The following is a 114186-nucleotide window of genomic DNA, read 5'->3' as shown; positions in this document are numbered from 1 at the left end:
TGGTAATTGAAAGCTTACTTTCATCGCATTTCCTACATGTTCATAATGCTAAAAAGCTTACAGCTGCAGAATAGATTGAGTTTTCAGTTCTTTGGAGAGTTTTGTCGAGTTTACAAATAGTTGACTCCATGCGAAAACTAACTGCAGAACAACAGGTATGCCAACATCAACTATTTCATGTCTGCCAGGCTTGATAAGCACCTATCCCGCCATTCTAGAGTTATGACTGACGCAACACATTGTGGAAAACAAAGTAAGAAGCGAACCGGCTACGTACAATGACATACTCAAACCAAGCAAAATACCCAACCATCTATATTCATACTCGTTTTACTGAAACAATTTGCCTGAATAATTCAAACTTGCAGCACTATTTCAGTCAGAAGGGTGTCAATGTGTACGAGACATATTATAAACATCCTCACTTCAATCAACGCTTGTGCTGTTGATGCACCATCTTGGTGTTGTACATAGCGTGTCAAATGGTTAAAAGCACTGATTCCTTACAGTCGTTCTGACAGGATAATACGGAGAGTCGCCAACGTCACCGCCGTCGGCTCTCTCGTCCCTGGAGTAACACCGCAGGGCAGTAAACGCACCGGTACTGTAGGTTGGAAACGACCAGGGCAATAAAGTGGTTAAATGAAGCCTAGGGCTTGGCATGCGGCATGTGCACTTAATAGTTTTATCGCGAAAGCAAATATACAGATACTCGAGGCGCGTTCGCGCCGTCGTTGCCGCCACCGCAATTGCGTTGCCGCCCCTACATTGATTACGGAAATGGGTCTCATGCGTTGAGTGTTCTAAGATCGCGAGAGACGTGCAGTGGATTTGCCTGCATAAAAGAATGAAGCTAAGTGGACGTACCTCGACGCTCCCCTCAATCGGCTCTGTCATGAAGCCATAGTCCTACTGCGGGCCTCTGTGCACACCACAGCGTTGTGCACACAGTGATCATAGTTGTAGGGATAGTAAACGTCAAGCTATAAACTCTAACTGTTTTCTTCCTGACTGATGTTATTCCAATTTAGGATGCGATGACTGCCACGCATCTCGCGGTGCTCCTCTATCCCACCAGCGTCTACTAGTGGCTAAGGGGTTGTTTCTGTGGCGCTGCAGACATGGCCTCGCGCCCTGTGCGGCACCTAAATGTCGGTCGCGCATGTTGAAGCGAAAGCTTCATTAAGGTACCTCGGGCAGCCGTCGGCGACTCGACACTTTTCACCTTGAGAGCTTGTGGTCAAACCACAAGAGCGCATTAAGGCGCGTTTATAGCCCGACGTTATCGTTGCTCAAACTTTGTCTTGAATTATTTACAAACTTATTCCTCGGATGTTTCAGTATGGCAGCCCACAAACAAATATCATGAAACAAAACGCCCGCAGCGCATGCCTTTTATGTTAAATATTCTCAAACTATATATTAAAAATGCGAAACAAAAATTGACAGTCACTTTAGCATACTCCAAAGAGGGTGAAGGCGAAAGCCTGCGCGCTCAAGTAACATTCATTAAATTACTTGACATTCTCATTCGAATGCATTCTTACTTTTGAAGCGGAAGCTTATTATGCTACCTCGGGCAGCCGTCGGCGACCTTGACAGCTAGAGGTCAAACTACAAGAGAGCAGTAAGGCGAGTTTGTAGCCCGACGTTATCGGCACGCTGGCGAGCGTCATCAGACGCTGGGTGCGTCAGAGCGCATTGGCCACGCGTCCGGTTATGTTGGCGGCGCCAGTACGTCGATCCATCGGTCGAACTATAGCCGCTGTTGTTCTCGCCAACGTGACATGACGTGTGCGCGTGTTCACGCTACGTCGGACTATATTTAGGCCTTTAGCAGCCCTGAAAGGAGACATTAGAGAGGTTTAGCTTGTTCGGTAATCGGTTAAACGCGGGCGGACCGGTCATCTTGAAAACTTTTATTACTGCACGCAGCCATCCTTGTTAAAGGAGCCGTCGTGGTACCGTCAAAGTTCTGATCTTATTGCCAAGTATGTAAATGAGGCTCGGAATATATTTGCACAAGGGATAAAATACATCGCGCAACACGATAATCCGGTTGAAAAGTGCGCTACAGGGCTATTAGAGGCGAGCCGTGGCGCTCGCCCACATAAAAGATAAGCTATGAATTTAGAGTTTGTTTAGGCAAAATATTTAACTCATATATGAAAGACGTAAGGTATAATTAAAAGGAGAGCATGGTGAACTCACTGGTCGCCACTCAGTTATAAACGCAAGCTACCCAGAAAGCATGATTACCTCTTAGGATGAATGAAGATTTCGACAAGAATACGCCACAAGGGTTACGCGTGCGTTTGGAGATTACGCTGCATAGCGTGCGAGCACGCTGTAGCCTACAGTCCCCGAACTCCCCCCCCCCCCCCCTTCCCAAATGTGTTGCCGCAGCGCTAAGAGGGACAAACCGCCAGTTTTTTTTTTTTTTTTTTGTAGGCAAGGCAACGCCTATCTAGATGCACTAGGGAGCGAGGCTTGCTTGCTAGGGATGCCGCGCACGCGCAGACCAAGGCTGTATTTTTCCGCGGGTGTGCTGCGCCGACGAGCGGTCGCCGGTCTGGCGTTCCGGGTTATTTTGTTGGCATCTGTACATGTGTGATTATTACATTATTGCGGCTGTCTCAATTTTTTCCATGTCGGCATTAATGATGATGACACGAATTAATGATTCTCTCCACAAATATGTACAAGTTCATTTAACGCTCCCGGAATATAATTGAACAGAATTAAATATGAGTAGGAGGGATATAGTATCAATATAACGCAGCATCCCATTCGCCCAACGAGACTGGCCCTTCTGCACAATGCCTGCTTTAAAAGAACACAGTGCGAGCTTCAGAGAAATGAGATAAGCGATATGTTCGCGAAAGTTTTGATCTGCGGGACTGTTTTTCTAGGCTTTTCCTGTGCTCTAAGAAATAAAGCGTGGACAAAACAGGAAATATATTCTAAGCACAATGTAAAAATGGCGATTTTTTAAAACACATGCATAGGGCTGCTTCAAAACTATCTCAGAGTAACGAAACAAAATTCTGCAGGAACCGTCGACGACGATTCTCAATGTAATGAAATAGCGCGAACGAACGTGCGAGTGAGTGACGAAAACAAACATGAACGGGTGACCAAACGAGAGGGAAAGGAGAGCATGTGAATGAACGAGCGAATGAAAGAGAGAGAGTATATGACAGAGCCACAGAGCTAGAGCGCAAGTGAACGAACAAACATTTCCCTAGCCGAGCCTAGTCACAGGCCATCCACCGACTATCGACCACCGACCAATCTCGAAAATGTCCGAAATAACCAAAGAAAGTCATTCGCTTTAAATTTTCCGTAGAACGCATTCACGATAAAAGTCTATGTCGATGCAATTTGCATTGAAACAAACTACCTACTCAACGCATTGTCAACAAAGGGATTTTTCATCGATAAGGCATGTATGCAGACGCGCGCCTATCGCGTTTTACTGTGTACACGCGGCGCCATCTGGCGCCGTCGCGGCAAAGTGCGTGTGGTGCGCTTCTGGGTATAGGTTTTCTCATGCAACGATACTTGAATATACTGATTGCTTTTTACATTGTATAATTTTCGCCGTTGCCGTCACCATGATGTTCCTATAAAGCCCAAGGGCGATAACACCGTCACCGAACGACGTATGCTGTAGATGCGTTTGAAGCGCACGAGAGAAACCGACAATCGCGGCTCAATCTGGAGCGCGCAACAGAGGCAAGCTGACAGCAAACGCGCAGTCTTCCGTCGCGCGAAAAGTCGTGGGGGGTTTGAAGGGAGGAATGGAGGGGGGGGGGGGAAACAGCGTGCACCCCGACTTTCTGGCAGCTGTGTTCGCATACCATCTTGTACTGCGACATCCTTTCAACTAGAATGCAGTGGCTTCATTATTTTAGTATTTTAACTTCGTAGTGTGTTTGCATAACACAAACAAAAATTATGCTTGCGGGTATCATGTTGACACGCTGAGCGACCACATGTTGCAAAATCTTGGGAATTCTCCGGAAGAAAACGAGCGTTGTTTTGCGTATTTATTCTATTACCTCGCTAACCCACTCAGTGTTTCCCCCATCGTGTAAAACTGTACTATTTGTGATAGGATATTTGTCATGTTGTTAGACCGCTCATTCTTGTTTATTTCTATTTCAAATACTTTTTGCTTGCTCATTCTTCCCGAACTTGCGTGCAATGCGTGTTAATCAGTTCAACTCATACAGTATGCCATTCTGGCTTAACATACAGGGTGTTTCAGCGAACACTTTCAAAAATTATTACAGGTAGCCTGTGGCAGAAAGCACAATTCTACTTCATGAGCTGGTCTACTCGAAGAGGCGGACTTTATTTGCACAAGAAATTAAAATGCACAATCGAGAAATTAACAAAAATTCCCTAATTAGGTTTTAAACTAATTACGTGATGGCCCATAATGAAATTTAACAATTGTAGCCATAGAGTTCGCATGGCGGATCCACTTGGAACGAAGTCTCTGGATGACACCAGTTTCGAGATATTAATTCCCGAACTCTGCAGAGAAATGCATTGGCGTCTCATTTAGTTTCTTAACAAAACGTCACTATATGCATTGAAGCAGAAAATTAACTGGTACGCTAATGCATTTCTCCGCGAAGTTGGGGAATTAATATCTCGAAACTGGTGTATACGTCATCCTGAGAATTAATTCAAAGTGGATCCGCCTTGCGAACTCCACAGCTACAATTTGTAAATTGCAATATGGGCCATCCGGTAATTAGGTAAAAACTGAATTAGGAGTTTTTTTTATTACTAGATTATGCATTTCAATTTTTTGTGCAAGTAATGTCCGCCTCTTCGAGCAGACAAACTCAATAATTGCAATTGTCCTATATACAAGAAAATAAAGTTGTAGGTCATATATTTTGTACTCAGTATGTTACGTTGTAAGTATCAACACCCTTGTTATGCAGGAAATGTTCTGTAAGCAGCCCAAGTTAAGAATACAACAGAGAAAAACAAAAGAAAAACAGGAAAATAATATGTGACGGTGCTAAAGGGAAAATTATATTTACCAATACTGACGTTTTAGCAAACTACCCTTAGAAGAGCCCTTAATTCAAGAGCTTCTTGAAAACGCAAGAATTCTTTTGTCCTTAAGATGACGTACTTTTGTCGTTGTGGTGGCAATGCTTGGCCTACCCAAGAAGAGAAGAGAGCGAATGCGGCGTCTCATGCAAGGATAGTGGCAGGAATTAGTGTGGGTAAAAAAAAACACCTTGTGCAGTGAAGTGCAATATGATCTGCAACGCGCTGTCCGCTGCACGGCGTCGAAAAAAATGTTCCTATAATAAACACTACTCATTGGAATTGTGTTTAGTTCTCAAATTTATCGTATGGCAGCGCCATCCTGCAATATCGGGGTTCCTTCGAGCACGGACACTGTGTTGCCGCTGACATTGCCTGTAACTGTACTGTCTCGATTAATAGCTTAATTTATTCTGTGTAGCAAAGGCTGATGCACTGTAAGCAAGTATCCATAAAAGTACATGATATGATCTTCAATAGAGCAGTTCTCGTCACTAACGTGGCTGCCGCTTTGAATTAGAACTTGGAGTTTGGAACATCAACCTCCATTTTATTTCAACCGCAAATGGCCTGCGTTATACCGGGGCGTCGCACTTAGCTGACTAAGAAGACAAACGCCGTCATCTGTGTCGATCGATGAGAGTTGCTTCTTGGTGAGCAGCTGACGGCGGAAGGTTGAAGGAAACGCTGAGCTAAATGTCACAGAATGACGTCTTGCAAGCTGTGTAAATTATTTAAAGCTGAATGGCCGTCTATTAGCATTTCTCTACCATCATCTTCTCTGATTCGAAGTAAAATATTTAGAGAGCGTATTGCAAGTGTCATTTTTTTTTCATTCGTGCCGACGAGAGAAGAAATTCGTTGTGGCAAACTCTAAATTCTTATTGAAACCGTCCGCCTCATTAGCGGCGACCACTGCTATTATAAATGTCATTTTGAATAGTTTGATGGACACTTTTATTTCAGTGCAGCAGAGTTTGCCACAGGAAATCAAATATGTTTTCATCTATAAAGTACCGTTGCATACAATGCGAGTTTCAACACAATGTGCATGGTCGAAGGGAACCCCGGAGCGCCCGGTGTCGCCAAGACACGAATAATTTAAGACCTATACATAATTAAAATAATTTATACCTATGAAATGAAATATGTTTTTTTTTTGTCGGCGCCGCCGCGCCGTCAAAGGTCCCTTCGACCACGGTCGTTTAAGAAGAGCTCATATCGCACGCGACTGCAAATGATTGCTCTACCCATAGAAGCATTTACCGCTATCTCTGTATGAGACACTGCATTCGTGGCGTTCTCTTCTTTGGTCACACAGACGTTGCTTCCTAACAGGCAAAACTACATCTTTGTACGGACGAAATACACCTCTTGCTTGCAAGAGGCATTGAATATGGTAAACGCTCTTCTACTGCGTTGGAACGCCATTTTTGGTAACTATATTATTGCCTTTTTGGCGCCTTGACTTATCAATTTCCTGCCTTTCTCTTGTTCTTGGTTTTTATCTTGTATTCCTGTGGCCAGATTCGCCAAGCTTTTCTTTCGTAAGTTCGCTTTGCCTTTGGCTGGCCACCTTCGATAATGATATGTCTGGCATCCGGATTGGGCAAAATTCTTTCTTACGAAAAATTCTTGCGTAAGAAGGTTTTGTGAATTTGGACCCTGTATAATTGGGCTTCTTAAAGAACGTTTTCTGCGGAAAGGAGGCATAATTACTTTTGAACTAATATTCAGAGTACAAGATATACGATCTAAGACTTTATTCCCTTCCATAATTTTTATGCCAGACAGGCGAACAGTATGAGTTAAACTGATAACCACGCATCACAAACAGGTACAGGAAGAATGAATAACGAGAAATTATTCTAAATTGAAATAAGCACCCAAGAACGAGCGGGGTAAAAGCAATATGGGACAAATAGTTTATCAGAAATATCACAGCGTTACACGACGCGCGATACATTGTTTCCGTTCGCAAGGTATTATAGTATTATTCAAAGTAACACTAGTGCTTCTCGTTTTTTAATGTCACTGCAGCATCATTAAGCCGGGTAGTATGTACGTCCGCTCCCGCAGGGCAAGGTCATGTCAACTTTTCCTTCTTTTTTTGTTTCTGTGACTCGATCTCGCGGGACCGAATCGTTGGGACGAAGCAAGACTCTTTTTTTTGGCAATTCGTATGTCTGTGGGAATTTTTCCCGCTTGGCGTAATGTTTGTGTCTAACGTCTTTGACGCCTCAACTTGCAATACTCGGTCTGTGCCGGAGTACAGAACTAGGACCCCTCGTTAAGTGCGACTAGGTATATGCGACAGTGCATGGCCCCATTTATTGTTAATCCCCCAGTATGCTGTGGTGTACGGTCATCGAAAAATATTGGTTTCTCCCTCTTTCAGAGCAATTGGTCTTAACACGAAAGTGAAACATGTGTTCTAAGAAGCAGTCACAGCTTTGTCGAATCTTCCCATGTGCAAGTTGATAAATCCGCCGAGCCTTTTACTGATTAGTTTTTCTCGAAAGGTGAAGCAATGGCAACCGTAGCAAGCACGACGTGAGGTCAGTGCTGCTGCGCTCTCACACACGATTCCGGAGGCTACCAGGCACCATACATCAGACTACACAGCGGGTCCGTATGTGGCGAAACGGCGTCTTTACCGAATGGCGCTTTATTAACGAGCCAAAACGTTAAGCCCACAAAACGCCCACATAGCGGCCTACACGAGAGCCCCCGGACGAAGCAAGTCAAAGCGGGTGCGGACTCACCGGGTTTGAAATGAAAACGGGATGCGTGATCTCCTTCGTGGCTGCTCGCGCTTTTTCATTCTTGTGTGGTCGCACACGACACCCGCCGAAGTGTTCCCCGAGAAGATACGCAGACGTTAACCGCATCTGGTGGCGGTTTCATCATGCTTTCAGCTCACAAACTGCACAGGAACGCCACCTCGTGAGGATGTTAGGAAATTGGTTTGTTGATGATTTTGATGAACGATGAAGTTTGCCATCGTTAAGCAACCAGGTTATTTCCAGCTCCCCCATTGCAACAGCGTGAATAAGCAGATATCAGCTCCAGATTTTCACACTTCTCGGTGTTGTCTCTTTCTCATGTCCCGAAATAGTATCAGGCCCTAATGATGAACCAGTAGCCTCGCAAGATGTTCTGCTCTATAGACCCACCTTCCCCGTGATTTAAGCCCATGTCAGAGAAGCAATGCTTGTTTTGTGCTCGGTCAGGCTAACCACCATGCTATCGTTTAACAGTGGTGGTCATTTGGTTCAACGCTTAGTTCTCGACAGAGACTCTGAAAGAAGTGACGTTTGTACGTGTATTTTGGAGGCCAGAACGACCAGTACTGTAGTGCACCAGATTTAGAGTATGTGCATCGCTTGCACAAAAGCTTCCTGATTGAGTGCCTTTAGCAACGACAGGGAACTGGAACCTTACTCAGTGGCTATAGCACGGTTTTTCTGTGAAGAGGGGCGCCGTTAAATAACAATGCATTAATATAGGTCAGGTTTTGAAAAAAAAAAAGAATACTGTAGTGGACAATGCAGAATGCAGAAGTGGGTAGCCTCGTGCTCTTCGCCGCCAAGGTACCCACTTCTGCAATCGGGATGGCCTTCTTTATCGTCGTAACTACCTGTATGACAGTCGTTAGTGGCTCCTTTTGATAGCCGTGACTTCATCTGCGACGCTTTCCACGCAGACCCACAGTGCGCGCACGCAGACCTCTTCAAGATCTACGCTTGACTACGCCTCCGATTTTATTGGCGTGGCATGTAATAACTACGTGCGAAAGGTCATTCGCTCCTGGGCTTACCTCCTGGACTAGTCGAGCCGTCACAAGCCCTTCCCTGCCCTAGTCGACCCTTTGATCGTGTTGGTATTGACATATACGGGCCGCTACAATCCACTCCATCAGGGAACCGCTGCATTATTGTTGCAGTGAATCACTTAACCTGTTATGCTGAAACCGCCGCTCTGCCGACTGCCACCGCCCGCGACGTTGCATCGCTTCTGCTACGCCATTTCGTTCTGCACCACGGTGCCTCTCGCCAATTTCTGAGCGATAGAGGCCCAACATTTCTTTCCGATGCTTTGAAGGCATAACTCGACGACTGCCGAATCGTTCACCGCGCAAGTACAACGTGCCATTCGCAAACTAACGGCTTGACAGACCGCTTCAACCGTACTCTTAGTCGTACGCTATCAATATACGTCGCCTCTGATCATTCAAATTGGGACCAAGTTCTCGCTTTCGTGACGTATGCGTACAATACTGTGGACCAAGAAACTACTGGATTTTCCCAGTACGTTCCCGTATATGGACGAGAACCATTTAATACGTTCGATACAATTATTTCATATAAACTTGATGCGTCCGAAAGTACTTCGCTTCCTGAAGCTACTCGACATACTGAGGAATGCCGCCAGCTTGCCCGCCCTTTTTCCACCGAGGACCAGTGGTAGCAGCAATCCCGTCAACCTTCCAACCATTCTGCACCATCATTTCCCCCTGGCTTTATGGTCTGGCTTTGGATAGCCGTTACCACGCCCAGCTGCTCCATAAAACTTGTCGCAAAATACCTCGGACCCTACCGCGTTCTGCAGCAAACGTCCTCTGTCAATTACCTCGTGGAGCTGCTCACGCCATCGACAGACCTACGCCATCGCGGCCGCAAACTTGTCCTCGTCTGTCGCCTTCAGCCGCACTGCGACCCAATAGAGAAATAGTGTCTTCGCCTTAAGCCGCCAGGATGGAGCTTTTTTCTGCGGAGGGGGATTGTAATGAAGAAATTAGCCTACGCCTCAGAAGCATCGCCGCCGGCATGAGGTCGTGCTTGCTGTCCTTGGGCGAAAGCTTGTGACGGCTGCCCCTGCGCCTCACAAGGCACCCAGGCAACCAGTAGGTAGGCTCTCCCAAGTAACAAAGAACCTAAAAAGAAACGGCAAAACATGAAAGGTTCAAACTCGAGAGATAAGATAGAATTTTCTGGACTATCGAAACTGATCAACAAGAAGAAAGTAAGGGATATCAAAAATTATAAGGTTGAAAAGATTGAGCAAGCAGTAAAATATAAACGCAGCACTACATACTTGGCTTCGCCCAACCAAAAGAATCGGCTGCCTTCCGGAAGGGATATTCTACGATGGATCATATCCATGTCATCAATCAAGTAATAGAGAAATCTTCGGAGTACAATCAACCTCTTTATATAACTTTCATAGATTATGAAAAAGCATTTGATTCAGTACAGATACCAGCAGTCATAGAAGTATTGCGTAATTAAAGAGTACACGAGACATACGTGAATATCTTGTCATATATCTACAAGGATTGCACAGCAACCTTGGTTCTCCACAAGCGAGAGAGAGAGAGAAGTTTAATGATGCGAAATCCAGAGAGGTCGGCCTGAGGTAAATTCCTCTAGCCAGCTACTCGGCGTTGGGGGAAGGGGAAGAGGGAAAGAAAGAGGGAAGAAAGAGGAGCATGATGGGTGACAATGATGAGAGAAAGAGGATGTAAAACATATGGCAAGCACTTTGGCATGCTCAAAGCCTACAGACCAGGCCCGTACTTTTTAAAAAGTTCAGTAGCGCTTGGATGGCCTTGAAACTTAATTGAGCGTCTGGCCAAGGGCCTAAAATAACGTCCTCCGACAACGATGGGCTGTCGAGACGCGTAAGGTCATTATTCAACCTTTGACGCTCTTGCACGTACCTAGAGCAGTCACAAAGCACATGACCTATAGTCTCATTGACATTGCACCATTCACAGTCTGGAGACGCGGTGCGTCGCATGAGGTGAACGTATCCGCGCGTAATCGCTACCCCCAGCCTTAGTCTGTGCAGAAGACTGGCATAGTTGCGTTGAATTTTCGGTGGTAGCCTGAATTTCATGGTAGGGTCCAATCTCTGCAGCCGTCTGTGTCGATTATCCGGATTGTCCCAGTGCTTGTCTGTCGATTTTCGGATGACACTGCAGAGAAGGCATTTGGCGTCTGCTCTTGAAAAAAGAATTGCAAGCATTGACTCTGGTTCTTCGAGCGCTTTCTTCGCTTCGGCATCAGCCAATTCGTTGCCGTATATACCACAGTGACTGGGAATCCACTGAAATGTGACGTGGTGGCCGTTTTCTTGCGCTAAAGTGTATAGCTCGGCAGTTTGAAGAGCCAACACTCTGTAAGCGCTTTCTTTCAACACCAGTCTAAGTAGTTGCAGAGCCGATTTAGCGTCACTGAAGACTGTCCATACTTGAGGAGGCTGTTGCAAAATATATTGAACGGCCTCTATGATTGCCACTAGTTCCGTAGATGTTGTAGTCGTCTTGTTACACAGACGAAACCGTCGAATGACTTGATGCGCAGGCACGACGAAAGCCGCACCAGACGCATATGACGAGAGCGATCCGCATGTATACACATTAACCGAGGAGTCATATTCTTTCGACATATATTCAAGTGTTAAATGTCTGAGGCCGACAGTAGGTTTTCGCGATTTTTTAGAAATTCCGGGAATAGATAGACGCACCCGTATTTTGGACATTACCCATGGGGGCATACGTGGAAGGTCAGCAGGGGCAAAGTATGATGGTATGGCAGATTCTTGGCATTTAATGGCTCTTGAAAAAGTGTAGTCCGGCCGTATGTCGGGAAGTGTCGATAAGGGGTGGCATCCATGACGGCACAGCAGTCGCAGGAATACTCGAAGAGGTTCGCATCGTAGATAGACAGGTAAAGGAATGACGCGAGCCTCCTCAATTGTTCCGTAGGTTGAGGTGCAACGTGGAGCACCCAGACATGTTTTCAGCATCTGTGCGTGGGCACTATCCAGCGTACGCAAACATGACCGGCTCATACCTGATAAAACTGGCAGGCTATGCCGAATGTAGCCGACGTAGAGAGCCTGGTACAGCCGGAGTAGCGAATGCTCAGATGGACCCCACTTCATACCAGCTAGAAAGCGAAAAACTTGAGCAAGCCCAGTTAATTTTTTCTTTAACATTGCTACATGCTTTGACCATGAAACACCGCGGTCAATGACAACGCCGAGGTATCTGTGGTGGGTCACATATGCGATGGTATTGCCATTGATCATAATTGGATACCAACACATAAGCTTCCGTGTGAACGCTATCGCAGCGTACTTTTCTGAGGCCAGTTGCAGTCCTTGACGTTAAAGAAACAGCTCACTGCAATCTTGCACGAATATGTGGTTGCGTGACTGCGGACGCCCATATGCATATGTCAATGCGTAGGTACTGATGCGTACGGCATCAGGAATTTTTTCTGCAAGGCCAATAAGGGCAATATTGAAAAGAGTCGGGCTGAGCACTCCTCCTTGAGGCACGCCACGGACCACAACGTGTCTTCTCGTTTCGCCATCAGTCGTGGACATGAAGACTGTGCGACCACCTAGACAACTTTCAATCCACATGTAGAGACGGCCGCCGATGCCGAAATTACCGAGGGCATCAAGAATGACTTCGTGCGGTTCTCCACAAGAAAAGTAGAAAGGTACCTATCAAGAAAGGGGTCAGGCAAGGAGGCACAATCCCTCTAATGCTATTCACTGCATGCTTAGAATAACTATTCGATCTTTTGGACTGGGCAAGCTTAGGAGTGAGGATCAAAGGCGAATATGTCAGAAACTTTCGGTTTGAAGATGACATTGTCCTATTCAGCAACAATGGGGACGAGTTATAGCAAATGATTGAGGACCTTAATCGAGAAAGTGAAAGAGTGGGGTTGGAAATTAATATGCAGGAGGCAAAGGTAATGTTGAATAGCCCGGCAAGGAAACAAGAATTCACAATCGCCAGTCAGCCTCTAGAGTCTGTAAAGGAGTACGTTTATCTAGCTCAGTTACACACAGGGGACTCTGATCATGAGAAATAAATTTACAGAAGAATAAAATTGGGTTGGAGGGCATACGGAAGGCATTGCCAAATCGTGACTGGGAGCTTACCACTGTCGTTGAAAAGAAAAGTGTACAATCATTGCATTCTACTGTTGATAACATATGGGGCAGAAACTTAGAGGCTAACAAAGCTCGAGAACAAGTTAAGGACCGCACAAACAGCAATGGAGCAAAAGTTGTTTGGCCTAACGTTAAGAGACAGGAAGAGAGTGTTGTGGATCAGAGGACAAACGGGGATAGCCGATTTTCTAGTTGACATTAAGCAGAAAAAATGAAGCTGGGCAGGCCATGTAATGCGGAGGATGGATAACCGGTGGACCATTAGAGTTACCTACTGGATACCAAGAGAAGGGAAGCGCAGTCGAGGACGGCAGAAAACTAGGGAGTGATGAAGTTATGAAATTTGCAGGCGCCACACAGGGGTAATTGGAGAACGCAGGGAGAGGCCGTCGTCCTGCAGTGGACATAAGTATAGGCTTATGATGATGATGATATTTATATATAGATTGTTATGAAGACGTACACCATCAAGAGCAGCTGCATCGGGATCGCTCCGCGAAAGACGACGCCGAAGTTACGGTTCAGAGCGCTGCTCGACGTAACTGTTTTAACCGCCAGTTCCGCGCCAGTATATCCGAAGGATCTATATCTACGCCTGTTCCAATAAACCTCATTTCAATTGGTGGAGGTTCGGGGTAGAGTCTGCGCGTGCAGCGGTTGACGCGGTGTGAAAGCAGGGTGCGTACGAGGCCGTAAGACGACGTCGGCGTACGTGAGAGGAGCTGCTACTGGATGCGGCTGAAGGGACACTGGCACAGCGTCGGCAATTTCTGCTTCGATCGCCTGCGGAATAGCGGGTGATAAGTAAGGAGGAGGACGCGGCTGGGGCTGTTGCTAAGCAAACTGCACCACTGAGAGCCGCCGAGCTACTTCCTCGCGTATACGAACGCCTGGAGCTGCGGCAGCAGTGTTCATTGGTCCGATTAGACAGCCAGACCTGCGAGGCTGTCGTCGTTGGTAGCCAGGCGCTCTGTAAAGGCCCGCTATTTCCTGAGTTCGTCGTAGCTCTGGCATAGTTTGATGAGTTCCGCTACGCTGGTCGGGTTTTTTTGCAAGCAGCATCTAAAGACGTCATTGTCAATGCCTTTCATGATGTGCTTGATTCTTTCCTATTCGGGCATCGAGACATTGACCCGCTTCGAGAGGTCGACAACGTCCGCAATATAGCTTGTGAACGACTCGCCTGGCCGCTGAGCGCCCTGGCGCAAACGCTGTTCGGCGTGCAACTGGCGCACGGCGGGGCGTCTGAATACCTCTATGAGGGCGGCGTTTAATCCAGACCAGGTGGGAAAATCTGTCTCGTGGTTTTTAAACCACAGATGGGACACACAGATAGCCAGTCCTCCCCGTCACTGTCATCGGTACCGCTGAAGACAACCGGATCCCTCCGGTAAGACACCCCGAAGCAGATGACGGGTGGAGGGGGCGTGGGCGGTGGGGCTGTGAACGGCGGGGCCGTGGACAGTGGGGGCGTGGTTGCGTATTCGGGCATAGCGGGATGATACATACGGGTGCCGAGTTCCCGGATGGAAGCTTGCAAGATCGTACCCAGCACCTTCCACCAATTAAAATGAGGCGCTCCGTTGCGCGGGAAACATGCTTTGCTCTCTTTGTCTGAAAGTGAACTATGGGATAAGCTCAGCCAGCAGCGATGTCCTCTGTGCTCTACTTCGGGGAACTTGCGCATGATGCAATTATTTATGGTACTACGTCTAGAACAAGGAGTAGAGGGCGGCGCGCTCAGAGCCCTGCCAGTACAAATGAAGTATTTTCTTCGCGATATCATCACTCGCACGCTTCCACAGCGACTGCACCTTGCGCTCTCGCCCGCGTTCCTGTGCGCGCGTGGTTGAAGCGAGCGAACGAGGAGGTTGGAAGATAAAAAAGGATGGGCGTGCGCAGTACGCGCTCTCGAACTTAGGCGCGCAGCCTTCAGACGGAGCGGCGATGCAGTTTAGTCGTCGCTCCCGTGGCCTCTGGAATTTTGCACTCGACTGTACGTTTTCTTTGATCATTCCAATTGGGACGACGTCCTCCCTTTTGTGACTTACGCGTACGATACCACCACTCAGGCTACCACATGTTCCTCACCATTTTTTTTTCTTATTTATGGACGTGAACTATCCTCTACCCGCGACACCGTACTTCCGTATCACCCGGACAACTCTGAATTCACCCGTATTTCAGAAGTAGCTCGAAATGCTGAAAAGTGCCGTCAACTGGCTCGCTCATTCACGTTGGCTACCCAAGGCATTCAAAAGGATCGCCGCGACCATGATCAGCCCACACAGTCCTTCGCCGCGGATTCTCACATCTGGCTTCGGCTGCCATTCCAACCAGCAGGCCTTAGCTCAAAGCTTGCTCCAAAATGTCAGGGTCCGTACCGGGTCATCGAATGTACGTAAATCGCTTGTCAACTATGCGGTCGAAACGGTGACGCCTTCTTCGGACAAGCACCGCCGTGGCCGCGAGATGGTCGACATTAGCCGCCTGAAGCGGTTCCACGACCCCCTTGTCGTGTCATGACCTCTGGTCACCAGCATGGCTCATAATTGCTTCAGGGGGGCAATTGTAGTAGAACATGTGCCTGTAGCGCTATGCGCACTGCCATCCCTCCGGCGCAAGACCCGAGTTCGAGCTACTGATGACAAGAGTGCACTGTTCATACAGAGCAACTTGCGATCCCTTGAACGAGCTTCAATAAATACCCCTTTCGATGTATATATATATACATATATATATATATATATATATATATATATATATATATATATATATATATATATACTGGCATAACATAGGCTCAATACGCAACAAACAGGCTGGTCAGCTCCGGAGACATATTCAAGGATTTTGTTTCCTTGGAGAGCGGAACGTTCCCAGTGAACAAAATTGGTGTCAAAGCGCGCATTGATGTGAGGCACATAACCAGCGAGTCAAACCGGCATTAAAGAGGTCTAATGAAGGGCGGCACATAGCCAGGGACCTAGTTGGGACTGAAAATGTTTTATTTAAGAGCGGAGAATGCCCTAACCTGGGAGAAAAATTTGTCGGGTGGTTGGTTTAGAGCCCGTTTCTCCCACCACATCAGCCCGATGATCTACACATAAGACCCTGGACTACTCAGTGATCTAAGTTCACAGGAACATGGTTACATACAGTCAGAAAGACACTGGCAATGCGTGAACTGTCCTAAGAATCATGATCTTATTGAAATTTACAATGATCCAACGGGGACATTGGTATCAGGGGGTGAATGGCACTTGGTGAATGAATGTCTATGAAACAATAAAATGTCAGTGTCGAAGCGGCCACTGATGAAAACATTTATTATCAGCACAATCACTTGCATGTAGCCCTCGACTTGAGTTCATAAACAGGGTTTTCAGTGCAGTTGCATTCAGGATACTTGTAGTATCCAGGCGCACGCTCGAGCACTCCAAATACTTCTGCAGCTACAAAATGGTGTAAATTTTTTCAGCGTTTTGCTCAGCTTTTCCAATATCTGGACTTGCAAGCAAAGGTGAGTATTGTCTGTTATGCTCTCACACATTTAGTAGACCACACAACACAGAAGAGCATGTTACAAGTAACCTTTATAAAATAAAAAAATGCAGTGGCACATCTTAGAACAATTTACCTGAAAAGGACACCTGTGTGGTGACGGACACCAGGTTCACAGAGACATTTCAGCACTTCCTGCGCGATGTAGGGTTAGAAGTTTTGATTTTATTTTCTTCGTATACATATAGTGAAAAACTCCTCAAATAAGGGAAGTGTATAATTCTCAGTCGTCCCGAGCTGATCAAAATATTTCTTAAGTGGGATAAATTAGTTTTTAATTTGCGTTTATTTCAGTAGAATTTGTAATATTTTTAGATGTTTGATTTTGGCCATACATCTTTGTGTGTGTGTCTCTCTCTCTCTCTCTGTGTGTGTGTGTGTGTGTAAAGTTGTAGCACGCGCTGGAAATTCTCTATGGAGTTGTTATGGTGCTGTTATGTTTTACAGATCGCTGACCACGCGCCTACTTTAATACATTTACAGTCTTTACATAATATATTACAGTATTTACGCACTGACCGAAAACAATTATGCAAGCGTTATTACTACGTAAAATGTTTGTCCAGCTAAAAGTTTAGAAAGGAAATGACCGCCCGAACGCTTACTTTATTTTGTGTAGAGTGTTTTGGTGTGGTGGGCCCCCGCAGTGAGACAATTACCAAAAGTAAACACCATGCAGCCACGGTCTCCCAATACATGTGAGCGCGCCTACAAAGTTTGCACACGCAATAGGCTATCCTTGGTCAGTCAACTAATAAAACAATTATATGAATGGCAGAAATAATATCGAATCTTCTTGTGCTGATCTGCAATGCCGTGCAGTTACTCGTTAAAGTACTCTTGACGTTTGGAGGTGGGTGTATCATTGAAAATTATACTACGAGTTTCTATCCACACGTATGACACTATCAGCTGAGATATGCGAATTTCATTTTACGGCAGTCTTTTTTTTCTTTTTTTTTTGCAACCCAATTTACATTTCATCTAAGCGAGGAGTAGCCCTTCGGATCATAGCTTATATGTCCCTTAAGTGAATTTAACAAAGGTCTTACATAAATAATAAGGACTGCTTGCTTGTTTTAGTCAAGGGCAAAAGATTTAGTATGAACAGGTAGTCCTGGACCCCAATATAAGCTATGTGCGTAAATGTTTCCGACTTTTTTTGTGCTTATGGCGTTCTTCTTAACCTTGTCAATAGGGAAGGACTCCTCAGTAAAATTCAATATAGAAGTATTTATTATTGCTGACAAAGTCCTCACAAACCGCTATAGCAAGGACCACCGCAAAGTAAAGCAACATGTTCAAGAACTTATAACTATGGCAAGTAGAAAGCATATTTTATTTCATATCACTTTTCTCACTAAACAGTTGTTTAGGAGGCTGAAGAGAAATATTTTTGCTTTTCACAGTTAATGTAAACAGCCGTTGCATGTCCATAAATCCCACACTCAATTATTACGATTAGGGCGTGTATCATAATCTCGGGGCAAATATAAAAAAAAATCACCACCCCTTTCAATCCGTGAAGATGGTGGAACAGCGAAGCTGCGTTAGCCGGCCTGCCGGGTCAGGCCGGCTGCAAGGGGAGCGAGCGTCCGAGCCGTAGTTACATTCGCGGCCGCTTGGCTGGCCCGAACGGTGCTAATTGAGGGGGATGGGATGCGTCGGCATGCAGGGGCGACGGCGTTCCTAGCACGTTCCTCACGTTTTTTTCTACGACGTTCCCAGACAGGAGTCATTCACCAAAGCTCCGTGTATACAACCAACGCTATCGCAAACTCCTCTCAACTCTCACTCCTCCGTTGACTTACTTTTTTCGTACACCGCCATTGGTTGGCGCGCCTCACGCTCTCCCCCTGCAGCACAAGTATTGGGTGGCACGACTTAATTAAACTCCCCTCGCCGTTCTTCTTTTAATTTGCACCCTCTCACAGCTTTCTCACAGGGTTGAGTTCTTCTTTTCCTCTCCTCTCCCGCTAGGTCACGTGCTTTTTAGCGAACCGACGACGATGGCACAGGGTCCGCAGAAACAGTTTCGCTGCAAAAATTGATGCCCATGCTCTTTCTCTATAGCCTTGTAAAATTACGTAGAAACATGCCCAGCACACGAAAGCTATTTAATACACCTATCTTCTTGAAGAGAGAGAGAGAGAAAGACGTTTATAAATCTAAAAAAAAAGTATGTACGTATATTAAAAGGGAACCCCAGTAGGTTTCGTGGCAAGGTGCCTAGATTAGGTGAATTGTTTTGCTCCTAACCAACCTACATGACATTCTAATAGAATCCTGTACCCACATCCCGAATATTAAAATCACCATGCGTTGCGTACCTGGTCATGCTGGGATCGAGCGAAATGAGTAGGTAGATCACCGTGCCCACGAAATTAGCCTCCGGGCTAATTTCGCAACTAATTTACCCAACCCTCACCCTTCACTAAACACGGAACAAGCACATGTCCTTCGCAAAGTTCAGACTAACACTCTCCTCACCCCACTCATGCTCTCTGCAACTTCGGATGGCGTAGCTCACTGCCCCAACTGTCCGGACATAAGGGCAGCTACAGAACACATCCTGTACTCATGTAACACTGCCATTACCTCTCCTTATTTCCCTTACCCTTCGCCTCCTTCCTGCAGTGCTTGGCATCACTTGAACTCGGCGTATCATAAGTGGGCCTTAGCGGAGCACGCTTTCTTCTTTACTGGTCCTTAGTGCTGGCCTAAAATAAAGTTTCATCCTCCTCCTCCTCCTGAATAGGTAGAGCAGCAAGGTGTCGTATATAGCTTTGCGGTGTTCAGAGGTCCCTCTTGAAAGGATCGAGTCGTTTAGTGTAACGACGGAGCTCTGAAGCGCAGCAAAACAGATTCCTCGCAGTGAGGATAGGCCAGGACACGTCGATAGCAGATGATGTCCTTTGACTGGCTCACCCGCGTCGCAAGTTCTACAGGTTAGGCCAAGTGACTTGCTAAGGTATTAAAAATGCAAAACCTATTTCAGATTTTTTCTCACTTCAACAATAAAAATGTCCCCTTCTTTTACAATATTCCAAGTTTCTTTTACTTGCTTATGCAATAGGTCTATACTAATATAAAAAATAAACTTGTGTGAGAACTCAATAGCTTTTGTTGAGAGAGTGAGAGAGGAGAAAATGTTTACCGCAACAAATTACTGCGCTACTGCGAAGAATGGCACAGTACACGAGAACACACGTTGAAATGTAGCAAGCGCTGACTACGAAATCATTTCATAAATGAAAAAAAAAACATTTATACTAGTGATTCAATTAACGGGGGGCATGTGCTTATAGCACACAACACGATGCTCTAAGGCTATGTTCAGGAGAACGTCTCCTGAAGGTTGCCCTTACTTAAGTGCATGAAGAAGCGTTAAAGAAAGTACGTACAATAAGAAAACCTGGGAGCGCCACATGGACACCCATACGTAAAGAAAATATTCAACAGAAATATTCTGCCAATATTATCGTGCCAAGTACGCTTGAAAAAAAAGCGTTCCCTGAGGTAGCAAGCCAGAGAGAGGAATACAAACTTCCATGATATGCCTGAGATGTTATCCTTGCATGTCACTACTGGTGCGTGGAGATATTAACGGCATACACAGTGATCCCATTAACACTGAAATAACATGCCAGTCACTAAAAAAAGCAATAGATGCTTTTGAGGCGTGGTAGAAAAGGCAGAAATAAACTATTATTGTACCTCCAGCGCATCAACCTTTTCTGGCCCAAGGTGTGCGAGATGCAAACACTTTAGCTTTTGATACAAATGTTGAAACAAATACGAGCCATTACGAGCACGAAATAAATGAACATTTACCGGCACAAATTCGAAAGCTGTTACATCTGGAATGTTTCGTTCTGCATAAACCATTTATTGACTAATCAAGGAGCACCTTGCCATTCTTAGCTTCCCCCGTCACACGGTAAAGAAAAAAAAATGACCACCACCACCACAGAATTCCTTGTACTGCAGATAATTCTATCACCAATCTAATATGCACGTGTACCACGTCAATTAGAGCCACTAAATACTTTCAGTGTGCGCATACCCAATATTCCTCATTAAGATATAAGTCACCACATGTTAAGGCGAAGGCCTTAGATGACTCATTGGTCGAAAATTTGACGATCCGGAAAATTCAATGGCACCAAAATTAGTACCACCATTGATGGTTGAAACGCACGATTTTTGGTGCCAAATCCAAGGTAATTAAGGCTCAGTTAATTATTGTGGAGCTGATTAAGACACTCGAACTCACGACCTTTGGTGCGAGTCAAACCCATCACCATTGGTGCTAATTAGGACGAGGTTTATTAGGGCACAGTTAATTAGGATAGGGTTAATTAAAGCACTCGAACCCACGACCTTTGGTGTAAATTAGGGCGACGTTATTAGGACATAGGTAAATAATGTAGAATTACTTAGGTACTCGAGCACATAACGTTTGCGGGGAGAGACCAAGTAACAAGACTTAAGAACGCATGCGAATGAGAATGTCAAGTAATTTATTCTCGTGAGCGCGCTGCGTTTCACCTTCATCCTGCTTAGCGTATGCTAAAGGGACTGTCAACTTTTTTTATTTGCATAATCGCCTAAAAGGGCAAACATACCACCGAATATAACAAAGCATGACGTTGCATGGGTCTTGCGCTCGTAACACCACGCTTTCCTTTGAATTTCATCGAACTTCATGCCTGAAAGTAACAAACAGTACCTTTTAAGGCAAATTATGTTTTTTTTATGCGCGCTGGTGTTGTTACTTCCCGTTTCCTATGCTCGTCGTGCAATGAAGCATGGATTCTACGTGTATGTTCATTTAATGTGTTAGCTTTCTTGGGGTACTTCACACAAGTTCCCGAAGCTAGCTACTGATGCATCTATGTATATATGCATGTATCTGTATATGTAAGCATTTTCCCGCCTACCTGGGTCATTCGGCAGGCCATGGCCGCAAAGGTAGCCCATAGGGCTGCTGTGCTGAGAGGCGAGATTTCGAAATTAGCCGTCGGACCAACTTGGGTCACCGAATATGTGGCAGTGTGTACATGTGAGCCGTTTTTGAATCAACCTCTTTCACGCCGACGTGGGCCACTGTAGATCGGGGGCTGGGTAAGTACCGCGGTCATTGTATATGTGTGAGTAGGTGTGTGCCGCTGGGAATGTGACGCTTTAGAGTGACGAAAAAAGAACACTTAAAAAGGTTGATTAAGGGTGCCTTCAAAGCTTCTGCAATTACAGACATCTTTATTATTTTGCGTCACTAATTATGACTAATTACATAACAAACTATAACCTAATATATCATAACTATAACATAATAAACTATTTTACGCAACTTTATACATATGATACTGCTAACGCAACAGCGTTGATCTCATCCCGCTAACTCTTAAAGCCCGACCATACGGAGCACGGATTACGCGTCTAGCTTAGCCGATACGTGAGCGTACGCGTCTCCGTGTCCGTATGCCTGTGAAGAAGGGAACGGTAAGCAGCCACACAATTCGCGCACAAGTGAGCGCTTCAGTGTGCGTACCACAGTGCTGCTAGATCACCTTCGGGGGAAATGCTCGGCATTCGGGACCTTTTAGGGGCGAAGCTCCTTAGGATGTGGGTCTGTCCCTCCTCTGTAGTATGTAGTAGTAGTAGTAGTCGTCGTCGTAGTAGTAGTAGGTAGCCACGTCTACTTTTAAGGAAAAAAAATTCCGAAAGTTGTGTCCGTAGCGCGGAATCGAACCAGGGACCCCTCGCTTCCGAACGCGCGGCGCTAACCACTACGCCACGAAGCGCACATGGACACACGCACCACGATGACAATAAATACCCAACATTAACGAAAGACTGCGCGTTTCTAACGCGTTTGTGCTAGCGCGTTACGGCCCGTGTAAGAAGCTGGTGTAAGACGCTGTGGCCTCTCCGCCTTACCCCCGTATTCATAAACGCTCCTCGACTTGAACTTGACTTGCCACCGCCTTGGGCAGCGCGTTCGAAACGCGTTGAAGGCGGTGGCAAGTCAAGTTCAAGTCGAGGAGCGTTTGTGAATACGGGGGTTATACTCTCTCAGCAGTCATGTGATGGCGTCGGCAAACGCGGTGCACGTTCCGGCATGTGTAAACGGCTGCGTAAGACGCTATGGCCTCTCCCCCTTACTAGAGAATACTGCACGTTTCTAACGCGTTTGTGCTAGCGTCCCCGTAAGCGGGAGATGGTGCAATTATAATGAAGGGCGCTGTTATAAAATAGGAATGACGTCACATATGGCGCGTGTCATTGGTGAAAGTGAATCGTTCGATTTAGTGCGGCGAGACTGGGCGAATTACACGGAAGATTCACGGTTTACCGATGATTCCCTCCGGAGCTTCGCCCACTCATCATCAATCACGTCGTGGATATGCGGTGTTTTTTTTATTGCGATAGCAACTATATGGACACTCAAAAGCAGATTTCTGCCGTCGGCGTCGCCGTCGCCGTTGCCGTCGCCGTCGCCGTCGCCGTGAGGTTCCGTATGACGTCAATCGAGATGAAATCGTCGCCGCGCGCCGCCGAACGCTGTATGTGCGAGTGAACGCACGGCGGAGAACAAACGCGCGTTCTGCGCCGTGCTTCCTTAAGGGCTGCAGAAGTAGGCGTCTCTTTCCTCCTTTACAATCATCATATATGTAGAGCAAACGCGCCTTCTTTCGACGCGCGAGAGGCCGTGGGGGAGGGGGGGAGGGGGAGGGAAGGGAGACGACGTTTAGCTGCGGCACCAAATGCCTATTTATATCAGAGGCTCCGGCAACAGTCACCAACGCCGCAGACATTTTGAGCGAACGCGGGAAAAACGCCGACGGCGTCGACAACAGTTCTGCGCGTTGCCGGTGCTGCTGCATGTCCAAATTTATACAGCTGATAAAGCTAATATCATTACTCCGTATAGCTCTCTACAAATTTGCTATCGCAATTGATGCTTCGCCTTTCAGGTGAAACTGCGACAACTTTTCTTTTCTTTTCTTTTATTGCGATAGCAATTATATGGACACTCAAAAGCAGATTTCTGCCGTCGGCGTCGCCGTCGCCGTCGCCGTGAGGTTCCGTATGACGTCATTTGGAGAAGAAATCGTCGCCGATGATGATGATAAGTGGTTCTTGAGGGAAAGGGAAAGGTTGGCGCTATCTTCTGCAGCCCTTGAGGGAGCACGGCTCAGCGCCCGTCGCCGCGCGCCGAACGCTCTATGTGCGAGTGAAAGGGCGCGAGGGGCGCGTCTTTCACGGGGAGTGAACGCACGGCGGAGAACAAACGCGCATTCCGCGCCGTGCTCGCTTAAGGGCTGCAGAAGTAGGCGTCTCTTTTCTCCTTTACAATCACCATATATGTAGAGCAAACGCACCTTCTTCCGACGCGCGAGAAGCCGTGGGGGAGGCGACGTTTAGCTGCGGCACCAAGTGCCTATTTATATCACAGGCTCCGGCAACAGTCACCAACGCCGCACGCATTTTGAGCGAACGCGGGCAAAACGCCGATGGCGTCGACAACAGTTCTGCGTGTTGCCGATGCTGCTGCATGTCCAAGTTTATACAGCTGATAAAGCTAATATCATTACTCCGTATAGCTCTCTACAAGTTTGCTATCGCAATTGATGCTTCGCCTTTCAGGTGAAACTGCGACCACTTTTTTAATTCTTGTAAATGTTTCCTAATTTGTGCAAAAGAAAAAATCGCGATAGAGAACTCTGATCCTGTTATGAATCTGGTACGAGTGATAGTGCGCCGCGTATGACACCCGCAAAAAATTTTGATCACTTGCCTGTTACGGCAGTACTGGGCATCACATTTCTCTCCACCTCGGGCCGCAAGCAACTTGTGACGTGCTCTATCTTATAGTTCTTTTGCTTCGTAGGCCAAAGTGTAGGCCGAGCCCCAACGCAAGCGACCAGCGATTCATTATAGCTCGCGTCCATCGTCTTTGTGCGACACAGAACCAGAGGTGACTTCCATCGTGTCAGGCCAATTTCGAAACAACTACCTGTTTCCAAGCCTGCGAAGGAAGTTTACATGCCGAAGGAAGGCTGCCACTTCCGTCGCGTACGCTCAAAATCAAGTACTGCCTGACGCGCTCGATGCGTGCGCGTCTCCCCTCTCTGTACACGCGTAGGACAAGCGCGCATGGCTGCACAGACACGTGACGTGTAGCCAGGCGCGTACAATTTGACTAGCCGCGCCTGTCGCCTCTTTTTCTATGCAGCCTGGTCCACGTTATAGCTGGGACATCCTGTCCTTACGCACCCACCGTGAGGAGCTGCTTTGCATCTTAGCAAAGTGCACTGACTGCGGTCAAATATGAATGTTCAATGTATAGCATCTAGTTCAAAATATCGTTCATCTATATATAAAGGTTATTGCATGGGACTACTTGCTTGCAGGCTAACAGGATGCTGAGTATGCTCAAGCCTCCTGGTTCCATTTCTTTAGCAGGACTTCAGAGTTACAATAAGGTGAGTAATAAATACGTGGATATAGCTTTATACAACAAAAGAGACATTACAGGGCGAAGAAGAGTACTTGGTATTGGCCCCAAACGGCGATGTTATCTCCGAAGCAACGATGGATAAACTAGTTCAGTATGCGGAACCATACCCGCTAATGTGGCGATCGGATGTGATGCTCCTTTTGACAGGGTGAGCATTTCTCTCATTACTCTTTTATTAGTCGACCCTTTGCCGTCTGTCCGGAGTCAGGCAGGTCGCGTGATCAGGTAAGGATGAGAGCCGTGTCAGGAGAGGGCAGGTCACGTGACCAGCGGAGGAGGTGAGGCGCGTTGGTGGAGGAGGCGACAATGAGGGGGCGCGCACTGGGAGAGGAGCCTAGGGAGTCGACATTCAAGCGGCGTTACAATTTAGGCTCCCTAGAGGAGGCGACCAATGAGAGGCCGCGCTGGGCGTGAGCAAAACAGGCGATAAGAGAAGGTCTTTCTGTGCGGCGCGCCCTTTCGAATACCGCACAACCAGCAGAGCTGCTGCCGACGCCGTCCGCATTTCCCTGCGTTCGCGCCGAACGCGCTCGGTGTCCGTGACTGCAGCCGATGCCTCAGGTGGCGGCTCGGCCGGTTTCGACCATCGAATTGGAGATTCGTTGAGTAGCGTCGAAAGTCCTTGCCTCTTATCGCCTCGCAACGTTTCAATATAGCATACGTTCCTGTTGTAAGTCTGTGTTAAATTTTGTTTATACAATTGCATCCCGTGCAACACATGCTCATGAAACACTCGTAACACGGTTTAACTAACACAGCTTCGCTGTTGGACCATCTTCACGGAGTGGAAGGGGCGGTGAGTTTATTCCGTTACACAAGAAGATATTTATCCAAATAACTATTTTAGTGTACGTCCACTTTTTGGGAGAGGCAAGACTAAAGCTGCCAATGGCAACAAAACATCTTAATAATTTTAGGCACCTTATGCTTTAGGCACCTTACCTTCAAAAGAATAGTTTGGAGGGCGTCACACTAGTTCCATGTGTCCTACAAATACTGCGAAATTTTAGTAGCATGAGTTGTAGCCACAATTATGATATAAATAGCTTAAGTAGAGGACAATATTGTCGACAGATTGTAGCGCCTTTGTTCAATTACTGCGAACACTTTTGTAGTCCACGACTAATCGTTACGTTTGGTGACACGTATAATATCTGGGCAAAACATATTTTCGTTTATATTTATAAAAGTTTCTGAGAACTGGTCACACCATAACAGGGTCTGGAATATTCGCCCAGTTCTGACAAAGCTTGATTGAGCCACACGTATTTGATGCGGTTTCATGTATTTCGTAGACACGAAGTAGATGTCTACCCACTGTAAGGAGCAGATTTTTGCAATATGATTAGCGTTGAATATAGCAATATGATTACTTCAGGCGTATTGAGCCTATCTATCTATGTATCTATCTATCTGTCAACTTACGCCGACCTAGTTAAGTTCAGACTAGCCGCGGAGATGCCTAAACACTTTGTTAGTAAGAGCGATCGCAGGAGCGCTGACGCTCGCGTCACCTTTACACTTCATAGCAAAAACTTGAAAAAAATCTTGCCTGCTGCTTAGTCTCTGTACCAGCGCATCCATCTTTGTCATTTTATTGTAATTAGCTGGTCGTAATTCAATCCTGATATTCAGCCACAGTTGAAAGCAAAAAATATTGGCGTCTTCGCGTCGTCATCAAACAGTCGCTGTCATGTATCCATTGCGCTATCGTGACTGTTAAAGCTTCACCGTCTGACTCTCGTCATGCCGCGGTCATTAAGCCTTATACGCCAACTCAGTATGCCAAGTTGTCTAACAGCTTGGATCACTAATTATGCCCGCGTGGTCATGATGCCGGGATGGTCGTTCGGTCACCGTCAGTACAGCTTCGTAATATGACTCTCGCAATGCCGCCCTAGTCTCGCCTTCGACGCCGACTCAGTAGCCTAAATTCACCAATAGTTGACTGACAGCTTGCGCTAGTAGGTTTGTGCTGCGGGTCTTGATAGCTCCCTGAGCATTGATTCTTTATTATTCCAAATTTGCCATCTGACTCTCATTCTGGCATCGTTCTCATGCCATTGTCTTCAACCAGTCATCATGGATTTGTTGCAATAGTGTTGTCATGTGGCTGTCGTGGTCGTTCCATTGCCATCAGTACAGCTCCTTCTTATGACTTTTACTATGCCGTCGTTATCACCTCATCGCCATCATACAGTCCTCGGGAGGCCGTCTTTGTCACGCCATCGTCGGCATCCTAACATCCTCGCACCAATGTGATGCCATCGTTCTGGTTGCCTCGTCAACATGCGTTCATCGTCATGCATTCGTTGTGATACTATGAACAAATCTAGAACGTATTGCAGAGCTAATATTTCTCCAATTTTCATATTTCCAGTCATTTATTAACCTAACCAGACGACACGTTCTCCTAGTATTAAGCGCGTAATCGTGAAAATCATGCTGAGGACGTGCACGCTCTGGCTCATGCTTCACTTCCGCTAAGGTGTATAGACGGATTAAAAAAAAATTGTTTCAAGGCACCGAATTTCGGAAGCATCTTGTGACGTATTTTTTCGTATTTGAAACTTACTTTTTCACAGAGACTGCTCAATACAGTCTCTGTCTGCAACGTCACTTTTCATGCATTCTAATATTCCGTTGAAGTTTACATTGAAAAATACGTTTCACTATTCCAGAATTTGAATGTATTTCTACACCTAAGGCTGCACACGATTGTATTTTATAAACCTTACCAACCAAGATCACGAATTTTTGACCGTGAGTTTTCCGTTACCCAAAAATCGTAGTAATGTTTTATTTTTTTTACTGTAAGCTGTGAACGCATGCTTATAATTTCTCCTCTTTTGAATATCGAACAGATGGAGTTCAGAAAGCTGCAATATTTAGTTTTGTTGCCGAATTAGCGATTTGTAAACTTTGTGCTTCAAATTATTCTTTTCCGGGAAGTTTTTGTAGAAGCTAACAGGTCCTAAATTGAAATTTTGCTTCTAAGAACTAGTGAAGCTTCCTTACGTGCTACAAATATCAACAAATAAACCGGTCAAGCATTTGCCTAATCAGAGACATTCCTTTTTTGCATGTGTAACAAAATTGATGTTGGGTCCGAGCTCAAGCTTTCTCTTTTAGACCAGGGTTCACGGCATGATTGTGTCCTATACCGTTGCGCGTCAATCACGCGATGGACTTGCGTGTACATTCGTTCATATTTGGTTTCATGCACGGCCCCGCAAAAGAAGCGTCAGAAGCACTATTTCGTTACAGTATAAAAAGTTCAGCAGATACATTTAAGACTTCTGACCTGTGGCAATGCGCAACCATTAGACCATTTTTTAGAACTCGGAACGTCATGAACGCGCTCATTTTTTTACACTGCTAACGTGGCGCAACCTCCTCCGCATTGTCTGCGCCGTCACGTGCCAGTGACGCACGCACTACGTCACACTTTTGATTAGCGAGGACGGCGACGTGACTAGGCACATCTTTAGTTTATCAGAACCGTGGAGGCGCCGTGGTGTCAGAAAAGCGGGCTCGTCTCGCATCCCAGAGGCCTGGCTTTGATTCTCACCCAAACTGAAATGTTCCAAATTTTCTTTTCAAAGCCATTATTTGCTTTGTTTACAGGAACCTCGGTCACAAATGTGACATCAATACGAACATTTTTTATGTGTTTTTACTCATTGTGGAGTCGGCCATTTTAGGTACCATCTTTCGGTCACGCTGAGAGAGAGAAGAACTTTATTTATTTCCGGCAGATTGCTGGGCTGGGTTCCCACCTAGGAGCCAGCGGAGAGACCGTGTCTCCCGGCAGCTTCCTCGGCCTGCTGGATAGCCCACAGTTGCTGGTCCAGGCCTGAACTGAGCAGCGCAGTCCCCCAACGCGCCCGAAGGCCCTCATTGGAGGCCGCGACCCAAGTATTGCTGATTAATGCTGGACATGCCCATAGGATGTGATCTAGTGTGGCTCTGGTGTTACAATACTGGCATAGATTGGTTGTATATAATTCGGGGTATATATGGTTCATGATGACAGGGTTCGTGTATGTTCGTGTTTGTAGCTGCCGCCATTGAACGGACTGGGCTCTATTGAGCTTGGGGTGAGGTGGTGGATACTCAAGCCTTTGCATTAGATAATGTTGAGTAATGTCACAGAATTTAGTGAACCGATCGTCCCATTCCCACACCACCGCGGAGGTGTCCGTTCGAGTGGCTGCTTCTTCGAACCCGGCTCGGAACGTGAGACCTCGAACCACGTTGTGCGCCACCTCGTTTGGACTGAACTCCGGTTGATCAAGAGGTGTGTGGGCTGGGATCCAGAGAATTTGTACGCATTTGTCTGCCTCATAAGGGTCACGCTGACGCCGAAGGACTTTCGCGTAATGAGGCATATAATGTTTGCGCATAAAAAAAAATTGCGGCGACTTAGCGAGATTGTGGTTTTCACAGGTAAAACGCCAGAATTTGATGTTTAGTGCTTGTGTACATAATATGCACTTTGCAGAAGTCACAGGAAAACTCCTAATTCGGTATCCAAAGTGTCAACATCTAAAAAAATTCCGGCTTTTATGAGCAAGAAATATTGACAAAAGGAGAAGAATAAGGAAACATTTTTAGCAACCCTATGTACCGCAGACCTTGAGTCCAACAACGCAGCATTGGTGCACTGTGTTGTGCTAATTTGCAAACCACGGCTTAGCATACATTGATGGCTACCCAGTAAAACTCATCATTGAGTGTGGTTTGGCGCCTGTGTTATGCTGCTCTCGAGTACCAATATAGACAATTTATTGTACGAGTTGGAAAAAGATCAAGAAGGAAGTTGTCTTCTTTATTGAACCCCCCACTTCTTGTACACCCACACCAAATTTCTAGCATTTCTTGAAAAAGCTGTACAGCATTCTTTGGACAAGCACTGAAGGAGTGCTGGACCACATGGACCTCCCTATCAGGAAGATCCACCGTTCGAAGTTGCTGAGAGAGCCCGAAAAAATGCCAAGCACATTTGATTTCTGACAATTTTTTTCGCCTGCTCCATGGTTAACCGCCCAAGTGTTGTCATCCCCAAGAACAAGAAACCTTCAAGAGAATCCTATAATCAATCGAGAAGATATTCGTATGTGCAAGTGCATTTTTTTCTGTAGTGAAATGTTGCATAGAAAAGATGCTGAAATAAATCAGCTGTTTTACCTGCAATCATACGAATAGTAATCGAGTTTTAAATATGATGCGGTGCTACTCTGGTATATCTGCATTGAATATGTAAATACACGAGCAGATTTGCAGTATTCCCACACAAATGATATTTTCCCAACTGCGTGCATATTGACAACATTTCTTGCTCGTAAAAAGTTGAATTTACTACATGTTGACGCCGTGTCAACAGTATCTGGAGTTTCCCTGTGACCTCTGCAAAGCTCATACTATCTGCAGTAGCACTGATTGACGTCTTTGGTTGTTCTAAGAATAATACAAGACGAAAACCTTAGCCACAATTATCAACAATGACGGATGTGCGTTCCGTAGAACGCAGAGCAGCATGATGGAGGTTAGCGGCAGGGCAGGGGATGGTGGACAGCGCCAACTGAGTGCGGCGATCACCGCTGGTCGCCCATTGCTCACACTGGCTTGGAGAAGGCCGTAAGAATGGAACGTGGGTAAACCAACCACCTCCGTAAGCCAACCGCTTCCTTCTCTCCCAGGCCTATCTGTGCGTTGGCTTGTGGGAACTATTCCGTTTCCCATGTTTAACGAACATTTTAAGGGGTTGTTTGTTCATGTTAACTTTCAATGGTACGTGCAGACAGTCATGAAGGAAGGAACCGGCTGTTTCGTCCAGCCCCGCGTGTTGCACGTCGCTTCAGGTGCGCTGCCATAAAGCATGGACGAGGCTTATAGCCTGGCGCACGACCATAAAATTTTAAGGCCTCGCTTGCGTTTGCCATCATGGTTAGAGGACTGAACAGTGTTCTCACCTGAAACGGTTGCAGTAAGCGCTTGCATAGTCTACTTTTGCCACGCACTCCTTCAGTCTTTGTTATATCAGCCGCAGTGCAGCTTAAGCTCTTGTGAATAAAACACCGAGGCTTTCTTTAGATATTCTACCGGGTTTTCTCAGTGGGGTCAACCTAGTGTGTTGTCCTGCGCCTCTCATGCATGGGCTGCGTCCACAACGCATCCAAAAAAAATGAGCAGTTTCGCCGGAAAGACGAAGCACCGATTGCGATAGCAAATTAGTAGGCAGCTATACGAAGTAAGGATAGTATTTTAATAAACCAGTAAACATTTGCTTACTCACTAAATTAACAAGTATGATGTAAGCACGCGCAGGGAAACATCAACACACATCACACCCAGTGTCCGCGGACACTCGCTGTCAAAACGCTGGTGTGAGGAACCGCCGCCGCAGCAGTGAACGAAGTGACCTTCGTGCTGTCTATCCCTTCAATGCACACTGAGCGGCAAAAAAACAGCACACACAAGGTAGGAGCCGTCTGCAGATCGCTTTCAAGATAGGGCGCGCGCTGTCGCGCAAAGTACGCAGCTGCTGCCAGAGAAGAACGACCCCCATCCCTCCCACGCTCTATCCACGCATTCGTTCCTTGCGCGTGTGAGATTGAGCCGCGATCGTCGGTTCCCCTTGCGCGAAGTGGTTGCTGCCGGAGTACAACGCCGCCCCCCCCCCCCCCCTCCATAACATCCCCCGCCGGGTGTTCGGCCGACCTAACACGGAGCGTTTCCTGTCAGCTTTACCCCCTTCCGCGTGCCAGATTGAGCAGAGATCGTCGACTACTCTCATGCGCTTTCACTCGCACATACAGCATACTGTGTGCGGCGAAGCTGTTATCGCCCTTGGACTTTATAAGGAACATCACGGAGACGGCGACGGCATGAATGCGCCTTAAGTGTCCAGTGTAATTGCTCTCGCAATAAAAACTAATTCATGAACGTATCATTTACGACAAACAACGCACTCACATTAAAGTTTTTGCAGATTTCTAGTATAGATCTGAGACGCCACCAGAGGAGCGTAATCTGAACTGCAAAGAAGCTCAAAACCAAAGGAATAACGACTGTGCGTTCAGTAAACATGAGATATCGGCGTCAGGCAACAACAACCATTCCTCGAAAGCTTCACATTCTCACAGTTACGACAGAAGTGCTGAACCTGCGCAAGTTTTGTCTTGCTAACCTTCTGGACGCCAGCTTCGCACCTAGTAAAACGCGAGATGAAACCACCTCAGCAGGCGGAACCAAAGCGATGGGACTAGAATCTACCGCATACCTATTACGTTACAAAGGCTTACATGTCACTTATATTTTTTTTCTGACTACCCTTCAAGATTCTCACGTAACGCTCTCCTACTCTTTAAAGTGAATAATTTAGTTGGCCTCTTTGCCCGTTTTCGTCGTCGGGCACTTCTTGATGTTCCGTAGTCGGACTCAAGGAAAACGTTCGTTCATTACTTCGTTTGCTTGTTGTTCCGTTATTTCATTCGTTCCTTTGTCGGTCCGTTTGTACTGGCTATTCGCTTACATTGGGAATCATTGTTTGGCAAATATTTCTGCTCAGTTTTTCTTACTCCATGTATACGGCTGCTTTGGTGCTGCGACGCAGGCTATGTTGCTGACTGATGTACGATTGACATTTGCATTTCACCAAACTGCCACGTTCCGCCATTGGCGGTCACCGCTGCCGATGCAAAACCATTCCAGAATTCTCCTAAACTGCTTCACTGCAAAAGGCGCAATTCATGTCGTCCTGTAATATCAGTGAACATTATGCCATTGGCACTCCGTCATTGGGTCGTCCTCTTCGTTACCATTGTTGTCGTCGTGCTTTCATCGTCGTTATACCATAGTTTTTGTCTTTACTATGCCCACGTCACACTGAAGTCGTTGTCCTTGTCGCAACCATCAACGCGTTGATCTTGCCGTAGTTGTCATTATCATCGTCTATGACTAAGCAGGTTCTGCTGACACCCTCGAAAGCACTGTTTGGAATCTTTTGCAGATTCCCGTTCTGAGAGTTTCCATTTTCGTAAGATGCAAGCCCCTCTTAGGCAAAGCGACCGTAGGTAAAAGCCGCTATAACGCCTGCCAATATACGTGCTCTTGACATTACGGTACAGTTGTGCTCGCGAAGCGACACGAGATCTCTATGCCTGATAATCTTGGGATGTTAATAAACTGACATTGGGCAGGCACAATCAAAGCTTTTCTGTCGTATTTACCAGACAATTTCGGGGAACAAAATACTATTCCAACGCGCAACACAGTAGCAACGCAATCCATAACCAAATGCATACGTGGAAGGCAACGGAAGGGTATAGGTGTCCTATATTGTGGTAACATTGTAGTATAGACATCTGAGATTCACAACGCACAATGCTTTGCACCACGGCATATTGCGTGACTTATGACAGTATGCCAGATTTTCAGAACCAATGTTACCTTTTGTTTTACATATATTCTTATTTATAGGGGGGGGGGGTTGATTGCGTTTCCCTTTGCAGGCTACCACTGATTGAAGTGAATTCAAATGGAGAAGCATCTCATATACATGGTATGTTTTCATTGCTACATAAAATATGAATGACGCGCCCGTCCCTGTGTGCTTGTGTCAGTATTTGCTCCAGCATTCGCCGCTAATGTATGTTGCTCAGGCTTCCTATAACAATGTATGATTATATGTAATGAGATTTTACGTTTGTGGCACACTAAGAAGTACAATTGTGTGTGTTGAAAGAGTTGTTAGCATTTGATTGCGATATGAATTGCACTAACAGCCAAGCCGCTTTGACCTTCCAGTGGTCTCGCTGCCACGGTAACGTTGCGCATGAGTGGCCCTTGCGCGGATAGTGAGAACATTTCGAAAAATGAGCTTAGCGTTTAGCTTAAGAAGCAGTGAAGCCGTGTGGACATACGATCACGTTCCACTCAGTCGGCTTTTCAGCAGCCCGGTCATCGTTCTGGCATCCGCTAGTGACGTGTTAGCGTTCCTGCTGAGCATTTATGTAAATACCACATTGTCTGAGCCGAACGGCCCGATAATATCAGGCTGAATTTATCCAGTCATATTATTGGGCATTTAGAAATACCGAAGGTGTTTGTTTGTAAATTCGGGCTACGTTAAGAGAAGTATAAAAGGGGCAAGAAAGCAATATAAGCTAACCGCCTATAAGTCTTGTGAGGCCAGTTTTTGAATACGCGGTAGTTGTTTGGTTAGCTCAATGGACATCCCACGCATCAAGTCACGAATCTATCCAAAAGAAGGCATTGCGGTTCAATTTTAGCCAATACAATTGTAACTTCTGACCTTCATTGTAAGCCACAACCGTATAACTTGAAGCGTTGGCTCACATAAACACTTGAATACGAGTAATCATGTCGCACAAAATTGTGCACTGTTTAAGTTGCACCAACGTTCCTTTTTTCGTTTGACGTTGTTGTCTAAGCGTGTTATTTGGTGTTTTTATGCATTATTTCTCTCTTACGTACTGTCTTTGTTTTCTGTACCGCACTTCTGCACTGTCTAAAGCATAGGACAGCAATATTTGTAAATAAATAAAAATAAACAATGTTCTCCGTCTGTCTCACCTTCTGCACTCAAGAAGTACGGTGTTGGTATCACCATAGCCGGCGCGCCTCATCGGGTTAGCCTTGTAACATGCCTAGTATCAGCCAGGGTGTTCTCCCAACTGCGGAGTAGTAGCTGTCTCGCGTGTTGGGCCACGCTTCATTGCCTCCGTATATGGTTAGAACACCTTGCCCACCACAACGCTGTAACTCTGGCACTGTTACGACCTCTACTATGCGAGAGTATTGGTATGTTAACCTACTGGCGCGCAGTTCTTGAGGTTGCCGACATGGGTGTGGTGCGCCGACTTGGGCTATTGGGTGCTCAACTATCGCTGACGCATTTCGCTGTGGGAAGCTAGTGGCTCCCCCTCCTATCGCCAGGTTTCACGAGCTTAAAACTTGCCTGACTTTTCTTCCCTGGGTTTGCACAGCTTCTAGATAAAAACGAACAATTATCAGTTTCCATCTAGCGGCGTAGTAGTACATACCGTCATTGGTGAGTAGTGCGCAAGTTGCTTTTCAGCAAGTGGAGAATTCTTCCGGGTATGCTTAGTTTTGTGTAACGCTCATCTTAAGTACTTCATTGCGAGTAATTTATTACCTAATTTGGTACTGTGTGGCAGGCAGATAATTAGGTTCCTGTCAAGCATCGTTTCGGTCCGCTTCTATAAAATAAATGCATGGCTGGTGGCAAAATCACACCTCTGACTTCGAGCAAAGCAGCCCCACGCTCTAACCCAGAGATCTCCAAACTTTTATTGCGATAGCAATTATATGTACACTCAAAAGCAGATTTCTGCCGTCGGCGTCGCCGTCGCCGTGAGGTTCCGTATGACGTCAATGGAGATGAAATCGTCGCCGCGCACCACCGAACGCTGTATGTGCGAGTGAAAGGGCGCGAGGGACGCGCGCTTTCACGGGGAGTGAACGCACGGCGGAGAACAAACGCGCGTTCTGCGCCGTGCTCCCTTAAGGGCTGCAGAAGTAGGCGTCTCTTTCCTCCTTTACAATCACCATATATGTAGAGCAAACGCGCCTTCTTCCGACGTGCGAGAGGCCGTGGGGGAGGGGGGGGAGGGGGAGGGAAGGGAGGCGACGTTTAGCTGTGGCACCAAGTGCCTATTTATATCAGAGGCTCCGGCAACAGTCACCAACGCCGCACGCATTTTGAGCGAACGCGGGCAAAACGCCGACGGCGTCGACAACAGTTCTGCGTGTTGCCGGTGCTGCTGCATGTCCAAGTTTATACAGCTGATAAAGCTAATATCCTTACTCCGTATAGCTCTCTACAAATTTGCTATCGCAATTGATGCTTCGCCTTTCTGGTGAAACTGCGACAACATTTTTTTCACCAGATGGCTGGATTGGCGACAGGTGGCGGTGTCGAGGGCCGGACGATAAGATATTTATGAGTGAAAGTAAATTCGTAAACATAAGTTATGCTTTTTTAGTTTACGCGCAGTACCGTAACTTGGCGTAGACTAAAAAGTTGTCGCAGTTTCACCTGAAAGGTGAAGCATCAATTGCGATAGCAAATTTGTAGAGAGATATACGGAGTAATGATATTAGCTTTATCAGCTGTATAAACTTGGACATGCAGCAGCACCGGCAACGCGCCGAACTGTTGTCGACGCCGTCGGCATTTTGCCCGCGTTCGCTCAAAATGCGTGCGGCGTTGGTGACTGTTGCCGGAGCCTCTGATATAAATAGGCACTTGGTGCCGCAGCTAAACGTCGCCTCCCTTCCCTCCCCCTTCCCCCCCTCCCCCACGGCCTCTCGCGCATCGGAAGAAGGCGCGTTTGCTCTACATATATGGTGATTGTAAAGGAGGAAAGAGACGCCTACTTCTGCAGCCCTTAAGGAAGCACGGCGCAGAACGCGCGTTTGTTCTCCGCCGTGCGTTCACTCCCCGTGAAAGAGCGCGTCCCTCGCGCCCTTTCACTCGCACATACAGCGTTCGGCGGCGCGCGGCCACGATTTCATCTCCATTGACGTCATACGGAACCTCACGGCGACGGCGACGGCGACGGCGACGCCGACGGCAGAAATCTGCTTTTGAGTGTCCATATAACTGCTATCGCAATAAAACATTATCCCTATTAGTCGGCTTGCTTTCTTCAAATAAAGACTGATTTTAAAGGACACTGAAGGAAAGTATTAGGCCAAGTCAGAGCGATCGATTATTTGTCTAGAAGTCTGTCTGGGTTTTCTATGTGTCAGTAGAGGCCTTTGTTGCGTAGAAACGTACCACCCAAGGTGCTGCTCTTCCGCGCCAATTTAAATTGCGTTCGAAGAAACGGATCCCCCTTGTCGCTCCAAGTTAAACCGCCTGTGCTGATGTCACATGAGAGTAGCCTTCATCCTAAATAGGTGACGCCACTAAGATTTTATTTTTTTTTTGTCGCTTACAAAACTCTGTTCACTAAGAATGAGGAATTCGCTAATATGGACGCCTAATCATTAAATACAGCTCGACTTGACATTTTTTGTGCCCCTTTGATTATTTTCATGGAGCTTCTGCCACAACAATCAGCTAAGAAGTGAAATAACCATTTTGCTATTATAATTAGGACGTTAGTTTCGCCACCAGGTATCTCCGGGTAAATAGATTTGTAATATTATTAGACATCCAAAAGTAAACTTCATCGCATATCATGGTAGCATGAAGATGTTATTCCCGTCGGCACTCATGCTATCTGCAACAAGCACAAGTCTACAGGATGTTGGAGTGGTCTATGAAACCTGTCCGTTCCTAACAAAGATAACTTTGTTATGCTGCTGTCTCGTTAACACAAATTAGTTTTTCTGATTCCGTGTTGAGTGAATAGTGTTCACGTTTTATTACTGTAGATATGTACCTCAAAAACAACCCAATACACAGGAAAGGCACCGCTAATGTTTCATGCTACTCCTTGTTAACCTTTGACGCCATCATTTCAGTTAACTGTGATAAAAAAACTGATTAGCGAATAATAACCAAATAACTGCGGTAGTGGAATAGTTTGCTTACACACGTAGGTACCGCTGGAAATGTACATTTACCCATGGGAAAGTGGCTTTAAGTTTCTGAACTGTTCAGAACCTAATGATTTATGTAAATTTATTAAATTTTATATCTACTTTTTTATTGTGTTGCTTAACTGCTGTTCAATAGGTTTTAATTGAAAAGAACGAGACAGCACATCGACGTCACAGCCAATGAACCTTTTAACATATTTACTTCCTCCTTTATTGTATCGAGGTCAGAATATTGGTCCCAAGATTGTGTGCGCAGACCACTGAGGATTCTTGTCCAGGGAAGGAATGGCGGAATTAGTATACGCACTAGCCTTTGAAAATAGACATAAATGCTGCCACTATCAATTTTGCACCTGTTTCCGAAGAAACTAGATTTGCCTTGAAGCCTTTCATGTCCATGAACAGGTCATGGATATGGTGTGCCTCTCCTCTCAGCTTCACATTGTTGGTGACTGTGGCTCGCGCGACACGCTGCTGCGCATCGCGCTGCGCTAATGTATGCTTAGAAAGCCGGTGAGCATTCGAGCATTGAATATGAGCTTAATATAGTAAACCACAATGCTATAAATATCCTTTACTATGAAATGTTACAAGGAAAGCAGGTCCTTCTGAACCCCATTTGATTCGGCGAGCTTGAGGTCAGACGCAAAAACGCGTCTTTCAAACCGTAGCTGACGATGATACATTCGGGTTGCACATTGCTAATAGTTTGTTAATATTTAATACCAAAACATAAAAAAAACACTATTACAGCTCGCCGGTAGTGACGCATGGCTGCTCAGCAGGGCCTGCGATATTAAGCGGCGGAGGTGGCTGCCACGCAGCAGTGAAAAATCTTGAAGGGCACGTCTGGGCACTTATGTTATAGCCGGTAACCACCAGGGGCACGCGTCGTCTCATTGGGTGTTGTTTAGAGACTCCTCATAAAATAATTATAGAATTATTAGCTGTGGGGCCTTGCAAGGCCGATTCAGTGCATGTAGCCCTAGTCTATAGCCAATTTAGGCAGTGTGAAATTTTGATGCGCTTGGCATTTAACGCCAGCTCCCTGCTGTACATCATTTATTCTAAAATTTTGAACGGAACCTAAAAGTAGCCTATTTTGCTTCGGTAATTGCTTCAATTTCTTTTCGAAATGGTTGCAAGTGATTTGCAGTAGTATTTTTTCTAACAGAGTGAGAAGGGCACAAACCCATTGGTGCGTTCTGCGTTTACCTTGGAGGCTAAATTTGCCGCTATTTTTCGCGCGCTAAATGTGGAAGCGGTTGTGAACTGCTCGTAGAAATTGCACAAGTTTGCTTCCTGGCTTTATTGCACATTTTCTTTTGTAGAAGCTTTACTCCGTATCTGACAGAAACCTTCGCACAGAATTCGGGGACGCATGCTTATGTGCACCGAACTTCTAGAGTTCCGATAACGTTTTCTATACGTCCTTAGGAAACATTCTCCCGCCTGCTTTGTTCAAACAGGTTCTGCAAATTTCGAATCAGCCTGCGGCCCAGAAAATGTGATGCTTGTATCGGACGAAGGCAACGACGATGTTACTTCTTTCACCCTTACCCACGAAATATCACATACGTAAGTATCATAGGATAATCTGCTGCATCTAAGTGGTGATGTATGATTTTTTAGCTCTCCGGAAACAGTTCAACACTGTCTCCTGTGCCTATCTCCTGTGCAAAGACTATCTCCTGTGCATTGTCTTCGCTACGCTGACTGTCCAGAGCAGCGATTTATGGTGGAGGGTTTACTTTGTCAGTCGGATACGAAGATATCTGTCCAATAAAGGACCTCACGTAGCGCCAAGTTTACTTGCAGTTCAGGCAGCACGGTGCCCTTGAGTGACAGCAAGGCGTACACACCCACCCATTTTGAGCAACACTTGTTCTTGTACTTCCCAGCATCAGCCCACAAATGTGGGACATGAAATAGTGCACCTTTATGGCCGCAAATGAAACATGCACAGTTTTTGTGCCATTGCGTAATGTTTTGCAACTAATTTATTCCGGCGGACAATGTTTCAAATGTCCGGAGGAAATAGATTTTTCACGCCGAGCTGCCCACGCGAGGTCCCTGGTAACCTTTGCTGAAGCAGGAAACCCGTGCCAAGTCGCGTGCGATATTTTAAGTGTAGAAAGCTATTGAAGTGATTGATAATATAGTGGCGACTTTGCGTAGCGATAAGCAATTCGTCAAATATTTACAGTGTTGATTTGAATATTCCGGTGCTTTTAGGAACTTTGAACTACCCTTGTAGCTGGTCCTAACAGCACGAAGGTTTATTTCATAATTATTAGCCACGAAAACGACTATCAGTGGGTCCTCCTGTCGGTAAATAACAATATGGTAATTAAAGCTCAGCCTACTACTTAGCCAGCAACAAAGTAAACAAGGTTAGATGCCTAATATTCAGGATCAATAAATGTTTACAATTTTCTATAAAGGGCAATAGTGATTCATGCATATACTGTCGCATTTCTAAAGAGGAAACTTAAAGGCTAGGAGGTACACAATCAGATCGCATGTAACAAAAAAACATCTAGAAGCAAACATTGATATTGCTTAATATTATTTATGAATTTAATTTGCACAACAACAAATGAAATTTGGAGTAAAGTAGTGCAGCTAAAAGATAATCGGTGAGAAATGTATTATACAGACTTTCTAATGTATACGATATTTAGTATTCCATGTGCGGCTAGTGCTTTAAGCAGATTCGCCTTCACGGGTTTCTCTATTACTCTAGCGCTTGTCTGTGTCTGCTATTCGTCCCCGTGTTTTTTCTCGCACTGTATATTATGAATATATTTATGACTACTGCTTCATGGCAGCTTTTTAAATAAAATGCTTGTTTGTTGAAGTGATAATTTCTGATAACAATCGCGGTAAATATTACACAAATATTGTGTTTATTCAAGGAAAAAAAAACTATGGGGATAAAATATTCTTGTGTTAGTTCTAGTAAAAGCAATAAATTATGTGGCATATGAAATTGCTTTATGGTTCAGCATGCAGTATATCGGTAATATAGATTTGTGCTGAAGCTGTTACAAAAATTTCTCCCGCCATAACTGTCATGAAATCGAACACAAAATATTATCTATCAGCGAATATAAGCTGATTAACTTATGAAAACTTACAACAAGATAATACAAAAATATTTCTACTATTTTTAATTATAAGTTTCAAGGCGTATACAGTATTTTATAAGTATAATAATTACAAATACAACCCTATTGGAAAACGAAACATGCTGGGCATAGTATACAGAACCCGACACACAGCACATAGTGGATTAATGCAGTGGGTGTTCCTGGTAGTCTTGGTGGGTGGTGGGCATGCTGGGTGGGTGGTCGGTTGTTGGCATAGCGGGTGGCGTCACGGTGGTTGGTAGGTAGTGGGCATACCGGGCGGTTTCAGGGACGCTGGTGGATAGCGGCACGCCGGGTGGAAGTCATAGTGGGTGTTGGGCAAGTGCGGTTGCGGGACTGGCAGCCATGTTAGGCTCTAGCAGTCTCGGTTGTTTTTTTTTTCGCTTGGTTTGCCACGCGGCATAGCATCATGTTAGGGTTAAATATAAGTGTGCAGGCCCGTTTCATAGAGATACTGCAACAGCGACTTATAAATGCGTCTCTAATTGTCTTCGTCCCAGGACACGTCCAAAAGTAAAAGACAGCAGGAGTAGAGCACTTCGGACACCGGGCAATGTCTTTGTACGGTTGACCCCAAGCACGAGTGACGGCTGGTGTAAGGGTTGCCTTGGCCCAAAGTCTCCGTAGAGAGACTTCCTCCACCCTTGAAAGATTGTGGGGAAGGCAGGAGACACGCGGGGGGATGACGGCAAGGTGGTTTTCAACTTCCTTCGATGAGGACACGCGTTTCACGCTGAAGGATGGATTATCAGGCAATGAAAACAGAGCGGGTGTCGAGAAAGATTGAGCAATGCAATCCACAAGGGCATTGTTGTGGTCATGACCATTTGCCTGCACCCAGTAACCTTTGCACCTGTAGAATTGGGAGTTTTCTGTATCTGCTCACGAATACGCAATGTTTTCGTTACTTGTTTGCGATGCTTAACTGCGCCGAGGCTGTCAGTATAGATGTGGGCTTTGGTGATGTTAGACAAGTTCACAGTCGCATCGTGTATAGCCTGCAGCTAAAATAATAAGGGGTCTGAAAATTCTGTTGCATAGTCGCGAGTGTCTTGGATCTCAGGCCGTGTATATCACACAGCATCCGGTAGGTACTATCGTGAGGGCGTATCACATAGCCTGAACACTGCTAAGGGCTACCTTCGGCGACCGCCGTGGGAAACAAAGGGGAAAGGGGAGACTTTTGTAATAACTGTTGGCACTTCCACCATGGGTCTGTACACACAGTGTGGAACTTCACTTCGCCAGCGCACAGTGATAACTGTATGGTAATGCGGTTACTGGTAACTTTGTGCGCCGAAGCGCGGCCAAAAGTAGAGTTGTTTTAATATGTAAGCAACTCGTCCCATCGATTGATATAAAGAGTCGTTTAAAATACAAGCCAATATCTAAATGTTCCGTCATACGGTTGCACGAAGAACAAGAAATGAAAAATCATGAAAAAATGTACTTGCTGTAAGTCCCTGCGACACAACCGTCTTATCGGCTGCCAGTGGCCAGTGAAACGTCGTAAGCTGCCGGTTTTCGACGAACGCAGGTACGGTGGGAGTGCCAACAGTTAGCGGAAGTTTCGACAGCGCCATCCGCGTGTCGCCTGACTTGGTTTAGATAATATTTGCCACGCGTTCGCGTGTTTCCGCTCATATTACTCATGACAGTACGGTGGTTTCAGTCGTTGCAATCGGTTCAACCAACCGGGAGAGCTTTGTCATCTGGTTAATGGTTAAGGCTCATTCACACTTGGTCAACCCAACACCGATATTAGTCTGCCAACTTTCGGCGACAGCCTTTTCCATCCTTTAAACCGCTGGCCTCGGCGTTTTCCGTTGGGTAAACTACTGTCGCCAACTGTCGGCAGACCAATATTGATGTCTTGTCGGCCTAGTGTGAATGAATCTTTAGGGATCTATACTTCTATGGTGGAAGAGTATCCAAGTTCGTAGTCATAGAACAGTCTCCATAGAAATAGGAATAGAGCGCCGCGACTGTCCGTATGTGGCATCTTTTGAGCTTTCTTGCTTGTTGTCACTGCTCAACGAGGTCATATATGGTGTTAAGCTGTGTGTACTCTTGTAGAGTTGCTTTAAGTGTTAGACGAGGGAGGGCCGTAATTGCCGTCATGGCACATCTGTTGATAACCACAAGTTTGTCCCACTGTTGAGCAGTCAATCCTAGGAACTGCACTTGACATACAGGGTGTTTCATTTTAGCTGCACCAATTTTTATAAAATTGCCTGTGGCAGATAGCACAATTATAATCCTTGATCTAAACTACTCGATGAGGCGGCCATTACTTCCACGAGAAATCAAAACGCTTAATTGAATAATTAGCATAATTACGCTAGTTAACTTTTTTAATTAATGATTTTACGGCACATCTTTCAATCTACGAATTATAGCCGCTGAGTTCGCAAGGCGTATCCACTTGGAACGAATTATCAGGACTGAACCAGTTTTGCGGTATTAATTTTTAACGTGTCCGACGAAATGTATGGGCGTTCCAGTTAACTTTTATTGCGATAACTTTTATTGCGATATTGCAATAACGATTATTGCGATATTGCGAAGTGTCCATATAATATGTGTCCATATTATATGGACACTTCAACCGGATTTCTGCCGTCGCCGTCGCCGTCGCCGTGAGGTTCCCTATAGATAAAATCTTCGCCGCGGGCCGTATGCCCGAGCGGAAGCGTGCGGGTACGCGCGCTATCACGGAGAGCGAACGCACTCAAACTCCCACGCGCAAGCAAGGAAGCCGGAAGCCAGCGCCGGAGGGGCGGGGGGGGGGCGCACTTCTCTGCCAACAACCGCGCTCGTCTCGCCCGCACGGTCTCTTATCTCCCCACGGCTCTGACCTTTCTGCGCCGTGCAATCGCCGCTCAGTTTCCGTCGAAGCGATAGACCGCACGTACCTTCGCCGCTGCGGCGTATATATGCGCTTGCTGCCAGCGTTTTGACAGTCGTTGTCTGCAGTCATTCAGTGTGATCTATTCACGTTTGTTTGTGCGCGCTCACACCACGCTTGTTCATTCAGTTGGTAATAGTCGGGCCACATTTTCCAACGCACGCTACACATGCAATGCTGCCCGGATCGGCAGTGCAGCGCTACAGGTGTGTCCCTTCGCACGCGCTGCCCTCGGGAAGCGCTTTTCATCAACACCACCGTTTCACACGCGCCTTCTCGTGGTCATCGCGTCTCTCTTCATGTCGGTCTACTTACGCCGCAGCACACCTGCTTACTTAATCAGCTCATGTTTACTACAATTCATATTGCTACCAAAGCCGCTCACCTTACTTCGTATGACATCGATGTGTTGCTATCGCATTCATTGCTTCGCCCTTAGGGCGAAACTGTGACATTTTTTTGACGAAAACGCTGTTTTATGCATTGAAGCACAAAGTTAACTGGAACGCCCATGCATTTCGTCGGCCACTTTGAAAATTATTATCTCGAAACTGGTTCAGTCCTGAGAATTCGTTCCAAGTGAATACGCCTTGCGAACTCAGCGGCTATAATTCGAAGATTGAAAGATGTGCCGTAAAATCATTCATTAAAAGTTAATTAGCGTAACTTTGCTAATTACTCAATTAGGCGTTTTGATTTCTCGTGGAAGTAATGGCCGCCTCATCGTGAAGTTTAGATCAAGGATTATAATTGTGCTATCTGCCACAGGCTATCTTTAAAGATTTGGTGCAGCTAAAATGAAACACCCTGTATGAGGCGAGGCTCAAGGACGGAGCGCAGGACGCAGCGCACAACATCAGTGCGAGCCCCACCACTCGGTGGCGCAATTTTGTGAATCGGGGAAACTGTTTCCGCTGATGTCTTGCTTATCTTCTCGATTCACTTCACGCTAGACCCCGACTGGTGAACAACCTGTCCAAGAACCCGCAGCTCTTTAATCTCAGGAATCAGCGATGAGCCAATCTTAAGATGGAAGTCGCTATCGGAAACTTGATTCTTTTTTTCGCTTGGTTTGGAATGCGGCATAACATCACAATGATGTTAAACATAAGCATACATGCCCGTTTTATACAGATACTGCAACAGCGACTTATAAAATGCATTGTCCATAATCCATCTTCTACTTGATCACTCTTCAATATCACACCCTTGAGAACACTTTCTCGAATTGTCTGACTTTCTGCCCGGTTTGTTGGCAATGTGCACATAGCGAGATTTGTGTGTGGATATCTGGAGCCCAGCGAACTGCAGGTACTCGTGTCGCACATCAAGACCTTTCTGCATTTGTTTACATTGTATCTTGAGGTATGTGTGTCTAGTACGGTTTATGGAGATTGACCTCAATCCAGCTAAAATGCAGACTGCGGGCATACCTTCAGTGACGTCGTTCTCTCCGTCGCATCCGAACGTATGTGCAACTTCATTACGAAACAAAGACGTAACCAATAATTGAGAAATAATGTAATGAACCGTCAGGATTAACCCAGTGATAAAAACCGGGGCCGCACGTTTCAGCTTCGCTGGTCATACCTTGTCTTTGCTGGTTTCAGCTTCGCAATAGATAAACTGCTTACAGCTTCTTTTTTTTTTTTTTTTTGCTTCGGCGCAGATTTTTTAAACAAATTTAGATGGAGGGAATGCAATAAATAGCCTTTTACAGCGTATACATTAGAACTAGGAATGCTGAAAGTTAGCGGCAGTTGTAGCTGAGTTGGAAAGGGGACAGTGCTGGTTTTAATGCATCAGCATTCTTTGGCGGGTACCCCAGCCCCGTAACGCGACAAGTGTAATGCTTTGTATCTGCACAAAAATGTGGAATTCGCAAAGTTAAGCCATTTAATTGCTATAATAGGGATAATGTAGATCACTGGGAGATTTATAAGGGATAAGGAACAAGTCAAACAAAAAATAATAAAATCAGCGTACCAATTGGGATACATAGGGCTCCTTAGAAAACACATGGGAAAGCTTTAGTAGGGGTGGGCGCTACTGAAATTTGGAGGTGGGTCAACTTGAAATTTGGGGCTGTGTCAGCTCGAAATTGGGAGGTTGGTCAACTGAAATTTGGAGGTGGGCCAATTTGAAATTTAGGAGGGTGTGAACTTAAATTTGGGAGTGGGAAAAATTATAAATATGTTACCGACTTGAAATTTGCGGGCAGGCGAACTTGAAATGTGAGGGTGGGCCAACATGAATTTGTGGCGTGCCAACTTGAAAGTTCGATGTGGACCAACAGAAATTTGGAGTATACTTACGCATATTTAGACAACTCCAGTGGAGTTTCTGCATTCTTTCTCCAGCTGACGACTACACCGTAATCGGACGTATTGAAACGGCCGGTTGATAAAAACGCGTGTCGTGGTTTCACCAATTTACATTTTATGATACTACTATGAGACCAGAATAATACGACGAGCAGAAATGCGGCGGGCACTGCAGAGTTCGCCTTTTTCGCTCATGTAGGGCAAGCTAGTGAACATTGTGCTCGTACCACCGCGTCTCTATCCGCCACGTGAAGTTCGTCGTGAAAGTTTGCTCTAAAAAGACACCGGTTAGTGACAAATCTCTAGGGCCAGTACAGATATGGCTCCATAGTTTACTCAGTGCAGGCTCTGCTTGGTGATAAACGTGTTACTCGTGCCAGGTACTGTGGTTACACAAACACTGTCACCTATTAATCGTGTTATTTGAACGACACTATAAGAACAGAGTTTTAAGCTTGTACTTCAGTGAGGTATACCGGGAAGAGTATGGACTACAACGCTGACATCAAGCATTTATAAAGCTATTCTCAGAAGATGAGTGTTTCCAAAATAACCACGATGGCAATTGTCATCGCCCTTTCAAATAACGTAGAAAACACCTGCGCAAATCATTATTCCAACTTCATAGTTGCTGCATTTCTTTATCTCTCACATTACCATGTCTGCACTTTCCAAAGTACTCTGCATATATCTTTGACACAGCCATATTAGAGGAAAATAGGAACTGACAGATTTGTACACAATGATATGCTGAATGAGCCAGTAAACCATTAAACACACCCCTTTAAATGCATTAAACACACCCTTGGTTTATATGGCACTGGTTGTTCTTTGTGTTTCTTCATGCACACATCTTGGTCAAGGCACAATTATTTTGTTGTGGTCATATAGCACAGTCTGACATTATTTCGATACTGGAGGCGATATCATATATGGTCGAGAGGTATAATTTCTCACTTCATACCACCAATATGACACGCATACATCATACAAGCATGGCCCCGTAAAGTGTGTCAAGTACCCTAAGAAAGCTAATACATTAAAGAGTTTGCAAAGTGATCATCATATGTCACCAACTGTCATACTGAAACTGTCATCATGGGCGTTCCGTGGCCACGCTAGCTTTGAACGTGAGGCCATGAATCATAATTTTGACTATTTGGTAGCACTCAGATGTAGCCTAATGAAAACATTAGTTTGATAAGGAATGTGTGCACAATAAAGATCCACGCTACTCCTAATTCCGAGTTTTCAATCGCTACGCCTTACTTCAATCTCCTTGAGAGCGGCAGGACACACCGAATTCAATTTAGAAACCTAAAATAAGTTGGGGCGTGAGGATTTCTCAATTTCTGAACGGAAAGGTCATGATGTTTTCTGTTGGCTCCCTGTTTGTAAATTGAACACTTCTGAAACACCCATCGCAGGGACTGAGTGGACGTTTGATCGCTGTACATAGGTCAGTGCTCCAATTTTTGGTAACTCAGCAGGAATGTGAGGGAGTTAGAACCGAAAAAAGTACCTCGATGTTTGCTTGCGACTGGCTTCACCGAAATTTGGCGCGACCAGCTCGGTAATCGGGACATCGCGATATGCAGTGCGTGGATGACACGTAGGCGCAGTTCCCAAGAACCGCCGCGGGCACACCTACAACACGACGCGCGCTACTCTGGCGCCCTCTCGTAGCCATCATCACTGCAGGGCGTGCCTTGCGCCGCACAACGCCTTTCTTCTCACGCTTTCACCATAGCCTCCTCCTCCACTTTCCGCCTCATGCTTCCGCTGCACCCTCCTCCTCTGCTGTCCTCCTCGTTTTCTTTGCTTTGGCCGCTCTATTTATCACCCGCTGCCCTACGCGATCGCTCTTTCATTCACAGTGCGCGTTCGCTCTGCTACAGCGACGCTCGCCGCGGGAACGGGCGCGTAAGAGCTGCGCTCTAAAATGCTTTTTATTGGCATTTATGCATAGTACTTATTACCATAAACATAGGGCTTCCTACCACAATCTCTGATGCCCACTATTCTATGTGTCATTGCATTCCTGCTCATCGTCATCCCTCTTCCCAGTATTCGCACTGCTACTCCTATCCTGCCCACTAACTATCCTCTACTTCCCAGTATTGCCTGCCATACATTTTCCTCTACCCACCTTCGCTCCACCATTCCCCCTACTGCGTGCCAGTATGTCCAACAATAACTACCATGCTCACGATAATGAGAATAGCTTCGCATAATTGACATCACATTTTTCACTATGCACAGTAAAGTTTCCAGTATACTCATTAATATTTTCAGCACCATCCATTGTGATTTCTGGTTAGTTTAATATAAGATCTGTGTTTATGCAACAAGGACAAAAAAAAGCGCCAGAGGAAAGGCGTTAGCTTATCATGCATGTTTTTCTGTGTCCTTGTATCTGTCGTGTAGCCGCAGTTTTTACTGAGATAAACTAACTATTCGTAAACAAAATGGTTTTCAGTAAGACTGCAGGGGCCCCATGACATAAGAATATTCCTATCTGTTGTTATTCCGAACTTCCTTCGTCAAATTCACGCCACCTCCGACGTAAGCACGGGGCGGTGACCCAATACGTCGTCTGACGAGTTCAACCAAATGCTCTCCAAATGCTCGCCGTATTTATTGCTTTTAAGCAAATACAAGTGCCTACATTGACATGTTTTTCTTGTCTAACTGGTTGCAAACAGGTCTGGAGCCCGCTCAAGTGATGAGAATTTTGGTGGGGCCGAGCTATCGCAGAGAACGTACATAGGCATATGAGGAGTGTGGTGCCAGCGTCAGTGATTGGCCCTCCTGTTGCCTAACTTGCGGTCGCTGATCGAAAATCTCGACGGCATGCACCGGAAGGTTACAAATACGAAATTCCGCTTCAGCAATGGAGAGTTGGCAGAGCAATGTCGTGCAGATGCCAAAATGGATCAACAACGTTCCACTACCACGCGAAAATATTTATTATGCACAAAAAATACACTCCCGAGTGGCCAATGCCAGACCGATTGGTGGGCAGCCATTTCCTATTCCTTACGGAACGGAGCACTCTCTTGCTATTCCGAAAAGTGTTCAGATTTGCTCGGCATACTAATGTCTTTTTAATGACGAGTTGTCGCCGTTTTGTGACGTCACGTGACAGACAGGCGAAGTAGATGGACCGCGAAGGTTTTTGATCAATAGAGGGGGGCTAATGGCATAAAAGAAAGACGTAGAATTTTACGTCTTTCTTGCCTAATCCTTCCTAATCAGCGTGTACAATATCATATCAGATGGAGAGTTTTCGTGGTCTTCGTGACTAAGCGTGACAGACAAGCGAAGTGGCGTTGGCCCGAACACGTTTTCGCAGATTGTGAAGGACTCATTGCAGAAATCGAATAGAAGCAGTTTGGAATATACTTACGTGATAGTGTCCCTGACCAACTAGTATCGTCGATTTGCTTACGGCTTAGCGCTTTTATAGTTCCGTGGGTTAGTTCTGATCAACGGAACGGCAAGTCTCAATCTGATTAGCTTATCAACTGAGGGCTAACTTCATTGTAGGCCACCTCACTTCGTGTTTTATTGCAAAAATTTTGAATGGAAAGCTCGCGGGTGACATCCGGTAGCGGTGAGTTCATCATCATCATCATAGTACCAATATGTCCACTGAAGGCGACGGGCTCACCCTGTGCTCTCCAATTACTACGTCTTTCACTAGGTAATTCCAACTTGCGCCTGGAAACTTCCTAATTTCGTCACCCCACCTAGTTTTTAGCCGTCCTCGGCTATTGCGGAACTTTCAAGTTATCCTAATTCATCATCGTGTTTTCACCATTGGGTCCGTATAACTGTTTGGCCTTGTGACGCATTCAGCAGTTCTATTTCAATCATTCTTATGCCAAAGTGTTCATTACAATGGAAAATAAGCTTACTACCTTTATATCCTAGCTGCCTCTACATACCAGTGTTGATGTGTGACGTTTTTTTTTTTCAACTTTACAAAGGCTTATCTACATTCCGCTAAATCTTTAAATCCACAATATTATCGATTGCAATTCTCTAAAAAAACTGTATGGTCGTCTTGCTTCGCTTCACGACTACGACCGAGTTCTTATCAAGGTGAAACGACTTACCAACAGAATGAAATAGGGCAAAATTTTTTCCCCTTAGTTTGGTAGTTGATGCAGATACAGGTGATCGGAATTACTCCACAGCCAAAGTGCACTCTTTGTAAAGAAAAATACCCAGCCCTTCCCCTTTCGAGAAAAGGGGGGTAAGGGAAGCTTCTGCCAAGACGACACTGTCGTAGGCGTTCCGCTTCATCTGCCCTAAACTCAGGCTCCCCGGCTTTTCGCTGGCATTCGGCCTCAACATCGTGCTCCCGCAACACGGTGTCCGCAGTTGTTCGCTCACGTTTCGCCTGGGCTTCGGAAGCCCTCACGCTAGAATCGGCACGACGATGATGAGCCTTTTTCCGAGCGAGTTCGTGGTGCCGTTGCTCAAGTGCAGACTGCTCCTCGGCAGAACGCACCACGCTATGCCTTTCCATCCGGTCCCCGAAACTGACGTGAGGCTAGCGAAGCCCGGAGGAGCACGCGCCAACCCCTTTTCATTCCCTTTCCTCCCCAGGACACGCCAAGCGACCATGAATGGTGGAGCGCGTCACGGGATCCGGCGCCGGCGCAGCTTGACCCCCCCCACCGCCTAGACTTGTGAGGCGACAGAAGCTTCGCTTGAAAATAAATTCACTAAACTAGTCAGGCCACAGTTCTCTCTGGGGTTTTACGTGCCAAACCAGTTCTGATTATGAGGGATACCGTAGTGGAGGGCTCCGGATTAATTTTGACCACCTGGGGTTCCTTAACGTGCACAACAACGCAAGCACACGGGCGTTTTTGCATTTCGCCTCCATTAAAATGCGGCCGCGGCGGCCGAGATTCGATCCCTTGATCTCGTGCTCAGCAGCGCAAGTCAGGCCCCAGCAGCAAAGTTACTATAATCTTGCAGAGTAGGTCATCTTGCTCGCTTAGTAAACAAAATGATTTGAGCGGATGACCACACCTGCTAAACATGTGAAGTCTGCATAAATAATTGAAATATACTCATACTCTGATTTAAGAGTACTATCAATCGGAACTACCAGAACACATTAGGCGACATGATGGTCTCAAAGCTTTAGATACCGCGCTTCCTTATATACATGAACCATACATCCCGCATGTGCCTGTGTACTTTTCCTTTCTTTGTTGAAACCCAACTATTTCTGAGATTGTAATGCGGTTAGCATTCTTTGAAACTTCGTCCTGTTTGCGGTATGTTTGCATGTCCGCACCTAACCACTTTCACGCCAGCTTGGGTCACTGGGCAGTCAATGTAAACTGCGTAGGGCGTTGAGCTAGGGTGCTGAAGGAATCGGCTTGAAAAGTAATCGTCGAACTAACTTTTGCCACAGGGTATGTCACACTAGGTGTGTGGCGCTCTTCTATGAACTTCTTTGACGCCAACATATGGGTCGCTGCGTACCTGGCGTTTGGTATGTGCCGCGCTGCAATAAATCGTTTTGACGTCAATTTTAGTCGCTGGGTATGTGTCATTCGGTGTGGGCCGTTTTTCATAATAACTATCATATAAGCCTTATTATGGCGAGTTGCAGACCCATCAGAAATTAATTGTTAGTCGTGTTAAAGTTCCCAACTATCTAAAAAGACATCCCGGAATTTGTGTGAAATATGTTAAGAATGACAAAAATCACATTATGAATCTAGGTATTATTACCGTTCGTGCTTCTTTCTGCGGGGCAATATACCTTTTGTGTTTGCGAGCCATGATGCAAAAAATGCCTGATGGTGCGTATTCATGAGTGCGAATCGCAGCACAAATGGCAGAGCTGAAGATACATATTAAAATCAATAACCTTAGAGGGAATTACTTGGATTGAAAAATGTTGTGGTGGAAAACCAGAACATTCAAGGAATCTTATCTTCTCGCTTCTGATACGTGGAATAGATATTACTCGCATCAATGTTTTGCATGCGTATGACCCAAACTGTCGCATCGCGAACTTGTTATGCATATCGATGTATACTGAACAACTACTTTTTATTAAAGTTAGTGGCTTTTCCTACGCTCTTTTTCTTCGTGTCACACTTACAAGTGGGTTTGCGAGAAAAGGTGCTCAATCTTGTGCGAACTTGGCATTTTGCCAAACTTCTTTTTTCAGAATCGGATCTTTTCATGATGGTCAAGGCAAAGCAGGCAGTTGCTTAGAAATTGGATATATAATGAGCCCTTACATGATAAAACCCGCAAATCCATCCTACTCTGTTTGCAGCATTAGGACCATTAAGAGGTTCTTGCGGTAAGTTGTCTTGATAAAACTATCTGTGCAATGAAAATTGGCAGTTTTCTTTTCAGCACGTTGGTGGCAGCTGATCTAGGCTGACACAGACCGACTAATCAGTGTGCAGGCGACGGTTAAGCTCTATTTTGTATCATACGTAATTGAGCTGAGGCGTTCATGGGTATGGAAGTGCTCGAAATCACTACATGCGCCTTTTCTGGCCTCCGGATCAATGTAAGTACGCCGCACAGAGTCAAATTTCAGGGAGTTGAGAGATTGTTAAGAGTTTTTTGCGAATGAATATTTTTAGGCTCTAGTTTAATTACGGGTGAATGAAAATAATAAGCCCTAGCTAACCTAAACAAAACGTGTAGTTCGTTTTCCATGTCCTGGTGAAAATAAACATTGCGAGGAGTGTTATTTGAAAATAATGTGCCATTTTTATGTATATCAGCACTTTTCGTATGTGCGCCAGACCTTAAGCAAGAGGTGGTTACAAATGAACGTATACACTGAATATATACAACTGAATACATCAAAACGCATACAAAACTATTTGTACAATGGACATTGGGAGTTCTTTTTTCACTAGGTTCTCGGCGAGTGATCGGGGCTGACACAGACCGACTAATCTGTGCCCAGGCTACAGTGCAGTGACACTGTAAGTACAGCTGCAGCGGAAATAAATTAGGGGCAGCTTCACACTAGTGGAGCGAAGACTCGGCAAACAGGGAACCTGGTGCCCCGCCTAGTTTATGTCTATACGGCCAAGTTATTGCGAAGTTATACACCGAGACTCGGTCATTTTTGCGAAAGATCACCCCGGAATCATCGCCAGCCCAAGGAGCAACGAACACTCGGCCATTAAGGTGTCTGGACGCTTCGGGACGCTCAAACGCTTTTGCTTGGTTTCGCGGGCTGGTAACTCCAGATCTGCTGCGAATCGCCGGCGTTTCGCTGTCGCTTCAGTGGCGCTATACTCGGAATCAGACAGAAGTCGTGTTACTCGTTCTCGAGCAGCGGCGCGGCGGCTTCCGCACCGCAATTCCTCTTCTTCGGGAGTGACGCTCTTCTTAGGCCACCCCCTCTTCGTGGCGATGTGCTCGGCGCGGAGACAGCTGAGTTTTTGTGTCACCATGGCGGCTACGCAGAGGTGTATATCCCGTGGGTTGACACAGTGACGTCACGGCTTAGCTCCGCCTCTGCGCAGCCGTGGCAACCGCTCCAAACGGCGCGGTGATGTCATGGCTCGGCAAAGCTAAGGCGAAACGATACGGCGCACGCGGTGACGTAACGACTCGTCCAGCTGTGGCGAGGCTTGGCGCGGTCAGCGCAGCTCGGACAAAGCTTTGCTAGGCGACGCATGGTGACATCATCATCAGGCGGAGGTTTTGAGACGTGCACTCGACAGACCATCCTCGAGTTGAAACAGCTTCTAGCCCAAAGGGGTATATATGTGCCACTGCGCTTGGACCCTTTCTGCACTACCTCTAGGATCGGCCCACATTTCAAGCGTACGCCACCGGGCTCCCTCATTACCCCGTCCTCTAACGACATTTTGGGCAAAATAAAGTTATTTCTCTCTCTTTCTAGCTTAAACAGCTTCGCTGTTAAAAGATTAGCACAAGTGCCCATGGCCGGAGCAGTGAAATTGCGGTACGCGGCGCTCCTGTTCCCGTGCACACTGGTATCTTAAGGGCCACATGATTCATGTTTCAAAGATGGAGTGCACGGCACTCTTGTTTTGGGCGTGATAGGGCACAACAGCGTTACGTGCCGCAATTTATCTGACCGGGAGATCGGTCACCTGTGCAAATCTTTTTTCCGCTGCAGCTGTACGATGACGCAGGGAGATACCCTTCTAGCGAAAAACTTTCTTTGACAATGAAAAGACTATGGGTACGTAGTTTCTCCGCGTGGGTGAATGCGCTAAGTAGCTTGTCATAGCTGCACAGATCTCCCTATTTTTTGGCACAGACACTGAACCAGGGTAGCTTCCACGTGCTACGTTTTAATATTTTCCCAAACGCACAATGGAATAGCAATGAACTAGGTCATATTTAACACTGGGTGGTGCATTTTGTCTCCCGATTGCCGTTGTGAATAACATGTTTATGTTTTCTATTCCGCCTCTTAAACTAACGCAGGACTGTTTTCAGGAGCGATGTTCAGCGCGATATGCCTCACTATCTTTACCTTCATTGTCACAGAAAGTTGAATGCGAGTATAGATGATTGGGGAACGTGTCGGTTGGGGGACACTTGCACAAAAAAAAAAAAACACGCGCAGATACACACACGCACACTAGAGCACTGCACAGGCCCGGCCCGGGCCTGTTTTTACGTTTGGCTGCCCGCCCGAGACCGACCAAACTTTCTATGGCGCCGGGCCCGGCCCGGGCCCGGAAATAATCCGGCCCGCCATCCCTAAACCTTAGGCCCTAGCCCGGCTCGAAACCGGCCCGAACCCGGCTTGAGACCAAAAAAGATCACCGAGCGGCATATAAAAAATAAAATAAATAAGAGAATGAAAAGAATTTATTCCTAAGGCATAAATACATGTCATAAGCAATTATGAACACCACTTGAGTGGTCTGAACGCAAATACCAGCGCGCGAAGTGCTACAAATGACCCTGCTGAGCAGTATCGCCAGCAGTTTCCAAGGGCGCGACTTTGATGCGGCCCAATCCACTTCTGTCGCGGCGCCGCCACATTATTTTTCCACGTCGGGCACCTCACTGCGAAGTATGCGCTGCCCCAGCCGCTCGTCCCACTCAACCGTATTCTATAGTACACTATAGCGGAAGCGCAGCCACGACCGGACGTGTGCGCAGCGCAGCGTATGGATGGAGTAAACAGAGAAAGAAAGCTTCTCGTTCCTCCATGGTCCAGCGTAATGCGCTTCTGCTAGGCGGCCGGTTGAGAATATGCGTGCGATAATGGATAGACGCAGTGCGATATTTCAGCCGCGTTACGAATTATCTTAACTTACCAGTCATCGTTTTACCAAATCGCCCTTGAAGAGTCACCAAGTCACAAACGCGCTTGCACCACGCCGAAAGCATTAATTACATTGATTTAGGTAAGGAATGCAATGTAATCCTTTGGTTCTAGGCGACTTCGATCTTTCTGGACTTTTACATTCTGTTCAAACAGCGCAAAATACGACGGAAGAAGAAAAGGAAAGTACACAAGAGTAGCACTGCTAGCTTCCAGCTGCGCCGGGGCAATAGGTTTTTCGGAGTCGAGGCGCGCGAGGATAATTCGCTGCTCGTTATATGCACAGCACCAGAAAGTCCGAGCCCGGCCCGGGCCTGCGTCAAAATACCCGAGCCCGACCTGGGCCCCGGTCAAAAAGCACATGCCGTGCCTGAGCCCGTGAAAAAACTGCCCTACCCAGCCCGGCCCGGCCCATGCGGCGGGGCGGGCCCGGGCTTTCCGGAAAGGCCCGGCTCGTGCAATGCTCTAACGCACACACACTGAACGAGAAAAATGGGACCCTTGGGCCCCCATTGTTGTTAAGAACAACGGCAGCAATCCCATACACAATTATATCAACGAAAGCTCAAGCAAAGTTATTTGTAGTTTTATTTAAATGTACAACTTATCAACTAACCGGAAATACTGCACAATAACAAAACTTGCTGCTGGTAGGAGCCGTACTAACCCGTCAAAAGGTTCTTTCCAATCCTCCATCATGGTCATGAGTGGCGCTGGCAAAGACTGCCCGGATTAGACATTGTAAACATGCGTAAATACCGATGAATGTGGACGTGCGGGAAACCTGGTTCTGCAGCACAATACGCAGTGCAACGCAGACCTAATAAGGAGGTTTCGTGTGCGGCTCCCACCAGCAGAAAATGGTGTTTTCGTGCACTTCCATTTACCTTCTTCAAGTTTTAATCACTTCTCCACTTTCATAAAACTTAAAATAATTTATCGTGAGCTTTATTTGGCTGCATTATCTGTTCCTTTTATAGGGTTATGACACACACACAGACATTGCATTTCATATCACGGTTTCAACGTTTCCGACAAAAACACGCATTTATAACTTGAATAGACACTGCGTGCGCCTTTGTAATTGACCTCATGTTGCTTTGAGGAAAAGGAACACCTAAATATTTCATGCAAGCATAGCTTTGATAGATGTCAACATTCTGATGGGTCTGGATAACATTTTTATGTTGAGCTGATTACGATGACGGTTCTCCACGCGCTGATCATGCCTACAGATAGAAAACAGAAACTTCAAGGTTAACGGGTTATCCCGTGACGCAAAACAGAGGAACAAGGAATCCACATCCAGCGTTCACGCATTTTTTTATCGGGAAAGGCAGTTTCGAAAAAGTTTACCTACTTTATTATTGCATTTACGCAGCAATTCAGCAGCTAAGTGCTTGTTCGAAGACACGAGTGATCCACAACTTGATGTCACAAGGGCTACCAGGTGCGGCAAATTCCTGCCAGCGGGCGAGGAGCTGCTACGAACTGAGGTACGAAGATTTGTTGCTCCAATCTGGGATAGATCTGGCACATTTATAGTGTGCATCTTGGTTCGTGAAGCCTTTACCTAAGAGCACTTTTAACATATAAGCATTCTGAAACGGTCAATTCCATTCCGGCGGGATTAGCTGCTATCTTTTACTAACAGCTTACATGTATATGTTAAAGTGGTTTTCTGACAGTGAATGTTTTTGGATACTTGGAGAACGTTTGACAAGGTTAAAAAGGTATTTGTGGTTCACAAATTAAGTTTACTAAACATTTACCCTGTTGCACCTAATTGAATTGAAGCGACATGCTCAATATTTCATCACATTTTTATTTGCTAAAGGCTGTGTTATACATCGTAAAATAAATAATGGATCTGATATCCAGTCTCTTCAGTTTTAGTTAAACACTTTAGCAACGTCCGTGAAGGGTGCCTTACTTGCTGCATGGAGCTGATTATATGTAAATGTAAAGCTATGTGTATTTATCGTTGTAAGGCAGTCTGTCCTACGTAGGCCCTGAGTGACTGTCGTCTTGAATCTGTAGCGGTCTAATACTATAATGGCGTTTAGACAACTAACAATCTTTCTTGAAAACAGCATGTATTATAGCACGTGTCCAAAGAAAACCGCTCCTTAGGTTAAATTAGGAGAGTTTTGTTTTTTCATAAGTTTCACCAGTATTGCGGTTGCGCACCATATATGTCCGCCCTCAATTAGAATATTCTTCATCTGTCTGGGATCCACATCAGGCCACAGTAATACATATACTCGGATAAATGCTAGATCGCTTTGTCTGTTTCATTCTAGCTAACTGACACTTTATGGCTTGAGTTACATTATTAGAAATCACTCTTACCATTTTGCTACTTTCTCTTCCCCAAAGGAAATCACGTAGCTTTCATTTCATAAAATGTGCTATGGGAACGCATCTTTCCTCTCTTTTAGGATCCACCCGACGCCTTATCATTCTGCTAGTCGGTATCATGCATGTCAGGTTAATGTACCGTGTCATAACACCGTCAAGAGCTAAAACCCATTTTTTCCGGGGACTTCAATTGTTTAGAATAACCTACCTGCGCCATTACTAAGCAACAGTGACCACCTTCTTTTGAGGAAAGCATTAACTAACATGGAATCAAATACTATCAGAAGGGAAGCGTGTTAATTCCTTTTCGAGAACATTGCCTGTTGCTCATAGCGTACTTTTTTATGCTTGTTTTCTCCATATGTAATTCATCTTGCGTGTTGTTTTTTAACTGTCCCCACTTGTCTCTGTTTCCCCTTCCTTTTGTTATTCTGCGGATTCCAGTTTTGAATACTGTATTTTTATTTATGCATTGTATTTTTCGTCCCTACCTTCTGCAATGTACTTCAATGTACTTCCAGGTTTTTTTCATAAAGTTAATACAAAACAATAAGTAAGTGAAAGTACGAATTTTGCATCGCGCCACAAAAGACACAGTATTTGAAATGTCTCAATCGATGGCCCGCCTTCTCGTTTTTTGACCAATTCAATTCAATATATTACGCTTTGCAGCATCTTTCAAAACTACAGCTCTATTGCTAGCACAACATATAAAACAACCCATATATATATATATATATATATATATATATATATATATATATATATATATATATATATAGGAAAATCAGAAGCACAACTTCGCGGTTATCTTAGGTTTATTATTAATCCTAAATACGCTTGGCCCATTGAAAAATCCAGTCACTACTATATATATATATATATATATATATATATCAACACTAACATCAACGATAACACTCCCAGAGTTAGTTCTAGTTGCAAAAACATAAATACCCCAGAAAGCGGATGGGAAAACGGTTCCGCGTTAGCTCAACGGTGAGAGCATCGCACGCGTAATGCGATTACGTGGGTTCGTTCCCCACCTGCAGACAGTTGTTATTTCATCCGTTTTCATTTCCCTTAATTTATCATTTCTTTAATTCCATTAGTGTGTGCAAGTAATTTCCCCTGTGTTGTTCTTGGCCTCAATGTTTGTTGGCTTCTTATGATATATATATATATATATATATATATATATATATATATATATATATATATATTACTCATCTAGACTGGAGCACGACACTAGCCTGAACTAACGCTGTTCACTCTGCTATTCATGCTACAATAGCGTGTTCCAAGGTTATCATAAATGCACTAGCATTTGTAGCGCTCATAATCTCTGTAGCGAATATATCTTACCGCCAGAAAAGTAACAGTTATGGCCACTATTCAATAAAAATATAATCAAGACATATATTTGCCGAAGTTATTTTCTCACAACCTTCAATTTTTTGCCCCGGGGACCTGTGCCGCAATAGTAACGCGTGATACGATATTTGAAGAGCGACTGTTGAATGGACCAGCAACTCAGCCGTCCCTTGAGGAGTGCTCGGCGCTGTCGATATGAAAATGTCGGTTCTGCTGTCGCTTGTGTAGTTCCCCTTCCAACAGCTACCTACCCATCCAGGTGCATTTGCCCCAATTATGAATATATTATTTTTTTGCTTTAAAGTCGTACATGTCCTCCCCCATGGAGTTTCACACTATAAAACCTAGAGGGAAATGTGGCGCTGCTGCGCCGTGGTATGCAAGGGAATGCTGGTATATTGCGGATTCGGATTGGCATCGTTCTTAGAGATCCAGAACCAGCCAGAACGCCTTGAAGACGCGCCTGGCTAGCACCGTTCCGTCTGTCACAATGATTCATTTCCTGCTAAAACAGGACGTAAAACACTGCTTTAGCTTTATTATTACAAAAAACATGTTTTGTTTAATTTTGAGGACATACTATTGGATGCACAATTCTATGAAACGTAAACGGTATCAGCCGGCCGCTAATGTTGTAGGGCAGACGACAAGATTCTCGCTCGCTTTGGAACAACTTGTCTGTTCTTGCTTTTCTACGCTTGATGCTGCATTGTAGGTGAGTAAACTTTGTTGAGAGATGTAATATGGGTGAATGAAAGCCTTTTATGTAGATTTTATTTTAAGAACGCGTTGTTTGTGTAGCCATATCCACGTTTTAGACGAAGCCTCGTACAACACCAGCCAACACAAGCCTCGCAGACACATATCCCGTCATTCCCATGAGGGCACGGCAGCCCTTTAAGAAACTCGCATAGACGGTGGCGCCAGTTTACCCTCTAGGTGTTATAGTGAGAAACTCTATGTCCTCCCCCATCACCGTCCTTTTTCCGACATGCCGCCATTGAACATGGAGAGAATTAGGCAAGCATTGGTCCACCCCCAAGGAGGGGGAGGGAGGATGGGGATACATTATTCGGTTACATCCCTGCCCTTGTCCTTGGCTGAGTTCTTTGAGTACTTGGCCTTATGTTTGGCACATCTGTACCTCTAAATGCCTTGTAGGAGGGACGTGACGGCGGCTGTACGAGCCGTGCCGTCGTCCCTGATCAGAAGGGCGAAGGCGGCGAGCCGAGCGACGGGGCTGCGACGACCAGCGTCGTCGCAGCCCCGTCGCTTCCGGAATCTTCGGGAATAGAAAACTTCCGGAATCGCCAGATCCCACTGAAAACGCCGTAACTCAAGTGCAAGCAAGCCAAAGTTCTACCAGAGACTCGCCTCCCCAACAGCCACAGAATGACTACCATGAATCCAGAGTACGACTATTTATTTAAGCTTCTCCTCATCGGCGATTCAGGAGTGGGCAAGTCCTGTCTGCTGCTCAGGTTTGCGGACGACACCTACACGGAAAGTTACATCAGCACAATTGGTGTGGACTTTAAAATAAGGACGATAGAACTAGAAGGAAAGACCATCAAGTTGCAGATTTGGGAGACGGCGGGGCAGGAGCGGTTCCGTACCATAACGTCCAGCTACTATCGGGGGACACATGGCATCATTGTTGCCTACGACGTCACAGATCAGGAGTCATTCAACAATGTCAAGCAGTGGCTTCAGGAAATTGACCGCTACGCCTGCGAGAACTGTTAACAAGCTCCTGGTTGGTAACAAGTGCGACCTCACGACAAAGAAGGTGGTTGACTACACGACAGCGAAGGAGTTCGCGGACCAGCTGGGCATTCCCTTCCTAGAGACGAGCGCCAAGAATGCCACAAACGTGGAGCAGGCATTCATGACAATGGCGGCGGAGATCAAGAACCGCATGGGCCCCCCAACCACGGAGGCGAACCTGCGGTCCGGCGACGGCAAGATCAACCCGGGAACGCCCGTTCAGCCTCGCAGCTCAGGATGCTGCTAATTCCGAAGACAAACCCCCCTTCCCCCTTTTCCCTCCTACATTGGTGACCCGGGAGAACGCGCGTTCCACCGAGCGACTCGCTGCCATGGCTCACTGGCCGGAGCCGCAGTTCGACCCACCACTGCCGCCGTTCTCGTCCAGCTACGTCGGCGCATGGTTCGCTCAGTTCGAGGCGGCTCTGGAGCTTAACCACATCTGGATCCGAGAGTTCAAGCGCGCGGTACTCCTCGACGTCCTGCCGCTTGCTCTCCAGCTCCACCTCGGCGTTCCATCGCCTGGCCCGCGCCCGTACCACGAACTGCGGCAGCGCGTGCTCGACTTCTTCGGCGCTGCCTACCACCCACTTCCAGTGGCTGACCGCACGGTGCGCGAATCGCTGCCTGCTTTCCCACCGCCAGCGCTACCCGCATCTCAACCTGTGCCCGGAAGCCACCACCAGGCAAGCCTTCCTCCCTCGACTTGCCCCGATACCGTCTCGGCGACAACCCGATGCGCTACCGCACAGTCCCCGGCCTCCGGCTCTCTTCAGGGGTCTCTTACGTGCGAGTACGCGCATAATGGCGTCACCAAGGGTATCGACACGACCGCGATACCGGCCACGTCATCGCCTTGCTCACCTCCAACGATGATACGCGACAGTGGTGCCATCACTGACCCTACGCCGGCTCCTGTGCCTCACGCCATCGGGTCTGGCGCTAACGACGTCGCTCCTGCTATTCGGTCCCCGACCAACGCTTCACCCGAGTTGTCTACGCTGCCGGCTGAGCGAGCCTCTGGGTCAACGCAAGAGCCCTGCCCCGTGCCGTCTCCGCTGCCTCCGACCTTGGCAACTGTCGATACACCGCGGCACCTACAAGCCATCGAGAGCGACGCAGCAGCTGTAACCTTCGGCCCTGCCCTGCGCTGCCCGTCCTCTCATTCGACCGACTTGCCATTGGGCCCTTCTGGCGACCACGCTGCCAAGTCAGACGTTGGGGGCTGTGCACAATCGTCGCGCGACGAGGATAGGGCAGCTAGACTGACACCATCATCCCGCGACGCGAGCCGCGATGCAGTCTCGCGTCCACCGTCTCATCCTGTCCTTCGCGTCGTGCCCACGTTGGATATCTCCAGGCAACATGACTCGGCTGCTTCTGCTCCGGCTGTCTCAGATTTTCGACTACCCGCACCGGTGCCATCATCGAGCGTCGTCCGACGACGCCTTCCTGGCTGTCACGACAGTCAATCTCGTCCAAGGCCGTTGACCGTGGCAAGACCGAGACTCCGGCCCGCGCGTCCCGGACCCTCTTCTCTTGACTCGGGCGGTGTCGCGCGCAGATGTTTGCAGCTTGCGACCTCTACGATGGGTCGGGCAAGACCTGAAAAGCACGTGCGCAAGCTACATCCACCAGAGCTGACGCATCGGCGAGCGCGTGACAACCGAGCTAGCGGTGTGGCGTGCCCACCAATGACTGCGCACGGTCACCGTTCGTTTCACACGGCTTGCGTCAACTGCTGAGGCGTCTACGTTCACCCTGTCCGTGCCGGCGTGCTGTGTACCGTGCGTCCGCAGCGCCACTCGCAACCTCGTCCACCAGAGGGATTTGATAGTCCCTTCAGCCTCCCACGGACTCGCACTACTTGGACTGCCCACGGACCTTTCTTGCACTTGGAAAAACTTGTTTATTCGCCGTTCCGTCTGGGCGGGGGGCCCTGTAGCGCCCACCGACGCCGCAACGCGGGGCGCTTTGGTCGGCGCTCTCAGCCGGTGCCTCAGCGCCGGCTGTCGAAGAAAAAAAAATAAAGAAGCGCAGCGCGTGCTCGAGGCGCAAGCTCGGCACGCGCAGTGTCGTTCCAAAAGCCAGCCACGCTGGTCGTCGCAGCCCCGTCGCTCGGCTCGCCGCCTTCGCCCTTCTGATCAGGGACGACGGCACGGCTCGTACAGCCGCCGTCACGTCCCTCCTACAGCCTCATATATTCATGTGACCACGTTCACTGTGTTGCAAACGTGCCGCTTAGTGTCAATGGGACCGGCCAAAGCCCGAGCGGCATGCATGCCAGGCTCACACGACTTCATGTTCAGTCACTATATTGAGGTGCAGCGTGGACAGTAAAATACCCGAAAGCAAAGAACTACGCCCGTCTTTCTCCGTAACAACACCCTCAGAAAACTAAACAGCGGGCCGTTGCTACAAGATAGGATTCTGGAGACCACGATAGCATCCACAGCGCCCATGACTGGTTAACGCCCACTCAACATCTATATTCAGGATGAAACTGGGATCCGCACATTAGTGTTCGACCACGTCGCCTTCCCTGTTGCGGAGGTTGATGTCGACGTTGATTGAACTTCATTAAGTAGTCCTAAATAAAGTTTTGTTTTTCAACATGTTCTCAACAAGTGAGCGCATCTGGTTCATATTCATTATTCCTCTAGCGCTCGTCTTTTTCTCACCTTCAGTGGATGATACTGACGCCGTCCTGTTTGCTCGTTTTTTTTTTGTTTTTTACATCGAAGCTCTTGACGGCTAGTTCTCCTAGGATCGTGTCCGCGTGCAGAAACAAACTACCATCATCAGCATTTCGGCTGCATATGCACCGTGGCTGGCTCCGTGTGCGTAGCGGCTTCCCACCAGTTGTGCCTTAGCACTGGTGTCAAAACGGAGGAATAGCGTGAATAATAGGTCATGACATCAATAAAATCACATGCTCGTCAGTTACGTCACGATTAACGATAATAAAATCTCATGTGGCGCATAACCGCATTGGATATGAGGGTATAAGCCGCGCATATGCGGCTATGAGCCAGGGATAAGACAGAAAGAAAGAAAGAAGGAAGGAAGGAAGGAGGAAAGGAAGGAAAGGAATATAAAAAGAAAGGAAGAAGAAAGAAAGTAGGTAAAAAGAAATCACGTGTAGCTCATACCCGCGTTGGATATGTGGGTATGAACCGCCGAGAGCTGGAGCGGAAAGATCTGACATGATCCTGATGCTGCCGTGCAGTGTACCGCGGCTATGAATGTTGTGGCTCATACGCTAGTCTATGACAATGGGGCGGACTTGGCGCTGCAAACGCACTACTTGGCCATCGCGCCGGGCGAAAACAAGGCGCCGGTGTCCTTGATCTTTGACGAACATGCAGAAGACGCTCAATATAATCAATAATGATAATATATAATTTCAGTATAGCAATATTCACTACCACAGACCCACCTTAGTCACAGCTTCACTGGCTTTCATTTCAGAGTAGTGGAAGGGCTCTGAATGTGTTTTATAGGATAGGGTTACGGGTATTAAAGGAGTTTAACAAGTGTAAACTTCCAAAAACGTCGTTTTACTATGTACCAGTGTTTGGAATTCCTATTTATAGCCCTTCGGATGGGGGGCGGCGAATATAAGGACGGTCACCACGTCAAGCTTCTTGTTGAAGAACCTTTTAGCGGCTTTCCTACACTTTCTATAAAAAAATACAGAGTGTATTGATTTATTGAATAAACCATTGATTCATGATTTTATTGACTGATTGGTTGATTGATCATTACACTTATTCAAGCACGAAATAACCCATTTTACATCAGGAAGCGCGAAGTGGTACATTTCCTTAAGGTAACTACCTATTCAATTACAAACCTCTTGATCTAAAACAGAGAAAAATTGCCCAACTGCCAAACCAAAGCTCCCACTAGGTAGCTACATTTATGCTCCCACAGTACGGTCTCAGTCAGAATAGAATATTACCAAAACTTTAAGCGACGACGTTATGAGAACACAACTGTGCAGTAACTATCGTATTTTTGTACACAGATACACACAGCAGTTCGTAGACTTGGGGAATTTCGGAATGGTAATACTGTCGTGCCATAAAGTATGCCAACATGTAATTATTCCGCGACTAGCACGAAAGCAGTTCGAACTGTGCGTCCTATCGCAATTACGATGCGGCAGGTCTTCAGCACGACATTGGGTGTCGTAAACATGCTCACAAGGATGTACTAGTCGCATGTTCCGGCAGAGAAGGTGTAAGTGTAGATTATGCGACATGAAAACACATCCATGAACTAGTGCTGAGATGATAATGTCGGCAAGAAGCTTCCGCATCATGTCTTCGAATTTTTGCTCATTGGTAAAAGTTAGTCTTGCAGTCACCCTTGTAGCCAAAACGATCACCGCAAGATCACATGAATCCGAGGCAGTGATCTTCAGGCACGCCCACATCCGTTGGCAGTGGCCTAAAAAGATCCAACGAAAGGCTAGCGTGCCGAAGCACATCAAAAGTGTCAACTAACCGATAGCCTTGAGTAGGAGTACAGGGGTGCTATAACGTAAAATGATTCCAAATTGTTTTGATTCCAATTTCTGCAATCAGCCTCCACGATTGGTCAAAACATTTTCGGGCGGCTCCCAACTTCGCCTGTCGGCCACGCGACGTCACGAAAACCGCGATAACTCCCCATCTGATATCACGTGTACACACAGATTATGCATGATTAAACCGCACAAAAGAAAAATAATCATTCCTGATTCGATGTCTTTTCACCATTAGCTCTCTGCTATTGGTCCAATGTTTTCTGGCTACGCCCACTTCGCCTGTCTGTCACGCGACGTCACAAAACCGCGAAAACTCACCACGTAAAAGTGACGTGTACGCGAAAAAAATGCATTAATATGCCGAACAAAACTGAAAATTTGTCTGAATAGCCAAAGACTGCCCCGTTCCGAAAGGAATCAAAGATGGCTGCCCGACGATCGCTGAGGCCTTCGCTTTCGACCCTTTCGACCAGCCACCGCAAGCTAAGTAAGACGAAGCGGACCAATCGGAGAAGCCGGCACCACCCTCTTCATGCGGTTATCTATTTTCGCTGTTCTGGCTCGGCCCCATCGAAACACTCTCCGCTATAGCGTGCTCCTCGCCTCTTGTCAGCCAATTAGATAAGAAAAACCGCTGAGTGTAGACAATGTTATTGGTTTTGAATGCGAACAAAGGTGACCTCCTATAAACGAGGAGAGTGTTTGATTGGGTTGTTCAGACAACGCTGCGGGTCACCGCCCGATACTTGCGTTGGTGTTTACGTAAATTTGACGTCAGGGGTTTGGAATCAAAACAGTTTGGAATCATTTTACGTTATAGCGGCCCAGCTGACTCTATCGATCGCCGAATACGGGCTTACCCACAATCAAAGCGCTAACGTCACCACCTGCTTCGCGCCCGGCGCGTTACATAAAAATTCATGAGGAAAGGAAGGGGGGTTTTGTTGCAAAAGGACTACATTTTTAAGGCCGAGTACAATCATGAGATGTCATATGCGTGAATCCTGCAGGAAAACGACAGCTACAAAATTACGATTTATCACAAGTTTCCTCCTTCAGATATGAGTGAATTTTGAAATATGTGGAGTCTTTAGGGTACATCACCTGTTAAAGCGTCCACGTGCTTATTTTTGCTTACAGCATTCGCCTGCGTAAACAGCCAATCTGCCAGGCGCTCTTTCTGATTGATGTTGCACCTAAATATGTAAATAAGTCATGCTAACAGGGACAATCTACGATGGATACAGCATAGAGTACAATTCGAATGGCGCGGCTCTGACGGAAATGCTTGGTGGTGACGTCATTGCTCCGCGCGGTTTCTGGCAGCTTTCTTTATGACGGGACATGGAAGCACACTTGTGTTCCTGTCCAGCCATGGCGATGTTCCCTCTAGTCTGAATCAGAATCAGTTTATTCAATACAAAAAACGGGGTTAATTACATGGTAAGTATATACAGAAGGAGGTCCCGTAGTTAAAAACTGAGATGGGCCAATGCAGCGACCTTCTGTCCTAGGTACTATTGAAATTTAGCCCCTTCACGTAGCAGTATTGCACGGTACTGTATAACAATGGGGACAGCAGTGCGATATCAGCGCCAATACTTCTTCAGTATGATGCTCCTTCTCCGTATTCCTCCTCTCCGCACCTTCTATGCTGTGAATACAACGGACCCAGCTCTCACTGTCGTTTCCACGTGATAGCTGCCCCCACTACAAGGGTTACCGATCTTGAGGAGGCAACGGCATTGAAATTAAATTTTGACATCAATCTTATGCTCCTTTTCAGCAGTTTATGTTTTAGCTCACGGAGCAAAATGCTGCTCAGATGTAATGTTCTCACATTTTGATTTGTGCGTTTAACACTTTATCGAACAGACACAGCCACCGTGCTCGTATCGTTGCTTCACTGGCCCCAAGTCTTACTTTGTGCTGCCAGAACGAGACGGTAAACCCTGTGACAAGTCTAATCTATCTCAGGTAATTCTTCCTTTGTACCTACACCTCTTTCACTACATATAATTATAGGTCACGAAGAAGGCCTCTGAGTTGCCAGTTGCTGTTACGTTGACCTAATTGTTACCAGTTACGCCAATACAGTTATTACCAATTATTACCAGTTACGCCTGTCAGCCTCTAGAGTCTGTGAATGAGCGCGTTTATCTAGGCCAAATACTCACAGCAGACCCTGATTATGAGAGAGAAATATACAGACAGACAAAGAACTTTATTAACTAGGTCCTGAGAAGCCCTGCCCTAGGGCAGAGCTGCGGGCCGCTCCCACGTGGGGACGGGTGAAAGGCGTGGCGTGAAAGTTCTGAGCTCTGGATGGCAGAGTTCCATTCTTTCTTCCGTGATGCGATTGGGTCCATGTAACGAGGGGCATCGCCAGAGCATGTGTTCTAGATTGCTAACAGCCGCGCAGTCGGGGCAAGTAGAGCTAAAAGCCTCTGGAGGGATCGAATGAAATACAGAACAATAAAAATGGGTTAGAGTGCATACTGCAGGCATTGCCAAGTCCTCAGTGTGAGCTTACCACTGTCGTTGAAAAGAAAAGTGTACAATCATTGTATTCTACCGGTGCGAACATATGGGGCAGAAACTTGGAGGTTGACACCCGCACAAGTTAAGACCCGCACAAAGAGCGATGGAACGAAAAATGTTAGGCCTAAAGTTAAGAGACAGGAAGAGAGCGGTGTGGACCAGAGAATAAACGGGGATAGCCGATATTGTAGTTGACATTATTGGGCAGGCCATGTAATGCATAAGATGGATCACCGGTGGACCATTAGAGTTACAGAATGGATACTAAGAGATGGGAAGCGCAGTCGAGGACGGCAGAAAACAAGGTGGGGTGATGAAGTTAGGAAATTTGCAGGCACAAGTTGAAATCAACTCGCTCAAGACAGGGGTAATAGTAGATCACAGGGAGAGGCCTTCGTCCTGCAGTGGACATAAATATAGGCTGATGATGATGATGATGACGCCACTACAGCGCATCAACTATCGTCACTCATAAGCATTATGTTTGGGCTCTTTAAATTGCATGCATAGAAAATTACATGCCCTTTAATTCAGCAGAGAAAGCAGCTGGCATGAGGGCATCGCGCAGTCAAGAAGCGATGTCCTTGTCGGCCATCCTTACTCCTTTGTTTTTCAGTTCATCTTTTCAAACCTTGTCTTAGCTATGGACCAATAGCTCATTTAAATGCTATTCTGACGTACACAACATATGTGAATGTCTGAGCAAACAGGAACAAACAGTTTGAGACTCCATACCTACTTCAATTCTTCACAGAACAAGCTGGAAACTAATGATTAGGAAAGTGGTCAGACAACAAGAAATAGTCTCTCCGATGATAGCCATTGCATGCTTAGAAGGGCTGAAGAACTTAAATAAGAAATGACTAGCCAAGCTTATCAGCGGATAAGACTATAGCAGCCTGGACTTTGCAGGTCTCATTGTACGATTGGTCAATCATAGAGATGATTTACAATAGATTGAGTACATTTACTGATAAAGTGCACTAGTAGGTGTTAGGAATTATACCCAAACCTCTCCAACTTTACTTTCAATGCCTAGGAAGAGAACAACAAATGTTGTTTTGGTCTAATAACGGTGGTTTAATTCGCATACGGCTCATATTATCGAGTAATGCCCTCCAACTCACCGCTATATTTAATAACACGAGTACACACTTGTTGCATTCTACTATTACGTGCATATCTGGCAGAAACTATAAGGTCAGCGAAGATCCTTAAGGCTGACCTAAGAAATGGGCGACCAGCAATGGCAAGGGAAAATTTTAAAACATGAAATGGTAGATGTAGCTGTGTGGAATACGCTTAATGTGGGTGGCCAATGTTGGAGTATTACGTGGGGGGGTTGACATACGTACATACTGTCATAACACTGTATGACAAAAGTTAGTCGGGAATATCAAGAAGAAATGGAATTGCTCAGGCGATGTGCAGTGGTATGCGTTGGTCAGGTATACGTTAGGGTAATATTCTGTAATTCCGGACTGTGTGCCGGTGGAAAGAAGGTGTAGCTGAAGACGGCTGCAAACTAAGGTGTGGGAAACAATTCGGAAATTTGGAGGCAATAGATGATTCAAGATAGCGGAAAACGTCTAATAAGAGATCAATGGGCATTCGTCATGTATTGGGCATACTTTTATTTTTCTTATAACTGATAAGAGTTGATGGTCGCTGTCTTTCAAGGACGCTACAAGTTCAAGGAACGGCGAGGCAGCCTGGGGAACCGTCTCGAAAGACTCCAGCGACCAGCAGCGCGAGCAGAGAGAGCTGATCGTTGACGATGCTACTGCATTCAGGCGCATCTTCTTCACTACAGCCCCCGCATAAAAAAGTCACAGGCCTGCGCGGCACACGCAGCCCAGCCGCAGCGTAAGCTGGTTGAGCGGCGCAAGAGCAGCTCTAATTTCGGCACCACGCACAACAAGGTCTTCGCGGCAAAGTGCCTTCGCCTCGATTTTGACGAGAACAATCTGAACTGTCCGCCCGGCGTCGGCGTCGACGGCGAGCTGCGGCTTCGAATGCTCTCTGCACAAGCAGTCTGCTGAGCCCGATGATGCCTCGTTGTAGCCACGCATGTAGCTCTACGATTCGCTTCTTCAGCAGTGGTTCGTACCTTGCGAGGAGATGCCATGACGTGTACCGAAGAGGTACCCAGAATACGTGGCGCACATCTAACATCGGGATAGCGTTGCTTGCGCGCCTCGTCTGAATCGCATTGCGTCTGAATCGCATCTTGTCGCACGCGGCGGTTGCAGGCACGTTAACTAGATGGCGACACCATACTGGCGGAGGCTCGGGTCGTCTGCGCCTGCGCGCCTGCCTAGGCGCGGCGGCGCAGAGGCGCAGGGCGCGTATAAAGGGAATTTTTCTTTGCATGAGAGCAAGCGCTTGCGTGGCTCAGTGGTAAAGCATCCGTCTCCCACGCAGCGGGCCTGGGTTTGATCCCGGCAGAGAGCGGGTACTTTTTTTCGCATTTCCCGCGATAGCGGCTACGGGGCGGCGGCGGCGGCGGCGGCATCATCGCGACCAGAAACGGTGATTGGATGACGCTTTGAAAATGGACTATGTCACGATGTCGCTTTCGTTGTTATGGTACTAGAGTTGGCCAAACAAGGAAAATAAAATGTGACGTTGGTCAACTTCGCGGTGTCGTCCCACTTGTTATGTGCGCTCACCCGTTCGTAAAATGTAAAGCAGTCTTCCACGTGGGTGTGATCTGTACCGCTGAAGAGGTTCGGATGATTTTGCCTAGGAACCCCGGGGCACATGATGGATTGGGGCGAAGGCGCCGGCTGGTCTGTGTTGTCGGTCACCAAGAGTTGAAGCGTTCGGGTGCTGGGAGCAAAGTTAGAAGCTCCATGGTGCAAGCGACGGGGAAATTCCAGCAACCTCCACCAATTGATAAGAGGCTTATTGGCGGTATCCTTCAAGGACGCTACGATTTCAAGGAACGGCGAGGCAACGTAGGGCACCGTCTCGAAAGGCACCAGTGACCAGCAGCACGAGCAGAGAGAGTCGAGCGCTGGCGACGCTGCTGGACGGAGCCGCATCTTCTTCTTCACATAATGATGATGATGATGATGATGATAAGTTGTGGTAGTGGTTTTGGTAGAGAAGATAATGATGATGACGATGATGAATTGCGAGCACAGCAGCTGTAGATGGTGCAGAAATCCTCGTCATGATTGTTCATGTAGGCGAATAGCCAAACGCTTGAAGAGCTGTTTGCTTTATTTGTGGCATTACTCGACAAATCATGGAGATGAATCGCAAATAATGTACCTTTCATTCTGTAGGAGAATAGGTAAATATTTGGTCGCAGTGATCTGGACGAATCTAAAGAAGAGCTTAGCCACGATGGTGCCACGTCCTTGGAGCGTCCCTGGTTATTGCCTTGAACAGCACACGTGTCCCCTACGACGCCTTCACAACAAGCAGAAGGTCTTCGTCGTCTTCTGCACAGTGATTGGCAGTGGCTTTCGGGTGCTACATGTTAAATGAATGATGTGCTTGAAGTCGAGTAGTTGTTGCAGAGAGAATACTTAAGTAGCATTTGAAGTGAGCTGCATAATAATGCCGAGAACAAAGCAGTTCATATGTGTAGTGGTATTATATCAGGCCGATTTGTCATATATGTATTGTCTGCAGCGGCGTGAGCAACGGCTTAGAAGGCGACTCCCATTCTTTTTTCCAACAGCCTCCACAAGGGAAGGGGGCTTTAGGAGAACAGCTTGTCTGTCCTTCTCCAGGGCTTCACCATGCCATCTAAACCTTCCCACACTGGAGCTCTCGCAGCGGTGAAAGTGTGACCACCACTACCACGAAAACGGGTGAAAGAGCCCTCCAAACATAATCGCTTTTGTATACAAAGAAGTTGAGTACAGCGAAGTTCTTCGTGAGAGGTTGAAAGCGGTTTTTGTGGCGTGACGTGAGACCACGACGGTGAAGTGTGGAGGTATGCCTTGTATCAAATCTGAGATGGAGAATAGCCACCTACATAGCCTGCGTCCGAGCCCCTGAGATGTCGTATGACATAGGTGTCACAGGGAACGTCCAACCATACGCCGGCGTCCGGGAATAAATAGCGCTAAAAACAGCTGTTAAGGAAGCTTGCACCACAGCGCGGACGCAGCCATTTGACGAGGCCGTAGGAATTCGCAGACGAACGCCTATGTCAGTAGAGCTAGCGCGTTACACAGAAGCATGCGTCGGCTAGACCCTAGCTTTCTGATGTACTAAACTCGGTTATAGCGAAGCGTCAGATAAAACTTGTGTATAGCGGTGAAGATGATTTGTAAATTGTGAAGCGTTTCCAGATGTCGGTAATTATTCCGCAGTGCCCATACAGACTTCATTATACTCCTTCGACTTCTCAAGGAATTTCAAGATATGTAAAGTGATTTATTAGTTTTATTTGCTCCAATATCTGCGCACGAACATAATCTTCAGGCTAATTTCACTACTACAGAACTGTGTTATTTGATCCTTCTATAATGATCGTCTGGCTATGTAGATTGCGTGGACTGCAATGCTTGCTGTCTATTTGCTTATACTTGAGATTTGCCTAGATATGTACTTTGTTGCTATCTCATTGTATAAAACTTTGGAACTGTTATGTTAGCTGGTCTCCTAAGATACTCAAAGTTTATTAGCTATGTCTTCGTTCCTTTGCAGACCTGCTGTGTCACTTATAATTATGCACAGGATGGTCGATTAGGCAGGCATACATAATAACAATAAATTTAAATGAAACATAGCAGCAGGTATCCACCGCCCACAAAAAAATACTCAACTTTTTTATTTTGCTTAAGAGAACTCTACCGTGCCGCAATATACTTTACTGTCTGACGCCTAGGAGACAAAGAAATCGTCTTTTACGGCAAGGGTATTCTCAGAACTTATTGGCATGTGACCCCAAGCTTTTCTCTAAAATGAAAGTGGTCACACAACATTGTTTGGACTGCCACTTCCCACGCTCCAGAAAAGCAAGAAATAAAATTGTATTCGTTACCAGCATTTCGTGTCAAGTCTTCTCAAGACAGTCGGCAGGGTGGATAACGTCGACGTCGTTGTTCCCTTTAAAAAACCATGAGAGCATTGGCGCTTCTGTTAGGAGGTAAACGGTTGGTGGGGCAACTCGCCAGTGCAACACACAATAAACCGCACGACCAGCTTCGTACGCTGCTGTAAGGGTGTAAAGTCCCGCTGTCTTGTAGCAAGCTTTATATAAGCAAAACTGGCCATTGTATACCTGTTTGTGGAGAGAACCATTAGTTTCTCGTTAACATGCGCTTCCAACGCTCATCAAGTTCATTTCTGTCACGAGGATAATCAACAGATTTTACCAATACTACCACGATATGAACAACGTTGATCAGCACAAACATGAAACTGTGACACCGTTCAATGTTGAAAAGCATACACAGTCTTGTGCGAGTCAGTCATTCATTGCTTCAACCACGAGAGATCAGATTTTGTGACACTACTTTTGACAGTCTCATGTTATTGTTATTCATCCTGTGTATGTATTCTGCACATGTGGTCAATAATCATTAGGTCGAAAGATGGCGCTCGTGTCGCTCTATTTTGTTCTTATCCCTGTCTTTTCACACTGCAAATCACGTTCAATAGGCCATTTCCTGCAGCTCAGTCATATATAGACGTTGATGCGTTCAAACCATCGCCTATGCATGCAATTAAATTAGGTCAATATACAAATGAAGGGAATCACAAGTGTACGACATTAGGTAAACATAAGGAGGTGAATGAGGGATTCGCAGAGCAAGCCAAGAAATTATTTTTCGGTTAACATGACGCATACCCACATATTTTCCACGGCAACGGTACAGCCGAGCTGTGAAATGTGCCACTATAATAAATTGAAATTGAAAAGTAACAGGTTTAAATATAGCGATCGCTAATCATGACATTATATGTGTCAGAATAAAGCAGGGACGAAGCGAACAAAACTTTTCAACAATATTACCACACTCAAGCTCTTTAGAGTGTCCAGGAAGTCACTAAAAAGTCCCGAAATGTCTAGGAGGAGGAAGAGATGACCTAACTGTAATATATCGACAATATGGCCTTGTGATGAGGCACTTGTTGCACTACACCAAACAACTGTCAGCAAATATTGCTCAAAAATCAGGAAACAACAGTTTGGGCTAAGGGTGAGAAAAAAATGTGCTATTATTTTTGGGTAACCTTTCATACTTACGCCACAGGTACTGACAGCACACTCTATATAAAAACAGAAGTGTCATAAATAAACGAATGACAATTGCCCCAGATTTTTAGTTAAGGTAGTTGTTAATACCAACACCGTTCTTGTTCAGTTACATTATTCACCTCTTTTTCCTTTCAGGTGTGCAACACGGGAAACTGCATATCAGATAATAAATAACCGCCGTGTTATGACGTATATAGGTATTATTGCGATAGCAATTATATGGACACTTCAACCGGATTTCTGCCGTCGGCGTCGCCGTCGCCGTGAGGTTCCGTATAGATAAAATCTTTGCCGCGCGCCGTATGCCCCAGCGGAAGCGTGCGGGGACGCGCGCTATCACGGAGAGCGAACGCACTCAATCTCCCACGCGCAAGCAAGGAAGCGGAAAGCCAGCGCCGGAGATAGCAGGGGGGGGGGCACTTCTCTGCCAACAACCGCGCTCGTTGCTCGTCCGCCCAGTCTCTTATCTCTCCCACGCGCAAGCAAGGAAGCGGGAAGCCAGTGCCGGAGGGAGCGGGGGGGGGGGGGGGGGCGCACTTCTACGCTGCCAACAACCGCGCTCGTCGTTCGTTCGACCGCACCGTCTCTTATCTCCACACGGCTCTGACCTTTATGCGCCATGCATTCGCCGCTCAGTTTCCGTTGAAGCGATAGACCGCACGTACCTTCGCCCGCTGCGCGGCGTATGCGCTCGCTGCCAGCGTTTTGACAGTCGTTGGCTGCAGTCATTCAGTGTGATCTATTCATGTTTGTTTGTGCGCGCTCACACCACGCTTCTTCATTCAGTTAGTAATAGTCGGGCCACATTTTCCAACGCACGCTACACATGCAATGCTGCCCAGATCGGCAGTGCAGCACTACAGGTGTGTCCGTTCGCACGCGCTGCCCACGGTAAGCGCTTCTCATCAACACCACCGTTTCACACGCGCCTTCTCGTGGTCATCGAGTCTATCTTCATGTCGGCCTACTTACGCCGCAGCACACCTGCTTACTTAATCAGCTCATGTTTACTACAATTCATATTGCTACCAAGGCCGCTCACCTTACTTCGTATGACATTGCTGTGTTGCTATCGCATTCATTGCTTCGCCCTTAGGGCGAAACTGTGACATTTTTTTTAAACGTAACAGGTTTTTCAGCTTGTTCAGTAGGAATAGATTTCAAAAATAAAGGCGAACGGGTGCTCTCTGTAGCACACAAACACACAAGCACGCTATATAAGATTCAAGGAAATACATCTAAAACATAATATGACATAGGATAGGCCCCTAGATATAAAGTCAATAATTAGCTGCCAGACTACATAAATAAATTATCAAATTTTGTATATAGCCATGGTTTGGTGTAGAATGTTCAAATGTTGGAGAAGTTCATGGCGTGAGTGGTGAAGGGGCGAATAGGCTGCGGCTGAGGTATTCAGCCGGAGACGGGCGGCCAGACGATGTGGAAAGACAGATCAGGAACTAAGTCCAGGCTGGTGCACAGAGGTTGTGTTTGGCGCTCCCCTGGCTGCTTAGAAGGCTTTAAATGTTTAACTGCAAGCTGAGGAGCACCAGGCCGGGGCCAGAGCCAGGACCCATCGGCCGTCGGGCTCCTTTCTTCCTCCACTTCTACCTTCTGCCCGCAGCTTCTCATCTCTCAGCTTCTCGTGATTTCAGTTACTTGAAAATTACATTCGAATAAGCATGGGTACTATGACTTTTGATCGTGGAATATGACAGTGAACCTATTTCAACCACTCAGCTAAATTATGGGGACGCCTCGGGCTCCTTTATAAACTATTGCTAGTGCAATATTGCTGTTCGTAACTCAAACCGAGCTGTCGAAATCTGTGCACTGTGACGTTTCATCTTAAGGCATCATAGTGAACCAATTTCACCAGTTAACGGCAATGTGGGGTTGCCTTGGGCTCTTTAATGAAGTACTGCTACTGCGATATTGCTGCTCGTAGCTCAGGCTTAGCTGTCGATGTCTGTGCGGTGTCAATGCGATATGTAGATGTAATTGGCGCAATACACGTATGCTAGAACTCCAAACAAAACAGCACGGGCAAACTGATCGTAAGCGGACAGATATACCTAGCGCCGAGTCCCACAACGCGGTCGCGGTGCTATAAAGTCTACTACGCACGCGTATACTAAAATTTAGTGCGAATTTTCCATTGGGAGAGCAACGACGGAGCACAGCTTTAGTGATCATTTGCTTGGACTGAATGACAAGAAAAGGTAAAAATTATATGCGTATTTTCCTGCTTTGCTGCAAAGGTTTCGTAAGCGCGTAAGTATATTGGGCTTCGTCATTGCGCTCTTTTCAATTTGTTCGGATATTTGCATTCGTGTCGTGAAGTGTCGCGCTGTTCTGGCCCTGTTACATTCTGCAACGGAGGTCCAGCGCCCATCGTCCTTACATTTGGGACAATGTTCATGTCATCTTGACACTTTCGTCTAGGTACAAAGCAAATTTCCACAACAACGAAGTACACAAAGGTTGAAATGTTCACGGCTTCTTCGGCGAATATGGCTTCAAACAGAAGGCTGCAACAACGTGCACTGCGACATCATTTCCAATTGACTAGAGTGACGACATTATGTGAAAAACTTAAAACGACCTTAGAAATCGATTTAAACTTTAACATTTGCAATCTATTTGCATTCTTAAATTAAGTTTTATAATTACAGAAATAATATTTTTAGACCAATTAACAATATTTGGCAATAATCTAGCGGAAGTAAAATTTGGTGTCCGAGCTATAAGGGGAAAGCTAGTTTTGGAGGTGGGCAGCATTGATAAGAGCTGCCATTTACATGTGGATTATATTACGGGAAATTTGATATCAACGTTTAACTGCGTAGAGTAAATTTAGCCATAATAGGAAATGGCTAATACAGGCCTTCAGGCGTTACACATAGCCGTTGTAACTAAAGTTAGCTGCTGCAGTGACAGATTCCACATTTGTTCTAAGATATTCCGATTGTGAAGGTCAGTTCGTACGTAAAATATATGTGGCATATTAGTGATGAAGTGTGAATTTAGTTAAAGTTAGTGAGAGAATTTTGGGTTTTGCGGATAATTACCAAATAACATCATTTCTATATTTAGAGCCTATAAGAAACACAGAAATTTTTTCTGCCGTTCTCCGTGAACTGAAGGTGGCAACTTGCATTTTTTTTTCTTAATATAAGGCACGTTATGGGGAACTTCCAGAAAAACATTAAGTGTGTGGTTTATTCAAGATCTCGTAATTAGTTATTCAACCGAGCGCTCCAGAGCGATATAAATGTTTTTCGAATCACGGCGAATGTTTTCTGTTTTTCTAAGATAATTATATGTGGCTTGGATTACAATCTCGTAAAGTAAATTTCGGCGGGACCGGCCTAGCTTTATTAGGTTTCTTCACGCACGTTTCAGGGGCTCTGCAGGTATGTTTGTATCCGTCTATCTAAGTTTGTATGTTTCCATCCAACTGTTTTGTTGACATCCTGGGTCACTATGTAGTCTATGGACGAATGGTTAGATGGTTGGGCTGCTACACTGAGGAAACAAGGGTTCAAAACCGGCCATCGAACCAACTTGGGCCCCAGAGTATGTGGCAATGCGTATATACGTGCCGCTCTTCAACGGACCTCCTTCACGCCGACATGGGTCGCTGTAGATGCGTGACCTGCTAGGCGCCGTTGTTCGAAGAAACTCTTTTGCGCCGACTTGGAGCATTGAGTACGTGCCACTTGGTCTGTGCTGTGCTTCAAAGAACCTCTGTGATTCCAGCTTGGAATTGGGCCGCTCGTCAACGACAAAAGACACCGTATATCCACGAAGTGAATGATGATGAGTGGGCGAAGCACCGGCGGATCATTCGGGTAAAATTGAATCCCCCGTATAAATATATATATATATATATATATATATATATATATATATATATATGCAGGTTGTCTCAGCGAACACTTTCAAAATTTATTTAAGGTTGCCTGTGGCCGATAGCCCAATTCTAGTTGATGAGCTGGTCTACTAGAAGAGGCAGACATCAGTTAAACAAAACATTGGAATGCCTAATGGACTAATTAACAAAAATTCACTAATTAAGTTTTTAAATAATTACCTGATGGCCCATATTGCAATCTACAAATTGTAGCCATTAAGTTCGCGTGGCTGATCCACTTTGAAATAATTCCCAGGATGACACCAGTTTCGAGATATTAATTCCCGAACTTTGCGGAGAAATGCATTGGCGTTCCAGTTAATTTTGAGCTTCAATGCATGAAGTGACGTTTTGTTAAGAACCTAACTGGAACGCCAATGCATTTCTCCGCGAAGTTGTGGAATTAATATCTCGAAACTGGTGTCATCCCGAGATTTCGTTCCAAGTGGATCCGCCTTGCGAACTCCACGGCTACAATTTGTAAATTGCAATATGGGCCATCAGGCAATTAGTTAAAAACTGAATTAGTGAATTTCTGTTAATTATTTGATTATGCATTTCAATTTTTTTGTGCAAGTAATGTCCGCCTCTGCGAGTAGACCAGCTCATCAACTAGAATTGTGCTATCTGCCACAGGGAACCTTTAAGAATTTTTGAAAGTGTTCGCTGAAACACCCTGTATATAGCACTGTATAAACTGTACAGGTGTACAGTATATACAGCGCTTATACAGCCCTTGTGCACCGCAGCGCCCCTAGCGGACTCCATGCAAACCAGAGCTCCGGCCAACTACGAGGGGGGGGGGGGGAGAGGACAAGGCTCGGCCCTAAAAGCTCCCTAAGTTTCTTCTATGCTTAGTGGAATGAAACCCCGATCTCGAGGGTTCCTCAAGGACAGCAAGCCGATGCTTTAGCGGGCTGCGGCACAAATGCACTGGGTAGGTGCTCTTTTCAGTGAACGTCTTTCGTGGAAACGCTGTCGCTTCTTAAGCATCGGCACACCATGCTTCTTGTGTCGGAGGACACGCGCGGACTGCTCGGCAGCTCTACCAGGCGGCGCGGCGTGTAAAGAAAGAAGCGCGAAACGGAGTCCGGTTGCCGCATTACGCGCTTCTCAGCGCACGCTTGTACCGGCGCGCCATACATTTGAAAGGCCACACGCACGCTTCGAAGCGGCTGCGCTAGACGGCCCCGAGTGTTCCAAGGGAAACGGGAAAGAGCCATACCGCTACAGTATACGCCTGATACATGACTAGTTTCGACGACGGCAATATGTTGTGTCGCTATGTTCATTCACTGCTTAAAACATTACCATCGACATTCATTTTTAGATGGGTTCGGCCGAGTCTTCAAGATAGCAGTCATTTGAAAGATTGGAGAAAATCGCAATGAGAATTTGTGGTGCCAGCCACATAAACACAGCCATCACCTGGTTTATCGTACATACCTTTTTACGTTATTAATGCGCCTCAATGTACCCTTGGGTGTTTTATATTCGTTCAAAGTGCTTCTGTGCTGATTATATATATATATATATATATAATCAGCACGTGAGCACTTTGCAAATCTGTTTGGAGGCTATTTGTGACGGTTTGTAACTAACGTTTACGCGTGGCTACAACTGTCATATGACCACTTGTGCAATTTCACACACACTCACGCACACACACACACACACACACACACACATATATATATATATATATATATATATATGTGTGTGTGTGTGTGTGTGTGTGTGAAATTGCACACGTGGTCATATGACATTTGTAGCCACGCGTAAACTCTAGTTCCAAATCGTCAGATTTGCTTATGATCGGAATTCCTCAATTTGCCGCCAACTTTTCACAAAGGAGGAGACATGCATGACCATCATATGCAAACCTAAACCTCATTGAAAGTCCAAAGCCATCTCTAGAACAGTATTACATCTGCTGTAGTATATAAAATTGTAGAGGCACACCTTTCCAAAATTAGACTTACACATGCTTCAAAACAAAAGTAATAATGGAGTTAGCAGCTGTTACTGCACCTACAGCTTTCCAAGTTGAGACAGGTTGAAGTTGAGAATCGATTGCGAATTTAGAGCACTGCACGGGCCTGGCCCGGGACCGTTTTTAGGTTGGGCTACCCGCCCGAGCCTGACCAAAAGTTTTATGGCGAAATCCGGGCCCGCCCCGGGCCCGGAAATATTCTACGTTACCCACCCGGCCCGGCCCGCCACCCCATTACTTTAGGCCCGAGCCCAGCCCGAGGCCAGCTCGAAACCGGCCCAAACCCGGCCCGAGACCAGAAAAGATCACTGAGCGGCATTTAAAAAAATAAAATAAAGAAGAGAATGAAAGAAATTTATTCTTAAGGCATAAATACGTGTCATATGCAATTATGAACACCATTTGAGTGGTCTGAACGCTAATACCAGCGCGCGATGTAGTACGAATGACCCTGCCGAGCAGTATCGCCAGCAGTTTCCAAAGGCGCGACCTTGATGCTGCCCAATCCACTTCTATCGCCGCGCCGCCACAGTATTTTTCCACGTCGGGCGCCTGACTGCAAAGCATGCGCCGCCATAGCCGCTTGTCCCACTCAACCGTATTCTAGTACACTATCGCCGAAGCACAGCCACGACCGGTCGTGAGCGCAGCGCATGGATGGAGTAGACGGAGAAAGAATGCTTCTGGTTCCTCCATGGTGCAGCGTAATTCGCTGCTACTAGGCTGGACGCCGTGCCATATTTGGATGGAATCATAGATGGACGCTGTGCCATATTTCAGCAGCGTGACGAATTATTTTATCCTACCAGTTATCGTTTTATCAATTCGCCTTTGAAGAATCAACAAGACGTGAACGCGCTTGCACCGCGCTGAAAGGATATTTTACACTAACTTAAGAAAGTAATACAATGGCATCCTTTGGTTTGAGGCGACTTCGGTCGTTCTGGACTTTTATATTCAATTGAAACAGCGCAAAATACGACGGAAGAAGAAAGGGGAAGTACACACGAGTAGCACTGCTAGCTTCCAGCTGCGCCAGGGCCACAGGTTTTTCAGAGTCGAGACGCGCGAGGATAACTCGCTGCACGTTACATGCACACCACCAGAAAGTCCGAGCCCAGCCTGGGCCCGCGTCAAAATAACTGAGCCCGGCCAGGGCCCGGGTCAAAACGCACATGCTGTGCCCAAGCCCGGCCAAAGCCCGTGACAAAACTGCCCTACCCGGCCCGGCCCGGCCCACAGGCCTGGCCGGGCCCGGGCTTTCCGGTAAGCCCGAGCTCGTGCAGTGCTCTAATTGCAATAGCAAACTACTGGGCAGCTATAAAAATTAAGAATTGTAGTTTGATCGGCAGTGTATACTTATATACAGTATATACTACGACAGTACATACACATAGGCATGCTAAATAAATTAACAAGGAAGGTTTCACGCAAGAATAGGTAAACATTAACACAGTTCATTCGATGACCGCGGAAACTCCCTTTCAAAACGCTGGAGTGAGGAAACGCGGCAGCAGCACCGAGCGAATTGACGCGAACGCGAACTCAACATCGAAAGCACAGCGCATATGACGCTACCGGCACTCGGCGCATGCACTTTGTCCACATTGATATTCATATAACTTGATATAGAAGCAATGATGAAATATAGTGAATGATTGGTTTCCTAATTTATTTGCAGGAAAGGCTGTATACATTTGCATGAGTAGTTGCACACAACGCTCTTGTGGTCTCCGCCAATATTAAAACCGTCACTCGACGATCTTCGGTCGGGTGTGGACGAATGTTGTAGAGTTTTTCCTTGGTGCATGGGTGTCGCGGGCCTTCGTAGTCGTTGCGCGTCTTTCACGCTGTCCTGACCATTACGGAATCAAATGTACCACTGTACACGCACTTTTTTTTAACAAATCGCTGTTTCCATGCGCTTGGGTCCGTACGTCGTGACGTTCCGTTCATGTTTATTTTTTTTCAAGTTTGGGGCAAGTTTTCACTTTCGTACGTCACCGCTTATCAGCCGTAACAGCATTGCTGCACTACAGCTTAATGCACGTCACACATATGCACAATTGCAGGAAGGGACAACCACACGGCTTCGCAGACTGACACACCCCGACCTGACTAACAACCTGTAGTGCCAAGTACACCGCACGCCAACAACTCAATCATCGTATTTCTGATCACAGGTTGCATATTGCTCTCACAACGCTGGCCACATTTGGTATCCTTTAGCAACCGCGATGAGGCGGCAACGTGTTTACAGGTTTAGCGATGGTTGGAGTGGTTAAACCAAACAGGCTTCTTAAACCAAACAACCGTCGTCGTCACTCAGCAATTTAAGTTTAACGGTGGCACTTCAAGTGAACAAATCCACGCTAATGAATTATTGTACCCTAAATTATTCGGCAGGACGATAAACTCAACATTTGTGCAAATGGAAGCAAGGTTTGGCAATGTGATGGTGATGAACCGGAACAGCCGCCACATTGTGAGTGCACTGAAGTGAAGAAAGATGACGTGTTCCCGCTTGATATAGCGTCGCCATCTTGGCCTCAATTGATTTTCATGCAAATAAATTGTAAATAGCCTTGGGCATCAGCTACATGTAATATTATTTGGTGGAGGCGGACGTTCTCCGTACCCGCCATGGAGATTCGCAGCGGTCGCAACGGCGACAATGAAACTTCAGCTCCTGCTGCCGGCACTTCTTCTACGCAAGCCTCTACGCCTGCAGCCCCGACCTTGGTCTCCATTTCCCCCCGCGTGATCCTCGCGTTTTCACCTAAGTCGGCAGTCCTGGCGTTGACCACTGACTCCGCTGGTACGAACGTGTCAGCGCCAGTCACAGGTGGCATCCCTCTATCCCGCCCTCAAAGTTATTGCTGACGACTTCAATTTATTGGTCTTTACCAAAGTCACCACCATCCATACGATCCTGAAGGAGTGTAGCAGTCTCGACCATGCTAAATGCCGTTGGGTATCCCAACACATCACGCGACTTCCCAACACAGCTGCTTCGTCATCTTGTGACGACCTCTTCCACCAGCCTTCTTGATGTGAAAACTTAACCCGCATCATTCGTCGTGAGGTCGAAGCAGCACAACTGTAGCGGCTGTTCTGTATGAATATTCCAAACTGAGATCAGTGCTCTGTAAATTTGATCGTTCGTCCTCGCAAATGAATTTCACGCTGCCTATGCAACAAAGCTTAAGCAATGCAATGCACTAGATTCATAGCACCGGGCTGATACAACAAACAAGCAGTGTGGTAGCTCCATTTCAGTTGTATTGACACCATGAGTGCCGCATACTGAAATTGGGCTTCAGCTGTGATGACGAATGTCAATGTTGACCTGCAAGTTGAATGTAAAGACATGATCCTGTGTCACATTGGCTCACGGATGCAGGTGTCGGCACGAAAGGACGCGGGGAATATTTTATGTTTCCATCATGCAAGTATGAACGCGTCGATGAGGTGCTCGGCAATTGTGAACAGTACAATATAAGCAAAATCAAAAGCACGAACCGCCACTACAGCATGCTTTCTCGGTGCTAGAGCCAATCACCGAGAACTATAAACACATAAGTACAGAAAACAGGCGCACAAAAAGATCAACAGCACGTTGCCTAATTAAGAAGTGACACATGGGTGATATTATGAGCCCGCATTGTTCATCTCTACTGTCATATTGATGCTATGAAAATATTTGGTTATCCTGTCCATCATTCCACTCCTTCATTTCTTCACATATTGTATCAAAACCGTAAGCCCCGATTACAATGCTCCAAACCCTAACATGAGCGTTTTCACGCTGTCCTGAAGTAGCTAGCGCATTCGATTAAATTATACTAAGTTAAAACTGGAGAATAGGGCGAGATGTGCAAGCGAATGTTGAACACTGTGGGTTAATTACGCACTAGATGGAAATTTGTTAGTGTTTATTTGCGGCATGTTTAGAGGTGGTAATGAAATGGCAACAAAGATTCCTACTGTCCTGAGAGAACTGAGGATGTAATATAAATTTAGATATAATAATTGCCATAATACGAGTTACATTTATGATAGTTTACCCTGGAACTACTTATGACAGAAAATAATTTGTGAATGCTTGTTTTCCCAAATTTTTCTATATTACACACGTTGACAAGTAAGCTCTCCTGGTCTACCACGTAAACTAAATGAGACACGTTATTTAGATTTTGTCAAAATAGCAAGAATGTTTGAGTATATATGCGCAGGCCAATTGCAAATGTTGTAGAATGTTACTTCTGAAAGCATTCCCAAGCTATAACAGCGTACTTTGCAAGCATGCTAGGAAGTTTGCCTGCAGTCGTGAGATAACTGAAATGTCACATACTTTAAGGGAGGAGGGGTCACCGTAGGGATTATGTGTAAGCAGGTTTGATATAGTCAACTGCATACGGGTGTTGCAAAAAAAAATCGCAGTTCAGCCCGAAACGTGAAGCATCTATTCAGATAGCGAGTTAGTGGACAGGTATACGAAGTAAGGTTGGTAGGAGTTTATCGGCTGTATAAATTTGTAAACATAATCAGACTGACTAAATTAACAATTATGGTGTCACGCGCGCACAAGCAATCATGAGCGCATATCACTAGATTACCGTGGAAAGTCGCTGTCAAAACGCTGGAGTGAGTAAGCGCGGTTGCCGCAGCGAGCAAATTGAGCATCGGCTGGCGGTCGCATTCAGTCGAACTAAGCCACAAAACGGCGTGCCTCATAAACAGGTCGTGGTTTTGGCACGTAAAACTCCATAATTAATTAAAATCACAGCGCAAGGCGGACTTCGTCCCCGCCGGAGATGGCTTTCAAGGTACAGCGGTCGGGAAGTCGCCCGCGACATGGCCCTTGCCCTTCCCGCTTCCCCGCCCCCTCACACGGTGCCTTGCGGTGCCTTGCTCCCTGTGCAGGCGCTCGCAGCCGCTCGGGCCGCATGAACTAGAACTATTATTCTTACACCATGAGTAGAACGCACCCCCTCCCCATCCTGCTTACCCTTCCATCGGAGCGTTTCGTGACACTGGAAGACGTAGCTCACCCTCACAGGGTTTCTCTTGCACATAGAGAATACGGCGTGCAGCGACGATTTTATCGCCCTTGAACTTCATACGGAACCTCAGCGCGACGACGACGGAGACGGCAGAAATGCGCTTGGAGTGTCCATGTAGTTGCAATCACAATAAAAATAGCGTTCAACAGTTTGAAACCATCATACGGCCCTCATGCGCTGTTTTTGAAACGAAGCTTTCTTTTAGAACCATTCTGCGACTCTCTTGCTGATTGTGGCTGCCGGCTGCTGCTGCTCGTTCGTTCTCCCCGAATAGCTCACACTCGGCTGCGGGACGGTGGTGCCATCCAGGAGCGATCGCTCACACTACGACCGCATCTGTGAAGGTAAAGAGAGGAAGCCGGCCTGCGCATGCGGGTCGTTGGCCGCTGGTGGAGAGGGCAAGGGGACCACGAACGAAGAGCCGCGATGAGAGGGGAGAGAGGGGAATGGCACAGAAAACAACTTGCCTCTTTTAACGATTATAACGCTAGTTGCACTCAAAGGCGCATTCCATTGCAGAGCTCCTCTTTAGAAGCATCCTTGAAGCGGATTAGAAGGTGCGCGTGAACAGTGCCTCGTAAGCTTCGCTGTATTTATATTCCAACAGGGCACGTTGGGTCACTTGCATTTTATTGCGATAGCAATTATATGGACACTTCAACCGGATTTCTGGCGTCGCCGTCGCCGTCGCCGTGAGGTTCCGTATAGATAAAATCTTCGCCGCGCGCCGTATGCCCCAGAGGCAGCGTGCGGGGACGCGCGCTATCACGGAGAGCGAACGCACTCAATCTCCCACGCGCAAGCAAGGAAGCGGAAAGCCAGCGCCGGCACTTCTCTGCCAACAACCGCGCTCGTCGCTCGTCCGCACAGTCTCTTATCTCTCCCACGCGCAAGCAAGGAAGCGGGAAGCCAGCGCCGGAAGGAGCGGGGGGGGGGGGGGGAGGGGCGCACTTCTACGCTGCCAACAACCGCGCTCGTCGTTCGTTCGACCGCACCGTCTCTTATCTCCACACGGCTCTGACCTTTATGCGCATTCGCCGCTCAGTTTCCGTTGAAGCGATAGACCGCACGTACCTTCGCCCGCTCCTGCGGCGTATATATCCGCTCGCTGCCAGCGTTTTGACGGTCGTTGTCTGCAGTCATTCAGTGTGATCTATTCATGTTTGTTTGTGCGCGCTCACACCACGCTTCTTCAATCAGTTAGTAATAGTCGGGCCACATTTTCCAACGCACGCTACACATGCAATGCTGCCCGGGTCGGCAGTGCAGCGCTACAGGTGTGTCCCTTCGCACGCGCGGCCCAAGGGAAGCGCTTCTCATCAACACCACCGTTTCACACGCGCCTTCTCGTGGTCATCGAGTCTCTCTTCATGTCGGTCTACTTACGCCGCAGCACACCTGCTTACTTAATCAGCTCATGTTTACTACAATTCATATTGCTACCAAAGCCGCTCACCTTACTTCGTATGACATTGCTGTGTTGCTATCGCATTCATCGCTTCGCCCTTAGGGCGAAACTGTGACATTTTTTAATGTACCTAGAATGCTGTACGTGACACTGATAGAATAGGGCAGAAAATGGGCGAATGGTAAATGTATTACACGGCTGCAGTCTAGCGTTTATATCTAAATATTAGCTTCGGAAATTATTACTAAACTATTCTTTGTCTTTTATTCGTTACGCGGAGATTTTAGTGCTAGTTTCGGCGCTGATTGTGGGAAATTAAACGATGCATATTGTTTACATTAAGGTAAAACAAAGAGCAGTTTCGGAATGATATGTTGGTGAAATTCACTGCTTGCGAAATGAATATGGTTCTTGAAGTACATTACATAAGTTGGGGCTGTGGGGCTTTTCAAGTCTGCCTTATGAACTACGCAAACTTTAGCCGGCAGTTCTGGGAGACCATTAGTGGACACCAGCAATAAATTTAGGGAAATAGAGGAGGAGATTACAAGGGATGATCATGTGAGGGTAAAGATGTGTGCAAGAATTACCGAATATACAAAACTGATTGATTTGGTGCTCCAAAGTAATGTATGATCCTTATTTGCTTTGTGTACCAGTGTAGCGAGAGAACCGAACCTCCCACGGAGTTCACGTTGTCAAGGGGGCTGAGGGAGGGGGGGGGGAGCATTGTTGTATACTGACTGACGAAACTCATGTTTGTGGTTCAATTATGCGTTTCGCAAAAATTCATATCCGGGGCCACAGCACGATGTCAATGGGAGAAGGAATAAAAGTTTACCAACAGAACCGCTGACTCCCAAATAAATGGTAATGCCAGAAACAATCATATGAGAAAAGCTGCAACAAAAATGTCTATCTTAAATGGCTCATATTTATTTGAAAAACATTTTATGGTGCCGTAGGTTTTTTACTTATACATGATTATTTTCGTGAAATACGCGGCAATTTGGAAGTCAGCGATTGACTTCATATGTTCAATATCTTCTCCGTGTTATTTGGGCTGGTTTCCACATTGAGCAATAGCACCAACTATCCTATCTCTCAGAGTTTCGAAAATCATTACTGAATGATTATTTACTTTTCATCTTCAAACATAATGCGACGCGCATGCGATGCAAACGGTGAATTAACGAAGCAGTCTTATTCAACTTGTGGAAACTGGAGTGGGTTGGCATGCTATGGGCGATGCGTAGGCAGTTTCATGTGTAAACAATATTCATGGTAATTGCAAAAGATTACTTGTAGAAAGCTACAGAATTCTGTAGGTGTGTCTTGCCAACGGCATAAATTTTAGATCTCGCTACGGGAAGAAATATGACGGCCACCAAAATGAAATTTGGTGAAATTGTGGGCAAAGGCTTGGCTGACATGAAGGTGAATGTCAAGTTGAAAGTCTGTTGGCAAAGGGCGGTCTTTCCTTCGAATTTTAAAGTCTATCCTCAAAAAGTTTATTTGGAAGCATTGTCTAAAAGAGTGTGTTTCATTTACCGGCAAGACGTATTCTTCATTTACTTGCTCGAAGGGAACGGTTTTGCTAGAAATTGGGCTGTCAAAGTGAAAGGACTGTCAAACTTGTAGCCTGTTTTTTGTGTCTAGCAAAATCTGCCGCGATGAATTTTTTAATATCTCAACTTTTCGTGAATAAATGCTTCGTAAATAGGCTCGCTTATACGTTCTATATGTATCACATATGTTCCGTGTGTATCAACGTGTGACAGTGCATTCGGTGTTGAGCTTGTTCTATAGAGCAATAGATCATGAACAAAAGTGCAAGAGAAAAATTCACTTTCTGTTCTGTGTCATAAGGTGAAAATATAAAATAGACAGAATACTTTCCAGAGGCAATATTTCTTGCGAGCAGGTAAACAATAAACTTCTGATTCTAGTGATTTAGCCACAGGCTTTTAAACATTGCCCTCGTGTGACTCAAGCGCTGGCTAATCTATTTTATTTGATGTGCCGCCTATAACGCGTTCGAAATTCTTAGGAAATGCACAACTTTATACACAGAATCTATGAACGATGTCGTGTTGCCCAATTTCACGAATTTTGCTCTAAGTGGCTGTTTTACTGTTTCCAGTATATTTATCTCAATTCGTAGCCGTTCGTCAAACGCTTGTTATGCTCTAGAGCTGCAATGACCACATTTCGCCCAGAAGCTTTCATTTTTTCGTTTTATACAAATCACTTTCCAGATACCCTTCTTTTACCAAATATAACCATCATGTCTTGCAAGGTTCGTCATCAACACTGGAGCAATACATAGAAATTGGTTGAAAATTAGGCGTGAGTATCTCATCGCCACAATCCTACAAAAACTAGAAATGTACAGCCTTTTCCACACATCATCCTTTAATGTTTGCCATTTACCCGAATGCGAAGGTAATGTCGCGTATAGTTATCATAGAGCAGTGGTTCGGATGGCGAACCACATACACTTGAAGGACATTATGAAAAAAAGTATTTTTAGAACGGCTGTAATCTAATGGCAATGATCAATGCTCAGCCAGAAACGTGCAAGCTTCAAAGCAAGGAGGCGATCTAAGGCTTCTGCTTAGCCGAATGGTTTATTCGTTATGATGGTGATTATGATGTGCAGCTAATACAACTAACCGCAAGTGGGCCTGACTAAGAATTTGACACAGGAGGAAAGCTTGTTGAAAAAATATACATACAATTACACCGCAAATTAACTATCGTCTTTAATTTCGGCTATCCAATTGTTGGAAATCAACATTGTGAATGAGCTTTTAATTTCCTCAGGTGCAAATAACACTATCCGTGACAAGCTGTTCCTCTACATTTTGCGTATCTTAAGAAACGCGAAAATTAGACAGCTTAATAAAAGAATAAAATTTTCCATTCTTCAGTTAGTTTTGTCAACGTTACAGAATGTTGACTCCATACCATTTATGCCGTTTCACACCGATCTGTCTCACTGGGTGTGTAGTACTACGAATTTCTAGCTTTTCAATGAATTTGTTCATCACGACTTGGATCACTGGCTATGGAAAACAAGGTAAGTGACACAATGCAATGAACATCTGAGAGGTTCAAGCCGACACCGACGCCGGATTTCCTCCGACACGGCTCCCTCAACTCTATCGCGTTATAAGTCATCTACATTGATGCGGTAGTGGGCGAAGTCGATGCTGCGGCACGAATATTAAGACAAGCATATCTGAATATTCATTTAAAAACGCGCCACGCGGAGACTCCACTGCAGCAGCACTAGGTGGCGCAGCGTGTCCATAGGGAAGGGAGAATCTCGCTCCAGGTACGTGTTTTACATGGTGCGTTTCGGTCGCTGGCGTATGCTGTGTCGATACGTTGCTTCAGTGTTGAGCGCTGTAACGTACTCAATAATCGTAGATGGTATCTGCCTGATCGTTTGTCATTGAAGAGTGGAATGTACCCAGTAACGCAAGTTAGCATCATCCAGGTTCAATAAAATGCGGCCCATAGCTAGCGGCACATACCTTGTGACCACAGTTGGTTCAATTACTAATATCGAACACGTCTGCTTTAGCACAATATCCCCATGCACTCCTCATTATACCATGGAGTATGCAGCAACCTAGCTTGGCGGCGAAATGGCGAGAACTATAAAAATAAACATCCCGGAAATTTCTGAAAGATAGAATTGTAATTACAGGCCCCCAATAAATTAGAAATTAAAAATACTATATTCACCCAAAGGGCAAATCACTGGCTGCAATAGCAAAGCCATCGAAATATTACCACAACAAAAGCAACTTTTTTTTGTGTGTGCACTGCCTCATCCTCAAACTTTGTGCATTGCACATTCATCATCATAATCATCATCATTATTAAAAACTTTATTATTGAGACTGAGTAGTTTGTCGCACGCAGTATCCCGGGCCCCCGCACGAACCCACTGCACTAAAACGTTCATGTTCCTTCGGTCCTTAACGCTGGCAGTCCGGTCGGTAGCCTTGGTTTGCACAAACGGGTCTCCGGAGTGCGCCATTCTAGATTCATTTCCAGCTGCTTAACCGTAGCATCAAGTTAGGGTCTACCTTTACTTTCTTTTTGGCCTCGACCTAGTTTTTCTAACTAACACGTATTTCAATGACACTGCTTAGTATTACGTATAATGATAGATGATATGAAGCGCCCTTTTTGTATCCACTACAGCATCCTTATGCATAGATCTATGTGCATCGGTTTCTGCTCCAGAATCACGGTGTTCGGAATTTGTTAGTGTCCTTGCTTTGCTGCCACCTACTGTTTCCCGCTGCAACGTAACAACGTGTAAGAGCCTGTATAGCCTTAAGCAGCGGGGGTTATTTCGCGCCAAGGTTTGACTCTTTCAGCCTCCATCCGGCAGTAACCTACAACAAGGACAGATTCATTTATATTAAAGACGATAGTCTTTCTTGGGGAACTTAAACGCTGAAAATTTGGTCTGTCCGTCTGTCTGTCTGTCTGTTTGTCTGTCTGTCACCCGATTAAGCCACCCGGCCAAAGTTGGACCACTTGCTTACCGCCCACACTACTTAAACTGGTACGGCTGTTCATACTTGTGAACGTTATCGATCACGAAGTAAATATTACGCATATCTGAGGCGCAATATCACTAGGTAAGTATTAGGGGGTGTGTTCCTTTAATAGAAAATACATAGATACGTAACTCTAAAGACCCTAGTTTCTTAAGCTGCGCTGAAAATGCCGTGCTATGCGCACCGACGAACGACGTTCCCCGACTGCGCGCCGACGAGCGCCCTCTGCCATGGAGGAAGGAAACCCTCTGCACAAGCTCATGTTTCCCGATGTATTGCCAGATGGCGTCTATGTCTCACGCAGTGCCTCCTCAATTGTATCAATGGCAGCCAGATGCGGCCGATTCAACATAAAGGAAGCGCTGTCTGAGGCAGGGCAAAACATAAATGGCCGCTTGATGAAATAATGCGGTAAAATGAAATCTGTTCAAACAAACCTTCATGCCAGGACGGAAATGGTACGAGAACAGCATCACGGGTGGCCGCGCATCAGACCAGCACTCATGTAGTACGGCCGGCAGAAGACTATCGTCTTTCGACGGCATTTGCAGCGAAGCACGCAGATTGGCGGCAAATTTTTTGCTTCTCCATCTGTGCATTTTTTATGGAGATAAGGGTTTCGGCGCGAAACGAAACTGGGTCACGGACTTCTGGGTCACGGACTGCCAAGTGGGTCACGATCTGCCAACAGAAAATCTTTAAAAGATTTCAGGGTGGCAAGCTGACAGGGAAACGAGCTAGGCAACGTGAATTGCTGGCTTGAAACAATAAAAAAAGTAAAGTGTAATACCCCCGTACCACCCTCCCGACAACAGAAGCATAAGACCACATATATGATTTCTAGTTCATGAAACCTGGGTCACTCATTGCAATATACCAAACCGTGGTTCCTTGTTGTGGGTTTCAAAATAAATGTCGCTTTTAGAGGTACGCAAGCGGGCTGATTCCAAATACTATGACAGCAAAATAAATCTATGTTCTCTTCCAGCGTTGTCATCAGCGTCGCAAAAGTCAGGATTGGTCAGTGATGGTGAGTATTCTGAGCTGTTGTGTCAAATATACTTTGAAAACGGCATACGAAAGGGTATATTGACGATTAGATGTCGCAAATTCCAGCCTGAGCAGGGCAATATTGAAATACTTGGTGTAAGCCAGTGTACTAGCGTTATCGTAGATTTATTAGCAGTCGCAAGAAGTCAAACAAGAAGACAGTGGAAATGACCATATTTTACCACTTGACCTAATCGTCATAGGCATATTTTTGTCTGCTGCAGCACCAAGCCCTCCCCCATCAGTCTACAATTACCTGTCTTGCACAAGCTGATTCTAACTTGTGTGTGCACATTTCCTAATTTGATCACCGCATATATAATTTCCTGCCGTCCTCGACTGCACTTCCCTTCACTCGATACCCATTTGTGGTGTGTGGAGTGCGCGACACTGCGGTGGATGGAGACGCAAGAAGCAGACAAGTAATGAACGCGCATAGGTAAATTCCGTGTTGGTTGAAAAATGGCAATGTCGAAGGCCGTCCGGCACGTCAATACTTGGCGCAAGAAGAAAAAAATGTGGTTGATCCCTCTTATATAGGAATCGCTATAGAGCACGAAAGTGAAACGTGTCTTCACAGAAGTAGTGTAATGTTTATTGCACATTGATATATAATGTCTATTGGTGTTTTGTGGCTAAAGCGCCCTTAGGCGTTGATGCACCCACGCTGACGCCTGGTGGCACGTCTCCTCCATCACGACTACCAACGTCGATGACCATGAGCAACCGTCGTGCATATGGAAGCTGCACTACGCTGCACACGCTAGCACAACGCGAAAGACGAAGCACGTAACTGACACACTAATACAACGCGCAAGACAAAGCACGTAACTGAATCGTCACCGAGTCAAATCAGCGCGTACAGCGCGTCGTAATTGCAGCCTCCGCGATCAACTTCAGAAACATTTTCAGAGCTAATTGCGGAGGCCACGCTCCGCTGTGCTGAGTACGGTGAACGCCACACCTAGGTGGCGTTGGTAGTGCTTCTTGATGTCAGCGTTCCTTCGAATGCTGGCATCGAGGCGTCGTAGTGCTGAGACCACCGAAGCGTTCACTGTCGGTGCGCGTTAGTGTCATAATGCAGTACTTCTCTTTTCTGCTCGTAGGCGGCGGCACCGCCCCGAGCAAGAGCGCGGGTACACGGAGGAGTGTTAGATATATAAGGCGCGTCTGTGTAGCTCTCTGCAAATGCGTTTGTGGCGCAATGGGTTAAACGCTCGGCGATCTATCGTCGCGGACCGAGAGGTCGTGGGTTCGATTTCCAAATTTTGCATGTTTGTGGAACTTTTTCTTCTGGTTTCTTTCTTTGTATTATGTTCGTGTGCATTGTAAGCTGACGTATTTCCGTGACGGAAATACGTCAGTGAAGTCTTGGTGGACCCCGGCATAAAACACTTTCGTGTTAAAAAAACTAAAGAAAGAGGCATCGAATCGCAAGAGACCACGAAGCTTCGAGAGGCCAATGAGCAAACGACGAATCGGCCAGAGCAGCAGAAAAGCGAGGCGCGCTGGCAGAAGAGGCAGAGTTCCAGGAAGCGACGCCTCGAGAATTTCGGCCACCGGACCGGGAGTTGAAGACGGGCCGTCGGGTTCCAGACCCGAGCCACCAGAACTTCACCCGACCGGTGCCTCCTGCCAACCCATTCCTGGGCGTCGCCACTCTACCCGATCATGAACTGCTGCGCGAGGCCGGCGAGCTTCAGCACCGGTAGGCAGAACGTGAACAGTCGGGCTACGGGCCCGAGTTTCACGCCCAGCTGCCTGGCCAGAACGCCGCCGCAGTCTGCCCGTGCCACCAAGACGTCTGCCTTCTCTCTTCAAGCCAGAGCTGCCCAACGGTTCAATACACCGACCTTTGGTGAGACCAATGCCACTTCCCTCGTCGTCCCATCGCCGCTTCTCCGCCTCGAGACGGTTCTGCGCACTCACACTCGCTGCCTGCCCGAACTTGCCGGCTATTGTTAGCGTTCTAGCTCCCTGTGTGTTTCTTATTGTGAGCTTTTATTGCGATAGCAATTATATGGACACTCCAAGGCGGATTTCTGCCGTCGGCGTCGCTGTCGCCGTCGCCTTGAGGTTCCGTATGACGTCAATGGCGATGAAATCGTCGCCGCGCTCCGGACGCTGTATGTGCGAGTGAAAGGGCGCGAGGCACGGGCGCTTTTACGGGGAGCGAACGCACGTCGGAGAGCAAACGCGCGTTCGGCGCCGTGATGATGATGATGATAAGTGGTTCTTGAGGAAAGGGAAAGGCTGACGCTATCTTCTGCAGCCCTTGAGGGAGCACGGCTCAGCGCTCCCTGAAGGGCTGCAGAATTAAGCGTCTCTTTCCTCCTTTTCATATATAGAGAGCAAATGCGACTTTTTCCGTCGTGCGAAAGGCTTTGGGGGGACGGGAGGGAGAGAGGGAGGGGAGGCGACGTTTAGCTGCGGCACCAAATGCATATTTATCTAAAAACACCACGCGCGTTCAGTGCAAACGCGGGCAAAATGCCCACGGCGTCGACAACAGTTCTGCGCGTTGCTGGTGCTGCTGGATGACCAAGTTTATACAGCTGATAAAACTACTATCCTTACTCCGTATAGCTCTCTACTAATTTGCTATCGTAATTGATGCTTCGCATTTCGGGTGAAACTGCGCCAATTTATAGTGCTTGTTTTATGGGTTGCTTGTAGTTTTAGTTTTACTAAAAGTTTGTGTGCGGTCTACAACAAACGGCTTTGTCCTCAAGTGGGTTCTCGGAGAATCGTCTGAATCGTTAATGAAAAGAACCTGCATCACACTATTTTGTAGATCTATATGACTACTTTCATTAATATCAACTAGAATATCGGCTACCCCCATTTAGACCCTAATCTCAGCAATCTCTTCCGGTGTATTAATGTCAAGCCTAACCTTTATTTTCCATCGCTAGTGGCACTCTTCTAAACTTTTTCGGAAGTTTCTTTGTTAACCTCCAAGTTTCTGGCCCATGAGTTAGCACTAGTAGAATGCAATGATGGTTCACTTTTCTTTTTAACGATAGCGGGGTGTTCCCGGCATTTATTTTCTAATGACTCTCGTATGCACTCCAGCCCATTGATATTCTGCAAATTATAGTCTGACGGCTGATCATGATCTCTTGGTGTCTTGTCAGGTTACTGAACATTACGTTTGTCTTCCGCGTATTAATTGATCTTCAACCAAATATCCCACTTCGTTAAGGTATTGAGTCATTTGTCGGAATTCGTCCTCATTGTTGGCGACCTTTTCCCTGCCGCGGCCGCCGCATTTCGATGGAGGCAAAATGCAAAAACGCCTGTTGTGCTTGCGTTGTAGTGCATGCTAAAGAGCCACAGATGGTCAAAATTATTCCGGAGCCCTCCACTACAGCGTGCCTCATAATCAGAACTGGTTTTGGCACGTAAAACCCCAGACAAAAATCCAAATTATTAATTCCTCGCAGTCCAAAATATTGAGTACTTGTTCTAAGCATGCCGTGGATATCATTGCAGAGATTGTTTCTCTTTGCCTGACTCCCTTCATTAGATGTTTGTTTCTTGTAGACAAATGTTGTAGCTGTGGGGTCGTTGTAGATATTTGCCAATATATTCACGTATGCTTCCTGTACTCCTTCATTACGCAATGTCTCTCTAACTGCTGGTATTTGTACAAAATCAAATGCCATTTAATCACCCCCGACCATCCTAGATGTTCGTTTTATTGCGCAGATTTATCATTTACCTGATTTATGACAAAGATATGGTCCATTGCAGAAATACCCCTCGCTGAAGCCAGCCTGTCCGATTGATTGGCTAAAGTGTCGACCTGATTATATTGGAAATTACTTCGGTGAATATATTATACAGTACTGAAAGCAAGGTAATGGACCTATGTTCGTTCAATTCTTTAACCTCTCCCTTCGTATGGATTAGTATAATGTTGGCATTCTCCTACCAACGTGGGTCAATTTAAGTTATATGGAATTGCGTAACGAGACGCAAGCATTTCAGGTAAAATATCATCTTGATTTGAAAAAAAAGTTGGCTGTTAATCCATGTTCTCCTGCTGCCTCTTTTCCCCGGGGCATGTCTTTCAAAGCGCTTGTCACATCATGTTGCAATGAGCAATTGATGAAAAAAAAGAAAAAAGCTTGCCACAGGTGAGGATTGATCCCACGTATTCACATCACGTGTGCGATGCTGATCGCACGCGTCATGCGAAGACGTGGGATTCTTCCCCACCTACGGCAAATTGTTTTTTTTTATCCGCTTTCATTTCCAATAATATATCATTACTTTAATTTAATTAGTAAGGACTCGTAATTTCCTCCATATTTCCTTGCTGTCGTTGTTTATTCCTTCTTGTGATATGACGTATACCTGTGTGATGCATGTGTCATATATAGTTCGTACCTTTGGTGTCAAACTCAAAGACTCCATTGGTCTGTGCAAAGTCGGCTCTCTTGCGCAGCAGGGTCATAATTTTGCGAGTGTTTTGGTTTTGCTCGTGTGTCTCGGCATTATCATGGGCCGATCAAAGATAGCCCAAGCCATCCATGATAATTATCTATGTCGTGCGAAGCATTTCTGAAGTGTATAAACGACGCAAAAGTAAATACAACATGACAACTATGGTATGACCACTCAACATAAGCGCGACGGTATCGTGACATGACGACAATAGGATTACGACACGGCAGTGACGATGATGATTTGACTACGATGCCGTGAGAGCGACAGTTCGATGACAACGTGATGCCGATGTTAGAGTAATACCGAGAAGAGCATCTGAAATGATTACTTTGCTATAACAACGTCGGCCTGACGGGAACGGTATGACGACGACTGCATGAAGATGACGGCGTGCTGTGTGATGCATGTCTCATAGTTTCGTACAAAACATTTGGTCTCAAACTCTAAGGATCCAGTGGTCTATGCAAAGGGGGCCATCTTGCGCATGCTAACAAAGGGATTACAAAAGTACAATCGCGACTACAGTGTGACGAGAAAGGTATGACGAAAATGAGTTGATGTGAGTGCAATGGCTACGACAAAATGACGACGATTGAATGACCACGACGGCATGGCGGCGACTTTTTGATGACGACGCGATGTCCACAATGACATGGCGACGACGGAAATATGACGACGGCTCGAAGACTGCATGATGACAACGATATGACAATGCAGGAACATAAATTGGGCAAATAATAAAAAGGAGCACTTATTCACTAACTTCCCCCGCTGCCAGCAATGTATTGCCGAATAGAAATCTCTACTGTATTGTTTTAAGTGATTTGCTTTTTTTACATTTCAAGTGCATCATAGATGGATAGTAACTCTGCTGGGTGCGCATGGTATTACAGAACACGTCTTCGAGTGGTCACATATATTAGAATTCTCAGTACATTTCCTTAGGTGCCTAAACTATCTTTCCTCAAACCCCCTGTCACTCAGCAAGCACTGTTATTCCAAGGTGTCATTTTCCACTCTGATACAGCCGTATAAGCCGTACGCGGTCTTAGTCGCCTTACACGCAAACTGCACGTACTTGGACATCACAATCCGAATAATTCCTTGTTATTTTTTTTGGGGGGTGGGGGGTGACATCCGTCTAGGGCTAATAATGGGTAACAGAAGAATAAGCGGTGCCAGTAGCTGGACACTACTCGAGTGGTTCGGTATCCCCAGCAGTTGGAGAACATGGTGAGTGAGAACACTGAAAACTCATTTGTGGCTGTCGCGGAGCTGCTAGAATTGCCAAAGTTTCTGTGCACGTTGTCATGAGGATCTACTCCTTAGTCAATATTTATTTCTGTGTTCCCACAAGGCGCCCGCGATTCAACAGCGGCAGGCGGTGAGTAGCGACCAGATTAATCTGAATGCGGTGCCATAGTTCCCAATATCAACTTGTTACGCTGATATTTATAGAAGCACCACTGAGACAGAGACTGACAAAGAGCCACACATTGCTCAAAACTTGCTAAAAGCTGCTATTGCAGAAACACCCAACATCAACACGCAGTATTTCATCGGAGCATGCATCTGCTATAAAAGCTAAACTCAGGGAATAATTGAGGCTCAGGATGGATTTATGGATGTCATACAAAACAGTGGTCAGAGAAACAATGCAGAACATTTGAAACAAATTTCAATTCTGGTCTGAGATTTCATAACTATATGTGAAGTGGTCATTCATATGGGTCCCAACTTTAGAAAGGAAAACTAATAAAAAGGTAGTGTAGGGTGCTGTTACTAACTGTACCACACATTACTACCTTTTTATCAGCTGTTTACTACCTAGTAAATTCATACTTAGTAGGTGCTGTCTTTACTAAATTGTTTCTCTGTTACACAGGAGGAGGAGAAAAAAGGGAGGGAAAGACAGGAAGGTTATAGCCAGTCTGAGTACCGGCTGGCTTCCGTGTGCTGGGGAAAATGTTAATGGGAACAAAAGGGGATACAAGCAAGAAAACATTACTGGCTCTCCCGTAATCGAGAGCACATGTAAGCATGAAATTGCTACCATATGTCGTATTTTGCTGCATGTGGTGCCACCGTCTTCAACACTTTTTCTTCTTCCAACAATGCAGTGCGCTCAGCGTCTACGACTACTTGTTTTTCTTGTCGCATCGAAGTGGTCGGCTGCTAAGGTGCGGCCAACTCACGGACCGCTGGCGTTCTTGAAAAGGCCACAAGCAACCCTGTCTCAGCGCCGAAAGATGACAATCAAGTGTATGGTGCCCTGTACCTGCCTGTTGACGCCGCTATTGGAAATGACAAATAAAAATTCAGCGTGCTAGAAGTTACGGCTTGAATGCTATTGTGAACAAACATACGGAAGAAATCGGAAGCAAGATTTTTTGTAACTTGTTTGGACAGTAACTAGGCGTATGTAATGCGGTCCTGTACAAAGGGTTGGGGGCCAGGTACCCATTATCTGAAGTTTTGGCTGGTTGCCCGGATGTTCTCGTTTGAGGGCCTGGATGAACTCGTTTTCTTGCCCGGGTGTTCTCGTTTGAGTGCCCGCATAACGGCTCTGGCTTTTGGCTCAAGGTCACTTGAAGGTCGCCGACAAGTGGAGCTAAAAGCATTTCACGCTTAAAAATAAAGTTTCAATAATGCACACAGTAAGGCCATGCAACGTACATCTTTCAAAGTCGGCAGCACAGGACAATTAGTAAAAGCGACTACCACGTCTCACCCATTGGTTTACTGTGATGTGTTGTAGCTGTCTGTGATATTTAGATAAGCTATAGTTCGTGTCATTACGTTCGAATATTAGTTGTGTGTTTTTATCAGGCACCCATTTATGCAGATTGTACCTTGTGCGAAACATTACGGCGGGACTGATCTCATGAGGACTGTCGACGCTGATGTCCATAGCAATCGAGCAATATAGCCACAGACGATATTCCTGAAGTCACGCTTATTTAGAATGTGTAGGGGTAATTTTGAATCTTTCGTTGGTTCGGCTATATGCCACATACTCCGATATCATCCCCACTTTGCTATGGCACTTCCTTGCCAAGGTCGCCCATTAGCATGGTGCATGACGATGACCGTATGACGCCGATGCAATGACGATGGAATGGCCAAGAGGGAATGACGTCTATCGAACAACAAAGGCATATAACGGCGGCGGTATGACAAAAATGAGATGCCATTTTTTAATTATTACAATGGCATAACAGCGACAACGTGACGGCCAAGACAATATGAAAATGAGACGACGACTGTATGAACGGCGATAGCGAGACAACAAAGGTAAGCGACAACTGGATTATAAGTGGGAATGATAACGATGACACGACAAAGATGGCTTGTCGACGATGGCATGACAACAGAAGCATGATATCACCTGTGTGACAATGATGCAATGATGTCGATGGCATTACAGTGGCGGCATAATCCCGATTGAATGGCGACAGCATGATTACAGTAGAATGACGAGCAAGGAATGACGTCGAATGCCCGGCGCAAGTGGTACGGAGACGACGACGTGATCACGATACTGAAGTGATGACGATGGCATCATGAGAGCAGTATGACGAACATGGCATCACGACAGCGGTATGGCAACGATGCCATAAGGAGATAATGGTGTCGAACTTACAATCATGACGATGGAGCCACCATGATGGCATCCCGACGACCGTATGACAACGGGTGCATGACGACGACTGTACATTACGGTGCAGTGATAACAGTGACATGACAACGGCATGAGAACAAAGGGATGACAACGAGTATATAATGACAACGGCATGGCGATGACTGCATCACGAAAGCCGTGTGACAACGATGCCGGAGGTGGAAGCTGAAGTGACAATGATGCCGCGACGCCGATGGTATGGCGACGATGGCCTGACAATGCCAGCACGATAGTGACGGTCTGACAATGCTGGCCTGACAAGGGCGGCATAATCATGATTGAAAGACCATAGTGAGATTACAGTACATCACAAAAGAAAGACTGACATCTATGCAATGACAAAGGCGGCTTGATGCCGGTGGCATGATGACAATGGGACGAAGCTACTAATATGATGACAATGAAACGACGCCGTGACGATCACGGCATCACGAGAATGGTTGACGACGATGGCATTATAACAGTCTGACGCCAAAGCTGGAATGACGACAATGCAACGACCACGACGGAATCACGACCCTCGAAAGTCTATGTGCACTTTCGCCGTTTTCACATCTCGGACAGTCTTGCCTCGTGATAAGCGACCGGAAGTATCACGGCGAGTGTACAGAGCGCTTCTCCAGTTTTGCTTCCACCGCTCTTTAGGCCTATGTGTTCTAGCGCTGTTGGCTGCTCTGAAAAGCTTCAGCGCAAGGTGCCTATAGGGAGATTCCTTACGCTGCATAAAATCATGAGCGTCGACCGTTCCTGTAAATGTGTTGTCAGATGACGCTTTCGGTGCCATGCACGTGACAAAGGACTCTCGGTTCTTCGTTCATTTTATTTCGTGTTCATTAAAGCAGGTACCACTACTGCTGAGATGAACTCACAATATTTGTTGTTTGTTTGCCTTTTTTGCGAACCAAAGCTTTAATGTTGTTTCCGTAACGCATAACTAAAACCGTTATGATAGGATGTGACCGTATCGTACAGCAATGCAGAGGGCTTGTATCCTGATAATATGATGGCATTAATCTGCTATTTCATGCAGTATTCCGCGCTATCTGCAGGTTAGCTCGACGAAAGACACCGTTATCATGATGTCGGTGTTCGCGCATGCTTGAATAATTGAGATGCCAACAGTTGCTCAATACATAATAATGCTTTATCGCATTTCACAGGAATATTAAAATATACATAATAACGTATTGTCGAAAAAGCAAACGCAGAATTGCGAAAAAGCAGAGTCCATCTGATCCGAGATAGTTTGATGCTGCGAGGAATAGAAAAAGAGAGAGAGGAGAGACAGACAATATCATCGAGTCTCGTCTCCGCCGCGCCGAGACCGCCGTCCCATGGCATAATTACTGAAACAGTTGACCCTGGCGGTTTAACCAACTGTATAACCAAATATTTAAGAAATGTCGGTTATTTAACCAAAATACTTGTTTCTGGGGTTTTACGTGCCAAAACAAGGTCTGATTATGTGGTACGCCGTAGTGAAGGGCTCAGGATTAATTTTGACCACCTGGGGTTATTTAACGCGCACTACAACGCAAGCACACGGGCGTTTTTGCATTTCGCCTTCATCGAAATGCGGCAGCCGCGGCCGGGATTTGATCCCGCGATCTCATGCTCAGCAGCGCAACACCTTAGCTGACTGAGGCACCGCGGCGGATAAACAGGGAATGTGCCTCCTGAAACAATAGCCACTTGTAGCGCGATGCCACTGCAAGTACTCAAAACGTCGTGTTACTATACGTTTCATTTGCTTTCATTCAATATAATTCCGTATCTTATCACGGCCGTAGTGATCTCTGACAGGAATGCAGCAGCGACAATTGATTTTTTTCATAACATTGCTTTCCCTATTTCTCAATGGTTCACGCTACTCAAGCGCCCATAACTATACAAGCGACATGCCGGTATGCAGGGTGTCGCTTACAACCCGGCTACGGCGTTTGGCTTCTCGGCACAAGGTCGCGAGTTCAACTCCTGGTCAAACGAGATATGGCTTGTTAGGAAAGACGTAAAAACCAGACAGGTGGCTACCTCGAAGTTAATTCCCCAAGTTCCCGTGATGCCAAGAAAAACTCAATTGCATTCTAAAGAAGCCAGAGACTTGAAAAGTTTCAAGAAGTTTGACTCGTACACAACGGCCCAAATACGAAAGAAAATTTCGAAATCCATGACGTCACACTTCTGGGTGCAAAATTTACGAGAAAATCGAATTTGACATTCATTTCCTTATTGAATAATGAACCAATTACCACGAAATGGACGAAAGTGCAGTTTTGGTATAATATATTATCAACATAAACTGATTCAATGTTTCTCTTTAGTGTCGCTTTAAAAACACGGAAGGGAAGAAAATTATCCGTGGCCAATCACGACTGTGTGTCTGTGTTGCCCTGACACAAAATCACTCGCTGTTAATCGACATATTGTCCAGCTTTCAAAATAAAGGATTCTTCTGTCTGTCTGTGCGAGTACGCTCTGGAAGAGGAGATCATTTTGCATTAAAGGGGCAATGAAAAAATGTTATCAGTATTTGTGTCAAGTTACCCCAAGGGAATGTTCAAAGAGATGGTCAAGCTCCTTGAATATTCCTGTTCGATTTCCATGGCGACACGTTCTCAAAGAAGACACACAATCCTAGCAAATAGAAATGAAGGACAAAGTAAATAAAAAATATAGGGCTTTTAATACAACCTTCTAACAAGGCCAGTTAACACATCGTCCGTGTGTTTCTGAGACGCATACTCCCGAAACCACTCAAATCCGTTAGGGCGACAAGTGAACGCCAGACAGTGGTGTTCCGCGGCCGCGTTCACTGCGCTGCGCTGTGATTTGTCGTTCTTTGGCACTGTGATTTCTTGCAGAACAAGAAAGCGCACAGCGAAAGCATTTTCTTGTTATAGTGCGCCATTCAGGCGCCAAGGCCTCTGCTATGTTTTTCAGGAACACAGGGAAGTCGATACTGAAATACATAAGTGCAGACATATTGCTTGTTTGGTTGACTTTAGAAAGAGTGGTTCTTGAAAAGTGCTGCTTTTTATCTGCTGTTTGTTGGTCCTAGCAAAAAGCGCTCTCTTTCCTTTTGTTCGGAGTTACTGCACAATCTAGCGTAGCAATACGAGTGGTAACTATTTGATGGTAGTTACCATGTACAATTAATTACTGAACAGTTGCATCCATCAAAAATCGTTTGATCGCATCGCTATAGCCAGTGCGTAAGCCTGCATGGACGCGTGCGACGTCCAGTTCTAACTTCACCCCGAAGTACGCGGTATATGCCCATAGCATTAGGATTCCAATATCTCATCCAATGCTCTTTCTTATCATTCGTATCAACCGTTGATTGTTTCGCAGCTCACGCAAGGCGCGTTTTTGTACCACGCTGAGACGGTGGTTGGCCGGTTATGATAACGCGGCAGTGTAACAATGAACACCCTTGCCGAGCTCCTGCTTGAATTTCGTCGTCTAATGACGTTCCTGGCCATGGTGACGTTCGAACACAATAATCAGATCACGTGCTTACCACCAGGGCAAGGGTTAGCTCCACCATCGCTTGATAGAAACAGCGTTGATCAGATACTCGTGTCTTTGTCGACTACTGCTTTAACCTTTACATCGCGCGCGACTGTATCCATAGCAGTCTACCGAGTGACACCCAATACTACAGCGGATCCCTCAGCCATCCCGATCTTCAGCAGGATGACAACCAATGTCCTCACCACGCTGCTCACCCATATCGATCGATTGTCGGTGCAGGATCTTCTCTGCTTGGACGACGAGAACATAGCGTGGCTCCCGCGGCTAGGAATCCTGCGTCCAGAAACTGCCATCCAAGAAATACGGCGCGTGCTGGGAGCGGCTTGCAGCGTGCGTGAATGCCTGGAGCGCATCGCCTGGTTCCAGTGTTGGCTGATGCAGAAGAAAAGGATTCGGCCATGGCTGCTCTACCGCCTCGGTGCCTCGGTCTTGCAGGCTGACTATCCCTCGCTTCTCGAGCTTTTGGCGACTGTACTCCCGCCTACCGGTTACCGTATGACAATTCAAGTGAGGTACAGAGCAGGAACCTACTACGCCTGCATGATAAACAGTGACCCGTATCCGTCCAGAGTGGGCCACGTACTTATGTGCTTGGTCCTATGGCGCGGTCAGTGCTTCGCGGCCGCGTACGTTGGCCGAGAGCGCCACCAACGCAACCTCGCGGATGCCCTGCATGTGGCCCTGAATGGCGAAACCGTGGAACTCTTAGGAGGCCTTCACGCAGACCTCGATGCCGCATTTCGGATGGGCTGCCGAGGTTTGAGCAGGCCGGTCACATATCGTAGAGCTGCTGAGCGACGTCCCGGAGTCTCGAATTTCGGCCCACAACAGCAGTACGACAATGCGCCGGGCAGGCACCGCGGTAAGTGACATACAAGCTTTTATACTGGCAATGAACAGCCTGCGTAGGCCACACGCTGAGCGCCTAATTCACCTGTCTTGCAAATCTAAACTCGACCCCATATTCAAGCAGATTACCTTATTTCACTCGCCCTTTTGTCTTTTGCCACCGTCAACAATTTGTCTTGATACCTATGCAAGCAACATCTGTTGCAGGCATTAAATGGCCTCCGATTTCATGAACTTATTTCAATCGTAAGTGACAAATCAACGTTTACTAACATCATTCGACTGCCTAATATTCTTCAGCGGCAGCTCTGGCAAGTCCCACGCTTAAAGGAATTAAAGACCACCTTGGGAGGGTGTTGTTCTTACGCTTTTAACGTGACGGTCCGGCTCTGGCATCGTTGTTATCGCTTACGCTTACGCACTACAACACACATCACAGTTCTATCACAGGTAACTGATTCTATGTGGGTACTTTTTTGTGGTATGCTGGTATATCTTGTAAGATCGCACGCGCCTTTTCGAACGACCATTTATGACAGTTTCTACTCTAGAAGGCACTAGTAGGAGACATAGCAAAGCCGCTATACTCTCACGTGTTACGTAGCGCCAACGTGTCAGCCCCTCACATTGTAATGACGCTGTCCTTGCTATCACATTGAATGCGTCGTTGTTTGGGCCGAATTGGTCTTGTTATTCCAAGTGCTTTTTCATAAGATAACCTGCCATAAAATTCATATTTGCAACGTTCTAGTGTTAAGTGCTGACATCAGCTTTTTGTCCACCTCGCGCATGCCATGAATGCACTTGATGTTGATTCTTGCTTGAAGAGCATGCGCATCACCCCTACTATAGAGCGGCAGAGCTTCCTAGTGGAATTACTAGTAAGAAACTTCGTGTTTCGAGTGTTCATATATCGCTGGAATGATCCGTAGCACATAAATTTGTCTAATCCTGATCCGTATTGTTCACATGTGCAAGAGTCGTTATTTGATGATTTCTATGCCTGCATTTTCAAGCAGTCGTTCTTTAACCATGAAGAAAATACGTTACTAGGTATGTGCGAAATATGAAATTGCGTGAAAGTTCGATCTTACTTAAAATATTGATTTTGCGAAGTTTCGGATTCATTTGAAGCCAGAAGGGCAAAGTTTAATGAATTACTACGCATTTTTTTCCACGCTGGTGGAACGGACCTACTTGCCAATCCGCCTTTTTCACGGCCCGACGGCGCATGCGCCCTGCCCTGGCGGATTAGTCGCGAAACGTTTTGGAAGGGTCGTGCGCGCGGCCGTGCGGCCCCATCTGGGGGAAACGTCCCCCGAAAAAAAAAACACTCGGACGCGCGCTACTGACAACTCGTGCCGTGTACCGCGTTGAAACTCCACTGGTAGCTCGACGTCAATGCAGTACTGAAAGTGTGCGTAGCGTAAGACTGGCTTTGGTACTGCGACGGGCTTTCTTGTTGACGGCACCGATAAAATCACCGTGCCTATACCATCGTTCGACCGAAACCCGCGCGATAGGCCGTCGAACCGATAACGCGATAGCCGCAACGCCTTCGTTGGTATATATAAATAATCGCGCTCAAAGTGAGTCAAAACATGTCTACGAAGTTGAAAGGTTGAAATGCACGAGGCTTCGACCCTCTCAAGCCGTGCACATGAAGTTTGGGCCAATGTTGATTTCAGCGAAGCTTAGGCCTGGCTCCGTCGAGTTCGTGCACCCGCTACCGGCGGACCTGTACTGAAAAGTAAGCAAGTTAGGACGAAGGAAACTGCTTTTATAGTTCAGTTCTGGCCTTAGCGATTTGAAATAAACTACTCTTCGCATCGCACGGCGCGTACACAATAATCCGCAAGCGGCGACACAGCGCTGTGCTCAATGGCTGTGCCAACGCCTGTGCCAACATCTGTAGGTCACCATTCCCGTAGGCTGCCGCTCGTATTCGCACGTAGATGGATCGGTTTGTACGTGTTGGTATGCTCACGCGTTTCTTAATTCCTGAGATATACTGTTTATCTCTGCGTCCAACGAAAGAGACGTACGGTACATTCGGTACAGCAGCATAAACAAGCCGCCTCGCTCAGTTATATACCAACGGTGTCAGCGATGGCATCCGCGTTTTTGCGGGAGAACAACACGGCCTTTAAATGTGTGCTGATGTGAGCACATTTTTCTCTAATAATGCTTTATGACGCGCGCAAACTAAGTATGATTAAGTTAAAGAAAAGTGAGAATCAGTAATTAATTAACAGCCCGATATTTGTAACTGGATCACAGTCGCCGTTGAGTAGCTCAGGAACTCATACTGACTCGTCTCACTGGTGGAATAACGTGGCTCATGTGAGCAGGTATGTGTTTTATTCGACGGTTCGACTTTTTTTTCATATCAGCGATGCACCTTTTACCAATGTTTGACGCTAACAACGATCTGTGGCTGTAGATGTCGATGTAAACAAGCGCACCGCTTTGCTAAATCTGACGCGGAAGGCTGCGCGGTCGAAAGTTTCTTATTTATGCAAAATGTCTAAAGAATGTGCAAAAAGAATTGAAAGAAAAGCGAGGTGCAAGTGCAGGAGTCAGCAACAACAAACTCCAAAGCAGCCGCGCCGGACAGAGGGTACTCAGCGTACCTTTATAGGCCACACTATAAACAAAACAGCGCTATCACGCCTGCTCACCCTATATATATAGTTGGTGAGTCCTACGTGGCTTCCAGGAACGACATGCTGCCCCGCAGAAGCCATTAATAATTATTTGCGATCCACGAAATGCACAACCGATGCGCACTCAACAAGGGCGCAGGTTCACAAATCAACCGGCGAAAGCTCCGGCACCCTACCAAAACGTTTCGGGTGGCGTGCGGCAGAGGGCAGCACAGGAAAATGAAAAAGGCGGATTTCGCACGAAACTGGCGTAAGATTTTTCTGTAATAAAGTTTTGTATGAAACACTATGATGCTGCTTGTCGCATTAGTATTATTGCTTTATACAGTGCCCGCTGGTGTTATCTGTTTTCTTTTATTTTCGTTCGTTCCATCTAGGTCGTGTCCCTGACCCATAGGATGTTGCGCAGGGCAACATCCGTTTGCGTTGCGTATTCGCAAGCAGCGATTTGACACGGCGCACATAAGCTTCTTTTTGTGCGCGCTTTGGCTCCAGAGTAATTTGCCGAAGCGAGCCCCGACTCATTCGAGTATGAGACTTGTCAAGCGCCAGAGTAGCATTCGACCCAGGCCGGATACCACAAGAACAGCTCTCGACAAGCAAATCGCTCTGGAGAACCGCTACTGGTACCCCACCAACTTATAGATGGCATGATTGGTGTACATAAATTGTCAAGAGCTTCGCGACGCCGTCGCATTGTGACCTGAACTGGCGTGAGGCCACCCAGTGCAAGATACCATGGACAAGCAGCTGCACTATCAAAGCAAGACACCACAAAGGGCAGCGTAACCTTCGAAGAGCAAAACGAGCTTCAGCAGTGCTCCTATAGGAGCCGTGCCACAAATGTAATAATGGCATGCGTGGCCTAAGGAACTGGTAAATGTGTGGGCTTTGAACGCGAGGTGCGTATTTGTGACGTGGCCGCGAAGATAGGCGGCTAAGATTTGTGAATGTCACATGCGTGATGCGACCATGGGCATTCTTCTCCGCTTTTTTTTTTAATCTATGGCAAAAAAAATAAAAACAATTTTATCTCTTCCTTGAGACTGTCTTTTACATTGTGGGGCAAATGCATAATTTGCAGGCTCCAACATTTTAAAGTGGCAACTAAGCTCCCGGAAAAGCATTAGTGAAATGCCATGCGAGAAAACTTTCATTATAACGGAAGTTATCGTGCACCAACACTTTTTTTTACATTACGTTATGCGTCACTGCGGCTAGGAATTGAGTGCGCGACCTTTGTTATCACACTGACAGCACACACTGTTGGTCAATCAGTAAAGGCTTGTAAGTAAATAAAGCGCAGGCAACCCGAACACAAAGATGACGCGACAAGCTTTTTCTCACGACTAGGTTTATAGAACAACGGAATAGAAAATCCCGTATTTTAGCACTTCGAAGAGTGTAGTATTCAAATTGGGAGTGCATTAGCAGAAAATGGTTTAGGGGGGGCACTTCGAAGAGGTAGGCCACAGGCCCGAATAAAATATACATAAGCACAAACTCGCCTATCTTGCAATACATTTGGCGCGGCCAACTAATGTCCCAGCGATAACAGGCGCCCAGTATTCTGCCGTGCTTTTAGTCTCCTCTCGCCTCCCTTCTTCTTCATGGCTTGTCAAGGTGCTCTCCGCCACGCACTCCTGCGCGAGCGGTTGGCGCCAAATATTCGCGCCGTATGGTGGTAAAGTCGAGAATCGATTGTACCGAGAGTCCTATCGGCAATCATAGTATTAAGTGACCGGACGGGGCGCTCTTGCTGCTGTCGCCGCTTGACACGGTAAATCACTGCAGCGCATTTTATTGCGATAGCAATTGTATCAAAACTCCAAGCGGATAAATCCGCTTGGAGGTTCCGTGTAAAGAGGTTCCGTATAAAATCCAAGGGCGATAATATCATCACCGTGCGCCATATGCTCTATGTGCGAGTGAAAGCGCGCGAGGGACGCCGCTTTCACGGAGAGCAAACGTGACGTCTCCGTCGCGCGAAAGCCCGTGGGAGGATGGGAGGGTGGTCGCCGTTGTGCTACGGAACCAACTGCGCATTTAGCGACCCGGCGCAAGGGGATCTGGCGATTCAATCTCGCGCTCAAAAGGAGGAAAGTGGGAAGGCAGCGCGGGAGGGACGGGGTGTGGCTTCTAATCTGCCAGCAACTGCGTACTTGTACTTTGCGCCGTTGCGGGCGGTCGCGTGCACCGTCTCTTTAAAGCGATCTGCGCACATCTCCTGCCTTTGTATGCGTTGTGCTTTCGCCGGTCAGCTTCCGTTCGAGCGATAGACCACACGAATCATCGCTCGCTGCCGCCGCCGCGCTCGCTCATGCCAGCGTTTTGACAGTGGTTGTCTGAGGTCATCGAGTGTGATCTATTCATGTTTGTATGACTCCATGCTTGTTAGCTCAATTAGTAAGCAAATGTGTCAAAGTTTGCTCCGTATAGCTCTCTCCTAATTCGCTATCGCAATTGATGCTTCGCCTTTCGGGCGAAACTGCGACCTTTTTTTATTGCGATGATGCGCGTTAATATAGCATCAGCCAATTACCAAGTGTGAAAATTTATGGGCGATGAAGTTACCCATCGGCTCTTATAGTAGCGGAGATAAAGGCGATAACGGTGGCCAGTTGGAACGTAGCAGTAGCGACATATTGTCTTTTGATGGGGGTTTACGGGCGCTAAGCTAATATAACAAGAAAACAATAAGAAATACACTGGTGCTCCCCCTCTCTGTGCGTACCAGTCTGCTATTACATTCACGTTCGCCATTGGAATATAATTGCATTTGTATTACCCAGCGTTCCCACAAAAAAAGATAAGAGCTCTGATGTTAGCGAATGCCGGAGACGTGCCCTTCGTAGTTTTACGGCACTACTCCCAACAGCCACCAAACTAGAGATGTGTATTGTGTGGCAAACACACCTAAACGTTATATTTGTATCTTGGGATGTTAGCGTGGTGGTACTATTCATATGCTGGAGGAAGCCAAATGCTACGCCAAAAGCCGAAACATGCCGTAAATTGAAGTTCATGAATACAGACAAGATACGAAAACACACTTAAGTAAACAAAGCTATACATCAGGTTTTCCCTGAGTGATATTCTGAATGCAGACGTGAGGCAATTTACAGCTTGTTTGTAAGGTTTTCTATTCATCAATGTAATTTTAGTAAACGCATACCAAAGTACAAACTCGGATTGTTTAACCGCAACTGTGACATTGGTGCTTACAGTAGTAAATCTGTATGCACTTCGGAGCATAAAAATATACCTCTAACTTGGGCAGGGGACAAGTCCTAGCTAGAGCGCGCACGCGCACAGTGCCATGCGGGCAACAGAGGTAATGCGCATTTATCTCTACAACAAGAAAATTAGTCACTAAACAGAAAGCCCACTATGCTTGGATACGCCCCGCCGTGCTGGGCTGCTGCAGGCGACGCAGCTTCGGGTGCTAGTAAACAGCTTTAGGTTCACGTACGCAGAAGCTTTGCACACGCAAACATGGGAGTTCATTGTGTTTGCGTGCGCAATGCTTCTGCTACGAGAAACTAAAACTGCATAGTAACAAGTTTGCGAGCAATCCTATGATTTGCACCACAAAGCCGCTGGCTTGCCGGAACACAAGTTGGAATGCCTTATCACGCGATTCGGCGCTCCGGTTTATCCTACTCCGCGGTGAACAAGAACTACCCACCTTTTGCCTCGTAACCAGCGCTGCCCTCCCCCTCACCAAAACTGATGGTGAGATCAGTGCTAGCGCCAACCGATCGTAGTTCTTCCCTTTACCTGGTTATTTTCCGAGCCACTACTCCGTGCCACTCTTTGCTAGAAAACGAAGACACAGCGTCTAAGCGAACAGGAAATGTGCGATGAAACAGAGCACCTTAAAAGTACCGCTAGCACGGTGTTTACTTGTGATACACCGGAGAATCTTAAAACATTACAGTGAATAACTTCCACCCACCGCATTTAAATAATCCTTCCTAGAAAACAAACGTTTGGAAACGTGTTTTGCGGCCCCTTAGTGCCACAATATTTATTTCTAAGCGTTCCAATCACTTCCAAACTCAGCAGTACCGCAGAGTTTTCATCACTTTCATCACTTTCAGCACCAAACGGAAACAGATTTCGCGCTTTCCTCGGTAGGGAGACAAAGTGGAGAGCGCGAAGTCACAGGCCGTAATTTATTGTTCGCTAAGGCACATATTGCACTGCAAACATCAAAATATTTCCGAATATATCTAAGATATAATACTACATACACTTTATTTCACACTGGTAACAGTGAACTAATAAGTACTATAGTAATAATAAGAATGGTATTAGAAAACTTTTAATAATTTTACTTTTTTTACTTGACTGCTTGCTCCGGGTCACCGTGTAAATCAATGGTTATCGCTCTTGCGACTGCGCAAGCAATGTCGCGGTACAGTTCGTATGCTGCCAATTTTCACGTCTGCACTCGTTCACAGGACTGGTGCCTTCTTTGGGACTCTTCATAGAAGCTGTTTTGTGGGCTTCGTGGTTGCAGCGAGCATGCACATTTTTTTTTTTGGTCCCTTAGCAAACAGGATGCCAGCCAACAAAATAATGGATCCCGAAACAACTCCTTCGGTGCTGTGAGATAAGAAGTCTGGCCAAAACCATCATGCAAATTTCCTTTTTCCCCTGTACATGGAAGGTGAGGTACTGTCTTTCTTAGGCTACGTTCACACTTGGTAACGATGCAGGCGGAAGCGGCAAAAACTTCGAAAAATCCGCCCGCCTAGGCGGCAAAATAGGCGGAAAACCAGGTGGCGAGCGAAATCGGTCTCGCACCGATTTTTTTTTTTTTGCCATGGCGAGGCAGAAACGCGGCGGAAAGTCGTTCCGCTTGACCGGAAGCTGCACTAACCTGTAAACATCCGGTCGTAAAATTGCAATGGCTCCACAAGCGTAGGCTGCAATGCTGATCGACGTAAAAATCAAGTAAAAAATCATGGGGCACGTCGGTGCGGTCAATGCTGCAGCTTTATAATGCCTTGTTCCTCGGTTTCGCAAGATACAGCTTCCTGGTGCTAGGCAACACCTGCAAAACAAACCTGCGTGTACTCCAGGGACTACAAGCTCAACCCTAAGGACGTGTCTCGGTCTTCCAAACTACGCGTCTACGCGGCAACGATTTTCATAGCGCGAGATCACCCAATATCAACATACTTAGCCACCGACGCCCCCAGGGCGCATATACGGCACGTTGCCCGACTACCTTCCCACCATCTTTCATCTTTACTTACAGAAAGGCCACACACACACAACTTTCAGTCGTATAATTGCTGCCAATCGTACCTCGTTGCCATCTAACTACAAGCCTGTATAGCAAGATCATCCTCACCGTTATGGTGCCTGCACAAACCTGACATACGCCTCACCATCCCAGGATTCATGAAGAAAGCTCACATGCCGTCATTTACCCTGAAACAGGCCACGTTAAGACATTTACATGAGGTTCACAGTGGCCGCGTACATGTTTATGCCGATGGCTCAGTCACACCTACAAGTTCAGCTGCCGCACTGGTGATTCCAGCAAGATCCGTCAACATACAGCTAAAGACGCCACACGTCTCATCAACGACAGCTGCTGAACTGGTAGCCCTCCGTGTGGCTCTTCATTTCATTCTGGAGGAACCACCCCATCCATGGTCAATATTCTGTGACTCCAAGACAGCCCTCCAGAGTTTACTCTCAGTACTGCGCCATGGATCACATGAGCAGCTCGTCGCAGAGATAAGACAAGTACACTTTCCGCACTTGCGCGTGAGCTGACATCGATGCAATGGAATTCATCCGATTTCCCAAGTGCACACCTTCATGCCCTGGACGCTAATTCACAGCTCCGTATTCCGTTCAACCTTCCACGACGGGACTGCACACTTCTAGTCCCTCTATGGCTTGGAGTAGCATTTTCAAATGCGTGATCCTTTCTTATCGGAATTGCCAATAACCCACTTTGTGAATTCTGCGGGTGTAATGAAACAATCGCACACCTTCTTTGTGAGTGCCCTCGTTTCAACCCGCAGAGAGCAGCTCTCTCAGCGACGAGAGATAAACTGGACAAACACCCAATAACAGAAAAGAACATCCTTGGAAACTGGCCTACACAAACAACGGCGCGAGCCGCCCTGAAGGCACTGCTGCCTTACTTGAAAGACACCGCACTCAGTGACAAATTCTGACTCTGCACTGTGTTACGTAGAATGGAAGGTTCACGCTATGCAACACGAGAACGCCTTCGCAGACTGCGTGGCAGTGCCCACAGAAACAGTTCTGTTTTGTGCGCATGTGTGATTTCCTTTTCTTTCCTTCCTTTTTTATTCTTTATTTTTACTTATTTTTTTCGCTCTCTCTCCTTTCGCATCCCTTTAGCCCTCCCGGTACAGGGTAGCCAACCGGAGATAACCTCTGGTTACCTTCCCTGTCGTTCCTTTACCTTTTCTCTCTCTCTCTGATCAACGTGATCAATAACCACCCCTTGCTCTGTGACTAGAGTGGTAGTAAAACGTACTGTCTGCAATACTCGCGATATTATTCAACGTCGCGTGACCGGAGGTGTGGCAACGAAGCCTTGGCGTGACCCAACTTCTCGCACTTTTGCAAAGCCGGGCGAACCCACCGCCACCGCTTTCGCGAGGTGTCCGCTTCTTCCGTTTATTTCTTGTCCATTTCTAGGAAACGAGTAG

The 114186-nt window shown here is 46.4% G+C and overlaps 2 protein-coding genes across 2 annotated transcripts; both read left to right on the top strand.

The window, feature by feature from the left end:
* Positions 1–33657: 33657 nt before the first annotated feature.
* LOC125940009 (uncharacterized) lies at positions 33658–74468 on the top strand. The gene is made up of 5 exons (XM_049655668.1): positions 33658–33716; positions 39220–39328; positions 56844–56958; positions 67374–67475; positions 74404–74468. Exons 2-5 carry the CDS (start codon positions 39261–39263, stop codon positions 74440–74442), a joined length of 324 nt encoding a protein of 107 aa, XP_049511625.1. The 5' UTR covers positions 33658–33716; positions 39220–39260; the 3' UTR covers positions 74443–74468.
* Positions 60491–61245, top strand: LOC119465308 (ras-related protein Rab-1A-like). The gene is given in 2 exon segments (XM_037726108.2): positions 60491–60934; positions 60936–61245. Coding segments are annotated over 2 exon segments (621 nt in total). The 5' UTR covers positions 60491–60589; the 3' UTR covers positions 61212–61245.
* Positions 74469–114186: the final 39718 nt, after the last annotated feature.

This window comes from Dermacentor silvarum, chromosome 9 (genome assembly GCF_013339745.2).
Source record: "Dermacentor silvarum isolate Dsil-2018 chromosome 9, BIME_Dsil_1.4, whole genome shotgun sequence".
Lineage (NCBI taxonomy): Eukaryota > Metazoa > Arthropoda > Arachnida > Ixodida > Ixodidae > Dermacentor > Dermacentor silvarum.
Note: the sequence above shows the minus strand (reverse complement) of the source record. Positions and strands in the feature narration are given on the sequence as shown.

Coding starts and splice junctions, on each gene's coding strand:
- LOC125940009 (XM_049655668.1), top strand. CDS start 39,261: ATGCTTGTATCGGACGAAGGCAACGACGATGTTACTTCTTTCACCCTT. Junction 39,329..56,843: donor ACCCACGAAATATCACATAC/GTAAGTATCATA, acceptor GCATTTACGCAG/CAATTCAGCAGCTAAGTGCT. Junction 56,959..67,373: donor AGGAGCTGCTACGAACTGAG/GTACGAAGATTT, acceptor TTTATCGAACAG/ACACAGCCACCGTGCTCGTA.